This window comes from Sciurus vulgaris (genome assembly GCF_902686455.1).
Source record: "Sciurus vulgaris genome assembly, chromosome: 4".
In the NCBI taxonomy this organism is placed as follows: Eukaryota; Metazoa; Chordata; class Mammalia; order Rodentia; family Sciuridae; genus Sciurus; species Sciurus vulgaris.
The window spans coordinates 67,318,159-67,440,054 of NC_136464.1; the positions used below are offsets into that span (position 1 = coordinate 67,318,159).

At 38.8% G+C, this 121,896-nt stretch overlaps 2 protein-coding genes across 5 annotated transcripts; both read left to right on the forward strand.

Annotated features, from left to right (window-relative positions):
* Nucleotides 1-38,464: 38,464 nt before the first annotated feature.
* LOC306660076 (myoregulin) lies at nucleotides 38,465-48,961 on the forward strand. The gene is made up of 3 exons (XM_079138161.1): nucleotides 38,465-38,600; nucleotides 47,922-48,043; nucleotides 48,736-48,961. Exon 3 carries the CDS (start codon nucleotides 48,756-48,758, stop codon nucleotides 48,894-48,896), a length of 141 nt encoding a protein of 46 aa, XP_078994287.1. The 5' UTR covers nucleotides 38,465-38,600; nucleotides 47,922-48,043; nucleotides 48,736-48,755; the 3' UTR covers nucleotides 48,897-48,961.
* A 17,772-nt stretch (nucleotides 48,962-66,733) lies between these two features.
* SLC16A9 (solute carrier family 16 member 9) lies at nucleotides 66,734-120,475 on the forward strand. 4 transcript variants are annotated; one of them, XM_079138147.1, is made up of 7 exons: nucleotides 66,740-67,013; nucleotides 89,373-89,449; nucleotides 89,707-89,938; nucleotides 104,984-105,127; nucleotides 113,095-113,190; nucleotides 116,548-117,465; nucleotides 117,830-120,475. In XM_079138147.1, exons 3-7 carry the CDS (start codon nucleotides 89,743-89,745, stop codon nucleotides 118,006-118,008), a joined length of 1,533 nt encoding a protein of 510 aa, XP_078994273.1. In that variant the 5' UTR covers nucleotides 66,740-67,013; nucleotides 89,373-89,449; nucleotides 89,707-89,742; the 3' UTR covers nucleotides 118,009-120,475. The 4 variants fall into 4 exon arrangements, with proteins under 4 accessions (XP_078994275.1, XP_078994273.1, XP_078994272.1 ...); XM_079138148.1 differs by lacking the exon at nucleotides 66,740-67,013 and adding an exon at nucleotides 78,053-78,168; XM_079138146.1 differs by lacking the exon at nucleotides 89,373-89,449 and having other exon boundaries at nucleotides 66,741-67,013.
* Nucleotides 120,476-121,896: the final 1,421 nt, after the last annotated feature.

The following is a 121,896-nucleotide window of genomic DNA, read 5'->3' on the forward strand; positions in this document are numbered from 1 at the left end:
CAGGTGTGATGAATAAAGAAGAAAAAGAACATTGGAGCCAAGCCAGTTGTGGCAGTAGCAGTGGTGTTGGTTCATCACAGAGGGAAGGGAAAACACAGAGAAACATGATGAACGGATTTGATATAGAAAAATCTGTACATTAGAACAGCCTAAACTTAGCTGATTCAGAGACTGCACCGTGCACTGGTGTTTGAAAAGTGCTGTTTCTCAGGGGCCCTCCTGAGGAGCACCTACTGCATGACCTAGGATGTACCTAGCAGAATATGAGTGAAACAGGCACAGAAAATATTTTACTCAGGGAGATAAAAGGTGAAAAAAGTGAAGGGGATTCCAACTTGCCTTCCCATTTGAGTCTGGATGCTCAATGTGACCACCTGAAGGGGTTCAGGAATCCAACAGGCAGGTGGGAATACACTCAGTGACTAAGCCCAGGAAGGCTGTGTTCAACAGTAGCAGAGTGGGTGGAGAATTGATTTCCCTGCCTATTGTGAGTCTGCTACATCACTAACATAGACAGAACACATTTGTATCTTACCACAATGTCAAAATTTATTGGATAACAAAAAATTCAGGAGGATCCAAAATGGTGGACTAGAGGGAGGCTGCGTTCCTTGTCACTCCATAATTCCGGTTTCAAGCAGAGGATATCTGTTTCTTGGTGAGGCAGTTTTTGCTGCTTATCGATTCTCTGGTGTTTACTCCATTTGTCTGCTGTGATGACCTGCAGTCTGCCAGCATATCGACACCTTTTTTGAGTGCAGATTGCTCACTGTCAGGCACCTATCATCCGCCATTTGCCTGCCTCTGGCCGGTCCATCGCCTGCCTTACACCTATCCATCACCCAACACACAAGGTTCACCTTCCGATCGTCCGACAACAGTCAGCAAACTGATCGCCAACCACCAGTGGAGCACCAGGTGCCTGCTGTTGCCTGGAAGTTCTCTTTCACAGTACCTGCAGGTTTCATTACACGTGGCTGCAGCCATTTTGAGACAACAGCCAGGCCCATAGGACCCCTGGCTGGACTGACTGAGCCCAACTGATCACTCCCTGCCTCTAGGGCCCTCACATCGACTGACTGCTCCCTGCTGCCAGGACCCCCGGACCAACTGACTGTGCCCTATCACTGGGACCCCAGACCGACTGATTGCACCCAGCCTCCAGGATCCCACAACCACACCAAACACACCCGACCTCCAGGACCCCTGCCTGACCAACCGCATCCTGCCTCCAGAACCTCCAGCTGACTACATCCACACCCTGAACTGCAGCTCCCCATTTGCCAACACATTTCAAAGCCAGAGCAACCATCTTGGATAATCCTGGAAGCTATAGCTCCGATCTTTAGGTGGGGCAAATCCCATCCTACGACGCATGCTGGAGGCTTGAAGCTCATTGTCAGGTACATCTCATGCATCAGGCTACTGAACACTGGGAGGTTTCATTACTATATGACAGTTATACTGTAGATTTTCTTTTTTCTCCTTATAGAAAAAAATTGTTTTATTTCTTTACTTTTCTTGCTCTCTTTTCCTTTTGTTTAACCTGTTCCCTCAGAGTCTCTTTCTCCCTTTTTTGCATGCTAACATCCAGTTTCTTTTGATTACACTCTCACCCTTTCTATTATCTAGAACTTCTGTATAATCTTTTCTTATCCCATTGACAGCCACATTCTACATCCCTCCGCAACCTCTTTGTCCTCCATTACAAACTGCAGACCTTATTGCAAATCTGTTTGTTTTATTGAAGATAATATTTGAACTCATTCTGTTTATTATGACAATTTTGTTATTGTCTTCATAGGGGCTATTTGGTCTAGGATTGCATAGTGTCTGAATTGGCACTGCTAATATTGATCTCCCATTAAAGAAAGGGTTTTGGAAACCTATAGGGCCACTATAAGCCTGTAGGAGGAAATCTGCAATACCCCAGATCTGCACTGCTAGAGGGGAAGATACATGAACAGTATGAAAAAACAAGGGAAGAAAATGATCCAAAAAATCTAGATTCTATATTAATAGAATCCAATGACAGTATGTTAGAAGAAATGTCAGAAAAGAATTTCAGATTATACGTGATTAAGATGATACACGAAGCAAAGGATGAGATAAGAGAACAAATGCAGGCAATGAATGATAATACCAATAAGCTGAAAGAGCACCTGCAGGAAGCAAAAGATCATTTCAACAAAGAGATAGAGATTCTAAAAAAAAAAAAAAAAAAAAAAAAAACGGAAATCTTGAAATGAAGGAGACAATAAACCAAATAAAAAACTCAATGGAAAGCATCACCAACAGACTAGACCACTTGGAAAACAGAACCTCAATGAAGACAAAATATTTAATCTTGAAAATAAAGTTGCTCAAACAGAGAAGATGGTAAGAAATCATAAACAGAATCTCCAAGAACTATGGGACATCATGAAAAGACCAAATTTAAGAATTATTGGGATTGAGGAAGGCACAGAGATACAAACCAAAGGAATGAACAACCTATTCAATGAAATAATATCAGAAAATTTCCCAAGCCTGAAGAATGAAATGGAAAATCAAATACAAGAGGCTTACAGAACACCAAATGTACAAAATCACAACAGATCCACACCAAGGCACATTATAATGAAAATGCCTAACATTCAAAATAAAGATAGGATTTTGAAGGCCGCGAGAGAAAAGCATCAGATTACATATGGGGGAGACCAATACGGATAGCAGCCGACTTCTCAACCCAGACTATCAAAGCTTGAAGGACCTGGAACAACATATTTCAAGCTCTGAGAGAACATGGTTGCCAACCAAGAATCCTATACCCAGCAAAACTAACCTTCAGATTTCAAGATGAAATAAAATCCTTCCATGATAAACAAAAGTTAAAAGAATTTACAAATAGAAAGCCTGCAATACAGAATGTTCTCAACAAAATATTCCATGAGGAGGAAATGAAAAACAACAATGTAGGTCAGCAAAGGGAGGAACTACCTTAGAGAAAAATCCACTCAAAGGAGAAACCAAGCCAACTTAAAAACCAAAAATAAGCCAAATGACTGGGAATGCGAATCTTATCTCAATAATAACCCTGAACGTTAATGGCCTAAACTGATCAATCAAAAGACATAGACTGACAGAATGGATTAAAAAGAAAGACCCAACAATATGCTGCCTGCAATAGACTCATTTCATAGAAAAAGACATCCACAGACTAAAGGTGAAAGGATGGGAAAAAAACCTACCACGCACGTGGACTCAGTAAAAAAGCAGGGGTTTCCATCCTTATATCAGACAAAGTGGACTTCAAGCCAAAGCTAGTCAGAGGGATGAAGAAGGACATTGCATACTGCTTAAGGGAACCATAAATCAGCAAGACATAATGATAGTAAATATTTATGCCCCAAACAATGGTGCATCCCTGCACATCAAACAAATCCTTCTCAATTTCAGGAATCACATAGACCACAACATAATAATTCTGGCTGACTTTAACACACCACTGTCACCACTAGATAGATCTTCCAAACAAAAACCAAACAAAGAAACCATAGAACTCAATAACACATTCAATAACCTAGACTTAATAGACATTTATAGAATATTTCATCCATCAATGAGTGGATTCACTTCTTCTCAGCAGCACATGGAACCTTCTCAAAAATAGACCATATGTTATGCCACAAAGCAGCCCTTAGGAAATGCAAAAAAAAAAAAAAAAAAAAAATAGAGATACTGCCTTGTGTTCTATCAGATCATAATGGACTGAGAGTAGAAATCAATGACAAAATAAAAAACAGAAATTACTCCAAAACCTGGAGACTAAATAATATGCTATTGAATGAAACATGGATAAGAGAAAACATCAGGGAGGAGATTAAAAAATTCTTAGAGGTCAATAAGAACGATGATACAACATATCAAAATCTCTGGGGACTATGAAAGTGGTACTAAGAGGAAAATTCATTGTATGGAGCTCATTCGAGAAAAGAATGAAAAGTTAACAACTAAATGACCTAACATTACAGCTCAAAGCCCTAGAAATAGAAGAACAGAATAACAGCAAAAGTAGTAGAAGACAGGAAATAATTAAAGTCAGACCTGAAATCAATGAAATTGAAACAAAAGAAACAATTCAAAAAATTGACAAAACAAAAAGTTGGTTCTTTGGAAAGTAAACAAAATAGAGAAACCCTTAGCCACACTAAAAAAGAGAAGAGAGAGAAAACTCAAATTACTAAAATTCATGATGAAAAAGGAAATATCATGACAGACAACACTGAGATACATAACATAATTAGAAACTACTTTCAAAATCTGTATTCCAACAAAATAGAATCTACCGAAGACACTGACAAATTTGTAGAGAAATATGCTCCTCCCAAACTGAACCAGGAGGACATACACAATTTAAACAGATCAATATCAAGCAATGAAATAGAAGAAGCCATTAAAAACCTACCATCCAAGAAAAGCCCAGGACCAGATGGATTCTCAGCCAAGTTCCACAAGACCTTCAAGGAAGATCTCATTCCAATACTTCTCTAAGTATTCCAGGAAATAGAAAAGGAGGGTACCCTACCGAACTCATTCTATGAAGCTAATATCACCATCATACCCAAACCAGTAAAAGACACATCAAGGAAAGAAAATTTTAGACCAATATCCTTGATGAATATAGATGCTAAGATCCTTAACAAAATATTGGCAAACCATATCCAAAAGCATATTAAGAAAATCGTGCACCACGATCAAGTGGGGTTCATCCCTGGAGTGCAAGGATGGTTTAACATCCGTAAATCAATAAACGTAATCCATCACATCAATAGACTTAAGGATAAGAATCATATGGTTATTTCAATTGACACAGAAAAAGCGTTCGACAAAATACAACACCCCTTCATGCTCAAAACACTAGAAAAAATAGGAATAGTAGGAACATACCTGAACATTATAAAGGCTATTTATGCTAAGCCCATGGCCAACATCATTCTTAATGGAGAAAAACTGAAACCATTCCCTTTAAAAATGAGAACAAGACAGGGATGTCCTCTTTCACCACTTCTATTCAACGTTGTCCTTGAATCTCTAGCCAGAGCAATTAGGCAGACCAAAGAAATTAAAGGGATACGAATAGGAAAAGAGAAACTTAAGCTGTCACTATTTGCTGATGATATGATTCTATATTTAGAGGACCCAAAAAACTCCTCCAGAAAACTTCTAGACCTCATCAATGAATTCAGCAAAATAACAGGCCATAAAATCAACACACATAAATCTAAAGCATTTTCATATGCAAGCGATGAAACAGCTGAACAGGAAATGAGGAAAACAACTCCATTTGCAATAGCCTCGAAAAAAAATAAAATACTTGGGCATCAATCTAACCAAAGAGGTAAAAGATCTCTACAATGAAAACTACAAGACATTGAAGAAAGAAATTGAGGAAGACCTTAGAAGATGGAAAGATCTCCCATGTTCTTGGATAGGCAGAACTAATATTGTCAAAATGGCCATACTACCAAAAGTGCTATACAGATTCAATGCAATTCCAATTAAAATCCCAATGATGTACCTTACAGAAATAGAGCAAGCAATCATGAAATTCATCTGGAAGAATAGGAAACCCAGAATAGCTAAAACAATTCTTAGCAGGAAGAATGAAGCAGGGGGCATCAAAATACCAGAACTTCAACTCTACTACAAAGCAATAGTAACAATAACAGTATGGTATTGGCACCAAAATAGACAGGTGGATCAATGGTACAGAATAGAGGACATGGACACAAACCCAAATAAATACAATTTTCTCATACTAGACAAAGGTGCCAAAAATATGCAATGGAGAAAAGATAGCTTCTTGAACAAATGGTGCTGGGAAAACTGGAAATCCATATGCAACAGAATGAAACTAAACCCATATCTCTCACCCTGCACAAAACTCTACTCACAATGGATCAAGGACCTTGAAATCAGATCAGAGATCTTGTATCTTATAGAAGAAAAAGTAGGTCCAAATCTTCACCTTGTTGGCTTAGGATCAGACTTCCTTAACAGGACTCCCATATAACAAGAAATAAAAGCAAGAATCAATAACTGGGATAGATTCAAACTAAAAAGCTTTCTCTCAGCAACGGAAACTATCAGCAATGCAAAGTGAGTGCCTACAGAATGGGAGAATATCTTTGCCACTCATACTTCAGATAGAGCACTAATTTCCAGGATATATAAACAACTCAAAAAACTCTACACCATGAATACAAATAACCCAATCAACAAATGGGCTAATGATATGAGCAGACGCTTCACAGAAGATCTACAAGCAATCAACAAACATATGAAAAAGTGTTCACCATCTTTAGTAATAGGAGAAATGCAAATCAAAACTACCCTAAGATTCCATCTCACCCCAATTAGAATGGCGATTATCAAGAACACAAGCAACAATAGATGTTGGAGAGGATGTGGGGAAAAAGGTACACTCATACATTGCTGGTGGGGCTGCAAAATAGTGTAGCCACTCTGGAAAGCAGAGTGGAGATTCCTTAGAAAACTTCCAATGGACCCACCATTTGACCCAGCTATCCCACTCCTTGGCCTATTCCCAAAGGACTTAAAATCAGCATACTACAGAGATACAGCCACATCAATGTTCATAGCTGCTCAATTCACGATAGCCAGACTGTGGAACCAACCTACATGTCCTTCAATTGATGAATGGATAAAGAAACTGTGGTATATATATATGCAATGGAATATTACTCGGCTATAAAGAATAATAAAATTATGGCATTTGAAGGCAAATGGATGAAATTGGAGAATCTCATGCTAAGTGAGATAAGCCAATCTCAAAAATCCAAAAGGTGAATGATCTCACTGATAAGCGCATGATGACACATAATCGGGGGTGGAAGGGGGGCAAGAATGGAGGAAGGAGGGACTGTATAGAGGGAAAAGAGGCATGGGTGGGGTGGGGGGAAGGAAAAAATAACAGAATGAATCAAACATCATTACCCTATGTAAATGTATGATTATGCAAATGGTATGCTGTTACTTCATGTACAAACAGATACAACATGTATCCCATTTGTTTATAATAAAAATAAATTAAAATAAAAATATAAAATTAAAAAAATTTCATAGGCTACATCACTCTCATCAGTGGTATTTCACTGAATACTTCTGAGTCACTTGGTAGTTATATGCTGGGCAAACACAAAATCTTTTATTTCAATCCTAATTTTTAATACCTAAATTTTCAAGTCCCATGAACTTTAGAGAATGATATGTAAATAAGTCACGGAAAGACTAAGAAGGGGTTAAAGCAGCTGCAGATTTACAAGATGCTGTGCCAAGAGCACAGGCAGAGAGGGATAGGAATATAGAGGTAAAGAGTCACTGTAGGAAAGCATTTTGAAGGACCAGTTCTGCAGAACTGTCAAACCAGAGGGTCCAAATGGACAGAAGGACAGCCAGCCATTTCACTTTCAGAGTGTCAGCTTGAGGTGTCAGTTTGGAGCAGGCTGTGTGTGGTCATCACAGGCAGAGAAACTGTATTTGGCTGAAGCCAATAGGGACAGAAGATTGGTGGTTTATTCCAGTGGCAATTTTTCTAGATAAGACCTGTTATGAGTGATCAGGTGATGGGGTCAAGTGAGGGGTTCTCATTTGGTGGGGTTGATAAGTCCTCATGTCTGGTGTTCCTGATATGATTTGGGATGTCCACACATCCAGGTACTCCTTGATTTAGTTTGATAGGTTGGTAGGTTTTTTTTTCATTAAAGTTTTTTTTTTTAATCAATTTCTGCCTTATAGTGTTGTTGGGTAGATGGTGGTTGTTTACTTGTACAAACAATGTGTGCAGTTTCTATAACTCCTGTTCCCCAAATTCATGTTGTTGCAAATATTAGTGCCATGGATGACAGTCAACACTTTGTTTGCTTTAATGCCATAACTAATTCATGGTTATTTATTGTTTTTGCTGTTGGCCAATTGCTGACCCCAAGACGAGCAGAAACTAAAAGAATTCCTCACTACTAAGCTGGCAGCACAAAATTTTCTTAAAGAAATACTCCACAAAGAAAAAAATAAAAATAAACCCCAGAGCTCATAATGAATGAGTCTTGTTAAAGAGCAGCTAAGCAAATGAGAACTCTAGAAATAAATTAAAATGGCAGGAATTAATAAACATTTTTTTCTATAATAACTTTGAATGTAAGCAGTCTTGATGCTTCAATTAAAAGACCATAGGCTAACAGAATATATTAAAAGCCAATACTCAACTATAGGTTGTTTGCACAAGACTCACCTTACTATCAAAGACAGTCAAAGGTTGGTAGTAAAAGCATGGAAACTGATGTGCCATGCAAATGGAAACTAGCAGGTGTATTTACTTTCATGCCCAACAAAGCAGATTTCAAACCAAAATTAATCAGAAGATAAAAGAAGGTCATCTCATACTGGTAAAGGGAACAATGAAACAAGAAGATATAACAAAAATATTTATGTCCCAAATGTGGGTACAACTAATCACATAAAAGAGACACTACTCAATTTGAAGCCTCAGATAGACCCCAGCACAATAATACTGGGTGACTAATACACCTCTCTCACCAATAGATAGGTCATACAGATATAAATTTAGTAAAGGCCTTTGGACCAGAAAAATGTTATGAATCAAATGAACTTAACAAACACCTATAGAATATTTCATGCAACAAAAGCTGAATACACTTTATCTCAACAGCTTCTGGAAACTTCTCTAAAATGAACAACATTTTAGGCAACAAACTCTTAGGAAATAAAAAAATCAGTATACTTCCTTGCATCTTATCAGATCATAATGGAATTAAATTAGAAATCAAGAACAAAAAACTCTACACAAACTCTATAAACTCATGGAGATTAAACAATACACTCTTTAATGACAAATGGGTGATAGAAGAAATCAGGGGAGAAAGTTTAAAATTCTTAAATTCATACAGGAATAGTGATACAACATACAAGAACCTCTGGGAAACTATGAGGCAGTTCTAAGAGTTCTAAGAGTTCTAAATTTACAGCTATAAGAGGCTACATAAGCCAGAAAAATTCCAAATAAACAACCTAATGATGCATCTCAAGGTGTTTGAAAAACAAGAGCAAACTTAAGATCAGAGTAAAAAAAATCAATAAAATTAAGAATGAAAACCTACAAAGGATTAATGAAACAAAGCATTGATTCTTTAAAAAGACAAGCCAGCTTGATAAACACTTAGTCAAAGTAAACAAAAGAAAAAGAGAGAAACCCCAAATTCACAAAATTAGAGATGAAAAGGAGAAATCATCACAGATACTACAGAAATCCAGTGGGTCATTAGACACTATTTTGAAAATTTATACTGTGATAAAATTGGAAAACCTTAGATGAAATAGATACATTTCTAGATACATACTACCTGTCAAAACTGAATCAAGAGGTCATAGAAAACCTAGAAGACCAATAACTGACAATGAGATAGAAGCAGTAATAGCCTTCCAACAAAGAAAACCCCAGGACCAGATGGATTCTCAGCTGATTTTTGCCATATCTTTAAGAAGAACTAATTACTTAAATTATTCCATAAATCAGAAAGTGATGGAATGCTTCCAAATACATACTATAAAACCAGATAGGTACACTTCAAAGAAAGAAAACTATAGACCAAGACTCCTGATGAATTTAGATGCAAAAAAATCCTTAATAAAATATTAGTAATCACATTCAACATATTAAGAAGATGGTACATAATGCCCAAGTAAGTTTTATCCAAGGAATGCAAGGATGGTTTAACATATGTAAATCAATAAAAGTTATTCATCACAAATAGAATTAAGAAGCAAAACCACTTAGTAATCTAAATGGAAGAGAAAGCCTTTGACAAATTCAGCACCCATTCACTGAAGGAAGTAGGGATAGAAGGAACCTACCTCAACATGATAAATGCCATTTACAAAATATCCAAAGGCAACCACATAGTAAACAGGGAAAAACATACAAAATCAACATAAAACAATCAATACCTTTCCCGTAAACCAACAGTGAATCTGCTGAGAAAGAAATCATAAAAACTATTCCATTCACAATAGCCATAAATAAATAAAACACCTAGAAATAAATCTAACCACAGAGGAGAAAGACCTGTATGATGAAAACTGTGGAAACTTGGAGAAAGAAATTGAAAAACACACAAGATGGAAAGACTCCCATGTTCATGGACAGACAGACTTAATTTTGTCAAAATGGTCATACAACCAAAAACAATACCCATATTCAATACAAAATCCCCATCAAAATACCAGTGATGGTCTTCACAGAACTAGATAAAACAGTCCTAAAATTCAATTGGAATAATAGAGGACCCAGAACAGTCAAAGCAATTCTTTTTTTTTCGAATTTATTTTTATTGTAAATATGGGATACATCTTGTTACTCTGTTTATACATGAAGTAGAGGCATACCATTTATGTAATCATACATTTACATAGGGTAATAGTTTTCGATTCAGTTTGTTATTTTTTTCTCCCCCCACCCCTCTCACCCCTCTGTTCCCTCTATACAGTGTCTCCTTCCTCCATTCTTGCCCCCTCCTATCCCCCATTATGTGTCATAATCCGCTTATCAGTGAGATCATTTGTCCTTTGGTTTTTTGAGATTGGCTTATCTCACTTAGCATGAGATTCTCCAATTTCATCCATTTACCTGTAAATGCCATAATTTTATTATTCTTTATGGCTGAGTAATATTTCATTGTGTGTGTGTGTGTGTGTGTGCGTATATATATATCACAGTTTCTTTATCCATTTATCAGTTGAAGGGCATCTAGGTTGGTTCCACAATCTGGCTATTGTGAATTGAGCAGCTGTGAACATTGATGTGGCTGTATCTCTGTAGTATGCTGATTTTAAGTCCTTTGGGTATAGGCCGAGGAGTGGGATAGCTGGGTCAAATGGTGGTTCCATTCCAAGTTTTCTAAGGAATCTCCACACTGCTTTCCAGAGTGGCTACACTAATTTGCAGCTCCATCAGCAATGTATGAGTGTACCTTTTTCCCCACATCCTCGCAAACACATATCATTGCTTGTATTCTTGATAATCGCCATTATAATTGGGGTGAGATGGAATCTTAGGGTAGTTTTGATTTGTATTTCTCTTATTACTGAAGATGTTGAACATTTTTTTATATATCTGTTGATTGCTTGTAGATCTTCTTCTGTGAATTGTCTGTTCATTTCCTTAGCCCATTTGTTGATTGGGTTATTTGTATTCTTGGTGTAGAGTTTTTTGAGTTCTTTATGTATTCTGGAAATTAGTGCTCTATCTTAAGTATGAGTGGCAAAGATTTTCTCCCACTCTGTAGGTTCTCTCTTCATATTACTGATAGTTTCCTTTGCTGAGAGAAAGCTTTATAGTTTGAATCTATTCCAGTTACTGATTCTTGCTTTTATTTCTTGTGCTATGGGAGTCCTGTTAAGGAAGTCTGATCCTACACTGACATGTTGAAGATTTGGACCTATTTTTTCTTCTATAAGATGCAGAGTCTCTGGTCTGATTCCAAGGTCCTTGTTCCATTTTGAGTTGATTTTTGTGCAGGGTGAGAGATATGGGTTTAGTTTCATTCTGTTGCATATGGTTTTCCAGTTTTCCTAGCACCAATTGTTAAAGAGGCTATCTTTTCTCCATTGCATATTTTTGGCACCTTTGTCTAGTATGAGAAAATTGTATTTATTTGGGTTTGTGTCCATGTCCTCTATTCTGTACCATTGATCCACCTGTCTATTTTGGTGCCAATACCATACTGTAATTGTTACTATTGCTTTGTAGTAGTGTTGAAGGTCTGGTATTGTAATACCCGCTCCTTCATTCTTCCTGCTAAGGATTGCCTTAGCTATTCTGGGTTTCTTATTCTTCCACTTGAATTTCATGATTGCTTGCTCTATTTCTGTAAGGTATGTTATTGGGATTTTAATTGGAATTGCATTGAATCTGTATAGCACTTTTGGTAGTATGGCCATTTTGACAATATTAGTTCTGCCTATCCAGGAACATGGGAGATCTTTCCATCTTCTAAGGTTTTCTTTAATTTCTTTCTTTAGTGTTCTGTGGCTCTCATTGTAGAGGTCTTTCACCTCTTTTGTTAGATTGATTCCCAAGTATTTTATATTTTTCAAAGCTATTGTGAATGGGGTAGTTTTCCTAACTTCTCTTTCTGAAGATTATCACCTATGTATAATAATCCATTGGATTTATGACCATTGATCTTATATCCTGCTACTTTACTGAATTTACTTATGAATTCTAAAGCTTTTCTGGGGGAATTTCCCAGTTCCTCTAAATATATAATCATGTCATCAGCAAATAGGGATAGTTTGAGTTCTTCTTTTCCTGTTCGTATCCCTTATTTTCCTTGTCTGTCTAATTGCTCTGGCTAGAGTTTCGCGGACAATGTTGAAAAGAAGTGGTGAAAGAGGGCATCCCTGTCTTGTTCCAATTTTTAGGGGGAATGCTTTCAGTTTTTCACCATTTAGAATTATATTGGCCATGGGCTTAGCATCAATGGCCTTTATAATGTTAAGAAATGTTCCCACTATCCCTAGTTTTTTTAGTGTTTTGAGCATGAAGGGATGCTGTATTTTATCAAATGCTTTTTCTGCATCTATTGAAATAATCATGTGATTCTTGACTTTAAGTCTGTTGATATGGTGAATGACATTTATTGATTTCCAGATGTTGAACCAACCTTGCATCTCTGGGATAAAACCCACTTGATCGTGGTGCACTATCTTTTTAATATACTTTTGTATGCAATTTGCTAAGATTTTGTTGAGAATTTTTGCATCAATGTTCATTAAGGATATTGGTCTGAAATTTTCTTTCCTCGATGTGTCTCTGTCTGGTTTAGGTATCAAAGTGATATTGGCTTCATAGAATGAGTTTGGGAGGGTTCCCTCCTCTTCTATTTCATGGAATACTTTGAGGAGTATTGGAATAAGCTCTTCTTTAAAGGTTTTGTAGAACTCGGCTGAGAACCCATCTGATCCTGGACTTTTCTTTTTTCGTAGGCTTTTGATGACTTCTTCTATTTCATTGCTTGAAATTGATCTATTTAAATTGTGTATGTCCTCCTGGTTCAGTTTAGGTCATTCATATGTCTCTAGAAACCTGTCGATGTCTGTGAGATTTTTTTATTTTGTTACAGTATAGATTTTCAAAATAACTTCTAATTATGTTTTTTATTTCACTTGTGTTTGTTGTGGTATTTCCTTGTTCATTCTGAATTTTAGTAATTTGAGTTTTCTCTCTCTCTCTTTGTTAGTGTGGCTAAGGGTTTATCAATTTTGTTTATTTTTTCAACGAACCAACAATTTATTTTGTTAATTTTTTGAATTGTTTCTTTTGTTTCAATTTTGTTGATTTCAGCTCTGATTTGATTTGAACTATTTCCTGTCTTCTACTACTTTTGTTGTTGCTCTGTTCTTCTTTTTCTAGGGCTTTGAGCTGTAATGTTAGGTCGTATATTTGTTGATTTTTTTCTTCTTTTATTGAATGCACTCCATAAAATAAATTTTCCTCTAAGTACTGCTTTCATAATGTCCCAGAGCTTTTGATATGATGTATCTTTGCTCTCATTTACCTCTAAGAATTTTTAAATTTCCTTCCTGATGTCTTCTGTTATCCATTCATAATACAATAGCATATTATTTAATCTTCAGGTGTTGGAGTATATTCTGTTTTTTACTCTGTCATTTATTTCTAATTTCAATCCATTATGATCTGATAGAATACAAGGTAGTATCTCTATCTCCTTGTATTTGCTAACAGTAGCTTTGTGGCATAATATATGGTCTATTTTAGAGAAAGATCCATGTGGAGCTGAAAAGATAGTGTATTTGCTCTTCGTTTGATGGTGTATTATATATAAGTCCGTTAAGTCTAAATTATTGATTGTGTTATTGAGCTCTACGGTTTCTTTGTTCAGTTTTTGTTTTGAGCATCTGAACAGTGGTGAGACAGGTGTGTTAAAATCACCTAGTATTATTGTGTTGTGGTCTATTTGATTTCTGGAATTGAGAAGAATTTGTTTGACGTATATGGATGAGCCACTGTTTGGGGCATAGATATTTATGATTGTTATGTCTTGCTGATTTATGCTTCCTTTAAGCAGTATGAAATGTCCTTATTTATCCCTTCTAACTAACTTTGGCTTAAAGTCCACATTATCTGATATGAGGATGGATCCTCCGGCTTTTTTGCTGAGTCCATGTACATGGTATGTTTTTTCCCATCCTTTAACCTTTAGTCTGTGGGTATCTCTTATTATGAGATGAGTCTCTTGTAGGCAGCAAATTCTTGGGTCTTTCTTTTTAAACAATTCTGCCAGTCTATGTCTTTTGATTGATGAGTTCAGTCCATTAACATTCAGGGTTATTACTGAAATATGATTTGTATTCCCTGGTCATTTGGCTCATTTTCTTTTTTCTTTTTTTCTTTTTTTGACTCAACATGGTTTCTCCTTATTTGGCTATTCCTTTAAGGTAGTTCCTCCCTTTCTGGTTTACATCATTGTTTTTCATCTCTTCCTCATGGAATATTTTGCTGAGAATGTTCTGTAGCATTGGCTTTCTATTTGTAAATTCTTTTAGCTTTTGTTTATGATGGAAGGTTTTTATTTTGTTGTCAAATACGAAGGTAAGTTTTGCTGGATATAAGAGTCTTGGTTGGCATCTGTTTTCTTTCAGAGCTTGAAAAATGTTGTTCCAGGCCCTTCTAGCTTTTAGGGTCTGGATTGAAAAATCTGCTGATATCCGTATTGGTTTCCCCCTGAATGTAATTTGATTCTTTTCTCTCACAGCCTTTAAAATTCTGTCTTTATTTTGTATGTTAGGTATTTTCATTATAATGGACCTTAGTGTGGGTCTATTGTAATTTTGTGTATTTGGAGTCCTACAAGCCTCTTGTATTTGATTTTCCATTTCATTCTTCAGATTTGGGAAATTTTCTGATAAATTTCATTGAATAGATTGTTCATTCCTTTGGTTTGTTTCTCTGTGCCTTCCTCTATCCCAATAATTCTTATATATGACCTTTTCATGATATCCCATAATTCTTGTAGATTCTGTTCATGATTTCTTACCATCTTCTCTGTGTGGTCAATTTTGTTTTCAAGGTTAAATATTTTGTTGTCAATGTCTGTGGTTCTGTCTTTCTGGTGTTCTAGCCTATTGGTTATGATTTCTATGGAGATTTTAATTTGGTTTATTGTTTCCTTCATTTCAAGGACTTCTGTCTGGTTCTTTTTCAGTATCTCTAACTCTTTATTGAAATGATCTTTGCTTCCACATTTGCTCTTTTAACTGTTGAGTGGTGTGATCATTCAATGCCTGCATTTGCTCTTTCATCTCATTGTTTGCTTTCCTGATCATTTTGATTATGTACATTCTGAATTCCCTTTCTGACATTTCTTCTGCCATGCTATCATTGGATTTTATTGCTATACCATCTAGGTTTGTTTGGGACATTTTCTTCCCTTGTTTTCTAATATTGCTCAGGTATCTGGCCCTCTAGTAGTGAAACTCTGAGATATTGTAGGTTTTCTGTATTGACTAACATTGTCTCTGTAGATTTCCAATAACTCACCTCTTAGCCTTCAGTATCCTGAAGTCTGGGAGGAACTTGATAATGTGGTGCTCCACAGGAATCTGCCCTTTTAGGGGTGGTGGCCTTCAGGTGGGGTATAATCCCTGTCAGTGGGCAGAGGTGCCTCCACTTGTTGACTAATGGTCAGTCAAAGGGTGACTAGCTTGCAGGCTGGGGCACATCTGATCTGGGCCTATGTCTCTGCATCTACTGCCCTGGTGGGATAGCCTTGTCCAGAGGGGAAGACTCACCCAGTGGGGATGTATTGCTGGGTAGCTCTCCTCTGAAAAGTTCCATTTGATCCGGAATTACCACCTGGACTGGGCAGCCCTCCTCTGCAATGTTCCCAGGGGTCTCGACCTACTGCCGGGTTGAGGAACCTGGCCCTGCGAGGTTTCCCTGGCTGAGTGACCCTCCTCTGCTTCTTTCCCTGGGGACTGGAGCTACTGCCTGGGCCTCAGACCCTCACTCTGAGTTGAATCCTCTCACTGTGTGGCCCTCCTCTACAATGCTCCCGGTTGAGTGGGTTCACGGCTCCAGCAGAGGAGTCTCACTGGGCCACTCTACTCCACAAAGTTCCCTGTGTTTAAGGACTACTGCCCCATCCGGGGTGTCTGCCCAGTGGGAGAAACTCACCCAGTGGCTCTGAGTTGGTCCCGAGTCTCTCAATACTTCCTCTTCTTGACTCCTGTGTCCTGTCAAAGGTCCTCTAGTCTCCTGTAGGTGTCTCGGAAGGGAGCTGCCCTTTCAATGATGATGGTCACCTCTCTGGAATAATTCAAAATACCTGCACCAGACTATAAAGAAGCTGGGGAGCACCAGGGAGGGTGTGCTGAGTCAGCACAGAGGCAATTGCAGTGTCCCTCAGCAGTAGGGGGGAAGGCAGGCAGGCTCAGCAATGGTGCCCAACCTCAGTCTAATGCAGGCTTAAAAGATGTAACATTCCCTTTATATTACATTGTTATTGAAATAAATGTATTTAGGTATGTTCCCAGAAATCTTATTTTCTGAGACACTACTACAGCTTGAGTATTCCTTATCCAAAATGCATGGAAATGAAAGCATTTCAGATTTCTGATTTAGAATGTTTGTATATTTATGATGAAACACCTTGACATGGGATCCAAGTCTAAAAACAGAATTCATTTATAATTCTCATGCGCCTTATACACATAGCTTAATAGTAATTTTATACAATATTTTTAATAATTTTGTACATGAAGCAAAATGGAATTTTCTGTGTGTACCATCATGTTGTCACTCAAAATATTTTGGAATTTGAAGTATCTCAGATTTCAAATTTGCATAATGGAGATACTCAACCTGTAATAATTTAATGCAATTTTTAAGATTACTAATTACCCAGCAGGAGATTTTACTGATTACTTTAAAAAAAGGAAAAAGCAGGCTCAGTGGTGAAGCAGTGATGGAATTAGTAGACAATGATGTTACAATGGTTATTATAAATATTCTCTACCTGTTCAAGAAGGCAGAGGGGAATTATAAGCAAAATGAGAAAAAAAAGAGAATTATAGAGACCAAAACTGAACTTCAGAAATAAGAAATACAATATCTGAAATTTCACAAAAAAATTATTTTAATTCCTTTGTGGATTTTGGTTTCTATTCTGTAAATATTCCTGAGCCATATTACAAGACAACTGTTTAAATTCAAATTAAGCATAATTGACTTATTTTTAATTTTTTTTATTTTTTGAGTTGTTTTTGTTTGTTTAAATTGTCCTACTCTTCTGCACACCCAGAAAGTTTTGCCTGTTCCTGAAAGACCACTACTAAGAAATTATTCACCTCAAGTGCATGCTACTCCAATTGGTCACTCTAACCTTGGGCATGAAGTCTGAAGGTGTCAGACAGCCATACAGTAGAAAGTGTCCTTGAATTTCAAGTCTGGTCCAAGTCCAGTCTCCTGAACTTCAGTTTCCCCATGTATAAAATAGGAATAAGAATGGTATCTTTATGATCAGATGAACATGTTAGTGTTAAAATTTTAGGGTATAAAGTTCTTTGTATTGACTTCCTCACTTTTTCCATTGTCATTCCATTCTATCCTCAAATGCATTGGAAACACTAATTGTATCAGCCTTTGAACACAGTACTAGGAGAGAAGCTGGGAGTGAGAACGTTGAAGTTCTTTCTCTTCTGGAGCTTACAGTCTGTGAATGCAGTAAGTGTTGGATTGGGAAACAATTGCAGGGGGACCCCAGATCATTGGAAGAAAGGAAGGGTCAAAGAAGATTTCCAATGCAATTGATCTTTGGTGGATTCCTAAGAATACGTGGGATTTTGAGGAAGAGTCTTCAGGACAGAAGGACATGCAGGGGTGAAAACTGAGATAAGGACTGGTATAAAACTGGTTTCCTTGAAAGCAAACTCTGAGATGGGAACTTGGATACAGGAAACTTATATGTGAAGTAATTCTAGGAAATAAAATCAGAGTAAAGGAAGTAAGACCAGTGAAGGTTAAGTGAACGATCTTGTTGGTTAACAATATCAGCAACTTGAGTTCAACTCCAATGGGTAGACCCAAGGAATCATGTAGAACACGCTTTATAATTGGTCCACTAGAGAATCAGCCTTCTGAAACTGGGATCCATCAACTCCTTTCACCCATTGTTTGGAGGCGATTCCCAGGGAGAATGAGCCTCTACATTTGGTTTTCCAGGTTGTGCTTAAGAGTCTTCTGCAAAATCTTGAGCCAGCAAAGCAATGGCAAGTGGCCACCCCATGCTTGATGAGGAGTGCCAACAAGGTTCATGAGTATTCATGGTGAAATCAAAAGGGCCCCAGGGATGTAACATATTTCTCAAGATCTTCTACAGATGCCTGGGGGCCAAATATCTCACCATCTTTGTTTAACTTAAAGTATTCAAGATAATTTGAAACACTTTAAAATGAGGGAGATTTTCATTTTGAAAAAAACATTTAGATTTCTAATGTATTTTGAAAAAATAAGATGACAGCAGGGCTGCATTGCACTTTCTATTGGGGCTGAGCAGTCATTAAACCTGGAAATGCAGAGAACACCTGTCCCTTTTCAGAACTATTTGACTCACCACAGTTAATACAAATGACACATGGGCACTTTTGAGTTTGTGATTCCCTTGCACAGGGTATTTGAAGAATGAGGGAAGTTTGATATTGCCAGCTCTTGTGTATATGTTTGGGAAACAGACATGGAAATTGAAGGCCAGTTGGAGAAGAGGCCTATGCTGGAAGTTCCTATCAAAAGTTCGGCTAATAAAAGGAAAGTGAAATATAGGTACATAAAGGACTTGGAAAATCAATCAATCTTGCCTCCAGTTTCATCAAGAGATGAAATAAGATTAAAATGTTCCTGGAGTCTCTTACCTGTGCTAACTTCTAAGTTGTCACAGATATCCCCAAACTGAATATATAGCAGGCTGAGTTGAGGATTTGCTCCTATGTTTAGAATTGTAGAGGTGAGTCAGACAGGGGTGTGATGACAAGAGTTTAAGAGTCCTGATCTCTGGGAGAATAGCCCTGATTGGTACTGCTTGCCAGATTTTATGGTGTAAATTCTCCCCACCATGACTGATTTGTGCAGTAGTACACCATTATATAGTTTTTCCTCCATGGATATATTAAATATAAATCACCCTAAGAGCATAATAAAAGCAAAACCATTAGAAAATGAGATCCTTTGAGTATTTATTACCTTTGTTTTTAATTTTTTATTGAAATTCTATATAATTTAAGTGTCAATGTTTAACTGTCAGCTCACAAAGTTTCTGGAAATTTAACAGTCTGCTTTAATGAGCCTTTCTGACCCAGTTTCTAGCACATCTCTGGGCCTGAGAAGCTAATGGAGTCTCCTTTATCAAGTTCTCTGATACTTGCAGGTCCTATTGCAAATGCAGTGGTAACAGTGGAGAAAGTGATTTATTTTGAGAAGCTCAAACCCCATGCACAGCTGCAGACTCAAACTTGGATCTGGACATGGTAAAGGAAAAGGGGGTGAATCTACCTTGGGACTCTCAAGACACTGAGGCAGCTGCTCTTGCAGGAAGGGTCTTGTGCCAAGTGCAATGTTGTTAGTTAGACCTGGGCACACTCCCCTCAGGAACTTGACTATGTGCATGTCTGAGGCAGCATGGTTTTTGCATTGTTTTCCATCCTACTCTGCCTTTAGCTTCCCTCTCCATCATCCTAAATCAGCTAGGATGAGAGGCCAGATGTTCATTGCACAGAAGCAGGGACATTACAAGGAGGCCTGAGGAGCTCCCCTGGGTGATTGCTTTTCTCTCAGTTGTCCTTATTCTTAGCAGTCTAGACTAAATTGACTGCCCCTTATCCCATTTCTCTTTGTATATAAACTGTGTTTCATGAAGTTTAACTACCTTGTTGGAACCATGTGGTAAGTGACAAAGTCAAAGAGTGTGATTCCAGAACACATGATCTTTGGGAGTGAGTGAAGATGTAGAAGAGCAAGAGGTAGGAGTTTAACCCAGTCAAGGCAAAGTTCTAAAGAAAGTTTTTGGTTAAAACATTTAAGAGTTTGGTTCGTTTGTTCTATTTTACCTGATGACGTTGGGTGAAAGAGAATGTGGGAATGCCAAGGGACTCCAAGAGACTTGGCAAGTTGTTGGGAAAATTGGGAGATGAATTCAGGCCCATTATCTGACTGGAAGGAGATAGGCACTCCAAAGTAAGGAACAAGTTCATGAAAGATGAATGTAGAGACAGTTATTGACCTTTTCTTGGAGGTGGGGATGGCTTCAACCCATCCAGAGAAGGTGTCTACCATGACTAAAAAGTATTTAGATTTTCTTACTGTAAGCATGTGAAGTCATGTTGCCAGTCTACCCCTGGAAAGGTGCCATGAGCCTGGTGAGTCATAAAAGTGGGGAGTCTGATGGCTGTAGAATTGGTTCATAGGCAAACTTCATATGTGGAGGAGAGTTCTTTCAGAAATGAGATGTCAGAGGAGGATAGTTACAAATGAGTCTTAATGAATTGTGAGGCTGAAGAAAGGTTGGGGTGGAATAGATAGTGGAGGCAGTAAAGTAGTAAAATTTCTCTCTGTTGGGGGACAGTGGAGGTAAGGGATCATAGAGAGTCATGATGGGGACTGGTATGGATGATAGACCCGCTCTTCTAGCCTCCTTATCTGCCTTGATGTTGCCTGAAGAGATGAATGATTGGTCTGTCTGATGGGCCTGGCAATGTACAAGGCCTATGGTTGCTGGGAGGTGAAGAGCCTCAAGGAGGTTTAGGATGTAGCTAGAGTTCCCTTTTGTGGAAAGAAGTTCTCTCTCTTTCCAAACAGCAGAAGGGGAAAGGAAAATGTGTAAAGCATATTTGGAGTCAGTGTAGATTGTGAGGGATTCTCCCTTTGCGAGGGTGAATGCACAAGTGAGTGAGATTAGTTCTGCCTGTTGGTTGGTGGTGTTGTTAGGTAGTGGTCCTGATTCTACCACCTTTTCAGGGAGACAATAGCATATCCAACCCGTTGGATCTCTTCATGGAGAGAAGAGCTCCCATCAGTGAACTGTATAAGAGTAGGGCTGTGCAAGTCCCCCTCCTGAACATTGGAGGGGCAGGGGAAATAACTCTTCCAGAATCTCAAGACATCTATGGTTTGCAGAAGCATGTATATTGGAAGGTGGGGGTAAAAGAATTGCTAGATTTAAAGGAGAGCATGTCTTAAAGGAAATGGAAGAGTCCACAATAAGAGCAGTTTGCAAAGCTAACACCTGACTGGGCAGTAGAGTTTGCAGACCCTTATAAGTAAGAAATTCAGATTGATGATGAGTTGAGAACACTTTAGTGGAAGCCCCAAGATAAAGGTTTTTGATTCCTGGTTAAGATAAATGTTGTGGCCAATACCCTAAGACAAGGTGCCCAGCCTCTTACAGTGGGGTCTAACCTTTTTGATAGGTATGCCACTGGGCAGAAGGTGGGACCGAACATGTGTCCTAAGACCCCCAGAGCAAACACACTTTTCTCAGAGACAAACAGCTAGAATGATCTGCTGATGTCAGGGAGGTGTAGGGCTGGGACTTGACGAAGGGCTTTCCTTAGGGTCTGGAAAGGGGCTTCCACTGGATTGAGGAGAGGTTTAGTGGGATCACACTTTGAAGGTGTTAACAATCCTGGCTTCACACAGGGGGCCGCCAAGATGGAAAAATTTGGGATCCAGGATTGTAAATATCCTGCTAGCCCTGGAAAGGAAAGGATTTCTTCTTTGGTAGATGGAAAGGGCATGTCATGCAACAATGCTTTTCACTCTATAGTGATGGCCTTAAATCCAGGTGAGAGGCTGACTCCTAAGTAAATAACCTGAGGTTGAGAAAATGGTACCTTTGCTGGAGAGACCCTATGCCCTCTGTCAACCAGAAAATTTAGGAGCTTAATAGTGTCTCCTTGGGAGTCCTTGAGAGAGGGACTACATAGAAAAAGATCATCAACATACTATAAGAGGAAGGAGGAAATGAAAATAAGAAAGGAGGGATCATGAGACAGTGTTTATCCAAAGGAGGTGAGGACTGCCTCCAAATCCCTGTGGGGGAACTGTCCAGGTCAGCTGAGAAGAAACTTAAGTGAGAGGGTCAATCTAGTTGAAAGCAAAGAGATCCTGCTAGTCAAGATGAAGAGGGACAGTAAAAAAGTCATCCTTCAAATCCAACCCAGAGAAGTAAGTGGTGGAGGAGGGAAAAAGAAAGCAAATGTAGGGATTGGGCACAATGGGGACAACTCCCAAGTTGATGATGTGGAGATCTTGCAACAAATGATTAGATCCACTAGGCTTTTTAACAATCAGGATGGGAGTGCTATAAGGTGAGTTGGCAGGGTGCAGGAAGTCATTCTACCTTAAATTCTGGATGACTGGTTGAATCCCTAAGAGGCTCCTTTGAAGAAGGGGATATTGAGCCTGGTCTGGGTGGGTCTTTCAGGTGAAAGAGTACAGGTGAGCATGTGGCTACAGAGGGTGTGTGGGTGTCGCAGACCTTGGGGTTAACAAGGGAGGAAGGAAGGGGATACAAAGACTCAGGTTGGGTTGTATATTCCTGCAAGGCCATGAGGAGAGGAATAGCAGAGGGGACTTGGTGGAGGCACATGGTGGGTAAGAAGGAAATAGAGGCACCCAATTTGGTTAGGATGTCCCTTCTCAGGAGGGAAACAAGACACATAGGAATTATCAAAAAGGAATAAGTGAAGCAGATTTGTCTGATAAACTTATTGGAAGGGTTTGTAGGGGGTGGTATGGTTTTCCCTCTACCCCAACAATAGAGGATTTGGCAGGGGAAGTGGGTCCCCAAAACTCCCACAGCACTGAAAAGGCAGTTCAGTATCTATAAGGAAATGGAGCTGCCTACTTGCCACTGTAAGGTCACCCACAGCTCTGAGTGGTGATGGTTGTCGGGTTTAGAAATTCTGAACCCCTTCAGTCATCCATTGCCAATCCTAGTCACTGGGAGAAAGGGGTGAGGGTGACCTGGCACTTCTCTGAGCACCAGGACAATCCACTGCCCAATGTCCTGGTTGATGGCATTTTGGACAAGGACCTGGGGGCTGCCTGGGGTTGGGGCCGGCTCATGACCAGTGGACCCTTTTTCCACACAGGAAGCATGGGCCTGGAGGTCTTCTAGGAGCTAGGGTGCCCCAAGTAGTGACCAGCTAGGCAGGTCAAGCTGGCTGAAAGGCTTTGGCTAACATTTGATATTTTAATTTTAGTTTTTTTTTTGTTTTTTCTTCCCTTCTATTATACACTCTGAATGCCACAGCTAGAACCTCTGGTTATAGGGTGAGGGTCCCCCTGTATGACCACCTCAATTTAGCTTTTGTGTCTGGATAGCTTTGGAGAAAAAATATAATTCATGAGTAGCTGTTGTCCCTCTGGAGTTTCAGGGTCCTGATTAGTATATTTGAGCATGGCCTCTATGAAGTGACTCAGAAAGGCAGATGTGTTTTCAGTTTTGTTCTGCATTACTTCCTGAAGTATATCATAATTAATGGGTTTAATGGTGACCTTTTGGAACCTAACAAGGATGCATTTGGAACTTGTTTTGCTGCAGATACCTGTTCCCCATGTTATAGTCCCATTGGGGCTCCCTATCTGGTACTGTTTCAGCTCCAATGGGTTGGGTTGGAGTCAATTGGTGAATCTCATCTGCATAATTGCATGCCTGTTCCCAGACTCTCCTGTGCTGAGGAGACATCAGGGACCAAGATGTTTGTCATGAGCATATAAGTATCATGCCAGGTAAGGTCATAAGACTGGGCAAGATACTGAAATCCCTTAATATAGTTTGCAGAATTGGAGGTGAAGGAGCCTAGCCACTTCTCTATCTGGGAAAGATCAGAAAGCAAGAAAGGAACGTGGACTCTGATCACTCCCTTCACACCAGCCACCTCCCATAAGGGGGCTAGAACATGTACTTGGGACCACGTGATGGGAGGACTAGGTAGGATGGGTCGGGGAGTGGAAGCAGAAACCGAACTGGGCAAAGGAGATGGAGGAGCAGGGGCCAGAGGAACCTCTGCCTCAGGGGACCAGTATGGGGACGGTTCATCAGCTGGGTTGAAGTTAGAGGAGGAGGAGGGATTTAGGAGGGGGAGAAGAAGAGGGGGGAAGTGAAGATTTCATTACCAAAAGGTGGCATTCAGGTTTGCAGGAAGAGCAAAGATCAGTTTTAGTGCACAAGTAAAAGAAAGCTTGAAGGTAAGGAATCTTTTTCCATTTGCCTTCTTTCCCACAAAAGTTGTATAAATCCCATAGAACACTGGGACCAGGGAGCCATTAATTGACCATTTGGATTGATTATCATCTAAAGGATACTGTGGCCAAATATCATTACACAAGCGAATAAGTTTTGGTGGCTCTAGGCGGGGGGGGGGGGGGGGAGGGTAGGTGAAGGGGTTTAAGATTGTCTAGTAGGCACCCCACGGGTAAGTCTGCCAGAATGGAGGACCCAGGTCCCTTGGTGGAGACTGATAAACAGCCAAATCAGTGTCCAAGGCATCCTGAGGTCACAGACTAGTTGGCTGGAGATGAGGTGGCAACACAGTGATGGGAGTCATCACCCCGATCAGTGTGTGCCAGACAAAAAGTGAGGGGGTTAAGGACCTGGTACCAGATATTTTAAAAGGAAAAGTGAAGAGAAGCTTCAACCCAGAGAGGAAATCTCCACCATAAAGTTCAGGGACCTACCCATCAGATAAGGTCAACTAAGGGGGCCAGCCATAACTATAAAAGTTGTGACTGGGAAACTCCCACTCCTCAACAGCCTTTAGGGCAGCAGATGATCAATGGTCACATCTCAGGTCAGCAGAGGAGTGTTTAAGTCCACCTAGGGAAAAACTTACCAATCTGAAGGCTGGTGGTGGATTTGGAACTGGGTGTCCAGGCAAATGGAAGGTGAGACCAGCATCCAGACGTTTGGAGCATCAGACAGGATTCCACTCACTTAAGTGGCGGTTGAAAAACCCATCTGACTTACAGTGATACTGTTTACCAGTGACAAGTTCTGCTTCCTCTAATGTTGAAGTTTGAACGCTAGAGAAGCACACCAAAGCAAGCATATTAAGCAGGATTTATTTAAAGGTAATAATTCAAACTTCACCCAGGAGGGAGAAGGGGGCCATGGTTGATGTTCTAGAATCCCAAGAAGTGAGCACACCCTATCTTTTATAGGTTAAGTTCTCTTTGTTCTCCAGTTCTCTCCCCCCTTATGTCTCCTTCCTGTCCATGTGACTAGACCCAGTTTTGAAGGTGAGATGCATAAAGTGAGAAATGAATGGGCAGGGGAAGAGCCAGAGTGATTCAGTTAGGTAAGGACCCAGGAGGCATTAATTAGCAGTTCCTTGCCTATAGCCCCTAACAAGCACAGGTAAATTTGGTAATCAATGGATTCCAGAGATCCTTGACATTCCATTCTCCCAGGTGCAGTCTCCAACTTCCAGAGGCAGATGGCTTTCATGGCCTCCATTTCCTTGATTTGACCCAATTCCCTATTTCTACACTAACTGCCTGTCCCCAGTTTGGTCTTCATTCCCCCTTTTGTTTAGGAACTCCTTACTGCTGTAAAGAAAGGCAGTGATGACCACTCTGGTTGCTTCAAGCTGGAAGGGGGCAGTGTGGGGCAAACTGTTTGGAGTTCCCTTTTAGGAATTGGGTCAATTGAGAGGTCCATGGTAGAAGTCTGTTTGGGAAAGAGCAGGTTGTAAAGTCATCTGGGGGTGGGTACTTCTATGAGAGAGAAATAAAAAGGATATGAATACTGAAATGAGATTAATACAAAATAAATGTTGCAGCATCTAGAACATGTCAATGAATACCATGAAGATAACAGAAGTCAATAATCTCTTACCAGGAGGTGGAAGAACTGAGAAATTGTTCACATAGCAAGGCCTAACAAAGGCTAGAAAGGACAAGGCCTTTAATTGGGAACTTTAACATTGTCCAAGTTATCAGGAATATAAACTCAACATTTAATGTTTAATGTCATTGATGTCCCCAGAAAATATAGTTAAGCTAAAGTCATCTGATTTTTTAAAATATCCTCTTATTGGTATAACCTGTGTTTAGTAGAGATTTTTATATTTCTGTTACTTAGGGCTAGACAATCATACTAGTAAACATAGATTTAAGCCTACCTGTGTAGCTTAGGAAGGTCTGTAGGCCTTAAACTGACCAAAAATTTCTGATTCTGGCAGTTTCTCTTGATAGTTATTAGGCATATATGCCTAAGAATCTCTTTCATAGCTTCCAGTCTTTATTTATTCTAGGGGGCTAATACAAGTGTACATTTTAAGTTACATTTAACTATTGTTTCTTTTTTAAATGCCCAAGAATGGTTATGTTTTGATTTTAACTGTTTTGCTAGGTGTTTAAGATCGAGCTTTTCAAATTGACCTGTTCCTGTCTGTTATAGAGTCAGCTGAGTTCCCACAGGGGTCACTGGTGGGAAACTTGAGAACAGCTAAGCTTCTTTAGTGCCATTTGCTAGGTAGGTCACCTTGATGAAGTGGCTTCACTTGGCAGCATCAGGGGTGTCTCCCTTTTCCAATGACCCTCCTCTGCAGCAGGTGCACTGATTGACTTTTCATCCTCCAGTGGTCTCAGCAATCTCTCTGACTGTGAGGTTGTATGGTCCAAAGTTGCAAAACTCCTTAGAGAAGTTATCTTGTTCCCTGGGTTCCTGCTGACTCTGAGGACAAGAACCAAATACTGTTTTTTTTTTTTTTTTTTTTTTTTTTTTTTGGCCCCTTTGTTTTAATCTCAATCACTAAGGTTGATCTTAAACATTCAGCAAGCCAGTCTCACCAGTCATAAAGTAATAATACTGGGCTTTAACTTCAATGTTTATGACTTTACAGTCATTTACCCTTTTATTTAACTGGAGTCTGTATTGGTACTGGAAGTTACCATTATATATTATCTATTCTGTAGGTGATGGCTTATTATCACAAGTTAACCAAGGTTATATATTCTTGAAGCAGTACCTCTGCAAAACATTAATGGGTAACAGTTGTACAAAATGAAATTACCAAGAGTAAAAATATATATAGCTTGCATAATAGCTATTTTGAATTTTGGCTGAGCTATACATTTTATCCCCTGTTTGAGATCACAGTAATTTTACAACAATAACAAAAAACAAACAAACAAAAAAAAAAACAGTCTTTTGAATATAACTTTAAATAAATTGAAGTCTGGCTTATTTTGGAGCCATTCTGACATGCAGCAGGCTGGGAGGCAGAGCCTTATCTCAGGTAAGGCTGGTCTCTTCACAAATCTTAGGTAAAGTGTTTTAATTCTGATGCTGACCTTTGCCTCTTTCTGAAATATCATTTTAAGAAGTTTACATATATTGTTCCCTGAGTCTATATGAACATTAGTTAACACAATTTGACATTATATCTAAAACATGATGAATCAAAGAAAGGCTGAGAGAACTTTTAACTTTCCTTTTGTGTGGCAAAGTGGCAAAAATGTTTTTATGTTTCATGATATTAACTTTTAAACAAATCAGGCTCTCACTAACTTTTAGAAATACACATATTTAAAATTTTTTTTTATCTCAGTGTAAAAAGTAACAAATTTTAAAAATAACCTGTTGATAACAGGTCCTATTATAGAACATTAAATGAAAGAAATAAATCCCCAATAAAATTTACTCTTTTTATAAGTTTACAATTACCATTACAGACAATTTTAGTTTGGAGCATAGCAGCTTGATAAATTTTCCACCTTAAAGACTTGTATACCTGGAAAATATGAACACATTTAATATACAAAGAATGACCATTCCACAATTACCTTAATACTTTAATATTAACAAAATTTGTTTTTTAAAGAAAATTTAGACTCTGTAATGTAGTGCAATACTCTAACAATTGTTTAACCATAATTGTATAAACCCCGATTTTTAAGACTAATTGCTCTAAAGAAAAAAACTTAACAGACACAATGTTAAGAGTAAATTGGTGTTTTTAAAGAAATCCTTGTCATTTTAACATATGAATTAAACTTTGGTTGATATCAGCACATTAATATTTGACTTTAGGGAAAAAAACTTAAATAGCTTTAACTGATCATCTTATATACATATAACAATAAAAACTCGTTGGAATTTGTCCTTTACTTACACACAGTTTCTTAGCACTTACTTACACCCTCATGTATTTCATCACACAAGCAGTTTTTTTTTAACCAAGAAACATTTTCTTTTCCCTTCTGCTAAATATATTTCCACACCTAGAACCTTTTATTTTTTCTCTCCTATCTGTTGATCCCCTTTTGTTCATGCTTTGAAACAACTCTTATACAAAATTTCTGAGTATAAATTACTCCATTTTAATAATATGAAATACTTTATGTTTTGTGCAGTACTCTAATTGAAACACAGTTGAAATTTTTGGAATCCTTTGTATATAGAATTGTACCTGTTAGGAATTAATTTTTAGTAACCTTGTTTTTAATGATGACACAAAGCAATTTTAAACACTTTTAATTCACCAATCTATGAAAACACTAATAATGTTTAAGTATGTTATCCCATGGAATTTAAAGAGTTAAGTGTATTCAATGTTATTTAACAGTTAGCATTTAACTTTGTAGATTAATCAGATGCTTCTAAAAAACATTTGACATCCTATATATGTCAAATCTAATTCACTTATTCTGTAAAAAACAAGATATCAGACAAGTGTATTGAATGGTATTTGTTGCCTCTTTCCTGTTGAAGAAAAGTCCTAGAAACAATTGATATTAGACATTTTATAAATATCAACATTTTATTAGTTTGACCACCTATAGACTTGTGGGTTAATTTTAAAGACATTTTACTTTCATTTGTTTATCTGATTTAAATTGAGCCTTCTAAAAATCACATGAATTAACAAATCTGGATCCATTTTTTAAATTTTAATTTTATGAGTGCTCAATTTTGATATCATGTACATATTTAGATGCACATACAGACAACATGATGTCAGACAACATAATATACACATAACACAAAAGCAAAGGCCTTGTAACTTTATAGGTGAATCTCCATTAAATGTTAACAAATGTTCAAAAACTCTAGTTGAATAAAAATAGAAATGATCAAAAATTAATGTCATGAGCTTAAAAAATGCAGAATGTAAGGAAAAAACAAGAGTCCTGGAAAAATGATACAGTCGTTAATTATTTTAGTAAAGCATCACACAATTTACTTTTGCTGGAGTTCAGGTAGAAGACTCTTTTAGATTTTTTTTTCCTTGGGTTTGAGACTGGTCTACTGAGCCTTCAGGCTTCTTCCATTTACATTTCAGCCTTGACTGAGATCTGAAAGGAGCTGAGAGATAGGACTGTAGCAAAAACTTGATGCCTAGGGCATTTTAGCCATTTCTATCAGGACAGGTTTGGATGTCAAAGAAAATTATGAGACTTTATTTTACATTACTTTTGAGAATGAAGCTACTATGCTAAGCTGAGATATGCCACTGGCTATTCAGCTGGTTTGTCCATGGCTGCCTATCCAGGATTTTTGGGTGAATATTTTTAGGATTATTTTTCTCTCAGTGACAAACAGGTCAAATCTTGCTTTGTAGGTAAGCTGAGGACAGGAGCTTGAAGTAAGGCCCCTTTTTGATATTTCTGGGATAGAGGATATTGTCCTGTGATCATTTTCTTGTCCTAGCTTGTGGGTTCCTGGAGACAGTTGCAATTCTAAGTATTGAACATGTTGATGGCATAATTAGGCTTTATTCTTTGAGATCTTATAATCCTTATCAGCTAAGAAGTTTAGGAGCTCTGTAATGGCCTTTTAATATTCCTCCTGGGTGGAGGCACATAAAGGATGTCATTTACATATTAGAGAACAATTACAAATGTTTTATTTCTGAATATTGTTAAGTCCTTAGCTAGGGTTTGTCTGGAACAGGTGAGGCCCATCTAAATCCTGAGGCAACATTGTCCGGGTTAGTTGAGATACATTATCTGGTTCCTCAAAGGCAAGCAGAAATTGCAATTGAGAGTCTAGGAAAAGCCATCTTTTAAATCTAACATAGTAAATCTAGTAGCAGTTAGAATCCAAGATAACAGAGTGCGTGGATTAAGAACTACAGGGTGGGGGAGATGACTGCTTAATTATTCTAAGGTTTTGGACTAAGCAGTGTGGCTTTTCACTCCTAAAATGATTGAACTGCATGGGCTGTTGCAAGGCATTCAAAGTTTCTGTCATTTTGAATGATCTTTAATAAGCCCTTTTTCTTTTTTTTAATGCTCCCCCCCCCCCTTTTTTTCTCTATTACAAAAAAATGGAAGATGCAAGCTGGAGGAGATCATTTAAGAATTGTTCAGAGTCATATGCCAATTTTTGTAATTTTCTCTAAATGTTTGGGATTGACTGAGTGATAAATTTATCCTTTAAAAGTAGGTGGCCCTCTATGGGTTCAGGATTCAGGATAGTATGTTTTCTTATTGCCTTCCTTAGTCTCTCCATGAAAATAGCAGGACTTTCCTGAAGGCTTTATATAATAGTTTCTAGGCACCCTACTCATTATTTGAATCCCAGTTAGGATGGTTTCTGGGAACTGCCTGTGCTCTAGATGGTTAAATAATAGCATAATTTTTCCAGGTGAAGTCAAATACCTGGCATAAGCTTTGAAACATCTCAATATTTATTAGGATCCTCCAAAAGCCTCCCTAAATTTATTTTTATCTGTCTTAAGTTGGGGAGGGGGCTTGATTTTTCTCCCTCAGTAGGTGATTCCTCAAGGCTTTCTCCTCTCATGGTGGTAGAGATCATTGATGTCAAGCATGGTAACATATGTAAGGCACATTTTTTGATCATCTGTAATTTAGCAGTATGCAGGCTAGTGGTGAACCTGGCAATACTGTTGAGAGAGAAGCTCCCTTCTGAGTTAGAAGTATTAGGGACATCTCCCTAACTTTGAGCTTCCTTACAGTCCAGAAAAACCCGTCTCTCACTACCTGGTTTTGCCAGAGTTATTTCTGGTCTTCTTTGGCAAAGTGCTAGAGACCCTTGGAGGATTCAAACTTAAGGGACTTACCTGCTTTCCTCCCTGCACTATAAACTCCTAATTATAAAAAAAAAAAAAAAAAAATGACAAAAGTAAAAAATGTGCATTTTTCCCTATCTTTTTGCCTGTAGACTTAAAGGAATCTCCAGAGGGTGAGGAGACATCTATTGGTTCGTAGGTGTATAAAGCCCTTTTCTTGGAGGGTCTCATGGGAGAGGTTGATTTTAAATGCCTCCTTCTTGCAGCTTAAAGAGAACAGAGTAAGCATATTTAAGCACATAACAGTAATGGGGAGATTCTAGATAGACTAGTGAAGGCTAACTTTGTGAACAAAGGGAACCTGGGCATTTTCTTACTAATCATCCCAGGTCTTAGTCCTACAATTTGAATTCCTAATGTCTGATCAGCAAGGAAAGGGTAACATCCAGGAGGGAGTGGATGTGCAGGGGAGTGTTGTGTGGCCCATACGGAGGCAAAGGTAATTGGTGCTTTCCCTCAGCGCCATTGTCAGCCTATCACCCTAGATACCCCTGAGGGCAGTCAGGTGGGGGAGTCTGGAGAAGGAACTTTTGGGATCTGCTTGAGAGTAGCCTGGGCCAGAGAACCCTGCAGTTATTCCAACCCTTCATCCACCTCTACACATCTGAGGTAGATCAGGACTAGGGACACTGTGTACTGATGACAATTGTGCTCTGGGCTTGGACAGAAAAGTAGGAAATGGCTTCAGGAAGACCCAACATGCCTGGTCTGCAAAGAGCAGGTGATTGGGAACTGCCTGCCAGAAATTTCTCACCCTAGTCTCGAAGGATGGCAGATGCACTAACTGCATTTAAGTGGCCAATGAGTGCCCATTTTTGCCCTCCAGAAGGAAAGAGACAGAAAGATGCACCTCAAACAGATGTGGGGTGCATGGAGAGAGAAGCTTACCTCTGTGTAGGTCTCGTGGGACCTCCAAATCTGATACCACTGTTTACCGGTGAAGTTCTTCTTCCTCTAATGTTGAAGTTTGAACACTAGAGAAGCACACCAAAGCAAGCATATTAAGCAGGTTTTATTTAAAGGTAATAATTCAGACTTCTCCCAGGAGGGAGAAGGGGGCCATGGTTGATGTTCTAGAATCCCAAGAAGTGAGTGCACCCTACATCTTTTATAGGTTAAGTTCTCTTTGTTCTCCAGTTCTCTCCTCCCTTATGTCTCCTTCCTGCCCACGTGACTAGACCTGGTTTTGCAGGTGAGATGCAAAAAGTGAGAAATGGATGGGCAGGGGAAGAGCCAGAGTGATTCAGTTAGGTAAGGGCCCAGGGGGCATTAATTAGCAGTTCCTTGCCTATAGCCCCTAACAAGCACAGGTAAATTTGGTAATCAATGGATTCCAGAGATCCTTGACATTCCATTCTCCCAGGTGCAGTCTCCAACTTCCAGAGGCAGATGGCTTTCATGGCCTCCATTTCCTCGATTTGACCTGATCCACTATTTCTACACTAACTGCCTGTCCCCAAATCGGGCTTCAATAGCACCAATGAAAGTACCCAGAAAACCACTCTGGATGCAGGAACTCACACAAGAGATTTTATTAAGCAAATGAACAAGTGCCTACAGGGAAAGGAAGAGGGAGAGGGAAGGAGAAGGAAAGATGAAGAGGGGGAGAAAGGGGGGAGGAGGGAAGGGGAGGGGAGAGAGAGAGGTGGGGAGCTATTCTTAAGTAGTGGAAGTTCACCAGCTAATAACAATCTGACCAATCACTGACAAGGAAGTTCCCGGGCTAACAGTCTAGGAAGGTAGTGAGTTATCTCCATTGATGGTTCACAGTAACAATCTAAGTTGTAAAATGGTGCAGGGGAGCAGAATCAAGGGAGAAATGGCTGCAGACTTGTTATCCCATTGTCCCTCACTTAGGCAGGTGATGATAAAATATTTTCAGTTTTCTTTAAAATAACTCCTTTAAACTTTCTTTAAAATAGGAGATGGATGGAGTAGTGGTGGTGGAGATAGAGGAAGCAAGGTGGAAAGTATGTTAATTGCCTACACCTGATTATACTATTTTCTGCTTTCGTATATGCTTAAGATTTTCTTTCTTTTTATCAGGGATTATTATTAATTTTTTTGTTTTTCTGGTGGTGGTGCCAGGGATTGAACCCAGGGGTTATCCACCACTGAGCTATATCCTCAGCCCCGATTTTATTTTAAAACATTCCTTCTAAGTTGCTAAGGCGGACTTTGAACTTGTCACTCTTCTGCTTCAGTCTCCCAAGCTGCTGAGATTACACGTGTGCACAATTGCAACAGGGCTGCTTAAGATTCTCATAGTAAAGATTTCAGAAATGGAGGGAACGGGTAGCAAGAGATTAAGGATGGAAAAAAAAAAGAAATGAGTCTTGGGAAAGACAGTACTACATATGCCAACATAGAAAATTCTAATTTTTGCAAGAAGGCAGGAGTTTCCAAAAGGGGAAACATAGCAAAAAATTGCTCTAAACCATGGAAAAGTTTGTGGATTTAGGAGTCATGAGCTCTGGGCAACTGATCTGAAACGATTAACATTGTGTTAGAATTGAAGCTAAGAAAATGTTCTCTTGTTTACTCCCTTTTTTTTTTTTTTTTTTTGTGATGCTGGGAATTGAGCCCAGGGCCTTAGTGCTTGCAAGGCAAGCACTCTAGCAACTGAGCTATATCCCCACCTTTCTTAATCCCTTTTTTGGTCCCATCTACACTTATGTACAGATAATAGGGTTGATATGCGGGGACTTCCCTTTGCTTAGGAAAGAGGTCCTGCATCCTGCAGGCTACTAATTTTTACTGGGTGTATGGATGTTGCTGTCATTATACTTGGGGTTGCCTCATGGAACTTGAGGGGACCATAAGACTATTAGGGTAGGGCTGGGGATGAAGCTCCATGGTAGAGAGCATGAAGAGAGAGAGGTGGGGTGGGGAGAGAGGGAGAGATCTGAATCATAAGTTAGAGAAAAATAATCTATATTTAACCAAATGTCATAGTGAGACACCTATGAGTATGTCTGAACTGAAGAACTAGGTTAGGAACATTAGGCTTTTGTTTGTTTTTTCTTTTTCTGTGAGGATTTTCAATTTGTTTGTGGAAATATAAGGTTCAAATTTTGGGTACTTTTTATTTGATGGCTTTTCTCTCTACCCGGTGTTTGTGACTCATTGTGGAAACTTCTCACTGTGTACAGTGGAGAGCCCTCACGACTGGGCATAAATCAAAATAAGACATAGAGGTAGGTCAACCTGATGGTGTGGCTCCAAGATATACTCAGGGTCCTCTTGAACAACTTCAGACATTTGTAGCAGCTTCTAATTTCTTGCCTCACTGACCCTAGATCATACTAATGAACAGTAGCATAAAAATTTTTGTAACTGGCCACGTTGGTGTGGGCAGCATTTTTCTGATACTCTGAGCTCCTCTCTAAGGGAATTGTCACACCTTTGGTCTTGACTGTTAAATCAATGGTTTAGTAGACCTAAAAGGAGAGCAATGTAGGGTGCAGGAAACTTTCAGTCTTCTCTACTTTTAAATTCTCCACAAGGGCAGAATCTATTAATCCTATTGGGTTAGAATCTAAATTAGAGCAAAAGTTTCATCAGGTTCTACAGGAACTCAGATTTCCAACCACTTTCTTAAATCTGAGAACTCTTACTTTTATATTCTATCCCCTCATTTGAAAAGAAGTCCTGTTTCCCTGATCCTAAGGAAAATACCTTAGAGATTCATTTAGCTCAGCGATCCAGAGTTGACATACTCAGATGGGAAGTGTAGTATATATCTAGGAGGGGGAAAAGAGTGATTTTTACTTGTAAAGCAATTACAAACCAAGTGCTTTTTAAAAAAAATGTTAGTTGCTCTCTGTGTGTCTTAGAAAAATAGTTGCCTTAATTGGCATTAAGACCCTCAATTGTTAAGCAGTTTTATTGCCCTTTAGACAAAACAAAAGTGATTCATGGTATTGGCCTTCTTTATGCTGCAGAGTTCCTTCAAAAGCGGGGTGGGTGTTGGGGGGTAGATACTCACATATCAAACTCTGAGCCAGTTTGACTTGAAGTATTTGGTACTTACACTTTTGTTGGTTTTTGCATGATAAATGGAATCTCTGTAAGTGAATCCGCTGTCAATGCCTCTGAAGGAAAGTTCATCCTGTGAGGAGGGCATCAGCATCCATCCACCCATCCACACTGAACTCTCCAGTTGCATTAATTTCTGAGAGTTTCACTTCTCCAGGATTTTCCCTCTTGTCAAATCTGGCTACATGGAGACCACAGTACACAGTTCATTTGACACTGGATGTGACTTCTTTATCTTCCTCCCTTCCTGCCTCCTTCCCTTCCTATTTTGGCATGAAAATATATGCTTTTGCTGCAGCCATTCCTGTATATTTTGAGAGCCTGGAATTGAGAACAGGGCATTGGGGCCAGCATGCCTCATTTCAGAAACTGGCTCTGATACCTGTTTCCTTGGATAAAGAGCATAATCACTTTGAATCTATCTTTTCTTCTTCATCAAGTTGTATGAGGATAAGTGTGTCACCATATGGGAAGCTCTCAGGATGAGTTAAGTCCTCAATATACGAGAACTGGTATTAGATAATCCTGTGTTCAATGTGTGTTAGTCAGCTTTGCATCACTGGGACCAAAATGTCTGCCAAGAACAATTTAGAAGAGGGAAAGTTTATTTTGACTCATGGTTTCAGAGGTGTAGTTCATGGTCAGCCAACTTCATTGTGCTGGGTGCAAGGTGAGGCAGAACATCATGGCAGAAGGGCACAGTGGAGGAAAACTGGGAAGATGCACCCTTCCAGGGCATCCCCAGTGACTCACCTCCTCTATCCATGCCACACAGCCTATGTTTACCACCCAGTCAGTTCATCCTAGTTGGGTTACAGCTTTCACAATCCAATTATTTTACCTCTGAATATTCCTGCATTCACACAGAAGTTTAGGGGGACACCTCATATCCAAGTAATAGCACATAGTTTTCCAGCATTAAGATTGCCACAATATTAAGTTCTGTAGGTAAAGGTCAACTTAGCTTGTCATATCTTTATTTCTCTATTAAAATATTTATTTCTGAAAATGCAAAAAAAAAAAATTACATTCTTCAAAACCAACTTAATTTTCCTGGCAGCAGTGGTTTACAAAGGCTGCAGCTAAAAGATATAATATCACCTTCCCAATTTTTTCTGAGTTTTACATAATCTCCATTGGAGTGCTTTGATTCATTAAGAAATGCTGATATTTCTTATTCTTATCAAGTTCCCACTTTGGAAATGTAATAATATATTTGTCAGTTCAAAAAACTGAGCAGAAGTATCTGCCTATGAGATCCCTGCTTGAGTCGGCCACTCCAGTTCCCCTGAAATTGTTAACTGGGCCAGAATTGAGCCAGGCAGGGGAGAGGCACAGACAACAGCTTTAGATGACTGTTCTTTGTCAGTTCCTCCCCACTACTGCAGACATCACAAACACAATCTCATCTCTTAAAAAAAAAAAAATTGAGCTGATTAAAGACAGGAAGTTCATTTCCTGATAAAAATTATTGCTGAAGGACCATCCTTTCATTAAGAATTGCCAGTTGACTTAACTTGAATAAGTCTTCCTGCAAAAAGTCTGTCTCCCTTCCTGACAGAAAGTTCTATCCCGTGGAATACTGTGTATTCTGATAAGGAAATGTGTCAAACCTCCTCCAACTTCAACCATATTGTCAGACCCTGTGCAGAGCCTGGGGCTTTCACAGGTGCTTCCTTCTGCTCCTTGAGGGCACCTGGAGGGAGGCGGATTCCTAATAGCGGAGTGTGTTGATTCTCTCATTTTATTGTTTGAGGACTTCCTTAATTTTCTTACCAGGTTCACCAATTCCTTCATTCAACGCACATTTATCAAGCTTGGTTCTGCCTAATAACAAACCCAAAACTGACTTCTTTAAATGATATAAGGAAAAAATGTTTTGAAACAGTTTTAATTCATAATTCCATGCAATGGGTTTATCATTTCTGATAGTTAATAGAAGATTTTAACCATGACTGTTTTTGAAATTTAATAAAAGTGAGAGATCTGCCTCTGGCAACAGAATGGGTGTTAGAGGTGAAGTGTGTGTAAGTTTACTCACATCTCGAGGCCTTGCCAAGTGATTGACTCCAGCATTTGTTTTGTGAAAGTACCATTCGTGATGTCTGCACAATGACAAAATCACTGGGCAACACATTTTGCATGTTGTCATTAATGCACACATGTACAAATGTTCAGCAGACAGTTGAGATTTCTAAAGTGATCACCGTGAAAAATAAAATAAAAAGTGAACGTCCCTCTACCTTCTCTCCTATTGTCGCCCAACTGTTCAACTGTGGCCCCTGATTCTAGGTCTTCCTAACAATGACCTCAGCAGAATGATTCTCAACACTTGAGGATTGTGTTGAGGTGTCCACCAGTACTAACCACAGTGTGCCACTGAAAAATGGATTAATTTGAAAAAAACAGTTTTCAGGCCTGGGCTAGGGTAACAGGCAAGTGGAGCATAAAATGAAGCAATTTTAACGAGCATCACTCCATTCAAAACATACGATGCACCTTAATATATTTCAATAACTTTTGTCTAAGTGTCAATTTTCTTTGTAACACTAATGACAGAGCCAGTGTTCTAAAGACACATTATTAGTGGTCTCAACAATCTGAAGTCAATGGAGAGGAAGTGGGGAGACATAGTTGTGGGATTTTTTGAAATGTAGCTTTTCAAAAGAAGAGGAGAGTCACTGCAGATCAGAAGCCAGGTCATGATAATACCCCTGTTTCTACCATGTCCCTTTCACAGGTTCCCTGTTATAAATGCCACCAACCCCAGGTCCATTCCCCTCATCCCACATGTAACTGTAGTTTTCCAGGAATAATTTAAGGATCCTGGAGGGAGGGAGGCTAATGAGCTAAAAGGTAAACAAACTTTAAATGTGATAATGTACATTTGAAAATTTATTCGTTGATATATTTTGAAAACAGGGGAGTCAAAGCAAATAAGGCAAAATATATACATTTGAAAACATATTCTGTTATCCACAGAAAAGAAGGGATCAGAAGAGCAGTGGTAGTATAGCATTAAATAATCATTGTGTTTTCAATATTAAGGGTATTTTTTAGGTTGGCGGTGGAACTCAGAGTACTTAACATCAGGGCCTATTGATTATGGAGGAGCTGGTCCCCTCGTGGTAGCTTATTTGAGCTGCTGTAAAGGATATTTTTGTCATAATTTACTCCACCTGTGTCTGTCAATTCCTTTCCACTTGCCTCCTCCATGTCATTCTGGCTCATGTTTCTTCATAAAGCTCTAAGCCAGTTATTAATAACAGCCCAGTGAGCTCCCGATCAACCAAGAGCATATGGTGCTTTTCACCAGAAAGAGAGATCATTCCCTTGACTTTGGACTTTGCTTATTGAACCCCTGAACAGTAAGTGCTGGGTTTTTTTTGTTGTTGTGTTGGTTTTTTTTTTTTTTTTTTTTTCGTTGTTGTTTTTTAGCTATTGCATTTTAAAATATTGGTGTAGAAGGAAAATTAAGTGGGACTCTTGTTCACTTCTGGTAGAAAGAGGATATAGTACGTTAAGACTCACAAAGCCCCTTCCATTTTCTGCATTTCAACATCTCTGCAAGTTTTATAAGATGGGTTATGAGAAATATTAATTAATTAAAATCCCACGCCTTTCATTTTCTTTTCTGGCTAAATAAAAGCAGAAGGAGAAGCAAGGGATTAATAATACTATATATAAATTACTTGACTAAGCCCTGTGGCATGACTTGGTACTCCTATCTCCCTGTGTTTTCTCTCCAAACAGAACTCCGGTGATGTCAAAAATTAGTTTCACATTTGAAAAGTAACATGGGAGAGTTGGATGGGAGACATGGGCCCTTGTGTTTCCACGTTCCAGGTTTGGGTCAGAAAGGGTGCCGTCTCATTGCATGGGTGTGTTGCTTCTTTGCTTTTTAGCCAAAGGCTTTGTGTCTGCAACCTTCTTTTGTAATGGCTGCTTCTGGTCACTGTGCTTGCTTTCTGGAAAAGGAGGGTCCTGAAATCCAGAAAGGCAGATGCCTTGCTTGCCCCTTGTGAGCAGAGCTGAAACCTGACACTCCAGTCCTTCTGCAGGACCACAGACTAGCATAGCTTTCTACTTTGCTGATACATGTTCAGTTCCTACACAAGTGCATCAGACCTCCAGATAGAATGTGTAAGGGAGGTATTATAATGACTTGGAAAGGGGCAGATATATGCCTGGTTTGGAACACTTCCAAGTTGTGCAACTGAAAGCAGGAACTCAATCACTCCAAGCTTTGGTTTCCTCCCTTGTGAAATAGGAATCATAACCTGTTTTTCTAGGTTGTTCAGTTTATTCACAATGTACATAAGTATTCAAGTATAATGACAGCTCTCTTAAATTTATTTATAGAATCCTCCTTCAAAATGTTCTTAAATCTTCCTAATCATCTGTCATTTGTTTGAAATTCAAACCCAGGACCTTCAAATATGGTCTCTGACAGGAAACATTAATCTAGAGTATGGAGGCAATATTAAACTTTCACTGCTTTTAATATCTTCTTTTTTAGGGTGGTGTAAGTCTGGGAATGCAGAGGATGGACAGATAGAAGTAGGATATTAGCAGCTCAGGACATTAAGTTTATAATTATGCTCAATGATGATAGGAAGCTCCAGAAACTGTTCAGAATATAAGCTAGTGCTTTCATAAACTCACCTGTTCTGTTATAATCAGAATTCTAAAATTTTCTTTTGACTACTGTTCTTTTACATTTCAAAAAGTTCCCTCCTTGACATGTTTGATTCCATTCTGTGTCTGGCTAGAACAGAAAGGAAAGTTGTCTCTGAGGTGCCTGCTTCCCACAGGTTACCCTGTAGCTCAGGTGATTTGATAAGATTTATGTTTTCCTCTATAAGATTGCATTCTTCAAAGATGTACTTAATTCCTACTGTGTGAAAGATACAGAGCTAAGCCAGGAAGGGGTTCCTGAGTCTTTTAATATGGAGAAAGAAGCCATTTTATAGATAACTGTGGTAAGAGTCAGAAGGGGCTTGCTCAGCGTTCAGTGTCTTTCAGGGTCTCTCCTTGGGTGTTATCTTCCAAGTAATGAATATATGAGGCATAGAAGAAAGACATCTTGATGTTACATCTCCCCACCTCTCCCTGCCAAGAAAGAAAGAAAAAAAAAGATTGAGCACCCACCTTGTTGCAAGCCCTATGCTAACTGTTGGAGAGATCAATTCTTTTTTAAAGAAGGTCACAGTCTTCGATTGAAACTTGAAATTGTGTTCTTCTATTTAGCTATCTACTTTCTCAACTAAGCTTGACTCAATATGAAATCCAGCTGGTTTGAGGAATCATTGCTGCATCTAGAAAACATTAAAAGATGGCAGCAGTGAATGTCTGCGGAGGGGTGTGTGGTGCATGCCCAGAACAGTTGAAGAGGTCTTACTAAATGATCTTGAGAACTCAAAAGAATTCCAGAGATTCTCTACTCTGTGTTCCTTGACCCTAAGCCAGGAATGACACATTTTTGGATAGCTGAGTTCTGCAGATATAAAACCCCACCAGTGGAACAAATAACCCCTCATTCTTATTTCTGTTTGTTCATACCTCTTGAAGGACAGCTTTGCTTGGCGCCTCTGTGTTGGGTCTCTGTCAGAAAACCTCTGGTCCCCAGTTGGGTCTCTGGGCATTTTATCTGGCTTTGCTACAGCCGTGATTCATGGAGAGGGTTGGGAAATTTGCATGAATAAGGCTGATATCATTGTGATTATTTTGATACCAGAATATCTCTAAACATCGAATGCCTGTAACTGAGTAATTTTTGCATTTTAGGGGCAATGCACAATCTATTTCCAGTGGGAAAATGGCAGATGGAAACTCAGCCTTCAGGACTCCTGGCTGTGGATGATTAAGGGGATACTTTGGTTCATGTATGGAAAAGAGTTCATTTTAGGACATCTACTTGCAACATTTGAAGCATGGCCGTATATGGCTTGGGAATGCCAAAACTAATAGGCAGTGCCAAGGAAAAAATGGGAGAGGTACCCTTCAAGAGATGAGAAACAGTGGTTCCAGTCATGTCTTCCCCTGGAGCCTAAGGCAAGCAAGGGACCTTCGTGAGTGCAGCTAGCAGTGCTCTGCTGCTCCCACCTTTATGTCTGCCTTGATTTCCCAGGATTTTCCATGTCTTAAGGACCATTGGTTCCCACTCATCAGTCTGAGTAGCTCCATCCCTCTTCATTATAGTTGGGCTGCAGGGAAGGGGCCATGCTTCTGGCTCTGCTGCTTCATCTAAGCACTGTTTCTGTAGAGGCAGGCAGCATTCTGGGCTCTTGGATTGAGTTCTTGCCAGTGCTGTGATACAATGGCTGAGGCTGTGGACTTTGGATGCAAACATAGCTCCATCCATTTCCTTGGTCACCTCTAAATGTGCGATAGCACATCTGGATGGATTGGCTAACTCTCTGGGCTTTGGTTTTTGACTAAGGAGGGAGTGGTATTAATATTCCACCTCATGAAGTTTTATGAGATGAAAATCAAAGTATGTGCGGGCTTAACTTTAGTTTTGAATTAAATCCTTTCAGACCTCGGCAACCACAGCCTACCTGCTTAGTTACCACCCAGTTAATCCATTCAAGTGGATTAACACAATGATTAATTAATTAAGGTTCTCACAACCCAATCATTTCACCTCTAAAGTTTCTTGCATTGTCTCACACAAGAGCTTTTGGGGGCCACCTCCAATCTAAACCAAAACAAGCAGGGACCAGCACATAGTAGACCCTGAAAAAACAAAAGTTATCATAATTTGGTGACCTATTAAGCAAAACTGGATAGACATCAATGGTTTTACTTTTCAGCATGTGTCTCCAGGGAACTTCCATGAATATTATCTTAACTGTTATATATTGATGGAAATAGGAGTAGGTTTCGAAAATTCTTTCCAAAAAAGAAAATATTTTTGAAATGTAACTCATCCTGTTAAGATTATACACTTGAATCCAATGAAAAGTATTTTTCTTTTGATTGTAATACAGCCTTTGCAAAGTATGTTCTGTTCTTTGTCTTGACCAAAAGTTCACATCTAATAAAGGGAAGTGGTAGGGGTTGAAGGAAATTGAGAAAAGGGAACTAGTAATACTCTTATATGATAGATGGTTTTTGTTGTTGTTGTTAATTTTGTTTGCCCCCAGGGGATCAAATGCACTCTCCTTGTACTCCAAAGAGTTGGGATTAATTTGGGAAAACTTTTAATATAAAAATAAGAAGATAATAAAACTTTCAAAGGCAAGGGCCTGCAAGCTGGTGGTAGAGTGAAGAAAAGGGAATACCATGAAGTCCAGCTCTTAGAAATCAAGAGTTATTGCTATTCTCCACCTGTCTAGTTTTCTGTGTGATTGTCTCTACTCAGCTGTTCAATAAACAATGAACAGATCAATTTTAATTAGACTATGTGAACCTAAATCTTGACGGAGTCAAGAAAAAAGTAAAGTTTTAAAAACTAGATGAGAGATTACCCATTCTGCTTTCAATTGACATTTTATAAAATAATGAATTGGGCCATTATTGGTTATTCCCTATAATCCAAGCTATTCTGGAGACTGAAGCAGGAAGATTGCAAGTCCAAGGCCAGCCTGGGCAATTTAGGGAGACTCAGTCTCAAAATTAAAAAAATAAAAAGAACTGGGTTTGTAGTTCAGTGGTAAAATGCTCCTGGGTTTAATCCCATACATAAATAAAATAATAAAGTGACTCCCAGGTGGCCTTAGGAAATGAGAAAAAGAAAGGGAGACACATTCAAATAAGGGGAAATCGTGATCATGCAAAGTTTCAATATAAATATACTTGACCCAGAATAATCTAGGATGTCATAACTGAAATTGAAAGTCAAGTCATTTAGCTGTATTTAACATTTATTTGTTTGTTTATTTATTTATTTTTAACTTTTGGTACTAGAGATTGAAGTCAGGTTCTTAAATATGAGTGCTCTAACACTGAACTACACCCACATCTCTTTTTACTTTATTTTGAGACATCAGTTGCCCAGGATAGCCTGGAGTTTGTTATTCTCCTGTGTTAGCCTCTCTAGTAGCTGGGACTACAGGTGTGAGCCACATGGGTATGATGTTAAAATCTACATTCAAGATAAAAACCATAGACTTGAGAGGTTCACATTTAATAAGTTCCAGCATAGTTTTAACAATATCTGTCCATTCAAGTGTTGGTTATTATCAAATAAAATTATGGAGATACTACTTAGAAAATATTAAGTAATTAAATATGATTACAACTCACACTTTGGCCACTCATTACACCCCTAGATTTAAAAAGTATTCTAATTTGTTTAAAATCTCTCTATATATATTTTTAGTGCATGTTTTATTAGCTGAAAAATGCTAGGAATATTTTTTTCTGCAAATTTCCCGTACATTCCAAAGAAAAATCACTTGATGATTGAGATTCTAGCTATCAGAATTAATGTAAATCAAAGTATTGTGATAATCATAATTTTAATCTTCAGTAAAACCAGTGTGCGTTAACAACTTTGTAATGATATAAACTTGTGCCTTCCAATGATTTTGATCTAGAAACAAGGGGAAGAACCAAACAGGAGCCAACAGGAACCACCCAGGTTCCTGTTTTTCATGAGCATTTTGAACAAGACAGGAATGTGTCCTTCAGTGAAAGAGATTTGTGTTATTGACCATATTAATTACAGATTTTCATTTAAAATATTCCATTGATAAATGTAATTTTCCTTTGATTAGCATTTGTTATAAATGGATTGACAAAAGTACAATCAGAATACATTACTTTTAAGTAGATGGAGAGGGAAGAAGACCAGCAGTAATAGGATAACTTTATGTAGTTTCTGGCATTATAGAGACACTTTCTAAATGAAATTGTATGAGAAATAGAAATAGCATCACCTGTAGTCTTCCTCCAAGCTTGACTACTATGACCACTACTGACATTATATATATTTCTCTTGTCTTTTAAGAGTGTTTCTAATAAAAGTTCTAAAACACATACAGAAGAGCATATAAGACTTCTATATATAGTTTAACAAATAGTTAAAAAGTGTTTGCCCGTGTAAACACCACCTAGGACAAGAAATGAAACATTGCTGGAAGCTCCTGCCTGTCCATTTCTGTTTTAGTCAATTTTTTCGCTGCTGTGACTTAAAGACCTGACAAGAACAATTTCAGAGGAGGAAAAGTTTATTTTGGGGGCTCACGATTTCAGAGATCTCGGTTCCTAGACAGATGGCTCCATTCCTCAGGGATGGAGGTGAAGCAAGACATCAAGGTGAAAGAGTGTGGCTGATGGAAGCAGCTCACATGATGATCAGAAAGCAGAGAGAGAGTCCACTTCTCCAGATACAGAATATATACCTGTTATGGTTTGGATGTGAGGTGTCCCCCAAAAGCTGCATGTGAGACAATGCAGGAAGGTTCAGAGATGACATGAGGTTGTTAACCCAATCAGTGAATTAATCCCATGGTAGGTATTAGCTGAGTGGTAACTGAAGTGGAAGGTGCGGCTGGAGGAGGTGGGAGTTGGGGCGTGGTTTTGAGTATATGTTTGTATCTGACAAGTGGAGACCTCTCTGTTGGCTTCCTGATCAACATGTAAGCTGCTTCTCTCCACCACACTCTTCTGCCATGATGTCTAGCTTCACCTGGAACCCTGAGGAACGGAACTGGCCTTCTATGGAATAAGATCTCTGAAACTGTGAGCCCACAAACAAACTTTTCCTCCACTAAAGTTGTTCTGGTCAAGTCCTTTAGTCACAGTTAATCCTGTCAGTGGATTAATTGATTGTTAGGATTAAGAGACTCTCCTAACCCAATCATTTCACCTCTAAGTCTTCTTGTAAGAGCTTTTGTGGGATACCTCACATCTGAACCATAACACTTCCTCTGTCCTCACTTAGGTGCCATGACCCTAATTTTATGGCAGCCAATTCCTTTCTTTTCTTAATAAATTTAACACCTATACTATTGCAACCCACATATATACTCCTGAGCCATACACTTTAGCTTTTTTTTTTGCTTATACAAAAGTACTTACACTGTGTTTTCTTTTGTGCTTTGCTTTTAAAAAATTCATATTGTGTATGTAAGATTCAACCTGTTTTTGTCTGTAGCCATAGTTTAATTTTCATTACTGTGTAATATTCCATTACATGACTTTGCCACAGTGTTAACTATGTACTAGTACATTTTGGGTTGTTTCTAAGTGGAAGATATTTTGAATAATGTTTGAATGTATATCCTGGTATAGATAGCCTGGTGTTCCTTTAGGGTATGTACCTAGGAGGTGTGAAGAGTGGCCATATGTATGAGTTGCAATCATATTTAATTATTTAAATGTTTTCTAAGTAGCATTCATAATTTTATTTGATAATAACCATCATTTGAACGGACAAGTGATACTCCATTTGTGATAAAGTCATAGTTTATTTAAAGAGTCTTCTTATTGTTGCTTTTAACTTTTTTTTTCAGTAAGGATAATGAAACTGTGGATATGCCTGTTTCTGTGCATATGTTTACCTTGTAAAAATCTTAATATTATGATTCATTCACTTACGATTTATTATTCTCTTATTCACACAAGATTTATCTATTCTTCTCCAATCCAAGTATTAACCAGGTCTGCCCCTGCTTAACTTCCAAAATCAAATGAGATCAGGCACATTCAGGTTGGTATGACAGTAGATTCTACTTTTCTATGTGTATGATATACAGGTTAAGCATCTATAACGTTACCATTGGGGGTTCGGTTGGGGCCCAGTTTCTTGGTATCTCGAGCAAAGAATTGAGCAAAACACACAGAAGTAATAGGCCAACTACAGTTTTTTGAAGGTGAAGGTGGTGAAGGTCCCCATAAGACAGAGTGGGAAAGAGAGGCTCAAGACCCTGATATCTGGAAATTAGGGTCTTACATGCTGACCTGTGAGTCATTCTCTTCCCTATGTGGACCTGATTGAAGACCTTACCCCATTGGTGATCTTATGATTCCTGATTAGTGTACTGTCCACTTTACTTCCCTTGGTCATTTTAGAATCCTGAACTTGTGGCAGGAATCATCATGGGCAATGAGTTCTCAGTGGTGGGAGTTGTCATGGTCATTGGACTTATCTCAAACAGAGGCATGATGACTCATCTCCCGTCTTGTCCTCCACAGGCATTTTTCTTGTACCCTGCCTCTGTCCTCTTAGAACCCCTGATTTTTTACCTAATACTAACCCAAAAATCTCAAATGCAAAATGCTCCAAAGTATGACATTGTTTGAATACTGACATGGTACCACAACCAGAAAATTCCTCACTTGACCTCATGTGATAGGGTGCAGTCCAATCACAGGTGTGCTAAAGATATTGCATACAATTATCTGAGGTTATGTTTTAAGGGGTGTATATACTGAAACATAAGTAAATTTCTAGTTTAGAGTTGGGTTGTATCTCCAAGATATATCATCCTGATTCTGTACATGAAACAATTCCAAAATCTAGAAAACTCAGAAATCTGAAATACCTCTGGTCCCAGTCATTTGGTATCAGATATTAAACCTGTACTTTAATTAAAAAAAAAAAAAAAGTCTTACTGGGAAAGGGTGTGGTGTTGGGGCAAGGTAAAAAGACTGTAGTGAAGGCTTTTGAGTGTAACATCTTTATATTTAAGGCATGCCATTCATGTTGCCAGCTCAGTTTAAGCTTCTTTGACTCTGTTCAAAATAGAAATGATAAGAGGGAAGCAACACCATGGGTATGCGGCTTCACTGACACAAAAGGAGTAGCACAAGGGTTAGGGTTCCCAGTTGGACTCTGTGTGGAAGTGAGGGGTGGGTTTTCACAGACAGAAAGGTAGGCACCTGCAGGCACATGTCTTGTCAGTTCTTGGTTCTCAGCACTGGGAGCAGCGCTTGACACTGGGATCTGCTCCTGTGCACTGGGATGTCTGCACTAGGCTGGGAAAAGATGGTGGGGACACTCGTAACCCCCACCCCAGGAAGGTCATATAGAGGTCAAGTTCAGGCATATTGCTCTTGTGGGGTTGTGGGAAAGCTTGGGTAAGGAGTCAACAGATCCTAAACTTGGTCATTGATGAAAACATATTTTTTGAAAGACGCTTGTGTTAGGCGGGATAACCTGGTTGGGGAGTGGGGCCCTCCCCACTCTGTCTCAATTCACATAGATTATCCAAAGGAGAATTACATGGTTGAAGGATTATAGCAGTCATATTTTGAAGCCTATTGTGGTTACAAACCTACTCTCCCATTTTTTAATTTCTGGAAGTTATACAAAATCTTATAATACTTAAAAATTAGACGTATAATCTGATGAGTTACTCTCTTACATAGAGAAAGTTTTTGTTTCTTTGTTTGGTTGTTTGTTTTGTTTTTAGTGTTGTTTTGCCATGAAGATGGTTAAGTATTTGTTTTAAAATACTTTAAGGACATTTTTTTCATTAAAAATTGTGAATGTTTGCCCTGACAGGAAAACTCTAGAATTCAGCTGAATCTTTCTGCTAAGTGTTCAGGGTTTAGATATACAGTTCTCTGATCAAATGAAAAGAAAATGTCACATTTTCTAAAGTCCACTCTTCAACATCTCCATCCTGTCTACTTTTGAAAGTAATTTCAGAGTTTCTGCAGGCAGGCTGCCCACCCCTCCATGAGCTCCATTACCTCAAATGTCCAATTAAACCTTTTAATGTGCTTTGACCCAGGAACCAAGGTTGCTAGGAGACCACCTGTGCTGAATGTACTTGGCCTAGCAAGAGCAGACTGAGGAAAAAACAAAGCAAAAACTGAGGAGCTTGTTACCTATCACTACCTGGGATTAATTCAGGTAAGTTTAATTTAGAAATGTGGAGGAAATGGAATATTTGATGTCCCATTCAGTGACCAAAACCTGCGGGAGAAAGTTGAAGAAAGGTCAAGGAAAGAAAGGCTTTTTGCTGTTGTTTTTAATTCCGGGTTGGTGGTGTGGCTCAGTGGTAGAGCACTTGCCCAGCACGTGTGAGGGCCTGGGCGTGATCCCAAGCATTGAGAAAAAAAAATATATATATATATATAATATATATATATACACACATTTATGTATATGTGTGTGTGTGTGTGTGTGTGTGATTACCTACCTTTCCCTATGTCTTCAAATTCTTATTTCCTGATAATACCAACTGTACAGGTTAGAAGAGTGGCAACTTGATTAATGCCAATAAAATGGTTGAGTGATAAATGACTGAAGGTCTTTCATAAGTAAACTGCTGATGTTGTGAAAAGAGCTATTTCTCTTTTATTTTTAGGATGAAAGAGAAGTTTAGCATTTGTCATATAGACCAACCTGTGATGACTATGAGATAGAGTGGTGAATGAGTTGGGAAAAAAATATTTTAGTACATTGTTTGGTTCTTCAAATAAGTATGAAGTATTCCCTAGATGTATCTTTATCACTGTATTTTAATAATGCAAATATTGAGCGGAAATAATCAAGATGATGAATGTGTTCGCTTATGGGTACTTTTCTCTTTTTTCCCCTAGCAAGCAGGAATATTCTGAATATGACTGGAAAAAGCTGGATATTAATTTCTACTACTACCCCCCAAAGTCTGGAAGATGAAATTTTGGGAAGACTTCTAAAAATTTTATTTGTTTTATTTGTTGACTTAATGTCTATTATGTATGTTGTTATAACTTCATAGAAAGCTGTCTGACTTTACATGTGTATTTCAAATTAAATTCCAATGAATAAGGATTTGTATTTTGATATGTTGAGTGATTTTTAATTTGGTGATATCACCAATTCATTTTAGAAGCCAAAAAGCATTATAATAAAAACAACATTGCACAATCTTTAGTACTTTATGGTTTCTAATAAAAAGTTCACGAAAATTGAAGTAGTAGGTTTCCCTACCCCCCCAAAAATCAACAGTACTGAGTTTTAAAGCTTCTCAAATCTTAAACGTTGTTATTTAGTGTATTGACTAAAATTAATAGAAGAAATTATAAGTGATGTTGATTTTTAAGGATCCATGCCTGTGTGAAATTTTGTTATTCTTATTTGTTTAACACACCACACATAACACCCCAGGAGCATAATCTTTACATACAAAATAACATTAGCTTATACCCATTTTTTTGTAGACCTATTTTGTTAGATTGTAGGTAGATTGCTTTTCTTAACCTTGGGCAATTAAATAAGAACTGTATTTCTACCAATGAAGACTTTTTAAAAAATATTTTTTAGTTGTCAATGGACATTTATTTCACTTATTTATATGTGGTGCTGAGAATCAAACCCAGGCATCGCACATGCCAGGCAAGCGCTCTTCCACTGAGCTACAACCCCGGCCCTACCAATGAAGACTTAACAGTTAGGAATGGAAATATTTAAACAGATTCTTTTAGGAAAACATGATTTATAAGAAAAAAGGAGAATTAGGGGATGACCTGTGTGGGTTTCCTATGTGGGACTAAATGCTCTTTGTATGCCATTTAACAGGCATACAGTAAACCTAGGAGACAGGTGTGTGTTGTCCCCATTTAACCAGTGAAGAAACCAAATCTCAGAGGGATTATGCCAGATTGGGACCATAACCAGGAAGGGGAAGAACTACATCTTGAACTTTCTCAATCCATGGTATTAGATTCCTTCCAGAGAAAACCAGTAACATGTTACTGGGATAATATAGTTAAAATCTGTACAGCTCAAAATTTTTATCAAAAATAATGCTCCATTTATGTCTCTATTACTGTATTTAGTATTCCACATGTTTAATTTTTATTCTGCTTTTTAAAATCTTTTATTAAGAAGATTAAGCACCAGGGGTATAGCTCTATAGTAGAGCATTCACCTAGCATAAGACCCTGGAAAGAAAAGAGAAAATTTACCTTCTTCTCATGTCTAACCTGAATTCTTGCCTGGTTGTTTTTTCTTTTTTAATTCCCTCATTTTCTGACTACCAGTGTTAAAATATAACTGTTGAACTCCTTTACAAACTTTTAAAATACAAGGTCTCTTTGTCCTTTAGACATTTTTTTCTCCCTGGTACTAGGGATGGAACCCAGGGACATGTTACCACTGAGCTACATTCCCTATTCTTTTTATTTTTTGTATTTTGAAATACATCTTGTTTAATTGCTGAGACTGGTCTCAAAGTTGCAATCCTTCTGTCTCAACCTTCCTAGTTGCTAGGATTACAGGCATGTGCCACTACTGACTCTTTGAGTTTTTATATTGGACACAACACTTTAAAAAATTCTAATTCCTTCTTTGTGATGACTGTCTTCTCAGGTTTGGCCAAATCATTAATGCAAGCTTTCATGAGGGACCTAATGAAGTGTGAAAGGAATTGGACTTTGAGACATGTTCCTTAACTGATTCTTACCTAACCTTTCAGTGGTGTTGGATATTTAACCATAAGCCAAATAGAGACAAACTGAGCATTAATTGAAAACTGTAGCATAAAATCTTACTATTTTTCAGAACCACATTTTCAGACTCTTCCTTTTGCGTATAAGGGCCAGCTCCTACTGATGTGATGTGTTTCTCCTCAACCTCCTCTGGCTGGAACTTTTTGGAGCCTATTATTAGATCACCAACAAATGAGTAAAATCAATTCCATCTTCAGGCAATCATTTCACTTCCCTGGAAACTTGTACATAGTAGGCAACCTTGTTAGAAACATGAAATCTGAAGCTAGACCGTGTGGATACAATGTCTGGCTTCAGACATTGTACTTACTGTCTGATAACCCTTACCTAAGGAATGAGTCCCCATAACCTAGGTTTGTAGAGAGGATGAATTGAGATAACTGGTGAAAATGCTTAGCACAGTACCTGGCATATGGAAAATTCTCTATTTGTGATAGAATGATATTATTATTATCCTCAGGTAGTTGCAGAAGTAATGTGTCTCCTTTAAAACTGAGTGTTAACTCAGTCACCCTGTATATTCTACCTATAACCCTTACACCCTTAATCCATGCTGGTGGCCTGAGGATGTGATTATATTCCACTGCAGTCTAGGTATAGTTCTGTTGCAGGCATAGGTTTAAACTGTTTAACTGCAGGGCTTTTGTTGGTTATTATTCAGGACCTAGCAATTACAGCTAGGTATTATAATGTGACTTGAGAGAAGAAAACATACATGATAAACATCCCTTTTCAACAAGCAGAGTAATAATAAGCAAACACTATGACTTTGTAGTTTGAGGTAGTTTATTTTCCCTTCATTCTTCAAAAAAGATATTATTTCAGTTTCTTTTTACCAGGAATGGTGCTGGGCAGCCAGGTCAAAGTAATGAACAAAATACAGCTCCTGCTTTCATGGAGTTCAGCGCCTTGTGGGGTAAATGAATGAATGCCTGCGTACCCCAGTGGTGCAACTGCCATTGGGAATAATAGGAAGGACAGGCCCAGAAAATAAAGATGGCATGAGAATGGCAATCCAAGGACTATCCACGGAAACAACTTCAGGGAACTTGCTTCATATCCAGAATCCTACAATCCCTGAAACCCACTGAATTCAAAACTGGAATAAGACTCCAGTGATTCACATGTAATACTATGGTTTGAGAAGCTCTGGGGAGCTCTCTGAACAAAGTGTTCCTATCACTGTTGATCTGACTACTAAACAGCTATGTGAACTCTAGGCAAGTTGCTTAACCTCTGGGTCTCTGGGTCTCACACTCCTCGTACCCTGACATAGAAAAAAAGAACAATGGCATTAATGTTATCTGCCTCGTAGAGTGGTGTATATAAAAGTGCTGTGTATATAGAAGTACTGTGACTGAGTGGGGCATTGTGGCACACGCCTGTAATCCGAGTGGCTTGGGAGGCTGAGGCAGGAGGATTATGAGTTCGAAAGCAGCCTCAACAAAAAACGAGGTGCTAAGCAACTCAGTGAGACCCTGACTCTAAATAAACTACAAAATAGAGCTGGGAGTGTGACTCAGGGGTCAAGTGTCCCTGAGTTCAATCCCTGATACGCCCCCACAAAATACTGTGACTGTTAAATGAAATGCACTGAGAAATATATAAAAACATATGAGAGAAATGAACTAAAAAAAAAAAACAAGCTGTTATAAACATCAAGAAGACAGGAGTAGCCCTGTGACATAAGGGACCCAATACTACCAAAGGTGGCTCCCTTCCATAGAATTGGAAAAGAATTGTTTAAATGAATTACAGTATTCATGATGTGTGTGTGTACACAATATGGATTAAATCACACTTTTTTCAGGGAGTGATTTCTATAGTATTTCATAGGACTTAATGTCCCCCTGTACTATTATAATCAAGCCCCTAGCTAAAGTGGAGTTTTTTCTTAACTTTCCATCAAGAAATATGAATTACCTGGCCAAGTCTAAGCACAGATACCTATGTGCTCTTAATTTAATAAACTTTGGGTATCAATTCAAGTAGTTTTGCATTCTTTCTCCAGTCTGTGGCCCTGGGAAGAAAGTATCCTGAATTTGAAAAAAAAAAAAAAGGTCAGAAAATGCCTGCCAGAACCCTTGTTAATTATAAATGCCAATATTGAGAAACACACTGTACTGTGCTGTTTTGCAAACTTTATGAAATTCAATCTGAACTAAGAAGTCAATAAGGAATTTCCATCTTCCAGATGAGGAAATGGAGGTTTAGAGGAATTAAGTCAAATACGTCAATTCACACAGAACATTCTAACTGTGGTGATATAGTTGGAAGATGAGAGAACCAATACCCTCAACTCAAAACCATCTGCCTCTAGAACATTGTTGTTAACCAGTCAGTTATCTGGCCTCAGTTTAAGCCAGAGTGATTTAGTGACTTCACTGTTTTCTCATTTGGAAGATGAAAGATTAGGACTATAACAAGATATCTCAATCCTAAACTCAAAGATTCAATGTGTAAAACTCAACCCATCCTACGTGTGTTGTGAAACCTTGCAAGACATTGACTGATAACTCCTTCCTCTTTTATAAGGCTTTAGTCTATAATCAAATGGCATGTGTATTCTACAGTCATTGAGCTCAATTGTTTTGTGTTATGAAATATGAAGTCAGGGCTTATAAACAGGAGTCTCAGATCACTGTTATATATTTGATATACAAAGATACTAAAGCTGTATCCAAGCCAGGTGATGCATCATTTTAATCCCACCCTTGTAATCAGGATCCAAGGCAGGATTGCAAGTTCAAGGTAACTAAGAAAGACCCTGTCTGAAAATAAAATTTATAAAAGAACTAGGGCTATAGCTTAGTGGTAAAGTATTTGTTTAGCATGTGTGAGACCCTAGGTTCAATCCCCAATACTGTAAAAACAACAACAACAAAATGTATCCATAAAGTCATTTTAATGTGAATTTTTCACAACTTGTTTCCAAAGAAATCAGAAGTGATATATAGTGGTAATAGTACCAATTGCTTCGTCTTAATAATAAAGCAAATTTTTTATGTGATCAGTACTCAACACTTGGTGAGGCACTTAGTGACAAGGATTGTAAATGATCTTATGTTTAAAGTGTCCACTTGAATGAAATGACAGACATAAGAAAAACAAGCTGCATACCCATTCTAGTAAGAGTGGACATTTCCTAACCCTGGAACATGGTAGGTTGAACTGCTTCTGTAGAGACTGAGGGCACCATTTGAGAGAAACTCTTAAATGTGTGTTATTTATGTGATCACTTATACCCCAGTTGTTCTGGGTTGTTCTCTGCATGACAGTTTGCTGATCTCACTGGGACCAGTCCTATTAACTGGGCAAACTGAGGGCAAGATGCCATGTGGGCCAGTCTAAGACCAGCAATGAGTGCAGACTTATTTATAAACCCACGGGAGAGGCCCCTGGACATGTCCTGCCATTTGACCTGGGAACAGGGTGAGGGAAGATTAGTCTGAAAGCACGGTAAGTCCTTAGTGGCCAACTGTGTTTCCAGTATGAACCATTGCCCTTTCGGCCAGGAGGTGGCTATAAACTGATCTGCAGAGTGTCAGTGCCCCTGGACTCCTAGAAAAGGTGTGATCTCAAGGCACAGAGATTGACCTTTCAGCTGTTGTTTATGGAAGTTGATTATGACTTGTACCATGGAGACCATTTACTCAAAAATATTTGTCAAGCACCCACTGCCTGTCCAGAAGTGTCGTAGGTTCAGGTTTTTATTGGAGAACAAGAGAGGCAGGGTCTTTGTTCTCACAGAACTTGCTTTCTGGTGAAGGAGACAGAAGAAAAATTGACAAACACGTGAGAGTTTCGTGTGCTATGAAAAAATAAAGGAAGGGAGGGAAGGTTTATATGGTAGAAGAATCTTTTCCGAGGGGGCTGTAGGAAGTCTTTCCTGAGAAAGCAGCATTGGAGCAGCAATTTGACTGAAGAGGAGCCTGCTGGGTGGAGACCTGAAGGATAAGTGAGGACTTTAAGAGAATAGCAGGGACGAAGTGCCCAAGGCAGGTAGAACTCACCAAAACATTAGGAAGACCTGTGTGGTCATAGCCCAGTGAACAAATGGAAGTTAACTTCTCAGGACTGATAAAAAATCAACTTCTGTGTAAGTTTTTTGGCATTTGTCCCATCACTGAGTTAGGATGCTTTTCCATGGCAGAAGACAGAGAAAACATGAGACTCACTTTGTAGTGTTGTCTGTCCTTTGTGCTAGCACATCACAAGTCACATTGAACAGTGAACTCTCTCAGAGCTGCAGTTTTTTCATGGTTACTCTAGGTCGATCATGTCTGGCCCCTAACTTGGCAAAATGCTAGGCAGTTCAGTTGTTCCGTCAGATGAATTTAAAAAGGAGTTTTAGGATAGTTAAAAAAAAAAAAAAAAAAACTAGAAAAGCAAAAATTGCATGTGCTATATTTTTTAAAATAATAACTTTATTGAGATCAATCAATATGCCATTCAATTGACATACAACTACATGAAATTTAATGTACAATTCAATGATTTTTGGTAGAGTTGTACAGTCATCGTCCAATTGATTATTGGAGAACATCATTATCCTAAACAGGAACTCTGCACACACTAATACCAATTAGGAGTTATTTCCTATTCCTTCAGCCTGTCCAGTTCCCCAGCCCTACAAAACCACTAATCTACTTTCCCTGATTCTGGTCATTTCAATGAAATCATAAAATAAGAAGCTTTTGTTTTTTTTGGTTTTTTTTTTTTTTTTTTTTTTTTTTTTTGGTCTGGCTGCTTTCACTTAGCATAATGTTTTTAAAGTCTATCCATTTTATATAATGTATCAGAATTTTATGGTAGAAAATATTCATCGTATAGACATACCACATTTTCTTTGTTCATTCAACAGTAGTGGACATCTGGGTTGTCCTATTTTGCTATTCTGAATAATGCTGCTATGAACATTCATATATAGCTCTTTGTGGCAACATGTTTCATTTCTCATGATTATATACTTAGGAGTAGAGTTACTATATCATTTGATAACACTACCTTTAACCTTTTGGGGTACTTCTAAACTGTTATATAAAATGGCTGCCATATCTATGACTTTTGAAATGCTTTCTCCCAGTTTCTATGGGGAAAAGAACCTCTTAGACACCTTGATAATTCTTAGGATTTCAAATAGATAGATTACAAAATAAAGGCTAAAGAAAGCACTTGCCTCCTCACTCTTTATTTGGTTTGAATTTTAAAGAATAATATTATGGCATTTGCAAATAAATGGATGGAATTGGAGAATATAATGCTAAGTGAAAAAAGCCAATCCCAAAAAACCAAAGACCGTATGTTTTCCCTGATAAGTGGAGAATGATATATAATGGCGGTGAGGGTGTGAGGAGTGAGAGAAGAATGTGGGAACTTCAGATTATGTAGAAGGAAATGAAAGGGAGGGGGTATGAAAAATGGTGGAATGAGACAGACATCATCACCCTATGTACATGTATGATTACACTAATGGTATGAATCTACATCATGTACAACCATAGAAATGAAATGATGTACCCCATTTGTGTACAATGAATCAAAATGCAGTCTGTAAAAAAATTCGAAAATAAATAAATAATTTAAAAAACTTTCACCGATTTTCTTTAAACCTTTATTTTAGGATATCTAGCAATCATAGCTTTCTATTTGGGTTCCTTATTATCAGTTTTAATTAGGAACCCGAACTATGTAAGAAATTCCTCACATTTTCTTCAAGTACTTTATGTCAGGTGATGATCAAAATTGACATGATACTTTTTTATTGATGATGATTAGATACATTTACCTAATAATCAGTGAGTTCTTAATGTATGTCTGGCATGACTGACATGCTGGCTGCTTTACTTGTTCTTCTGTACTTTAAGAAGTTCACTTTATTAGTTGTGTGTGAACTACAGACAATTCCTATGGCTCGTTTTCTATAAGCAGAGCCTTGGCACATTATGTTTGTGGCTTTTGGAATTCATTAGCTACAGACTTTTTAAAATACACCATTGGAGTCACAGTAAGTCAAATTTATTGCAGATTATAGTTCTCAGCACTGCAGGAATTTTATTAGGTATTTCTTTTCCCACCCCATAGTAATGTTCATTTCTTGATTTATTTGGTGATATATTGTAACGCCACTGGCTAAAGAACCTACTGAAAAACAATCTCCACCAGCCAAAGAAAAGTTGAACTAGTAGCCTTCCAAGAATTACATCCAAGTCAGAATCTAACCCTGGAGTTCATTAAGACCATAGCTGACAGGACGTGTACAGAGCTGTAGAAAAATTGGTGTGATGTGGAATGAGGTTGATGCCTGAGGAATAATGAAAGTCAACTTAATTATAAAGTTAATTTTCTGATTTTGTTCATCTCTGAACTGGCTACCATACCTGCCTGTCATTATAGAAACTTCTAGAATGAATTTTGATAATTGGTTTTTATGATTCATCTTAATGGATATGACATCCATTCTAGTCACTGTCAATTTGTCAATGGATAGTACCATCCTTTTTTAACTATGAACAGGAGAGGTGGGTCAGATCCTTAGTTGTAGTGGGGTTCTTTGGTACACTCAGAAAAGCAAGTACTCATATTGCATGTACTATGTATTAAACTGTAATAAGCACTTTTTTTCTGGCTTAATTCACACATCTTCACAACTACCATGTGTGTTAGGTATTATTCTCCTCATATTACAATGAAGAAATAGGCAAAGAGAGAGAAAAAAATCTCATTAAAGTTACCATGCAAATAGGCAGCCTTTGTTTCAGAAACTGGGCTCTTATCCTTTGTACCCTCTGCCTCTTCATTCAACTTCTTGAGAGTTCTGTTTCTTCATTAAAAAATTAGCAGATTAAATTCTATGCTAAGTAAGTAGTTGTACCTGCTAATCCCCAGGGTCCCTTCCAGTTCTAGTTTCTGACTCAAACTCAGTAGTCTAAAAAAAACCCCACTCTTAGGACTGGAAGTTGGGGTGGGGGGTAGTTCAGTGACAGAATATGCACAAAGCTCTGGGTAGAATAATTCCCAATCTAGAAAACAAAATGACAAAAACAACAGCAAAATCCATTCATCTCTCAGCTACTTAGGAGGATTAGTAAGGAATATTGCAAGTTTGAGAATATTTCAGCAACTTTTTTCAGAATAAAAGGGGTGAAGATGTTGTTTAGTGGTAGACCACTTGCCTAGCATATGGATTCCCCTGGGTTCAATTTCCAGTTACAAACACACACACACCCAACCAAAAACACTTGCACGACTGTTACTAAGGGAAATAATCGACATACAAAATACACTAGAAATTAAAATATTCAGGAACAGTCTCTTTGTGTTTCCAAGGATGTCTGGAGGACCCTGTTCAATGGAAGGAAATGTCTCTAATTATTAGGGTACATAAGGTTGTCAGTTAATTCAGCCTCAGCCTGGTGAGCACCACAATCTGTGTAATTGATCCCAGCATTGATACTGTGGGTCTTACCGTTTTGTGGATGTAGAAACATATGATTTTTCTCTGAGTACATAGTGAAGGATTTGGTGGAAGGTAAAAAGGAATGTTGGCTAGTTTCTATCTGAGCTGGCTATACATCTGGCGTCTGATAAGTATTTGCTTATTACTGCCAAAAGATATCACTCTTTTCTCCTGAAGCTTTTTAATCCTAGTCATCCACTCTTGATTCTTCTTGACTAAAATCGGCTATTTCTAATGAAACTTAAGCATTGACTTTGCCAGCCACCATTGTTCATTCTACTGGCATTTAATGGGTTTCCTACTTTTTGTTTGTATTGCATCTATTCTGTGATCTATGATCACTTATTCCAAACCACAAATCAGGAAACTAAGGCTGACAAGAGAAATTTGTACCATTTTCAGGTGCAAAAGAAATGTTGGAGTTATTTTTAGATTCAACCATGCTGGAGTTTCTCAGATTATTTTTTTCTTTTTGGTGTTATTAGAACAACAAGACACAATATTTGAAATCAGAACTATTCTAGAGGATTCTGCTATTGTGAGGCACACTTCCTTAATTTCCAGAAATTCTTTGTGAACTCATAGGAAACCTGGAAGTCATCCTAGGCCTTTCTCCTTACTGAGCCCTTGATTTATCAGCTTCACTTAATCTCTGAATTAGTTCTTTTACCTTTCTATGATTTTATTGATTTTAACTGTTCATAATTCTGCTGAATTTAAAAGTTCATGATTTTTACTCAGATATTAAATCAGTCTTCTAAATATTCTCCCTCCCAGTCCATCCTCCACCATGGCTTCTAGGACTAATACTTTTTGAAACATAAATTTGACTATGTCATTCCACATATTCACAGTTCTCCTTTGCCTCCTGGTTAGCCTTGATATGGAGATAAGACATTTCTTAGGTTGGGCTAACCAGCATTCTGATTTGCTTTTGGAGAATTACCTCTCAAAGCATCTTGTCTTCCCTTACCTCAAAGATGCTTACAAGGCCCTGGTCATGTCAGTCATATTTTTTCTTTTGGGCCTTTCAATCTTGAAATAAATAGAAGCAAAGCAAAGTGAAAACGAAAACAAAGGAAAACAATAAACAACAAACAAAAACAATAAAATGTTATTTTTATTTGAACTTGATTTAATTGTGTTGGGGAAAAAAAGCACAGAATCCAGTCAGAAGGATAGCTTGAGTTAAAATTCCACACCTCTTTTTATCACCTGTAAAATGGGGAAATAGTCTCTACCTCATAAGGTTGTTGTTATGAAAACATAAGAATCCAGCACAGGTCAAGTGCTGAGCTCAGTGCTTGGTGGTTCAGGTCATTCCCCTTTGACTGCCTGTCACCTCAATCTAATATCTGGCCTGTGACCCTTTGTGGGCAGCAATCCCTGGACTCCCTCAGTGCCTGGCTTCTTCTTGGCTTTGGCCAGTGATAGGCACCTTCAAGACTTGAGAGCAGATTGAGAGGTGAGGGTGTTCTCTCAACATACATTTTTGTCCCTTGTCTCTGGCCAAAAAGCTGCTATCTCTTCCATATTCCAGTTTCCTTCAGGTGGTCCCTCCTTTATAGATGCCCTTCTCCTAGGTGCTAGGCATACTAGGTCTTCTCTTTGTCACATAAGCCCTAGAGGCAGTTGTAGCTTCCCACTGTCCCTGGTCTTTGGATGGCTCTTGTTTATTTCTTTAACCCTGCCCAAATAGTTTTTTCTCCACAAATAGTTTTTTTCCCTTATCTGACTGCCTGGGATAAACTTGTTTTCTCTCTGGACCTTGATACTGTCTGTGCCTAGCAATTGCCTAAAAATGTAAGCTATTATTATTTTATCTTAAATTATTAATAGTAAATGTTAACATTAAGAATTTAGATAACTGTTAAAGCAAATAAATATTATTAAAATAAAACAGGGGACCTCAAGTACATATCATGACTACAGGGGGCTTTTTCAACTACATTTTTTAATAACTCCCAAGTACTGTGATGGAAACATTTAAGCAGTTCTATGATGTGGTGGGTTTTAAGGACAGAGATAAGCAAATCTTTCTACATTAGCCTCCTTGAGGTGAAGGCAGATAGAGGTAAATTCATTCATACTTTTAGATGAGGATGAGGATGATGATGAATCCTGGGGATTTAACTCAGGGACACTCTATATGTGCCCCTATTCTACTGAACTACATCTCCAGCCCTTTTAAATTTTTTATTTAGAGACTGGTCTAAAACTTGCTATCCTTCTTTCCCAGTCACCAGAGTTGCCGGGATTACAGGAGTGTGCTTCTGTACCCAGCTAAGATTATTTCTATCTGTATTAATTTCAGTCTGTGTTCAAATTGTTATGGAAATTGTATGGACTTACATTTTTCCCCTCAGGAGTATATATTTTTTTCAACTTTTATCTTCATGAGTTAGTTATGACCTTCCAAATCACACTCAGGAAATCAAAATTGTAGCATGTAGAATAGACAAAGGTGACCACATTTTCCAAAGAAATACTGTTTACTTGCTGGAACAATGCAGTGAAATCTTTGAACTAACCATAAATTGGGGCTGGTGTGGATCTTGTACATAGAGTAGAGGTTATGCTCTTTTCCTTACATTATGTAATGAAAAAGAGAAGAAAGCTAAAACAACATTTTGAACTGAAAAATTGTTTGGGATTATCTAAACCTCTTTATGCAATACATCTAAGGCAGATAACTGAGGTGGAGGCACATTTTGAAAAATGGCACTGTTTCATAAAAAATATTCAATTCACTGGTTTTATGCTTATTTTTAAATAACAGTCACCTGCTCTACCTGAGTTTTCTCAAAAAGAAAACTGGATCTATTTGTACATTTGAGCTCAATAGTCTGCCTCTGGGAGTAAACTCTTCTAATCAATTATCTAACATGATTACACCACAGATCATTTAATCTGAATATGTAACACATGATTCCAGGCTTAAATTAAAAATGTGAGCCAGGTGCCAAGGCCCATGCCTGTAATCCCAGTGGCTTGGGAGGCTATGGTAGGAGGATCACAAGTTCAAAACCAGCCTCAACAACTTAGTGAGGCCCTAAGCAATTTATTGTCTCAAAATAAAAAATGAAAAAGGGCTGGGGATGTGGTTCAGTGATTAAGCACCTCTAAGTTCAATTCATAGTACCAAAAATAATTAAAATAAAATAATGTGAGAACTGTTCTTGAACTTTTCTGAATACAAGAAGGAATTTTCTCCTTCCTTCCTTCAGTCAGTACACATATGAGATCCTACTATGTGGCCAATACTCTGTTGGATCCTGGGGTATATCTGTGAACAAGCACAGCAGAGTCCATATGTCACAAGGGTGGACTCTGGACTCTGCCTGTGTTCACGTTTTGTCTCTCCCACTGTGGTGCCCTTTGACTCTGGGCAACTCACTTCACCTCAAGAAGCCTTAGTTTCCCTTCTGTAAGATGAGTAAAATGTATGAGAATCAATAACATAATGCTTGTAATTAGAATAAATAAAGCTGGGCAGAGTAAAGCAAGTGAAGAATTCCTGAGACTTGTTGCAGCAAAACGGTTTCTGATGGTTTGGACATGCACTCATGCATTTGCTCATCTAGTTATTCATTCATTCAACAAATGATCTCTTAGCAAATTTCTACTCTGTTCAAGCCCTTTTGTTGTAGGGAAGAATGAAGAACAGCTAGACTTCAACTGCTTTCAGAAGCATATAGTTCTGCTGTGCAGACAGAGAACAAGCACATTGACATGGAGAGTAAATGTGAGCACCTTAAGTTCACACAAATTGAGTGCATGGAGAGTATTGGCATCAGATCTGCTACTTTGCTGCCACCAGTATTCTGCACCCCCACAACCCAGATCATTAGTCTACGAACATCCTAGTCAGCCATTGGTTCGGTTGTCAGCCTGTGAACATTCTCGGCAGTCATTGGTCCAGACTGTTAGCCTGCAAACTCCCTAGTCAGTCATTGGTCCATTGTTATTAGCCCCCGAAATTCCACTACTTAAGATATAGTTCAGTAGGAGATTGCCTGTGGGTTCAATTGCCATTTAACACACACACACACACACACACACACACACACACACACACACACACAATGTAGCTTCAAGGTTATTTTAAACATTTGAAAATTAATCCTTTTGAATAAAAGTTCTATAAGCATAAAATAGAATGATTGACCCACTTTTATTACTTTCTGGTCTTTTATCTGTTAGAGTGTGAGAGTATAAAATGGAATTCATTATTGAATGATTTATAGATGTCTAGCTAACTTCCATAAAATCTAAATTTTATCTACTTTAGTTATTTTCATTTCAAAGTACAGTGTTTTGTGGGTATGCTGTAATTCATAAATAGGGGAAGAACAAAATGTCAAAAGGAAAAAAATTATTTAGGAAGGAAAGCTTGGCCACCTAGGCAATTGTGAGGCCAATGTGACTTGGGTTGGTCTCATGCATTCCCTGCTTTGCCCCAATGACACCTTTCTCTGCTCTGTCTGCTTCTCCTTCCTCACTGGGGTGAGGACCAAGGAGCAATTTGGGGTTAATCTCTTTCTCTAAAGTAGTGAGATAGCAAATGTTTCAGGAAAGGGAAATCTTAGAATATTTCACAAATTACAAAGTTCTTCCCCCGTCCCCATACTGGGGATTGAATCCGGGGGCACTCTACCACTGAGCTACTCCCCAAGCCCTTTTTATTTTTATTTTGAGACAGTGTCTAAATTGCCCAGGTTGGCCTTGAACTTATAATCTTCCTGCCTCAATCTCCAGAGTAGCTGAGATAATGGGCATGCACTACTTCACCTGGCAAACAAAATTCTTAATAAATGCTCCATAATAAGAATACCAAGCAAAACATTAACTCCTTCGTTTGGGGCATCAGCTCCGTACCAATTTCCCTTCAAAAGCTTTGCCTCTGCCTTCTTTTCTTGCCAAGGCAGGTTCGTTCAGGTCCAGCTTATCTAATGACCTACCTTTTTCTCTCACTCCATCTGGTTGAAAGTACATTGTTATTGTTTAGATATGCATTGTCCCCAAAACACTTTAGAAATAGACAAGGCAAGAATGTTTAGAGATGAAATGATTACATTGTGAGAGCTATAACCTCAGTGGATTGATCCAAAGATAGGGATTAACTGAGTGATAACTATAGGCAGGTAGTTTATGACTGGAGGAAATAGGTCACTAGGGCTTATACTTCGTCTTTGGTGAGCAGAGCTCTTTCTTCTGTTTTCTGATTCCCATGTCCTGAACTGCCTTTTTTTTTTTTTTTTTTTTTTTTTTTTGCCATGCCATTCTGCCAAGATGTTCTACCTCATCTCAGGCCCAAAGTTATGGAGTCAGCCAACCTTGGACTGAACCTCTGAAGCTGTGATCCGAAATAAATGTCCCCTCCTCTGAATTGTTCTTGCTAGGCATTTTGGTCACAGTGATGCAAAAGCTGACTAAAACACACATGAACTTCAGGGCCTGGTGACAGGTGGAGAGATGTGGCTCAGAGCAGGAAAACTAGCAATATTTAACTTATCTGATCCTCACCTTGCCAGCAGATCTTGCCAGCAGATCTTGCATTTTCATGCTGCTTGGAATGAATATTTGAGAGTATAGGGAGGTGTTTTTTTAAAAAAAAAAAATTGCTGACTTCATTTATTTTATGTAAAACATCATGAGATTTTCCCCTTTATTTTCTCTTTTAATATATAAAATGGTTTTATTTCATCCTTACATATATGTACATGAGTGTGCATGTGTGAATCCCCTGTGCCAAGCAGCCATCACCCCAGTCAGGTCCCATGCTCTCTTATTCCCCAGGCTGCCGTCTATCCACTTCATTCATGAAACAAATCTGGCTCTGCAACCATTTGAGTTTTCGACCCTTGGGGTCTAGCATTACTCTAAAGCGGTGACCTTGCCTATGTGTGAAGACAAGCTTATTTTTCAGTTCTGGGTAGAAATGAGAGTGATGGCTATTTACTACATCTAAAAGAAATTTGGAAAAAAATTGGTGTGGTTAAGAACAGGGATGGGACAATTTCAGAAACTAGGTAGTTATGAAGAAATATTTTTCAAGTAGGGTTTTGTGTTCCCAACTTAGAATTTCATATACATTGAGTGGTTTGACCTTGGTCAGGAAGACGTGTTTGGATGGTTAGGATCTATTTAAATAAAAGAAACAACTTTCTACAATATCTTTTATTGAAAAATATAGAGAAAAGAATACCAATTATCAGTGAACATTTTAACACATTATCTCAAAGTGAACACACTTGAGTAACAACAAACTAGGTCGAAAATAGAATGTGATAAGCAGCCCCTACTAAGTCCTTGAATTTCTTTGTCCTTCCAGGGTCTACTCCTCTGCTTGGCAAACTCTCTCTACCTTTGAGTTACATACCCATCCCCCTTTTGTTTTGTTTGATTTTTTTATTTTTATTTTTTGGTACTGGAAATTCAACTGGGGAACACTTTTACCACAACCCCAGCCTTTTTTAGTTATTTTTTATTTTTATTTTTTTTAAATTTTGAGACAGGGATACAATAAGCTGCTAAGGAAATCACAAGTTGCTGAGGGTCGTCTTGAACTTTCAATCCACCTGTCTCAGCCTCCCAAGTTGCTGATAATACAGGCATTTGACACTGCACTCAGTCCCATCTTTTAAAAAATATTTATTTTGAGACAGCTAAATTGCTCAGGCTGGCCTTGAACTTGCAATCTTTCTGCCTCAGCCTCTTGAGGCACTGGGATTATAGCAGTGGGACACCTTTGAACTTCTGTCCCATCCTGGTCATGCTTATCTTTGAGGACAAGATTCCTGAGGGCCAGATGGACTAACTGAAACCAGTGGGATTGAAAATAGCTGCTACAGGAATCACCAGACAAATGCAAACTTCATTATAAATCCTCTGCATGCTAAATGATTGACAATTGTCCTGAAAATGACCGGAAAGAATCATAAAAGGAGAAAGAGATAGCACCTAAATTTGCAGAAAATCTCCATCTATTTTCCTTACCCCTTATTTCCTTTATATCTTTAATCTTCTAATTCTCAAGAGATTGAGAGGCTGATCTTTGAGCCTTTCTCCCTGCTTCTCCTATTCTTGGTCAAGAATAAACTTTTCTCAACTGCTCAACTGAGCTCAGTTTTGTTACTAGTTCCACAAGTCCAAAAGAGAAAAAGGAACCAGTTTGGGGACAAAAGTTGACAACAACAGCATCATCTTTTAATTTATTCCTTCCAGAAACTATTTTGAGACCTCGTCTTTCCAATTCTTACTGTAGTAATATATTTTCCTACTCTTTCTTCTTTTTAGAGACGGGAGGATACAAAACAAAAAACAAATACCTGCTCATTCCCTTCCCCATAACCTGGAAATCGGTAAATTGAATAGAAAGGAATAATATGGGGGAAAGGATGACACCACCATTTCTGTATTATAGAAAAACCATTACAGGTGCAGCCAGACTCCACAGGTTTTTTTTTTTTTTTTTTTTCCTCATCTCACATAGACTCCGTGATGTGAGCAAGATTCTGGGAATCTCCTTCTGATGTTATCAATAAGAAAATTGTTATAAATAAGAAAGAGTTTCACAGCTTAATCCGGATTTTTGATATCAACTTTTTGCAAAAAGTAGTCTTTGTCCAGGTCAGAAACCAAGTCCTTCATTGTATAAAGGGAATTCTCACTAAGGTGGTGCATGGCTCTAGTTCCTTTTCAACTGAGTAGAAAAGCAGTGCTGCTTCCCAGAAAAAAAGCACAAGCACACACACACATGCACACATACTAACACAGAAAGTGCCTATCACTGGAGTTGGGGTCCTACACCTGGTGAACCACTGGAACCTAGGAACTGTCTCCAGTTTGTTACAGTGATTCTCTGTCGGGAAAACGGCCCACATCCACGTTAGCTCCGGTTAACAGCTCCGGTTAACAGCCAAAGATGGTACTGTTAGTACAGTTCAACTGCTGGACAGACTGAACATCCTCAGCTGCAGGGTCTCCCTCCCTCCCTCCATCTCTCCCTCTCCCTCCCCCCCCGCTCTCCCCTCCCGCCCCCCCGTGCACTGCAGGACACCCTCCTCTCTAGCAGAGCTGTCACAAAAGACAGCACTTGGCATTTTTACTTCCCACTGCCCAGGAGCACCGACTTCACAAAGTTCTGGTGCCGGTTTCTCTGGGATCACTGCCAGTAGGGTATACAGCTCCCGCCAGCAGGACGCCCGGTGGCCTTGGAAGCCAGAGAGAAGAGGGGCGACTTGCATTCATATCCAAACCCGGGATCCCCATAAATGCACACAGTCCTTAGCCCTCAGGGCTACAGCACACAGTGGGCGGCAGGGGCGCAGCGGCGCCAAGGAACGCGCGTGTGTGCGCACTGAGAGGGCGCCTGGCCGGCGTGCCCACCTCTCCTGCGGCCTTAGTAGCTGTGTGCTGGGCCCAGCCCGCGGTCAGGCAGTGTCTTCCCTCCTCCTGGCCTGGCCGGGCCTGGAGCCACGAAAGCAGGCGCAGCGCCCCTACCGCCCGCTTTTCCGCCTCCATCTCCTCCTCCTCCTTCCCCCAGTCACCAGCGCAGTCACAACCGGTTCAGACTGGCCAGGGTGCCGGGCAAAGAAGAGAAACAAGGGGGAAAAACCTGGGGATAAACTTCGCAGGCAGGAGGAAGAGAAGAAGAAGGTGGAGCCCAAAGGAGAGGGCAGGCTCTCCAGCTCCATGTGGCCGCCGCCGCCGCGGGGCTTGGCGGGGGCAGAGGGCGGCGGCCCCAGGGACAAGGCGTAGCGGGACGGATTGCCCAATACAGCGGCAGGGGCCGGGTCCCGGGATAAATAGCCGCCCCGCACCGATCTGCAGGGGAGAGCCGCAGCCGCGGTCCGCACCGCACCATCTGCCCGGCCTGCGCCGGGTGCTGCGCCCCGGAGCCCCCTCCGAGGCCGGTACTCAGGTAAAGGGCTAGGGCTCTCGGGGAGGGTCCCAAGGGCGTGCGGCCGTTTCTGCTATCTAGACTCCTGGAGACGAGAAGTAACTTCTTGTATAGACCCCGAGCATTAGAAGGAGATGGCCACTATGCTGTCACCCGCGGACAGTCACCTTGTAACCGGTTTCTTGTTTGGGGTGTGTGCTAGGAGCTGAGTGTCCGCGGTGCTCTTGCGACCATCGCTTACAACCGGCTTTTTGATGGAGTGCTTCTCCGCGGTGGGCACATTTCCCCGGGAATGAGGGCTACATTGTACCTGGAATAGGCAGATAAATAAAAAGGGGGTCTTGGAGGAAGGACGGCGTCCCGGGATGCGGCTAGCGGCGTGCTGTATTGGAACTCCAGAGATAGCTTCTGGAGTTGGTGGCAGAGCACGGAAGAGGCGTGGGATCCAGGTGGGCCCCCATTTCCTTGAGGGCAGCTAGGCCTCTTGTCAGGTTAGGGTTCATGCAGGTCCCGGAGGGAGTCAGTATTAGGGGCGCCCCGGTTGCACTTGGGCTGCTAGGAAAGAGGCACGCAGAGCGCAGGGCTGGCAGATTATGCCTGTATTCGCCAGGTTCAGCACCACCAGGGAAAGCCCTTGGGCCGGCGGAGGAGCCCAGCCTTCACCACGACCGCGGGAGGCACTGGCACCTCTGCCACCTGACCACCGAGGGAAACTTGCTGCTTATGCACTCTCTGTGGTAACATACCATGGCTTCAGAAGCGCTCGGAGACTTTCCAGAGAGATGATAACCATTTTTTAAATTCGGCCATTAAATTCAAATCAGTGCTTTCCCTTCTTGGGATGCCAGATCTATCTGACGCAAACCATCCAGGAAATATGGACAGCATTTATACTAATGCTGTACAGTAAATCTCTTGATATAACTTTCATTAGACAAGTCTCCTGGGCCACCATAGTTTGGAGATACATAGAAAATACACTGGCTGTACCGAGCATTGAACCCAGCCTTCCTCTTGCTAGGTAAGCACTCTACCACTGAACTACATCTTGAGGCAATTTAGCGAGACTTTGTCTCAGAATAAAAAATAAAACATACTGGGGGTGCTCTACCACTGAGCTACACACCCTGGGTTCAATCTCCAGTACTGAAAAAGCAAAATGAAAAAAGAAAAAAAGAAAAATTATTCAGGCTGGTATAGACAGATCACTGAAGAAGCTAGAGAAGATAATGAAGTTGAAGGACAGATTATACATTACATGATTACAATCTCTTGTAAGTAGTATGTAAATGCAGATAATAGGTTTAGCATTATTACCAGAAACAAGTTTTTCTCTTCCTAAAGTTCTTGAAAGTAGAAATTAGATAATAAAATTCTTTAACCTGCAATCTTGCAGCAACTCATACTACTGGCTCCACTGAGCAAATTAAGATCATCCTTGAATTGTTCCATTTTTTTGTATAGGTGCCTGAAATGACAGGAATCCTTCAGATGTAAAGGATGAGTATCTGGAAGGGCAAAGGTATGGTGAGGTAGATCAAGATGGTAGGAAATCTTTACTGAATTTGGATGGGATTCTGAGAAACTGGTGATGGTGTGCATTGGTTGGTGTCTGAATCTTTATCTGGACAGATTGCAGAGCTACAAAATAACAACTAGATGTGGTCAGATTTTCAAGTTTTACCTCCTCACCCCAATATGTAGAACCCCCAAATATTTTGTATTTTTTCTACAGTGAGCTGTCTTTTGAACTTTATTCATAGAATGCAGGAAGGTGTCGAAGGCTTGCGGGAAGGTGAAATGAAACAAGGTCTTACTTGAGAAACTACAACTTTCCAGGAAAGTATCATCTAGTGACTTAAAGCCCCACTTCCCAGTACTGGAGGTATAACTCAGGACCTGAGGCATTCTAAGTAAATGCTCTACCACTGAGCCACATCCTCAGTCCCATGACTTTAATTTTTTTATTTGTTGTTTTTAGAAATACATGACAGTATGGTGTATTTTGACATATTACATATACATAGAGTGCAACCTATTCCAATTAGGATCCCATTCTTGTGCTTGTACATGTTGTGGAGTTACACCCATCGTGTATTCATATATGAGCATAGAAAAGTTATGTCCAATTCATTCTACTGTCTTTCTGATTCCCATCTCCCCTCCCTTCTCTGCATTCCTCTTTGTCTTATCCAGTGAACTTCTATACTTCCCTTCCTCCCCTCCCTTGTTATGTGTTCACTTTTAATTAAGGATTGCCAAAACACCTCTATTTTGAGTTAGTTGATGTTTTATTTGGGATTCTTCTTTCCTGGACACCAATGTATTCTCTGTGGATAAAGGGATTGAACTCTAGCTTAAAATTGAGTTTAAGAGAAGGCATGATCCCTTCCTTTGATGACTCAAGGCTAATGGGAAAGATAGGCATGTTTATAAACATTGACAATACAAGATAGTGTGAATGGAGTCGTATGACAGAACACCAGTGGTCTGCTGTTGAATGACAAAGAAAAAGAGAAGTGCGTTAAAAACTGAGAAAAGTTTTGTGGTGGGTGCAGCATTTCAGCTGGGACTTGAAGAGGAAGGGAGCTCCCTGTTGGGAAGGAGGCTACTGAAATGAGAGTGGCACAGATCTATGGAAGGTCTGATGTGTTCCAAGGAAGCCGAGCAGTTTGAAGTGGACAGAATTTAAGATGGATAATGCTGGCAGGTAGAATAGGTGTAGAGTATGGAGAACATGGAAAGTCATGTTAAGAAATTAAAATGTGACTGAATATTATTATATTCACACCTACAATCTCAGAGCGCTTTATTACACTTTTTTACTTTAAATTCAGTTTTGTGAGTTTCCCCTTAAAATAGGCAAACAGTTAAAATCTCAATTATGTTTGCTTTCTATCACTATTACCATAAAAAGTAATATATTCCAAATAGCCTTCAAAGCTTTCTTCATATCTAACAATGCTTCCTGCCAAGTTGGCAATCTTATGGTATAATAACTCAGCTAGTTCATATTTTAGATAGGGAAACATCTACTTTCCTGGGCCAATATACAGAGTAAAGACACTTTCTTTTATCTGTTTCAATTGTTAATAGTAATATTGTTTATTAATCATGTTATGTCATGGGAGCCACATATCTGTTACCTAGGGAGGCATTATTTTGATTTTAGACTGAGAATTTTGATAAGGCAACTCAACAAAGTAAGTGGTAGCAGCAAGAATTTGAACCCAAGCCATCTGCTTCCAGTGCTGATTCTTTGAACTGTTGTGCTAGCACTAACAAGGACATCGTACATGGTAACTTTTATTAATAGTAGTTAGAAATTGGGCCTGGTACCTGCAGGAGTATTCCTCTGTTTTTTTCTTGGCATCCTCAATTCCCATCATTCAGATCAATTTCCCTTTACATATTTAATAATGGGGCATTTTTTCAACATCTTAATATTCCTTAAAACTATTATATGATCTGACTTAGGAGACTGAGGCAGGAGGACCACAAGTTCAAGGACCGTCTTGGGAACTTAGCAAGACTGTGTCTAAAAATTTAAAAAATGTAAAGGGCTGGGGATGTAGCTCAGTGGTAGCATGCCCCTGACTTCAGTCTTCAGTGCTGAAAAAAAATTATATGATCTTGTACTTGGGTAATAACCCACTCAAAATAAGTGAACTCTTTGAGTAGACACAGAATGTGGGAAGGTGGCAAATAAGAGGAGTAAATCAGATTCTCTGGAAGAGTATGAACTTCCAGTATTCTCATTATTCCCCCAATATGCCAGATAATTTTCTATATCAGCATCCCATACACATCATTATGTGTCTTTTTTTTTTTCTTTTTTTTTTTTTATTGTAAACAAATGGGATACATGTTGTTTCTCTGTTTGTACATGGCGTAAAGGCATACCATTTGTGTAATCATAAATTTACATAGAGCAATGTTGTTTGATTCATTCTGTTATTTTTTTCCCTTCCCCCCACCCCTCCCACCCCTCTTTACCCTCTATACAGTAGTTCCTTCCTCCATACTTGCCCCCCTCCCTAACCCTAACTCTAACCCTTCCCTCCCCCCCATTATGTGTCAACCTCCACTTATTAGCGATATCATTCGTCCTTTGGCTTTTTGAGATTGGCTTATCTCACTTAGCATGATATTCTCCAATTTCATCCATTTGCCTGCAAATGTCATAATTTTATCATTCTTTATGGCTGAGTAATATTCCATAGTATATATATACCACAGTTTCTTTATCCACTCATCAATTGAAGGGCATCTAGGTTGGTTCCACAGTCTGGCTATTGTGAATTGAGCAGCTATGAACATTGATGTGGCTGTATTTCATTATGTGTCTTGATTGTTTTTTTTTTTTTTTAATTTTGAAGGTTATACAGCAAACATACTAGTTGTACATGGCATACTAAAGTGTGCATTCAGACAACAGATTGGACCCCACATAATCATGTATAAATTTATATGAAGCAGAAGAGGACTTCAGGGTTCATAGCATCATCATGGGTTTCTGCACCAGAACACCACTCCTTGGCCAAGCTTTGGGTAGGGTTGTATGGAAGACAGATAAGCTGTAGCAAGGGTCTGCAGCACAGAGCAAGAAACTGGGATGTGGTAGATGATGATGCCCACCTGCATGTGCAGGTCTAGCCCTCAATTTGCTTATGTTTAACTCTGTTAAAATTCTAGAGCTTTCCATCTGTTCTCAGATTCTGAATAGTTTACAAATCCTGCTGCCTTCTCATCTGAGTTTGGACACAGGACTTAGAAATAGATGACCATTCACCATATGGTGAATAAGAGATGTTGGTACTGGTATCTCCTGCCAGGTGGCATCTCTAAAGCTCAGTTTCTTTGTGTATATCCAGGGGTTGAATACGATCCATGGTGGCAAGTTCACAAGGTTCACCCAGGTGAAGGTATCATCAATAAGCACAGGAGACTGGGGATGGAGCCAATAGGGAGGTGGGAGGTAGCACAGGCCAAACTCCAAATGCAAATCAGTCTTGGCCCTTTGTCAGGGAGATGTTAGGGAGTAGGAGGAACTGGAGAGACTATGCCTCATCCAGTAAGGGCCAAAGTTACTCAGGTCCAATTAATTGTTATATAAAAATCAGAGCCCAGTGTAACTATGCTGATTTTTTGAGTGAATTAAGAAATTCAGATTTTTTGTGAGAAATCTTCCTTTTATTTTTTCATTTTTTTGAGATGGGGTCTCACTAACTGATCTGCTTCCAGAGCCGGTTCTTTGAACTATTGTGCTGTCATAAAATGAGGGTATCATACATGATAATTTTTTTCTTTTTTTTTATTGTAAACAAATGGGATATATTCTCTGTTTGTACATGGAGTAAAGGCATACCATTTGTGTAATCATAAATTTACATAGGGTAATGTTGATTCATTGTTATTTTTTCCCTCCCCCCCCTCTTTTCCCTCTATAAAGTCCTTCCTTCCTCCATTCTTGCCCCCCTCCCTAACCCTAACCCTAACCCTAACACTAACCCCTCCCACCCCCCAATGTGTATCATCATCCACTTATCAGCAAGATCATTCATCCTTTGGTTTTTTGAGATTTGGCTTATCTCACTTAGCATGATATTCTCCAATTTCATCCATTTGCCTGCAAATGCCACAATTTTATCATTCTTTATGGCTGAGTAATATTCCGTTGTATATATATACCACAGTTTCTTTATTCATTCATCAATTGAAGGACATCTAGGTTGGTTCCACAGTCTGGCTATTGTGAATTGAGCAGCTATGAACATTGATGTGGCTGTATCTCTGTAATATGCTGATTTTAAGTCCTTTGGGTATAGTCCGAGGAGTGGGATAGCTGGGTCAAATGGTGGTTCCATTCCAAGCTTCCTGAGGAATCTCCACACTGCTTTCCAGAGTGGCTGCATTAATTTGCAACCCCATCAGCAGTGTATAAGTGTACCTTTTTCCCCACATCCTCACCAACACTTATTGTTGCTTGTGTTCTTGATAATCGCCATTCTAATTGGGGTGAGATGGAACCTTAGGGTAATTTTGATTTGCATTTCTCTTATTACTAGAGATGTTGAACATTTTTTTCATATATCTGTTGATTGCTTGTAGATCTTCTTCTGTGAATGATGATTTTTATTAATAATAGTTAGAATTTGAACCTGGTACCACAGAAGTATTCTTCTGTTTTTTTCTTTGCATCCTCACGCCCATTATTCTAATTATTTTCCCTCTATACATTTAATCAGGGTATATTTTTCACTATCTTAATAAACCCTAAACTCTTTATGACCCTGTACTTCAATGATCCACTCAAAAAACCTCTTAAACTCTTTGGGAAGAGAGAGGATATGGGATGAGGCCCAGCCTGACCTCAAACTTCTGGGTTTAAACAGCCCTCTTACCGCAGCCTCCCAAATACTGGGACTGTAGGCAAGCGCCACCACCCTGGACTGAAATCTTTAAAAACATTGGCAATTTATTCAAATTCGCTAAAAACAAAAACAAAAGCAATAGCACTGAGCAGGTGAACACATACACAAACACACACACACACACACACACACCCCTAAATTCTAGATTTGGCCTTAATGTTGCCAGTGTGTGATTAGACAATTTCCAGGGTCCCTTCTGGCTTCAGCTTCTATGACCCTAGCCCAAATCCCCTTTTCTCAAGCCCATCTTGCCCTTTTGCTGAAACACATCATCTTGCTCCCTGTATTCTGAGGGTAACAGCTTTGGAGGAACTCTTTGGAAACCCGGATGTGACCATCTACAAGGCCTTGAAGGTCAAAGGATATCCTTTTCCCATGGTCGTGCTGTTGATAGAAGTTAGAGGTTCCCCCAGTTAATTACTTGTGTTAATTATCCCTTTCAGGCGCAATAGTGTGGTTTAATTCCAGGACCCAGAGCTGTTTTTCTAAACATTTTCCTTCCTGCCTCAATGTGAAATAACAAACTACTAAGAAACTGATTTTGGTTTCCACTTGGACAAAGTGTGTTTGTATTGACTTACGGTGTTCACATCTTCATCATGGCTGGAGTTGTAGCTCAGTGGTAGAGCCCTCACTTAGTCTAGCATGTATGAGGCCCTGAGTTTTATTTTGAGACAGGGTCTTGCTAAGTTGCTGAGTCTGGGCTCATCTTGTCACCCTCCAGATTTTCTGCAATTACATATATTCACCACTGCCCCCAGCGTCTCTGGGTGTTTAAAGGTAAATATATATAATGTAACATGGATAAAACATGAACTTATTAATCTTTTCCATTTTTACTTATAATTTTGAATAACATTACAGTTACAGTGAAGGAAACTATAAGCTTCCTGAGGGCCAAAATGATCATTAATGATTTCCTAGTGTGCTTTTAAGCAATAAATGTGATTAAAACATTTTTTTTTAAACCTCTGCTCTGCTCACAGGTAAACAGTGGGTACTGAGGAGCAATGGGAGGATTTGAAAAGTTGGAAGCAAAATTAAGGTGATCTGAGGACTGTGGTTTGGAAGGATGAGTCTGGTAGCAGCTGGGCAGATGAACTGCAGTAGGGAGAGAGTGTAAGCAGAGGACCCATCAGTAAGAGGGTGGTTGTGACAGGACAAGGATCTGTGGAGGAGATGGAGAGGAAGAGTGTGGTTGCAGAGTCATTGTCTGAAGGACCCTGGGATGCTGGGTAAGGAGGAGCCGGGACGCAATGAACAACAGGCTTTGTGCTTGAACTGATGGAATTAGGTGATGATGGTTTCCGGATGGAATTCAGGAAGAGGAATAATGGACATGTTGAGTGTGAGGGTCCTGAGAACATCCAGGTGAGATCTTGACATAGACAATGGCAAGAAATTGGCTGGAAATATGAATCTGGAATTCTGAAGAGAGGTCAGGGCTGAGGGTGGAGTTGTCAGACTTCTTGCTTTGCATGTCTGGGATCATGCAGGGAGTTAGAACTTGAGATGGTCACATGTGAGTGGGCTTACAAAAGCTATGGGGAAGTTTTGATTCTTTTGGGTTTATTTGGTTTTGTGCAAAGAAGAGGTGTAAGTAAATAGTGTTAGGCCTGAGCAGGCTGCACTAAGGTGTGGGGGAACACAACCAGGACATTTTCCTTGGTTGGATGCATCAGAAACCACAGAATACTGAGTTGAAGTGGAGGCAAATAGAGTATTCTTTCAAGTTTTTCTATGAAGACCTTTAAAAGATGCAACTAGAGGCCCAGTGGCTTGAGAAGCCAAAAAACAGGAAGATCACAAGTTCAAAGCCAGTCTCAGCAACTTAGAGAGGACCTAAGGAACTTAGTGAGACCCTGTCTCAATATAAAACATAAAAAGGGCTGGGGATATGGCTTAGTGGTTAAGCACCCCTGGATTCAACTCCTGGTACAAAAAAATGCAACTACAGCAATAACATATAACATTTACTAAATCTTTATTCCAAGCACTGGGCCTAATGTTTCACAGCCATGTTTGAAATTCCCTACAGGCTAATACAGACTTTTTTTTTTTTTTTTTTTTTTTTTGGGTAGTGTGGCGAATTGAATCTGAGAGCATTTTTTTCCCTTTATTTTTTGACAGGATCTTACTAAGTTCCTGAGGCTGGCCTCAAACTTGAGAACCTCCTGCCTGCCTCAGCCTCCCAAAGCACTGGGTTACAGCTGTGAGCCACCATGCCCAGCTCCAGGGTAGATCTTGATAGTTAAGAGAAACATGTTCATGTGGAGCTGCAACCGAGGAATGGAGTCCTTTATTTCCTTTTTGATACACACTGAGTTGCCACCTGTTTTTTGAGAACTGGTTTGAAAGGGAAGATAGATCCTGAACATCTTTGGAAGAAGAAAGGGGTCTCTTTGAACTGGGTAAAGAGAGGAAAGCTGTGGCATGAAGAATGTAATGACAAACTTGAATGCTTAAGAGACAGAGCAGTTGATTTTAAAGGCACTTGTAGCTTTTGTCAGTTTTGAAGATTAATTCTCATCTTCGTTTTACCAACAAGTGTTATCAGTGGTAGTCTGGGGATTGTGTTGTTTTTTGCCACCTGTGTTTTTGCAGGAGAAAATCTCAGGCAAGGCATGAAATGTAGTAAAAACATAGCATGAAAGCACTCTCGAGAGGGAGGGAGAGAGTGGGCCCTTTCTAAGAGGAGGGAGAGATGTTGTTGCCCCTTTGTTTCCTAGGAGTGTGTGTGTGTGTGTGTGTGTGTGTGTGTGTGTGTGTGTGTGTGTTTTACTGGGGATTTAGCCCAGGCACTTAACCACTAAGTTAGATCCTCAGACCATTTTTGAAATTTTGTTTTGAGACAGGATCTCTTTGAGTTGCCCAAGTTGGCCTTGAATTTGCCATCTGCTGCCTCAGCCTTCAGAATCACTGGGATTACAGATTTATGCCACCACACCCTGCATGCTCCCTATTATTGGAGGTCTTAGGGGAATTTATAGAAAGTCCAGCTCAGGTACAACCTCTCAACTTTTGACTTACAGTAAGATTGCATTAAATTTTTAAGTTCTTGCGGCACTTGTTTTTACCCATGCGTGCCCAAGCAAAACTCATGGAGGAGGTGGGATTAATATCATATGCTAAAGATGTAAAGACAATTCTCAATCACCTTGGTTTGCACTGACTAGTTCTAACTGAAACTTGTTTTTATAGATTTTTATGGTAGGTGGGCTTTGAGTGGTAAAAGTCCCACCTTCAAGATAACTTTTGTTCTTATCAGCAGGGAGGAATCTTACTATCAAGAGGCTTGAGAGATATAGCACTATGGACAACAGATTTTTTTTTGCCAGAATGTAACTTATCCTGTTGACTTAAGTCAGAGAACGGCCTTAGGTAAGGAGCTTTTTAAGAGAAAGCATGGTAGCAGGTCAGCGTGTGGTGGCTGTGGCAGGGCCAGTGTGACTTATCCCTGAACTTCATGCACACCCCCATGTCTACCTGCTTCCTATCATAAGCATCCTGGTAACTGTTCAGCATTGTCTGGAAGAGGGATGCTCATGAGCCATGGGGCTTCCTGAACTGAGGAGAAAAGGAAGGAAGGAAGGAAGGGAGCAGAGAGGGAGGGAGGGAGAGAAGGATGGTGGGAAGGAGGGAAAGAAGGAAAAGGGTAGGAGGGAGTCAGGAGGAAGGAAATGAATGAAAGGATATGAAAGCAAACCTTGTTTGGACTTCAGTCCCCCCCCCCCCCCTTTTCAAAAACTTTTCCTGAGGGTTCTTGGTGATCTGCAAGCAGCCACTGTTATTGTGGTCTTTCCTCAGTGAGACTGCATTCTTCCCATTTGTTGACTTTTCTTCTTTCTGTTAAGAAATTATGCTAAGGGAGGTTGAAAATACCATTTGCGTATTTTGGGGAGTGTAGTAATGTGTGTGTGGTGTGTTTTCAGTGCTGCTGAATGTGAGATAGTGAAATTCTAGAACCAGTTGTCTAATAGAAGAAGTTCTGTTGTGTCAGGGAAGGAGGGGTGTCAAGGACATTCTGGCCAGACTTTTTTATAGGCTCAGTATTTTCAGATTTTTAGGGGGAGCTGTGCCAGCATTTTTTTTAAGTCATTTTGTAAATTGATTAGGTTTAAAGGTGTAAGAAATAATGATTTATGTTAAGATTATTGTATGGCAGTCACCATGCTAAGTACTTTACATAAATTATTTCACATAATCACTGCAACAGACTGATGAGGTAAATCCTATCATTCCCCTACTAGATACATGAAGCAAGTGAGAGGCAGAGATATAATTGACCTGCTGAAGGTGACGCTTCTGCCTCATACCAGAGCTGGGAAGTGCACTTGGTTTATCTGGGTCCCCAACCTGTGCTCCCATTTCTTACACTGCATTTTCTAGAATTATATTTCTACATATTAATAGATATGTCTGGTTGTGTACTTGTGCAAAACTATAGATATCAAAGTAAGAGAAAGGTGGAAATCCTGCCAGCCTTTCTTGTAACCACATGACCCAGTTACCAAAAAATCACAGCTTCCCAGCCTTTCCTAAACTGAGAGGTGGTTTTGCTAATGTGAACAAATTAATAGGTGACTACCACGTTGACTGCCTTATTATAATTATCCTCCTCCTCAGCAACACCATCATCATAGTTAGAATCTTCTCAGGGTTTTCCCTGACAATCCCATAACTGCTGTGCTGGGGACTTCAGATGCTGGCTGTGGAATGTGGTGTGGACCAAGAGAGTAGGGGTGAGTATCTTGACACTGGTTGCCCTGAGATTCTTGGGTCTTTCCTTGATTGCCAGACAGCAGAAGGATGGACTGTGGGATGTTGAGTCCATGTTTGGCCTTTGGGGACAATAAGAAAGACTGGAAAAGACTTTCTTCTGGCTGGCAATGGTGTGTGCTGGCTCTCTCTGGAGCTGCAGGCATGAAGCTAGGTTTATTTTCTAACCAGAGACCAGCCAACAGATTTTGGGGATTTGCCACTCCAAAATTGGGAGTTAATAACATTGTCACCACCAGTGGGGACAGAGCCAAATGGAACAAGTAAAAGGGAGCAGGTGACTGTTCATGTTTCTCTTCTCTTCTCTCTGGTCCATTGTGCTTAGGAAAAAAGCCATGTTCTCCTGAGAAGGTCCAGTGTTCTTCTCTCGTTCTGCCAAAGTTTGATTCTTTGGAGAGAGATGCTTACTCTTCTACAATGACACAATTCACCCAGGCTCAATGGCATGTTAGGGGTCTTTTTAAGGAGCCGTTTGATACACTGTCTTATACCACTTTCTCCAATTTTCATTAAAAACCCTTTGCAAATCTGCTAATAAACAAATATATTCATCTTTTAAATTTTTCATCACTGGCATTGTTTGCCTGCATTTTTCCCAAAATTTTATAGGAAATCAAGAAAACACCTTTTTCCATGGTCATTCTTTCTGTTAGGTGGGCAAGTCAGCCATGAATGGGTGAGCAGAGAAAGGTCAAAGAGGAGCAACTGAAAACCACAAGAAGCTTTATTTAACAGACAAGTGCAGGGAATATGGGTGTCTGGTCTGTGAAAATCTCTCCCACTGGTAATTGCATCCCTTTAAGGAAAATTATTGTTTCAAGATCAGGTTGTACCTTTCCAGGTGGCCTGGATCCTTTTTTATCACAGAAGCTAGGTCTCAACCCACAATTACCCTTACAACCAACATATTAAGACCCTCACCAAGAATGTTTTCTGCGGGCTATTCAAAAGGTAACAAACCAATTAAATGTGGGGCAGGGAATGAAGGCAAGAACGGAGGTATTCACTTTCCTTAGCTCCAGTTCTGTGAGCACCACGCCCTCCTCTCTAGTGGTGGTCTGTGCAGTTCCTATGCTGTCAGTCAGAAGTCAAGAGGTGGATCTGGGTGGGACTCTCTGGAAACTTCCCTGAGACCCCCAATAAAACTGGATAGCAGGAGAGGTACTCTGTCCTTCTCTCTGAGAAAGGCTACTATCCTTTGAGAATGTCCCTTTTCCTTTCTCTTCAGTAACCTCATGACATGTCTGAAAAAAATTCTCCGTCATGATCATAAGAATTAGGGTGAGGAAGGACGTCTGTTACTGCTTCAGCTTTCTGGCAGGCCTTTGCCCTGTAACAGTCTCCATAAGAATTTTGTTTTCATTTCTATTTGAAACCCAGATATGAAGATGAAGTAAGATTGGTGAGTGGTGAGATAAATAAGCTGTGCCCTTGTCAGAGAAATATGGTGTAGTTAGAAGAACAACTGCCTCTGGCTACTGCAGTGGGCGGGCTCAGGGTATTCTGTGGTCTGGGTATTAATGCTCCTCATCACAGACTCATATATTGAGATCCTACTCCCTAAGGTGAAGGTGTCAGGAGGTAGGGCCTTTAGGAAATGATTAGGTGCATAGGGTGGAGGCTTCATGAATAGGATTTGTGTCCTTATGGAAGAAAATACCCATACCCCTTGAACCATATGAGGACACAGTGAGAGGCACCATTTATGAACCAGAAAGTGAACCATCCATCACAAGATAATGTTCCTACCTTGATCTTGGATTTCCAATTCCCAAGAACTGTGAGCAATGCAATTCTGTTGTTCTAAAACCCCGGCTTGTGGTATTTTGTTAGAGCAGCCTGAATGACTAAGACAGCATGAGAGTTTACACTTGGTCCAGTCCCCCTCTGGCCCACAGCTGCCTCTTATCCTTTTTCCCTTTTGCCTGAGACCTTCCCCCACTGAGTCAGAAGAGGGGACAGTTGTTCTTCCATTCTATAGGGCAGTGATTCTCACCCCTGCCCGCACATCAGACAGATTCTCCTGGCAAGCTTCCAAAGGAAGTGGGAGGGCAGGCCCCACCCTGGAGCAGCCTGGTGCTGGGATCTGGCATCAGGTTTGTATAATTTCCCCAGAGAATTCCAGACAGGTCGAGAATCACTGTGGATGGGTGAAGTTTCTCAGCGTGTCAGTGTGGATGACCTGGGTTAGAACCACAGAGTGCCTTTTTAATAATGAACAGATATCTGCAGGAGAGGTGGCATAACTCTATGATCCCAGCTACTTGGGAGGCTGAGGCAAGAGGAACAAGGTCAGCCTGGGCGCCAGAGTGAGAACCTGTCTCAAAATAAGAAAATAAAAAGGGCTGGAATGTAGCGCGCGCACACACACACACACACACACATACACACACACACACACACACAGTTCAGATTCTAAAATTTCTAACACACTAAATTACTTCTTGAACCCCAAATTAAAGGGAAGCCAAATCCTAACAGATCCCTTATCCAAAATGCTTGGGACCAGAAGTGTTTCAGAGTTTTGAATTTTGTAGTATTTGCATATACATAATGAGATATCTTGGCAATAAGACTCAAGTGTACACATAAAATTTATTTCTGTTTTATGTTTACATGGTCTGAAGGTAATACTATAAAATGTTTTTAATGCACCTGTATTTTGACTGCAACTGGTCAGGTGTGAAATTTTCCACTTGTGACATTATGTTGCCACCAAAACAGATTTAGATTTTGGAACATTTCAGTTATTGAATTTTTGAATTAAGGACACTTATCCTGTAGTAAACACCACTTTTGAATTATTGCAATCTTCCAATGTTCAGACATTTGTTCAAATGTTCTAAATATCATGACATAGAGATGAAAAAATCTTAAAAGCTCTAGATTGATGTCCTTCCTTTTGTGTTAGGGGTCAAACCCAGGGCCTTGTACATCCTGCGCAAGCACTCAGCACTGATCTAAATCTCTAGCTCTTTTTATTTCTGTTTGATTTTAAGATGAGTCTCACTAAATTGCCCAGGCTGACCTTGAATTTGTGATCTTCTGGCCTCTTGTCTTCTAAGTAGATGAGATTATAGGCATGTGTCACCAAGCCCAGCTAAAAACCTTAGATTTCTAATGCTCCATAACAGGTACCTCTAGAACAAGGGGTGAGTATCTGGTAACTATTCCTTAGAAAGTGGGTATGAGATTATGAGAAATTCCTTAAGATTATTCATTTAATAGCTGATATTTATTAAGCATTTTACTGTATGACAGTCACAGAGCTTTACATTTTTAATCCAGTATTATACCATTTTACAAATGGGAAAACTGGCTCAGAGCCATTAAGTAATTAGCTCAATATCACCTGGTACGTAGCACAGACTGAATCAGAATGCAGATTTTCATTTAAAAATAAAACCCATGATCTTAAACATTACTCACTTCCTGTCACTCTGGAACCAGATATTAACCACGCTTCCCCTCTTCCACTCTCTTACTTTATCTACATGGCAGTTCTCAGAGGAATAAGGGAGACTGTCATGGGAGGATGTTGCTAACTTGAGTTAGATGATTTTCCTTCACTTATTTTTTCCATATGTACATAAGGCAGTCAAAGGTCTCTGGCGTTTACTTCAGAAATCTGGGATTTATGCTGTTTTAATTGCTCTGATTCTTTTATGATGTTTAGTCATGACTGTGCCTGAGAAGCTTTGCTCATTGTCCTTTGAGGAGCTACGAAGCCAGAGGAATAAGCAACACCCAATCTCCTGATTTTATTGGCTTTGTACAAACCTGTTTCTAGGTTAAAAACCCGGGTGTGTCTGTTAGTGGGGGTGTAGACATGGGTGGGAGAAGGGCCACCGGCCTATGAGTGCTTCACAGATGCAGTTGATTTTATCTCCAAATAAGGCCAAATATATGGTCATTGTAACCCTGTGTATTCATAGCATTATTTTTCTTCTTTTAAAAACATGTAAATTATTGTATGTAAACATAATTTACATACAATAGAATCAAACAATCATCAATATAATACATTTTGACAAATGTGCACAGTTGGGGTCTACCTTCATTTTGTAAATAATAGCTTTATTAAATTACAATTTATGTACCATACAATTCACCTATTTAAAGTGTACAGTTTGGTGGAGTTTAGTATATTCATAGAAGCGCAGCTATCACCATAATTAATTTTCAAGCATTTTCATCACATCCAAAAGAAATATCCTAATCATTAGTATCCCTCCTCTTTCTGCTCCAAAACTTCCTAGTCACAGTAAGCCACTAATCTACCTTCTGTCTCTACAGATTTGCCTGTTCTCTACATTTTGTACAAATGGAATTATACACAGAAGCCTTTCTTACTTGGCTTCATTCCCTTAGTTTACATTTTTTGTTGTTTGTTTGTTTGTCTGTTTGTTTGATGTGGGGTCTCATTAAGTTGCAGGGGCTAGCCTTGAATTTGTAATCCTCCTGCCTTAGCCTCCTGAGTAGCTGGGATTACAGATGTGCCACCATCTGTGGCAGTGCTGGGGAACAAACCCAGAGCATCACGCATGCCTGGTAAGTACATTAAACTGAGCCCCATTCCCAGCTCTGATAGCACTAATTTGTGTGTGTGTGTGTGTGTGTGTGTGTGTGTGTGTGTGTGTGTGTGTGATTGAACTCAGGAGTGCTTAACCATTAAACTACCTCCCCAACCCCCTTTGGTTTTTTTAATTTTTTAATTTTTTTAATCTTAGTGAGATAGGGTCTCACTAAGTTGCTTATGGCATTGCTAAGTTGATGAGGCTGGTTTTAAACTTGGGATTCTCCTGCCTCATCCTCCTGAGTCACTGAGATTATAGAAGTGTGTCACTGTGCCCAACTTATAGCATTTAATGTAAATCTTAACAGACAATTTGTTTTTTGCATCTTTTTTTTTTCCCCTTCAGGATTTAATACTGAAACATGGAGACAGAAACATAGAGGTGGCTTAGTCCTCTCTTGACCTTGAGACAATCTTATTAAGGCCCCCACAAATGAATTCATAGTTGTACTAAAATTATTAATTATTAATTAATTATATAATCAAATAGCTATTATATTATAATATTATGTTACAATATTTTTGTAATAATAGCTTACACAGCTATTTTATATTACAGAAAATACTTATAGAATTGTAGATATAAAATAAATATATCTATATCATGAGAGTGGTGAAATGATTTTACAGTTTTAAAACTTTGAAGTACAACAGCATAGATTCCTTTTCTTTAGAAAACTATAATTTCTAATTAAGTTTACTTGACTTTAGAAGAGGAATCATAGGCTAATATTGTGAAATGTCAGTGGACAGTGACAAAAATCGATCCAGTGGCTCCAACTTCTAAAGGACGTGTGTTGGTGAGACCATGCTCACTCATACGTGGATCAACAGGTAGGGTAGATTCATCTGAAAATATGTTTTTGACCTCCCGGGAACTTATATTATTTTAAAGCTTGCTGCTACATATAATTGTTGTAAAAAGTAGATTATAAGTATGCTGACACTTTTTGCCACTGGTGACAGCAGGTGTTGTACTTTTTAACCCTTAGTAATTACAGACCAAAAGTACTTTTCATTGCTGTAACAAACACCTGAGATAATCAACTTACAGAAAGAAAAGGTTTATTTTGGCTCAGAGTTTGTGAGGTTTCAGTAAATGATTGGATGGCCACTGGCCCTGTTTGTTTTGGGCCTGTGCCTACACATCATGGTGTGAGTGGGAGGCAAAGAAAAGCTTCTCTTCTTATACAAAAGGCGCAAAAGAGGAAGAGGGGCACTGTCCCCTTCAAGGGAATGCCCCCAAGTCCCCCCCACCCCGACTTCTGTCCAGCCCCTGAAAGAAGCACACAGAGCCACAGTCAAAGCAAATCACTGGAGAAGTTCCATTTTATTTTAAAAATGCATACACTTACATAGGGCTGGGAAGAGGCTGATTGGTTGGGGCATGAAACGGGGTGAGACTTGATTAGGAGAGCCTTGTTGCTGGGGGACAGGGTGATGGTTGACTGGGTGAGCCTTGTTGCTAGGGGTCTGGGCGGGGTGTCAAGCGTCAATTGGGTGCAAGTTCGCGCTGGTGGGAAGAAGTTATGAGGAGTAAAATCAGGAAGAGAAGCTCGGCCAGCGCCATGTTGGCACCTAAGGGGGGGGGGTGACCTTATAGCCCCCACCTCTTAAAGTTTCCTCCACCTCCCTAAGCTAGTGTTTAAGCCTTTACACATGGTGCTTTGGGGACATTTAAGATCCAAATTATAGGGGAGGGGTGAGGATGTAGCTCTGTGGTAGAGCACTTGCCTAGCATGTGTGAGGCTCTGGGTTGGGTTCAGTCCTCAGTACTTCAAAATAAATCAAAAATTAAAATTACTAAAAAAACAAAACAACAAAAAAAAAAAAAACAAATTATAGCCAGGGACAGTGGCACCCACCTCAAATCCTGTATGATTCCCAAAAGACAATTAGGAAATTCCTAATGAAATGCATATGGAAAGAGAGAGATGAAGACTGGGCATATTTCTGAAATCACCTTATGGATTATAGACCATCAGAGAAATAGCAGGTGAAGGTATCTAAGCAACAGAGGAAACTATAGGAGTAAGGTGAAAATGAGAAATCACTAATGGTATTTTTCAGATCATATATATCTTAAATTACAAGATGACAACAGATCAGAAGCTTTTAGTCATCTCCATAAACACTTGTCAATCTGTCTAGTCTGAGTTGATATACATGGGCACTTTGTATTTCACAGGTATGTTTTTCTAAATATTTCACATGAGAATTTCTCAGGCTTTTGGCCTACATGTTGAAATGTCACCAGAGAAAAGACAAGAGAGAGCAAAGGTTTTAGGTATAGACATCATCATCATCATATTTTTTGTGGTACTGGGACTTGAACTTTACTACTGAGCCATATTCCCCAGTAACCACTGCCCCCCCTCCACACACTGTTTGTTTATTTTTTTTGAGGCGGGTTCTGGCCAAGTTGCTTAGGACCTCACTAAATTGCTGAGGTTGGTCTTGAACTCGGGATCTTTCTGCTTCAGCTTCCCAAGTTGCTGGGATTAGAGGAGTGTACCACCATGCTGGGCATTGAGAGGAATTTCTGTCTGCTTAGATTTGAACACTGATAAGGAAGAGAATCCTCTTTACTTTCATCTTCTGGAAAACACTGGCTTTCTTCGTTATTCTGTTCTGCCTATGTCAGTGTACTTTTCCTGAAGTGCAATAATTTGAGAATTTCAATGAAAGATGATCCCATACGCATTTGTCTTTATACAATTTTTTTTTTTTTTTTTTTTTTACCATACTGGGATTGAATGCAGGACTGCTCTACCACTGAGCTACATTCTACATCCTCAGCCCTTTACTTTTTTTATTTTGAGACAGGGTTTCACTAAGTTGGATGTTTGATTATTTTTATCATATATTATCTAGTTGGGTAATAAGATTACATTAAGTCTACATAAAGGGGATTCTGAACAGGAATTTTAAAATACTAAATTGTCATTAGAAGGACTAGAATTACCTTGTTTACTTTTACACTGGAGTAGGTACTAGAAACAGTAAACTTCTGATGGAGAATATTACTGATTATTTCAAAAGATCTCCATGTCTGGAAGTTTGAATTATTTTCCCTTTTAACATAATCGTGTTGCTTGATTGCATTTGAGACTCTACAGCTTTTGACACAAATTCTTAACATCTTTCAATTTTCAATTATTAATACTCTCAATTATTATGGAAAGTTAATTTGTACATAGACCTGACAGGTCGTGACATGAGTTTCAACTCATGCTCTGAATTTGAAGGGAAGAAATTCCCTACAGCCCAGGTTAAAGATGGGTGTAGCTATGACTCTTGAAGTGCCAAATGCACTGTCATCTAATTAAGGAAGTGTGTGAATGGATGAATGGTATTCCACTGTCCTTACCTATTATCTGATGAAACCACAGTCAAGGGAATGGCTTGGCAAAACCTGTAAGCAAACAAGACTCTTGTTAAACCTGACTGTAAAAGTGGCATGGTAAAGAGACACTAAAAGAATAGGTTAAAGTGGGAGGACCTGTTGATGCCTTGGGTCTTTAAATCCACTGTCACATAAGCTTTTCAAACCTACAGAAGGAAAACTTTTAATTTGTCAAAAACCTAAATATAATTTTGAAACCAAAACCTACTAAAAATTAAAAACAAAAATAGACAAATCTCACCTGTGAATTTAAAAATCCCTCCCCCCAAAATAGAACAGCATGGTCAGAATAGTGCTTTAAGTAAGGAAGATTTAATCCATTGATCGTGAATACTACAATGGTAGAATATGTAAATTTTGTCATGTCAAAATCTTCTTTTAATTTATTGTTTCTATTTTATTCAGAACGTTTAAAAATTTTGTTCATTTTAGATATACATGACAATATTTGGACAAATTCTACATAAATGAAGTATAGCATTCTGCTTAGGATCCCATTCTCCTTGTTGTACATGATGTGGAGATTCACAGTGGAATATTCATATATGAACACAGAAAAGTTATGTCCAATTTATTCTAGGGTCCTTTCTATTCTTATCCCCCCTCCTTTTCCTTCTTTCTCCTTTGTCTAATCCAATGAACTTCTATTCCCACCCCCTTACTGTGTTGGCATCTGCATATCAGAGAGAACATTTGATCTTTGTTTTGGGGGGATTGGCTTATTTCACTTAGCACGATAGTCTCCATATCCATCCATTTACCAGCAAAAGTCATAAAGGCATTCTTCTTTATGGCCGAGTTCCATGGTGTATATCTACATTTTCTTTATCCATTCATCTGTTGAAGGGCACCTTGGTTGGTTCCATAGCTTTGCAATTGTGAATTAAGCTGCTGTAAATATTGATGTGGTTGCATCATTGTACTATGCTGAGCTTAAGTCCTTTGGGTGTAAGCTGAGGAGTGGGATAACTGGGTCAAATGGTTCCATTCTAAGTTTTTTAAGGAATCTCTGTACTGCTTTCCAGAGTGATTGCACCAATTTGCCATCCCACTGGCAATGTGTCAGTGTACCTTTTCCCCCACATCCTTAATAACATTTACTTTTACTTGTATTCTTGATAATTGCCCTTCCGACTGGAGTGAAATGAATTCTCAGTGTAGTTTTAATTTGAATTTTTCTAATTGCTAGAGATGATGAACATTTTTTCATATATTTGTTGACCATTTATATATCTTCTTCTGTGAAGTGTCTTGGCAGTAACGTGAACGACTTGAAGAGTAACTTTAAGTAACTCTGTGATCTTGCTTTGCCTTCCATTGCTCATTAATAACTACTTCCTAACAGTACCCACTCTACTTAATTATACATTCTCCTTATGATTTCTCAGGTTCATATTACTGTTCCACTAGTGTGAGGAATTGCTGTGTCCCCGTTTCCCAGATGACTCCAGTCATTCTCTTCTTAGTCTGAACAGGAGAGGCATATTCCAATTAACATATGTGTGGTCAGAAGTGGCCATAGAAGACATGGAGCCGTACAGCCAGTGCCTGCCCTGTGAGCATCTCAGTTTTATTCACAAGAGGTTTTGTGTGTGTGTGTGTGTGTGTGTGTGTGTGTGTGTGTGTGGTGCTGGAAACAGGCTGATTCTGAAGATCAGATAGAAAAGTAAGCCAGCATGTTGATTCATGCCAGTAATGCCACTGACTAGGGAACCTGAGGGTGGAGGATGGAAAGCTCAAGGCCTTCCTGAGGTATTTAAGGAGACCCTGTCTAAAGGTCTGGGGATATAGCTCAGGGGTAGAACACCCCCTCGTTCAATCCCCAGCACTGCAATAAATAGGTTAATTAATTAATTAAAAAGAAAGTAAACATGAATAACCAGAAAATATTGAAAAGATTTACAGTGATGGAGAGGGAAGGAATTTGACCCCACTAGAGAAGGAAATACATTTTTAAAACCTTTTTAACAATTTCAAAGGAACCCTTCCTTTGACTCAACAGTTCCTCTGGAGTTCTGCCTGACAGATATGCATAAGTAAAAAAGATGTGTGTATACGTAAGACTACTCACTGCAGTATGCTTTTCAAGGTCAGCCACAGGGGACTGAGTAAACAAATTAAGAGAGAGCCCTGTACCGGACTATAGCATAACAGTAAGAATGAGGAAGGTAGTAAACATGATTATGAAAGATCTTCCGGATACCATGCCAATGTGTATAGGATGCCTTGTAAGACATAGAGGAAACCTAATTTGAGTTTGCTTGTGTGTACATAAGGAAACTAGATATAAAAGGCAAGCTTTGGTTACCTGTGGAGGAGATGGGGATTGGATGGGAAATAGGTCAGTGGGTACTGTGTACCTTTTGTCCTTTTTTCAGTTTTGCCTATTTGCTATAAGTAAAGGAACAAATAAACATATGTCCATATGGTGAGATACTAAGTGCCAATTTAAACAGCAAAAACAAAAAAATGAGTAAGGATGCTTTCTCTGTGTGTTAGGAAAAAAATCTCCAAGGATATTAAGTAAATGAAACAAGGTGCAGAGTATAATGTACAATATTATTCTTTTTGTTTTGTTTTGTTTTGTTTCAAAAAAGAGGGAAATCTAAGCATACTTTCTTGGTTGTGTTTTTCTATGTGAAAGGATACTCAAGTTGGCAAATGTTGTGATGTGCTGCCAGCCCCCGCAAGGTCCCTGTCAGGAATGAAAGATTCCTTGTCCCAGCTGCTGGGACTGCTCTTGACAGATGACCTTTAGCTGATTGCCCTAATGGGCCAATTGCCCCCCGAGGTTATCACTCTGTCCAGGGGTGGCCTGTATCCAGTGAAGGGACAGCATTGGGGATGAGGCCAGCCCTCAGGCAACTCTGAAGAGTCATCCCAACTTTAGGACCCCTTCCTTTTAACTGCTTGGCTGTATATCTTCTCCCTCTGCTGTGTTCCCTTCTGTAGGTGCAGACCCAAGAATGCTCCTAATAAATGCCTTTCTTGCTAAGAGTCTACTTCCTGGGGAGTCCAAGAAACTAAAATCATGGGTTCCCTGCTGTTAGGAGGGGATGAAAACTCCGGTGAAAGGGGACAAGATTGGAAAGACAACACTTCAATTTGTGCCCCCCTTTTTTTTTTTTGACCCAGATGTGCTCTATCTCCAGTCCTTTTTAATTTTTAATTTTATTTTGAGATAGAATCTTGCTGAGTTGCCCAGGGTGGCCTCGAATTTGTGATCCTTCTGCCTCAGCCTCCTGGGTCATTGGGATTACAGGTGTGTGCCACTGTGCCCTGCCACTCTTTGCCTTTTTATAATTAAAATTTTTCTGTACTAGTAGATGCATGATTTCTGCATATCACAAATGGAAATTTAAAAACTAACTTGATATGTGAGTAGTATTTTGTGCCTGTTCATGTATATGTTTAGAGAATCTTTTTATTTCTTAATTTAGAAGGAGATGTTTTAATCTAAAATACTACACTACCACAATCTAAATTTGCCTTCCTCTTCTGCTTTTTTTTTCCTTTCAGGACCTACAGAAGACACTGTCTTGATTTCATCTTACAATGGAATTTAAAAAGTCACCTGATGGTGGATGGGGCTGGGTAATTGTGCTCGTCTCCTTCTTCACTCAGTTTTTGTGTTACGGATCCCCATTAGCTGTTGGAGTCTTATATGTAGAATGGTTGGATGCTTTTGGTGAAGGGAAAGGAAAAACAGCCTGGGTCGGATCTCTAGCCAGTGGAGTTGGCTTGCTTGCAAGTAAGTAGAGAAATGTCTGCCTCTCCTTACTGTTTCTTCACTTAATTACATTTGCTACACTGTTAACATTGTGCAAGATATAGAAGGCTTTTTATTTTTTTTAAGTATAACATGGTCTGGGGTGTAGGTCAGTGGTAGAGTATTGCCTAGCATGCACAAGGCTATGCATTTGATCCAAGCACTGAAAAAAAATGTACAACATATTTTCCTGCTGTATCCTCTTTTGCCACTTTTTCTCTATAATACAGAAATATGAAAATACAGGAATTCCATAAGATAATTATTCATCCATGAATGAATGAATTCCTCTATTGTTCTCCCTAAAAATGGCAGAAATCTTAGTGTGCCAAGCAGTGCACTAGATGCTAGAAATGAAAAAATGAACTGCAACCCCAAGGTTCCTGCCATTAAGAAGTTCATAGTTTGGGGCTGGGGATTTGGCTCAGTAAATGTGGCTCAGTGGTAGCATGCTTTCCTAGCATGCATGAGGCCCTAGGTTCCATCCCCAGCACCAAGGTGGCAGGGGAAGGAAGCTCACAGTCTCATGAGGGTATGCATATACTTTCTTGAGTACAAATAAATCAGAGTGATGAAGGTAGTATGCCAGGTATAACCAAGATGTGTTGATGATCAAAGGACCAAAAGATGCACAGGGGGTATCTAAGTAGTTTCCACATGACTCGTGACTGCTGTTCTGCTTTGGTTACACTGGTCAGATCACATGTCCTATGTTCATGACAGCTTAATAAGAAAAATCTGGCATAGCAAAGTGTAGTCTTGTCTTACAATGATGATGTTATTAAGGATTTTAATCCAGGTTATTAAAAGATAAATGTGTGGCATTTTGTGTGTCCCTGAAAGGAATATTTTGAATTAATGGTTGCATATTATATAATACTGATTTCTGTCATCTTTAAGGAGAATAGTAGAGGATTTTAAATTTTGTTTTACCATCATATGCTACTTCAGTTTCTGAAGTCATTCTTTAAACTCTACAGTAGTGTGTAGTGATCATTGCTCTAACTTACTTGGAACTACTTAAGCTTAAATATGCTAAGACAGTGACTTAGATGGGGTCAGTAACCCTGGAATCTCTTCCTGTGTGTCAAGAATTTAACATGATTTGCTGAGCAAATCACATTCTCTCTTCTTGTGAGGAAAATAAGAACATTGAATTGGTTATTTATTAGGTGTTTTTGAGTTCTAAAATGGTTTCATGAAAATATGCTTATAACAGAATGTATTAGTTGTTCCTTCTTTCAAGTAGTTGTGTCTCTTGGATATTAAAGGGACCTCCACAGGGAGGGGGTGGTCAGGAAAAAAAGTGCTTCCAATTGTCGTGTTACCTTTTCAAATTAAAAACAAGACACCCAAGACTTGAAAAAATAATGTGAATGATCTGGCTGTGACAGGTAAGATAATTAGGCATAATTAAACATATGAAAATAATATTGTCATTATGAGTACAAGAGAAACAGGAAAAGTTTACCCAAGTTTTTATTTGAAAGAGATTTTCAAAATAGGAACTGTTTATAAAGTAGTCAAAGTACAAGAGGATGATAATTGATATGAAGGGATTTGTAAGTATTGATTTCCAGAAAACAACCTGGAGTGGAAAGGAATTTTTAAAATGTCTCCTAATTGGTCATTGTTATGATTTGGATATGAGGTGTCTCCCAAAGGCTCATGTGAGACAAGAATGAATGTTCAGAGGTGAAATGATCAGATTATGAGAGCTGTAATCTAATCAGAAAATTAATCCATTTTATGGATTAATAATTTGAAAGGTCTACTGTACTGGTGGTAACTGTAGGCAGGTGGGGCATGACTGGAGGAGATGGGTCTCAGGAATTATATTCTTTCTCTCTCTATCTCTCTTTACTTCCTGACTGCCATGAACTGAGCCACCATGCCCTTCTGCCATGATGTTCTGCCTCACCTCTGGCCCACAGGGATAGAGACAGCTGACCATAAACTGGGACTTCTGAAACCCTGAGCCAAAATAAACTTTTCTTCCTCTAACTTGTTCCTTTCAAGTATTTCCGTCACAGTGACAAAAAGCTGACTAATGCAGTCACCATTCCCAATAGAAAATACTTAAACAGAAATGTAAGTATCCCAGTTTCCAGCAAGGGCCCAAGGATAATTGAAAAATGATACCTTCCTTAATACATAGTTGGAGAAGGAGACTTCCTTCTTGAAATCTGTCCAGGTAGGAGAAGGCTGAGGGAAGCTGAGGTCTCCTTGAGGTGGGGCTGATTTTCCCTTGAAAATTGAAGTGTCGCTCTATACTTTCTCTACATTCCTAGGTGGATGTTGAGTTTTCTCCAGGGCCAGGGGCAGCCATCATCACTTTTAAGCAAGAGGGTACATAATTTATAGGTCCCAGTGCAAAATGAAAATACAGGATCCTTGTTTAAAAACTTATTAAGAATCTTAAGACAATGACTGCAGAGCATTCAATAAAATGGGGGGACCTTCTAAGAGGCTTGTAGGGCTGGAACGATGAAGAGTCTTACCAAAATTCAGTGAGCAAACAAGTACTTAAGGGGCTTGAGGTGAAGGCAGAGGCTAACTCAAGTCCTGGCTCTGCCACCATTTAGCTGGGGAAACTTGTGCAAGGCATTTTATTTCTTTAGGCCTGCTGTCATCAATTTGATGAGGAGGCACTTGGATCTGCCAATTAGAACTTTGAAAATGAGCCTAAGAAAAGGAGAGCAGAGAGTTCAAGATGAGGAAGTAGTGAAAAACAAGATGGCTAAAGAGCTAATGCTTATGGGACTGCCTGTGTGCCCTTTCAACATTGTGTCCAGCTGTGAGCAGAGTTCATGCTACTGAAAATATTTGATGTTCTACCCATAGTTCTTTGTAGCATAAATTAAGAGACAAATCTTGAAAACTGAGCACTGACTAGCAGCATGTAAGCCACATTGACAACCTGCTTTCTTGACAACTTTGTTATAGATAAATAAGACTAATATTACTTTGGAAGTGGGACAAGCATGTTTTATGTTGGTGACCCAAATAGTTACCAGGATTTCTCAACCAGGGAGATAATTAAATCATTTATAGAAAAATTTCAGCATATGGTTGCTTGGATTTTTCTCTCTAGTCATTCTAATTCAGTAATTCTGTGATGGGCCCGATACATTCATGCGTATGTATGTGTGTGTGTGTGTGTGTGTGTGTGTGTGTGTGTGTACATGTGTTTGTGCAGGGGATCAGATCAGGGCCTCACATAAGCTAAACAGGCCCTCTACCTCTGAACTACAAGTCCAGTCCCATGATTTTTTTCCCCTGAAGTCTCAAAAGTGATTTTTTATTTAGGAGCTATACTGGCTCAGGCCTTTTCTATTGAGATTTTGATTTTGTACTTTTTGATAACTCTCAGGTACAACTTACTGATTTCTTTTGGTATATGAAGGGGACTACTGTAAATTTTTTTGTGGATGTGACATTACTCATGCCATGTAAGTTATAAAAAATAAATTATATTTCCAGTGACCCTGGTTCTGGTAGTATTCTAGTGAAAAAAACATATAGACATCTTTGCATTCTTTTTAATAAAAGATGACTTTATACGAGTGCATCTTTCTGATAAAAATGAACTTCACATACTTTTAAATATACAGTTGCACATAAATTCAGGGGTATGTCTGAATTATTTGAATTTGTCTAAAAGCAGATTTCCTACCCATCAGTGGATGGAGGTGAAGGTGGGGATGGGAGTAGGGCGTGGTTCTGAGAATCTTCATTTAAACTAGCTCCCCAGTTGATTCTGATGCAGGCTGTGGTTATTTTCTTTATCCAGTTTTGTCCAGAGAAGGCCTGGAAGATGTCCTGCTTGATCAATTCTGGGATATGACCTCTTAGAACTTTGTAACAGCAGAATAAGGGCATTCGGCAAGAAACATACAAAGATTCTGCTTTTCGTGTACCTATTTTTCCATTAAATTATCTAACTGTCCGTTGAGTGCTTGGCTTCTACCAGTCACTTTTACTTGTTTTATCTTAGTTAATGCTCATAACAATGCACTGAAGTGGGTGTTATTGTCCTTCAGGCTTAGGGGACAATGCTCAAGGTGTGCTTTCTCTAATGAGAAGAGTAGTACCTGAGCTCAGGCTTTCCTAACCTGGCAGGCCTGTTCAATTTAAATTGAAGATAATAAAACTACCCACCATATGGGATTATTGTGCAGAATAATTGAGATAATGCTTGACATATTGTGAGTGCTTAAAAAATGTTAGGTATTAGAAATCGCTCACAAGTAAAATTACTCTCCCAAACAGTTCCAGCAAAACTGTAGAACCTGAAAAAAGAAAGGTACCCTCCAGAATGAAAGACACATTTCTTGGAAGAGAGTGTTAGCAAAGAGAGCTAGGAACTTTCCCTGGGTTGCAGTTAAGCATCTGGAATTTAAAGACCATTTCTTATCTCTGACAAAGCTGACAAAGCCAGATTTGGACAATAGCTCTTCATAGCTTATTAGAACTAGAAAGAGACATGAAATTCTAAACGTTCCTCTCTCCATAACATTAATTCTTTTTTTGAGGGTAAGAGCGGGTACTGGGGATTGAACTCAGGGGCACTTGACCACTGAGCCACATCCCCAGCCCTATTTTGTATTTTATTTAGAGACAGGGTCTCATGGGTTCCTTAGCACCTTGCTTTTGCTGAGGCTGGCTTTGAACTCTTAATCCTCTTGCCTCAGCCTTCTGAGCCTCTGGGATTATAGGCATGTGCCACCATGCCCAGCCATAACCTTAATTCTTTATAGCTCTTCTTTGAAACTTGAATTGAGGAGAAAAAACTTTTTTGCCTGAATTACTATTATTATTTCTAGTACTGGGGATTTAATCCAGGGGTGCTCTACTGTTGAGCTACCTATTCCCTGTCCTTTTTCAGACAGGTTCTCTCTAATTTTACTTTGAGACAGGCTGATCTTGAACTCATGATCTTCCTGCCTCAGGGTCCCAAGTAGCTGGGATTTTATGTCTGCACCACAGAACCTGGCATGTGGCCTGAATTATTTATCTAGATGATCCTTGGGGTTGTTGGTGGAGGTGATATGAGTAGGTCCTGGAGAGGGGCACTTCAGTTCAGGACAATGGGGTCCTTGACATACATGAAAGAAAAGAATTTGCTAGATATTGAGGCACAGAGATTTATTTAGGAAAACAAGCAGTGCACAGTCAAGAGGGAATGCAGGCCATCTCGAGAGTGAGGGGTGGGCATGGGAAGTTGTGTGGGGCTGACATCAGTCTGGTGATCACAAGATGATTTATGGCAGTCTGGCAATTCTCAGGACCCTTATATTGATGTATTTTCCATTATCTTATCAATAGAGAATGTTGAGAAAGCACCCTATATTATAGGTTTTGTATTTCCCTTTGCTCAATCTGTAACAAGAACCTTAGGTGCTTTACTTTCACCTGCAAATGTTAAAGGGTGGCTAAAATCAGGATTGAAGACTTGGCATCTCTGCCTCTGTTGCATTGCTTCCAGTCACCTTGGATTCCAGGAATGAGGTTTGATCCAATAAACACCTAGTGATAAGTTGAAGGTGACCCTCACACAACAGCAACTTATAATTTTATCTGGAAAGAGGCCCTGCCCGACCTATCCTGAAACAATGGACAGACAACATCAGATTAAGTTCGGTTGATTCTGCAGCTATGAAAAGACCCCCGCTGTACAGACCCACGACGCTTGCCCTCATCTCCCTTTCTATAAAACCTAAAAGTCATTGTCAGCTCCTTGAAGATAGGGCTGAGGGCATGGTTCCCCTTGTCTCCCCAGAGAAGCCGTACTGAATGAAGTTCCTTACATGCTTTTCACCGTTACCTGTTCTGTTTGCTTTTGGGGGATGAGTGCTCAGACCCGATTTATTGGATCTCCAGAGTCAAATCTCTGACCAAGGACTCCTGTTTAAAAAACAATTCTGTTCAATAAATAAATATGTTAGTGCACTAGTTAATAGTTTACAAGGTAATTTTAATAAGTGAATAGATTTCTAGTAATTTTAAGATTGTGGGTGAAAATTTGTAGATTTCCCAGAAACTTGGGAGTGATAAACCTGGGAGAGAGAACTGGCTTGGGGAGGAAAGATATGAGGAACTTTAGTACAAGACTTTCAGAGTGTGATCTCCTTATCCTTCCTTTTGTTCTCCTTTTTACCTATCTTTTAAAATTTCTTCTGTCCTACCCCAGTGTGAGTAAAGCTGGGTATAGAGGGTCTTTACTTCCTGGTTTGTACATTGCAAATGAGCTCTTCATCATGACACACATTCATAAGGTCTCATCTGTGTTAGGGGTGCCAAGATATCAGACACCACTAATACTTACAAGGTTCTATAATCCCAGGGAAGTGACAGAAAAAAATGATAAGTAATAATTTGAAATGTCACAAATACTAAGGGAACAACAAGGATGAAACACTCTCTGGGATTTGTTGACTGAGAATAAAAACAACCTAGCCCATGCATGTGCGCACACGCGCGTGCACACACACACACACACACACACACACAAACATATATAGGGGGCTAATAAGGATCGTAATTCAGGAGAACAGGTTCAAGCATCTTGAAAATGTGTTCCAAGGTCCTACAAAATGGTACCTTTAAACTACAAGGGAGTTGGAAATGATATAATTTATTAATCTGGAATTAAGATTGACGCTACTGGAAGTTAAGCTGTTTTATGAGAAAGGGATTGGGCATAGTCTCAGTATCTAAGTAGTGTGGGGGAAAGTGTAGAGGTCTCAATGCTCAACTTGGTCCACTTGCGTCCAGGGATGGGTCTGTCTGAAGCCCAGATCAAAGGTTCAGCTCTGGATGTGTCCGAGGCCTGCTTAACTATGGCCTCCTGACTCTAAAGTGCTCTGAACCCTTGGAACTCCTTTTTGGTTTTGTTGCTGGGATAAGTCTGGGCTGACCACCACTAGAAGGCCAATGTTCCAGAGATGAGTTGGTAGGAAGGAATCAGGTTTGTTTAAGGGCTGGCAATCTTGAGATGGTGGAGGGACACAAAGCAGCATCTTGGAGGTCTCAGGGGCACAAAAAGTTTTATAGGGAAGGAAGGGAGGAGACAGGCAGGAAGGCTGTGTGCTGAGCAGGATCTTCATCATTGGGGCGTTTCTCCTTTCTCTTCTGGAACAGAATCCTATGAACCTCAGCCGTCTGGGGCTAGCTCATGTAATTATTTTTAGAAAGAAGTAAAGACTAAGGAGGGGCATAGTCATCATCTGCAAATCTAAAGAAAGATTTAGCAGGTAGCATCTTAACTGTTTAGGTGGGGCTTCTCTTTAAAATTTAGAATACCAGAGAGAAAGGAGGGACCCAAAAAGGATTAGAGAGAAGGAGGGTGAAGAGAGAGAAAAAATGAAAGTGACCGTTAAGGAAAAGTTTCCCAAAGAGCCACCTGTTACAATTTAACCATCTCAGTCTTTGAGGTGAGCCAGATAGGAGGATGCACTGTTACAGGTGTTCAGGTAGGGAGAGGACTGGAATCTGCATACAGGTGATAGCTCTCAGAGGAGGAAATTGGGCTGTAGAAGAGGGATTGTGTGAGAAGTCAGGGAGGAAAGCATAATGATCAATCTTATGTGTCAACTTGGTTAGGCCACATTCCCTGGTTATTTAAATACTAATATAAGTATTATTGGGAAGATATTTTGTAAATATGAATAATGTCTATAAATGGTTAAGTTTCAAAAGGGAGATTTTCCTAGCTAATCCTGGTGGGCTTGATTCAATCCATCTAAGGCATTAAGAGCTGAAGTGAACTTTCCCAGAAGTTCCCAGAAGTTTTCTACCTGAGGGCTACAGGCCTTGCCTTAAAGAGTTCCAACATGTCCTTCCTGTGGCCTGCCCTGTGGATTCTGTACATTCCTGTCCTGGCAAGTATCACCTAGCTAATCACCCAAACCAATTACTTGCCATAAATCTTTTCATATTTATGTCCTACTAGTTTTGTTCCTCTGGTTGAAACCTGACTGTACAGAAGGAACGGAGGGTTGTCATGATCTTGCAGTTTTTTTTATGATGAGTTAAAGCATCTTTTGACTATTTGTCATCTTCAGGTCCAAGAAGGGTGGGGGCTACTTCTCAGACAGCCTCGTTGCTGATACAGCAGGGAGATTTTTTGTTCTGTAGTTTTGGACTGAAAGTAGATTTAATAGTTCCCTCCCCTACTTTTTGTCCTTAATTCTTCCTGCTTTCCAGCTCCTAATATGAGTCAGTAAGTTTGTCTCCAGGTTAATATAGTGAACCAACACAGGAAGCACCCCCTTGTTGAAAGAGCTCTGACTGCCAGCAGAGCTGGGTTTCAGCATTAGCCCCACACACTGTTTACTCCTTCAAGGAGGACTGAATTCCTGCCACCCACAGGATTCTGTTGCCTTGACCAATTTCCAGTGTAATAGGCAGTTCCAGAATTGGAGAGATTGGGTTTTGGGTACCCTTTCCACCATTCATTATGAATATCACCAAACCAAGGCAGTCAGTACAAAGGAGACCCAGGGTCTCAGTGGGATTCAGCTCCTTAGTGCCTTTCTCTTTCTCAGGGACATGCACTTGAGATTCACAGTCTCAGCTGGAGCCAGGAGTGAAGACCTGTTAGTTCTAGTAGTCAGCCCTGTGGGGTCCCTGCATTTTAGGTGGGTGGATAGGGCTCTCATGAGCCCAACTGATCCCCTTTGTCAGGAAATCCTTGCTGTGAGGCAGGTTGACAGTTTGTATTGTATTGTATTTCTTACTGTACCAGAGTCCAGTTAATGGCTTCAATACAGCAGACCTGGCCATCCTTCTATTCTTGAGTCTCTCTGAAACTTTAGGGGAGGGGGAAAGTGCAAGGAGATTGAGTTTATTTCCCAAAGGAGATGATTTCTTTCCCAAAGCTACCTTTTAATAATTACAAACTGGAAAATTGCATTATGTTTCAGCTCCTTCCCCATAGAATATGTTTTCGTCTTTTTTTTTTATGACCATATTTCATGGCCCCGTTTAAATCTTGGTTACTAGACCCAGGGCTATTTCCCTCTTATAAAATCCCTAAACACATGATTTGAACCTTTCTTTTTGTAACCTTGGGCTTTGGCTTAACTCTTGATCTGTTTGCTTTGCTTTCTAGTCTAGGTCCTGGTTGTACGTGATATTCTGTGTCATCTTCCAACATGGTATGAGACTCCAGTGTTTTGTCCAATATGGTGGACACATGTGGTTGGGCTGCTGGGCACTTGAAATTTGTTTTATTCAATGTGCTGTAGGCATTAAAAATATACAACTTTCAAATACTTAGTATAAGCCAGGTGTGGTGGCACATGCCTACAATCTCACAGCTACCCTGGAGGCTAAGGCAGGAGAATTGAAAAAATCAAAGCAAGCCTTGACATCTTAGAGAGATCTTCTCTCAAAATAAAAAAGGACTTTGATGTAGCTCAGTGGTAAAGCAGTACTGGGTTTAGTCCCCAGGACTGGAGGCAATGGGAGACTTACATATCTCATTAATGATTCTTATTTTATTTTTTATTTTGAGACAGGGTCTCACTCAGTTGCCCAGGCTATCCTTGAACTTGAGATCCTTCTGCCTCCCCTACCTCATTAATAACATTCAAATGATATTTTGGGGTATATTAGGTTAGATAAAATGTATTATTCAAACTAATTTTAACTCTTTATTTTTTAATATTGCTGTTAGAAAGTTTAGAATTCCAAATATAGTTTGCATGTGTGACTCTGTATTTCTGTTATATAGCTGCTCTAATGGATGATTAGTAAATCGTAAAGGAATGACAATGGCCTATTATTCATTTTCTCTTTGATTAACTCACATACCTAAATATAATGTTATTACCTATTTTAAAAAGTTAAGTAATTCTTCCTTCACACTAACTTTCTTTTTCTTTCTTTTTTTGCTGTGCTGGGTATTGTGCCCAGAGAGTTTTGAACTTGGTAGGCAAGTATTCTACCTCCAAACAAACTTTGACGGCAGAAAAATCAAACTCTGTTGGATCTTCCCAAATTCTCTAAAGGGCTGAAGGAAGCAAAGCTAGCGCTTACTTTCCAACTTCTTTAGAAGTGACTCATTCATTTTCCTAATTCACCTGTGATCATAACAAAACACTTCTTCAATTAGACTTTTCTTTTTCCTTTCCCTCATTGGCTGAAAATTATATCAAGGCATCTGACTAGCAGATGACTAGTAAAGAAGTATTTTCTATATTTTGTTTTATATTTAAGAGGTCACAATGCTCAAAATCTCTTTTCTTTCTTCACTCCTCGCTTTGGTTAGGTTATTTGTTCTCCCTAATGTATACATTTTTTTATCTCCTTTGAGGGCATGTGTCAGCATTGTGCCAAAAAATGGTACCCAGTCACCATGAAGGAGGGCAGGATATATTTTAAGAGCTACTACCTCATACACCCTAGAAAGGATGGAACCATTCACCTCCTACTGCCCCATGCTACCATCTGCCTTCCTTAGATCATTCCTTTGTGCTGTCAGCTCTGTTAGCTAACAGTTCAGCCAACCAGACAAGAGGGCTCTCCAAAACACAGGTAATAATATTAGTAATGGCTTCCTAAGACCAATTCCAACACTGTTAATAATGGCTCTTATGCGGAAACACACCTTAAATTCCAGAAAAACATTCCCCAAAGGCAAGACAAATGTAAAGACAGTCACAACATGTGTGTATGTGTGTGTGTGTGTGTGTGTGTGTGTGTGTGTGTATGTGCTTGTGTGTGTAAGGTTTTATCTTTCTATTGTCTTGCAGTTCATTCTGAAATTACCTCCATCTTTTTGTTTTCTTATTAAAATATTTCTTATTTTCTAGTGAAGTGGTGGTGATAATGGCTGGTGTTTGAATTAATTAATTAATTTTTGGTACCAGGAATTGAACCCAGGGGTGCTTAAACACTGAGCAACATCCTCAGCTCCTTCTCATTTTTTTATTTTGAGACAGGGTCTCACTGAGTTGCTTAGGGCCTCACTAAATTGCTGAGATTGGCCTCAAACTTGTGATCCTCCTACCTCAACTGGGATTACAAGTGTGCAATGCCACATCCCCTTGACTGGTCATTGCATTTTAAAATATGTCAATGACAAAATAGGCAAACTGTCTTTTTTTTTTGCTTAAATTTTTAGGTTACTGATTCAAATTATGGGTTAACTAACTTCTGTTCAAAAAGTCCCCCTTCAGAATAGTCCTTTGATTTTACCTGTCCCTTGAAACGTATCCAGTGCTGAGGAGGAATGCATGGTTATTATCTTGGAGAACTTGTGTGTTATGACAACTAAACACAAGTGTGTTAAATTTTACAGATGTGACTTGATAGTCACTAGTGATTCTTTGTTCTAATTGTTTGTGATGAAATATGAAGCTATTGTGGTTTGAATCTTTGCAGGTAGGATCTATAAATACCTTGGTTCTTAGGATAAGGATTCTAATAATTTGCTCTAAACTTCTGAATGCCAAGTGATCATAAATGTTTTGTATTAATTATATATAAATTTATAAAAGTTCTTACTCTGTAAGATTAACAAAAGTAATTATTCACGCCTATTTTTACTTTTAGGGAAAAAATTAAGATCCTGATTGAAATATTTCTCAATGGAAAGAATACTGGTCTGACTTTGGCCCAGCTGGGTCTTTTCCAGCCCCCAAATTCTTTGTCTTCTTTTTTTTTTTTTCCCCCTTAACTTTCTGTGATACTGGGGATTGAATTCCAGGACCTGTGCATAACTAGACAAATACTCTGCCATTGAGCTACACCCCCAGCCCTAAAATTCTTTGTCTTTAATCTCTGACATAAATATTTTTTTCTCTAAGTAAGCAGCAGATGGCAGTGTGAAAAGATAATTTAAAAAAAAAAAAAAACTTTCCATTTGTTGTTTTCCTCTGTCAAAGAATTTTTGCTCATTTCTTCCTACAGCTTAAATTATTTTGGAAAGAATTCTGTGTTAAGCAAACATGATTTAATATTTTATCACATAAATGATCATGATATCATATTTTTATTTTACTTTGTTTATTTTTTAAAAAATTTGGTAATAAGAATTGAACCTAGGGGTGCTCTACTGCTGAGTTATGTCCTCAGCCATTTTTATTTCTGATTTCGGGACAGGGTATTGCTAAAACCATCTAATTTGTGATCCCCCTGTCTTCGTCTTCTAAGTCACCATGTCCCAAGATGTCATATGTTTTATAAAACACTGGGTTTAGTTGTACACGCTATTAAAATTATTACCTTTCATCCCTACCTCCAAACACTGACACCCCAACTCTTATGTTTTTTGTGGAGTTAACATGCATTAAGGAGCATATATTTGAAGTCCTATTTTGAAGATGCAACTTGAAACCTTTCAAGCATGTCAGTAATAATCTCTCTGTGCTGCAATTCCATTGTGGCTGTTAAATTTATGAACACTGACTCTAGTGTCAATGAAGTTTAGTAAACAACAGAGAAGGGTCATGCCTTTATGTTGTCAGACATCCATTTATGAAATTTGACTCTTAAAACCATTTCTATTTTTGAAACACCTCATTGAGTATACAGACAGCTCAACTCTTGGATGATAAGTTTCACCTTTCAAGTGGATTTTCATTTTGAACACTGGCACAGAATATTCCTCTCTGTCATATAAATGTATCAGTTTGCTGTTCTGCACTGGCTCACAGAAGAGGGCCTGAAAATGGCGGAAGCCAGTTCATGGCCAGAGAGGAATGTGGGTGAGCCATAGGCATTGGGAGCTGTGATTTTAATCTCAGTGGTCATAATTCTGTTTTAAATGTGTGGAAGGTATGATATTGGGAAGAATGTAAGGCCTTGGGACACTGGATCCTGGAAGGATTCCATCATTTCTCAGTTTAGAGTTACTTTAAAAAGAAGTGAAAGGCTGGGTACAGTGGCACATATCTCTAATCCCTGCAGCTTGGGAGACTGAGGCAGGAGGATGGCAAATTCAATGTCAGCCTTAGCAACTTAGTGATGCCCTAAGCAACTTAGTGAGACCCTGTCTCAAAATAAAAAAATAAATAAAAAAAGCTGGGGATGTAGCTCAGTGGTGAAGCACCCCTGTTCAATCTTCAATACTGGGGGAAAAAAGAAAGATCAATAGTACATACAGAAATGTGCACCTATCATATGAGTAAAGCTTAATAAATTTTCACAAGCAACACAACCATGCAATCATACTCACCCAAACCCAGAACATGAGCAGTACCTGCGGGTTCAGCTGTGTTCTCTGTTCTGGTTACTACTCTTCCCCAGTACAAGGAAAACACTATCCTGACTTCTAACCATAGGGTTTTTTGTTTTTGTTTTTGTTTTTTGTGTTTGTTTTTTTTTTTTTCCCTCTTCCAGTACTGGGGTTTAAACCCAGGGGCACTCTACCACTGAGTTACATCCCCACTCTTTTTTATTTTATATTTGTCTGTTTGTTTGTTACTTTGATATTGGGGATGGAACCCAGGGGTGCCTTAACACTGAGACACATCCCCAGCCCAATTTTTAAAAATTTATTTTAGATGTGCATGAGAGTTGAGTGTATTTTGACATATTATACATACATGGAGGATAACTTCTCATTTTTGTGGTTGTACATGATTTGGGGTTACACAGGACATGTATTCATATATATGAACATAGGATTGAGACGGGGTCTCACTAAGTTGTTTAGGCTCTCACTAAGTTACTGAGGTTGACTTCAAACTTGTGATCCTCCTACATCAGCCTCCAGAGTCACTGGGATTATAGGTGTGCACCACCATGTCTGACCTAACTGTAGATTAATTTTGCCTGTTTTTGTACTTTTATGGTTATAATTACATGGTTTTCACCTTTGCATTGAGTGTCTTTCACTCAGCATATTTGAGAGTTTGCATTCATATCATTATTGTAGTTGTGTAGATCATTCTTATCACCATACAGACCATTATACAAATACACCAGAATTAATTCATATACTCTACTGCTGATGAATGTCTGAGTTACCTGATTTTAGCTGTTATCAATAGCTCTGCTATGAACATCCAAGTAGATGACTTTTGGTATAGTAGAATTTCTATTGGGTATATACACAGAATTGGAACTTCTAGGTTTCACAGTATATCTTGTTCAATAGATTATGCAAACACCATATGAGGATTCTGCTTGCTCTACGTATTTATTAACAGCATTGACTGCCTTTAGCCTTTTGGGTAGGTGCGTTTTTTGAAAATTGGAGATTATAATTTATACCTTGCAGTGTTGTTAACTCAGTTAAGCTATAACTTCTCTTGCTTCAAATCTTGGATCTTTTTTCTGCTATGAACTTGGACAATTTATCAGAACCTCATTTTCCCTCCATGTAAAATGAGTCCATTGGACTAAGTAACTCTGATGTTCTTTCAGCGCTCTGTAATTCTGGGTGCTTTCCGGGTATGGTGCTAGTGGAATTTCACTATGATTTAAATCCTATTACACAAGCAGTTGCCCTCTTATACACAGAACAAAACCAGGTAGTGACTGGTTTTGCCTACAGTGCAGAGTAACTCTGTGAGGTGGGCACTTTCATTATTTCAGTTTTCAGATGAAGAAACTAAAGCATGGGGAGATCAGATAAGTTGTCCAAGATCAAATGACTACAGGTAGTTACATTAGAGTTTGAATAAAAGTGACTCCAAAAGCTTCCCACCCTTTCTTCCTCCCTCCCTCCCTTTCTTTCTTCCTTTCCTTTCTTTTTTGTTTCCTTTTCTTTCTTTCCAGGAGCATTCTATCTCTGAACTACAACCCACCCCCCTTACATTTTTTTTTTTAAGTTTAGAGACAGGGTCTCCCTAAGTTGTGGAGCCTGGCTTCAAACTTGGGATCTTCTTGCCTTGGTTTCATGAGTAGCTGAGATTACAGGCATGCACCACCTCACCTGTCTTAGTGTTTATTTGTGTTGTTGTGGTTTTTAGGATGGAAAAACGTCATCTTGAACTTATGATGACTGGATTGTGTAATTGTGGGAAAGGGATTACTGTTAAATAAGTGAAGGTTTCTGTTTTATTTTTTTAGGTCCTGTCTGCAGTCTCTGTGTCTCATCTTTTGGAGCAAGATCTGTCACAATCTTCAGTGGCTTCATGGTGGCTGGAGGCCTGATGTTGAGCAGTTTTGCCCCCAATATCTACTTTCTGCTTTTTTCCTATGGCATTGTTGTAGGTAAGGAGCTTGGTCACTATGACTTTTCAAACTTCATGAATCACACATCGTTTCACCAGTGTCAATGTTATTATTCAGTTAAGATAAGGAGAGAAAATGTTCACTAATAATTTACTTTCAATGACAACGTCTCCAAAAATTGTTGCTGTAGCAAAATGTCTTCTCAATGAATCAAAGTATATGAAAGGGAGGCTGAGGGTGCAGCTCAGTGGTAGAGCTGTAGCCGAGCATGCACGAGGTCCTGGGTTTAATCCTCAGCACCACACACACACACACACACACATACACACACACACACACAATGTGTGAAAGGATAAGCACACTTGAATAATCTACTTTAGGTCTGCCAGTAATGCACAGGAAGGCTTTCATACTAGCACTTGTCTTGCTACAAGCACAAAAAAGGAAAAGTAAGAGAGGAGGAACATACAACTTAGATGTCATAACATCTGTTGCTTCTCAGACCTAGAAGTGGTTCTTTTCTTATTGGGCAGTCAAGCAGGCCTCTGTTGAACTATTTGTGTTCCACAGTATCTATTGCCAGGGCCCAAATCAAAAGTTACAGTGGAAGTAGAAGGTAGTAGAAGATAAGGCATGAACCAGGCGCAGTGGTGGATGTCTGTAATTCCAGTGACTCAGGAGGCAGAGGCAGGCAAATCAAGAGATTCAGGCCTGCCTGGGCAACTTAGCCCCTGTCTCAAAACAAAAAATAAAAAGGGGTATGGATGTAACTCAGTGGTTGAATGCCCCTGAATTCAATCCCTAGTATGTGCCCCCCCAAAAGAGATAAAGCATGACAGTGAAGAAAACTGTGTCGTGGGATGATCGATGTATGATCTTGGTTACAAAAGAGCCAAGAGTAGAGAGCTCATGGCCTGAGGACACTGACAATTCGGGGGTGGAAGGGTGGGTGAGGGGGAAGCTGCATTCCTCATGTATTCTACTAATTGCATTCAATGTTAAAAATCACCAGACTCTTGCGGTGGTACTTGCTGGTAACCCCAGCAAAGGCAGGAAGACTTGTTTGAGGCCAACCTGGGCAGCTTAGCAAGACCCTGCATCAAAATAAAATAAGAAGGGCTGGGGCATGGTTTAGTGGTAGATTACTTACCTAGCATGTGCAAGGTCCTGGGTTAATCGTCAGTACTAAAAATGAAAAAAAAAAAAAAATCGACAGACTCTATTCCTAAAAGGTGTTGAAATTAGAAAAAGATGACCTATAACTTTCAAAAGTTTTATCTAAGTACTTGCAAGAACCTAATTTTGTTGACTACCAATATTCTTTTTTACTTGGAAATATTTCCTCATTAATGAGTAATGAAAATTATAACAGCTAATATTATTTATACTTTGTGTGTGTGTGTGTGTGTGTGTGTGTGTGTGTGGTATTGGGGAGCAAACCCAAGTCTTCCTGCATGCTAGGCAAGTGCTCTACCATTGAGCTGTAGTCCAACCACCCACCTTTTTTTTTTAACATTTAAAGATTTGTTCTTTTTAGCTATACATTACAGTAGAGGGTATTTTGACATATACATACATGGAGTATAACTTATTCTAATTAGGATCCCATTCTTGCATCTTAAGTAACGTGGAGTTTCAGTGATCATGTATTCACATATGAATATAGGAAAGTTATGTCTGATTCATCCTGCTTTCTTTCCTGTTCCCATACCCCACTCCCTTCCCTTTGTCTAATCCAGTGAATTTCTATTCTTCCTTCCCTACCCACCCTTATTGTGTGTCATATCCACTTACCAGAGAGAATGTTTAACCTTTGATATTTGGGGGATTGCCAACCCTTTATAGCAGCTGATATGCATTAAGTCCTTACTTTGTGCTGGGCACTATGCTAAGTGCTTTACATGCACTCATTCACCTTCATAAGAACCCCCTTACAGAAAGGGAAAGTGAAATTCAGAGAAGTGGAATTAATAACCAAAGCCACATAGCTAGGAGACTTAGTGTTGGAATCACTCAGATATCTGAGCCTAACCTCTTTTTCATTTTTATATATTTTTTTGGATAATTTTAGAACTCAATAAATAAGTCAATAATTCTCTTGTTAATTCTTTGAGAGTAGGTACTATGTATTTTTATTTTATATTCCCTATAACGCTGTGAACAATTTGAACCTTTGACTAAAAATACATTAATCTCTTGTATAAAATTTGAGAATAATAATTTGTTGAATAATAATTCTGCATTCTTGTTTAAAATTATAAAAACAGAGGCATCTGTGTTTTGACCTGAACATTGGATTATTCCTTTTAGGAAAAAACTCCTTTTTATATAAAAAATTGAATCAGCATGCCAGTGATTATTTGGCAACTTTCCCTAAGCTCTTGTCTAATTATTCAAAATTTCATTGGGTTTTACTCTTTGAAATGGTTTATGGCCTTTGTGAGTCCATAAAGTTATCACTGCTTAAAAGTTGAGAAAAAGTGAGTGATACCATAGCATTTACATTATCTATAGGTAAAAATGAATTTTTATGAGAAAAAATAGCTTATAATGCCTTAAAGATTTATGTACATTTGATTGTTAACATAAGGAGTTACATATAAGAAGTGAAAATGCCCACTTGTGATGAATATCTAAGATACTTGGAAAGAAAAAGGAAAAATTAACTAACCTCTATATCTAAATTTCAAAATTCTGGAACCGTGGAGAGAGCTTTGCCAAACTATGAAACTGATTTTGATTTGGCTCATGTTGTTGAAACCTTTCAATGAAAATCCTGTACTTCCTTCCTTCTCCCCTACTGTGATTGAGTAGTCTATCTAGGTGGGATTCAGTATGAGTTTGAATTTGCTATCTTAGCTGTGGTGGTAGTGATGGTGTGGTTACAGCACTTTCCCCAAGATAACTTAATCTATGGGCCAAAGAACAAGGTAGGCACTATAACAACTGCCATGTTCTTGTGCTCAAACTAAATATCAGGTTCTAGAGAAATGACAGTTGGATGGGTCCCTGGACCCAGTAGACCTCTTATTAATGAGACCTGGCCCTCAAATGAGCTGTAAAAATCCCAAAGCATGGTGTGCAATAGAGGCCTGATGAATAAAAGTTTTATGTAGTCTTTTTTGTAGGAGCATAATGTAATGAGTACTGTTGGGCAGCAGCTTGAATTGCTGGGGAAAGCACTGGAGGTTGAGGCAACTACTAATGAGGAGGCCAGAGTCCAGATCAGAAAAGCTGGAGGAGGTCAACTGAGGCAGTGGCAGTGCAGAGAGTGATGATGGTTGATAATGTGGAGAGTGGGTGTGATAAAGAACTTGATGTGCCAACCTAAATAACAATCAGAGACAGATTCTCTAAAAGTCAGTTAAGCTTATTTGGGAATATAATATCATTGCAAGGAGAATATTCATACCTTAGAAAATGATGAGCATATTTAAGGAGTTTGCAGGAAGGAGAAGTTTTTAAAGGTGAAATGAGGAGAATTACCTAGGATTTTTGGAACAATGATCCTTGGCTACAAGGATCAATAACAAGGGTGGCATCTGCCCAGTTGTTGGGTGGGTATTCTTGCAGAAGTTTTTCTTTCTTTCTTTCTTCCTTTCTTTACTATGTAAGGTTCTGGTGTTCCTTTTACAAAGTTGTAGATTGGGCAGTGTCTTTCGTGAATAGTTCTTGCATTCATGCACGAGATCCTCTCCTTTATAACTTCTCACCTTTATCTAGTTTCTGGTTATGAATGGACAAAAGTGACTCTGTTTTTATCTGACAGCTTTTACAGATATGAGGAGATGTGAGAAAAGAGTCTTCTGGAATTGTGGTCTTGCCCAAAGATGTGTGAAATAGAATAAAGAATGTGGAAAGGAAATGTTAGGATTTTTATTTATTAACCATATTCAATTTTTACTTATTTAAGTAAAGGGAAACAATTATTTTACTTATGTTTTATGCTTTGAATTTTCAGCAGCATAGATATTTAATTTTAAAATTATGCTTACATTGGAGGTTGATGCTCAGAAGTCTTTTGCTGCTAGTGTGTGATCAAAACTGATTTGGACCAGGAAATGCTTTAAAGCAGTAGTTCCCAAATGTTTTCATTGTACTTTCTTTCTTTCTTTTTTCAATTTGTTCTAATTAGTTGTACATGATGGTAGAATGCACTTATACATTTTGATAGAGTATACATAAATGAGTGTCATCTCTCATTTTTCTGATTATACATATTGTAGGATCACATCAGTCATGCAGTCATTCATGTACATGAGGTAATCATGTCTGTTTTACTCTACTATCATTCCTTCTCCCCCACTTCCCCTTCCTTCACTCCCCTCTACCTAATATAAAGTAACTGTTCTTCCCTTTCCCCCCCACACTTATTGTGAATTACCATCTGCATATCAGAGAAAACATTCTGCCTTTGGTGTTTTGGGTTTGGCTTATTTCACTTAGCATGGTATCCTCTAACTCCATCCATTTATCAACAAATGCCAGAATTTCATCTTACTTTCTTATTTAGAACCCCAAGAAACTTGTGATTATGTGGATTATATTCCTTTTTATTCTATAAAAATTGCTGTATAAAAGATAAATTTTAAAATATTTGTTTAGTAATTCATTTAAAGAAAGCAAACCCAGTACATGTTAACATAAATAACACATTTATTATACAAAATAACTGTTTTATTAAACAACACATAATTCAGTGAGAAGAATGTTTTTGTTGATATTGGTTTTTTTTTTTGGCTTTGTTTTTGTTGTTTATGTTTTGTAATGCTAGTGTCAAATCTGGGTCCTGGGTATGCTATGCAGGTGCTCCTACTGAGCACACTCCCAGCTCTGAGAAGTGTGATATTGTTTTAATATGTTTGAAAATCTCTTAATGCCTGGTTTCATAGAAGACATGGGTTCTCATCTTTACTCAATCTCTTGCAGTATGTTTTTTTGATTGAAATTATATGAAGCAAATTTGGTCTTACAGAAAGAGGTAGTTAGAAAAAGAATGTGTCTTTAATAGCTTTTTTTAGGCAATTAGAGATATTCTTTGATACTATATGAAAATTTGATAGGGGATAGTTTCCTAAAGATTGATGGCAATGTGCACCTGATACCATATTAATATACATTCTAAATTTTGTTACATTAAACCCATTTATTTTGTAATTTGATTAGTTTTTATTCAAACCTGACTTTATAACAACATGCATTAATTGAGAACTTTAAAAAATATTAAGACATTTCATTTTTATAACATCAAAAATAACTTTTGTTAATATCAGCAATAAGCTCATTGGAAATATCTTTATGTGTTGGGAAACTGCAAAACTCATGGTAAAAGATGCAGTTTTTCTAAAATTATAATTTTTTTAAACTGGAAAATTTGACTGATATCATTGGTGATAATTACTGTCGCTTGTTTCCCTTGTTAGTCCCTTTTTAAGAAAATATCTGCCAAATACCCGGAGTGAATAATCACAATTTATTTATTAGACATTGTATAAATAAAAAACACAGGGTTATATGAAAAAAGTGGCTATGTCAGCTGGCTAGTAAAACAACTGCTTAAGTCCTTATCTTTAAAGCACTTTCGTAAAACTGATAAAGCATTTAAAACAATTTTGTTTGATTTTACTGTGAATGTGTGGTGCTAAAACCTATAAGGTATGAAGTTTGGTACAAATACTTTGATCTGTGCCGTCTTTTGCAATTTTATCTGCCATCTTTTTTTTTTTTTTTAGCATCAGCATAAATATGAACACAGTGAAAAAAGTAAAGAACATCTTGGCATTCTTGTAACAATATTTTTGGCTTCATGGACTCCATGAGTGCATCTCTAAGACTGAAGTTCTTCATGACCTCTCTTTAATAACTGCTGGTTTAAGATAAAAAAAAAAAAAGAAATAAAATTCCTAGGGCATGTATTTCTAAAAACTGTTTTTATAGTGGGCAAAAATCATGTAGATATTTAAAAACATTTTTTCCTAAAAGGCTACTCCAAAGTTGTCTTGACGGTGTCATTTCAAAATGTATAAAGCAACAAACTGTCACCTAAAAAAAAAAAAAAAAAAAAAAAAAGAAAGATTTTTTTGATAGAGATGTGAGAGTAATGTGCTACCTTCTGCATTTCTGAAAACTTAGAAGAAAATACATTTTAAATTTTGGCTATATTAAAAAAATAAATAGCATTAACATTAGGAAAATGTGTTTAAAAGCAGAAAGAAAATAACTGGAAATACAGACTACTTAGTATTACACAGTGCTAAGATTTCTAAATCAATTATCTTGTAAGATTTTCATGCACTATTAAATACTGACACTAGATTCCATGAATAATGCAGTTGAGATGATTTCTCCTTGAGTGGATTGCCACTTCTGGAAATCATTAAAATTAAAGAACAAATTTAAAAACAAACAATAAAAATGAGATATCTTATTTGATATCCATTAACTTGAAATTATTTTTTCAAAAATTCTACTTAGTCTATAAAAATTTAAAAGTGTTTATTTCAACATTTTTGGCATTGGCATTTAGAAATCTGAAATGTCTTTTTTCATGTCTCCAATGCCTAACATTTAATAGAGCCCTGACAACCAAATTACAGAAACGTAAATCCATTCCTCCTCCAAATGCATTCAAAAATAGTTCTATTTAAGGTTGATACTTTCTGGTTTCATAAAATTGACTTTTAAGAATTAGTATTACTTTATGTCATGAAGTATTCTATATGTCATAATAACAGCTATATAAATTAAGCCAACTAATGTTTAAGTTAGATATTTTTTATCTTAAATCACACAAAATAAAGTATTATTTTGTGGCACTGGGGACTGAACACAGGAGCACTTCACCACTGAGCTATATCCCTAGTTCGCTTTAGAATTTATTATTATTATTATTAATTACTTTGAGACCAGGTCTTGCCTGCTTCAGCCTTCTGCACTACTGAGATTACAGCCATATTCTACTGCCCAACTTGGAAATGATCTTAATTCACCTAATGGGTCACAGTGAAAATTCAGTTTTTAGCTATGACTTAGAGTGAGTCTCAAAACCAGATAATGTTGAAGAAGATGGGCAAAAAGTAAATGCATTAGAGACAAAGGAGAATTTTGTGAAAAACAAACTGAGGTTATCAGGTACTTAACAGGTAGGAAAATATTATGCTAACGAGAGACTTGGACATAATCTGGAGACAGATATTACCCTTAAGACTCAAGAAGGGAAATTTAGTTGTAAGTTTTTTTAATGATGAAAATTTCAAATTTACAGAAAAATACAGAATAGTATACAAAATAGCCATTTACCCACTACTTAAATTTAATAATAGTTAATATTTTGTTGTATTTGCTTTCTTCCCCCAAAGGTTCTTTAGACTAAATTAAATGCATCACCACATGCTTCTTCTAAGTAACATAGTATGCACCCCTAAAACACAAAGACTTGTTAATATAAATTGTTCTGTGAAAGGATGATTGAGCACCCTACAAGAAGTGCCTGAGATCTTTGTTTTGCAGACTGGGTGACAAGCTAAACTTCAACAAAATTGCTTGTTTTGGAAAGGGGACATCTAGAAGCTGTTAAGGGTACCTAGAGGAGGAACACTGACTTAGGGCATGAACTGGAAAGAAAAATATCCAATGAGCAAATTTGGTTAAGTTTTACTAGTTGGTGTATATTTTAACCATCTTCTCTATCTTCCCTTAAATGACATTTGCATGATTAATTTATGTTTGAGAAATTGGACTTTTAAAAAATTTGATACTGACCTTAAGGTGGGTTTAGGGTGAAATGTCCCAACTTGTCCATCAGGGCATCAGAAATAACACTAAAGAAGGGAGCAAAGGACCAAACTCTGGAGTTTTATCCAGTAGTAGTGAATGTCCTGTTGGAGATACTTGATTATTCCTTTCTTTTTCTTCTCTCTCTCTCCCTTTCCTATCTTCTTTTTTTTTAATTGAAGTGATTTTTTAATTGAAGTGTCTTAATTTATGCAATGTCTTCTTTTACTTAGGTCTCGGATGTGGTTTATTATACACTGCAACAGTGACCATTACGTGCCAGTATTTTGACAGCCGACGAGGCCTTGCACTTGGCCTGATTTCAACAGGTACACTTTCAAAATAAGTACAGTATTGCCACTCGTCATCCTTCTAAACCAAAAGTTACCAAGCACAGATATGCTCAACCAACCACTACCCAGCTAACCATCAGGTAGCAAAATGATTTTTTACTCTACTCCTAGAAGGAAATTTCATTTTCCATTGTAAATTATAGGAGTAGCTTTCAAAAAAGGCACTAAAATTGCCGGGCATGGTGGCACATGCCTATAATCCCAGCAACTCAGGAGTCTGAGCAAAGGAGATTTGCAAGTTTGAGGCCAGCCTCTGCAACTTAGCAAGGCCCTTGGCAACTTAATGAGACCCTGTTTCAAAATTTAAGAAAAAGAGCTGGGGATATAGCTCAGTGGTAAAGCATCTGTGGGTTAAATCCCTAGTACCAAAACCAAACAAGCAAACAAACAAAAAACCCACTAAGATGCATATATGAAAATTCTGGGGCATTATATGTACAACGTAATACATAAAGAGGAAGGTTATGGGCCCAATATGTTGACAGCCCCATGCTGGTGAGGGTTTTACCAATAGAAGCAGAGAATGCTGTATAGAATGCTTATTCCTGAGAAAGACATTAGAAGGGGAAGGAAAATAGATACTCCTCAAGCCACCATCAAAGACTGCAGGCCATCTCTACACCTCTGCTTTCTGGACTGCCCTGGAAATTGTATAGTGGTGTTTTACTTTTCAGATTACTTTTTAAGTTGTTTAGGGAACTTATCAAATTGTCTGTGGTCAATATTTTATGAGTTTATTGAGGAGATATAGTTGTCGCATTACTAAAAGCTGTTAAGTTTACATAAGCTAATTGTTCGTAGGCAGGTTTTCCTGAGAGATCAGGCTTCAAGATAGGCTCAAGAACTCCTGGCAACAGGAGTTATTCTGGCAACAGGATCCACACTAATTTTTGTTCTTGAGACCATCCAGGAGCAACAAGATTTGTGGTTCAATTGAATTGAATTAAATATTTAACCCCAGAAGTCCTATCTCCCCACCACTCCCCATGCTGGAGATTGAACCCAGGAGTGCCCTACCACTGAGCTACATTTCTAGTCATTTTTCTTTTTTATTTTGAGACAGGGTCTGGCTCAGTTGCTCAGGCTAGCCTCGAACCTGCTGTCCTCCTGCTTTAGCCTCAGAAGGACATTCAGATTTGAAGGTGTTTTCAATTTCAGTTCACAGAGAGCTAGGTGAGGTAAAATTAGGAAGAGGCATGAATCTACCTTCAGTGAAGGCAACAGCAAGCAAAAGAAAAGTCACCATAGAATTTTTTTTTAGAATCAAAATACTTGAAATATTGTGATCAAGTTGAAAGGGGAAAAAAATGTAGGCAGAAAACAAAATTTGGAGTACACTATCCTTCTCCATGGTGGACAGGAAAATGGATGCCCAAAGATCAGTTCTGGTGCACTGTTTTTGTTTGCCTCACCAACTAAGAATTATTTTTACATTTTTAAGTGATTTTTTTAAATCAAGAATATTTCATGACATGTGACAATTATATGAGATTCAGTGTCCATAAATAAAGTTTTATTGAAATTCAGCTGTGCTCCTTCCTTTATGGATTGTGTCTGTTTTCATGCTTCACTGGTAGAGCTGAGTGTTTGGACAGGTTTTATATGGACCACAGTGCCTTAAATATTTACTCTCGACCCTCTACAGAAAAAGTTTACTGACCCCAGTATCAATGAGTTAATCAATGCATGAGTGTATCTCCTGACTGTTTCACGTTCCCTGAGCACCAAGTAATATTTTCCCTCTTTGTAATAATGTATAATCTGGACAAGAGTGAAAACAAAATTAGTGTTTTATTTTACTTTGTTCTTTACATGACCATTTTTCAATTAGGATGTTCTTTTTGAAGATTTAAAATTAGAGTCTTATAGTTTATAAAATTAGACAAGGAAATTCTTAAATTTCTTTCCCTAGCCCTGAAAGAATTCCTGCATCTTTTAAAACCACAGCCAAGTTCTTGTGAGATATAGCCTGAAGTATATAGTTTGAGTTTCCCTTACCTGTCATACAATTAGCATATCATAGGTGTACAATAAATATCTATTTGATATGTTTTCTGATATTTCGAGATGTTGACAGATAAACTTTGTTGGTAAACAAATGAGAAAGTTATTTATTTTCTTGAGTTAAGGTCAATTCATGGAGCATTGCAAACACCAAGATCTTTTCGAGTGTCTAATGATGTCACATTTTGTTAGACTCTCTACAAAGGTAGTAGTAGAAAAAAAAATCACAAATTAACAGTTAATGGATGCTAATGCAGAACAATGGTCCATGCAGTTGCGCTGTGATATTCAATTATTTTAGTTTGTTTTCTGAAGTGTTTTATAACTTCAGAAGCATGTGCCACTTTTACAAAGATAAGGAAGGGGTTAAATTTTTCTTCCGTTCCTTCAATAGTCAGTCAAGTTCTAAAGTAGTGAGGAAAAATACAAGGGTACTTACTCTCCCACCAAATGTACTATTTCATCTGCCAGTGCATTAACCTGAGTCATCAATTAATGTCTACATGAAAAAAACTTTTCTCCCTTGGGAATGAAGGAGTTAATTAGAAAAATATTAAGAAAGGGGTCCCCAGGAAAACTATTTTTTTACAACTCCATGACAAAGAGCTATTCAGTTATTAGTAAAGCGAGTCAGTAAGTGCTCAGTAAACCCGGTCTTTTCCATTTTCTGGATGGAGGAAGCTCAGAGGGATCTGAGTCCATGCAGACTCAGGCTCTGCACACTATGTTGTGTGCTCCTCAAAACAAGTGTTTGAGGCAGTTACTCTGATATCCCCATTTTGCTGAGGAGGAATCTGGGGCTTATTTGGCTTAGTGTCTAGAAGCTCAAATTAAAAGCCAATATGTTCACCTCCAAAAAAATTTTTTTTTTGATAAGGTGGATTTTTAACCACAAGCATGTCTACATCATCAGTCATGTCTTGGAGCATGTTCTCACTGGTGTCCTGTTGGGGTTATGATATAATTTGGTATAGATCCATTTTAAATGTATGATCAAACTGTATAGACCTTTTTTAACTGATCTGTTTATATTTCTTCTGTTTTTTCATATGACATTTCCCAATGATACTTACATTTTAAAATACTCAATGTTTAAAAAAAACAAAATTAGAACCAGATGAGAACAGTGCCAATTAATTGGGTTAATATAACTTGGCATTTTGGTGTGTTTAGTATGATTAATGCTGAAAAGGAGGCATATATACCCTGTTACATGATATACCACCAGCACACTTTGTAATTAAAATACCATGTCAAATTTTATTACTTGTTCTGAGAGCCCCCAATGATAGCAGCCCAAGACTAAACACCCACCCCTTTCTTTTTTAGGTTCAAGCGTTGGCCTTTTTATTTATGCTGCCCTTCAGAGGATGCTGATTGAGTTCTATGGACTAGATGGATGCTTGCTGATTGTGGGTGCTTTAGCTTTAAATATATTAGCCTGTGGCAGTCTGATGAGACCCCTCCAGGCCTCCAATTGCCCTTTACCTAAAAAAACAGCTCTGGAAAATGTGGCAGAGACATACTCCATTTACAGTGAAAAAGAAAAGAACCTGGAAGAAAACATACACATTCTTGACAAGAGCTACAGTATCGAGGAAAAATGCAAGGGCACTTTGGCCAATGGTGACTGGAAACAGGACAGTCTGCTTCATAAAAACCCTACATCAATGGCTCACACAAAAGAGCCTGAGACATACAAAAAGAAAGTTGCTGAGCAGACATATTTTTGCAAACAGCTTGCCAAGAGGAAATGGCAATTATATAAAAACTACTGTGGCGAGACAGTGTCTCTCTTTAAAAACAAAGTATTTTCAGCTCTTTTCATTGCTATCTTACTTTTTGACATTGGAGGGTTTCCACCTTCATTACTTATGGAAGATGTAGCAAGAAGTTCAAATGTGAAAGAAGAGGAGTTTTTTATGCCTCTTATTTCCATTATAGGCATTATGACAGCAGTTGGCAAGCTCCTTTTAGGAATCTTGGCGGACTTCAAGTGGATTAATACCTTATATCTTTATGTAGCTACCTTAATAATCATGGGCATGGCCTTGTGTGCAATTCCATTTGCCAAAAGTTATGTTACACTGGCAATACTTTCTGGGATCTTAGGGTTCCTTACTGGTAATTGGTCCATCTTTCCATATGTGACCACAAATACTGTGGGAATTGAAAAACTAGCTCATGCCTATGGAATATTAATGTTTTTTGCTGGACTTGGAAATAGCCTTGGACCACCAATTGTTGGTAAGATATTTCTCTTCAAGTCAATTCAGTTTTATTATTCTTCATTGTGACATCTCCAGATGTCACAAAGAAATTCAGATTATAATAATAGTACAAATTTGCACAATATAATCTGTATAGACTATCTCATGGTGATAATTTATTCAAGATCACTTTGATATAGTTGAAAAACCAAACATACTTTCTCTGGCTTGGTTCCCATTGTTTATTTGGGAGAAATGTCTGCCCACCCACGTTAGAAGAGGTGGAGTAATTATAAATGTTTCCTAATCCTAACTGCATATAAAATTGATGAAACTTAGATATGGGCTTGGTATTCATACTATTTCTGTGAAACTCACTTTTTTTCTTACTGTCGTTTCAGGTTGGTTTTATGACTGGACCCAGACCTATGACATCGCATTTTATTTTAGTGGCTTCTGTGTTCTGCTGGGAGGTTTTATTCTGCTGCTGGCAGCCTTGCCCTCCTGGGATACATGCAACAAGAAACTCCCTAAGCCAACTCCAGCAACATTTTTGTACAAAGTTGCTTCTAATGTTTAGAAGAATATTGGAAGTCACTTTTTTGCCATTTTATACCATATAGCAAAACATATTTTTAAAAATTCTCAAGCAAATTCTCTACAGTTAAAGACTGTTTCCTCACAGCAAAATTTCACTGTGGCTAAAATTTCACTGTGGCTGACTCTGAATGTGGATTTTTTAAAACATATTTTATTCTTTATGTACTGTATGTGTAGCCTTTGTCCCCTATATTTTCCCCCACGTTCCCTCCCCGAAAGTAGACTATTCTGTTCTACTATTATTCATTAGTTTTTAATATTATAAAATATTTGGCCAGCCTCTGAAAACTTTCTCTGTGTAAAGAAATATAAATTTTCTACTAACTCCTTTAGTTCCACTACAAGACACCCAGAGGGCTCTCTTTGATTTTAAAATTGCTGCATGCTGGGCCCGGTGGCATCACCAGTTATACTTTCTGGAACCCAGAAGGCTGAGGTAGGAGCATCACAAGATCCAGGCCAACCTGGGGCAACTTAGTGAGACCTTTTCTTAAAATAAAACATAAAAAGGCTGGGATGTAACCCATTGGTAAAGTGTTCCTGGGTTCAATCCCCAGTACCCCCCAAAATTAAAAATAAAAATAAAAAATAAAACTGATGCAAACCTCATGGTGGGACATGTATGAAGATCACTAGAGAGTAAATGACTTCCTTCTCTGTTAGACCTGCTAGTCAGTGGAAGACATAAAGCCATTTCATTTCCAGAGATGAAAGTAGTTATAAAAACAACATTAGGCCAGGAATCCTGTGACTCAGACGGCTAAGGCAGAAGAATTGCAAATTCTAGGCTGGTCACAGCAATTTATCAAGACCCAGTCTCAAAATAAAATATAAAGGGCTGAGGATGTAGCTCAGGGGTAGCGTGTCCTGGGTTCAATCCCCAGTAGTACCAAACAAACAAACAAACAAACAGAAAACAGCATTAAAATTGCAGTGGAACAAATTGATCACTTAAAAAAAGATATTTCAAATTGCAGTCATCAGTTTTCATTATTCTGTTTTATTTACCTTAAAGTACTCATGTGGTGTTTGGGGCCCATTGTGCATCAACTGTTTCTTGACTCCTAAGGTGTCTGCTGAGATGCAGGCAAACTCTAGAGCAGCAGCCAACATAGCCCTTCTTCATGGTTGTCCACTAGAACCTTGCTCACTTGTGTTTATCATCATCCACTCGGCTGACGTTTTACAAGAAGTGCTGATTATACCCATTTCCAAACTGGAAATTTATTTTTCAGCCATTCCTCCTGGCAAACGGAAAATATCCATTTGCTTTGGGAACAGTGGAGATGGGTTGCAAACCCTTGCATATCTTCCTGATAAAGCATGTATTTGCTACTATCAGATCTTACCACTATCAAATTTTAGTTCAAGGGCAGAACTAAAAAGTGTGTGTGGGGGGGTGTGTGTGTGTGCGTGTGCGTGCGTGCGTGCGTGTGTGTACTTGTGTGTACTCTGAGTCTGTGTGGGACATGGGAAGGAAAAAAAACTATAAGTTGATACCCTCTCCAATCTCACTTAATCTTAAGAATAATGTTCTAGGAAGAAAATAATATGTAATAAATTGATAGCTTTTCCCTCTAAAGAAATGGGGTTTTAAACTTTGGTATGTATCTGAATCCCCTATAGATCCTTCAGAAAATATAGGGGACAGGGTATTACAGATTTTAATTCTGAATCTTTGATTTCTGTAAGTCTATTTGGCTGTGGCCCAAGCATCTATATTTCTAACAAACTCTACAAATGATTCTAATAATAAGGCCTGGGTTGCAAATGACTGTTAAAAAAGATAGACAATAAGGAAACATTTATTCTCTTCAAAAAATAAAAACAAAGCCACGAGGTCAGAGGTTTCTATAAATAGCCAAGTAGTCTTTAAATAGAATCCTTCCCATTGTGCCAAAATTGTCTTTTCATTTCTTTTGAAATACATGATTATTTTTATACTTCTATTTTGCCTTTCTTCAAAGGCGCCTGAGGCACTTTATTAGAATGAGCCCTCACAACACCTCTGTGAGGTAGGTAAATAGTACTTTCCTGTGTGGTAAACGTGGAATGTGGAGAATTCATAACTGAGTTAATCCTACTCAATATGCAATAACCAGGGCTCCAAGTCTCCTTGGACTTCTGCTCCATACTCAGACTTCTGGAGAGTTTTCTGTACCTCATTCTTTAGTCACTGTCAAGGTTAGTAAAATAAATGAACAAGTGACATTTAAAAGAAATAAATAAAAAACAGCTACGTTTTTGTAATGAAGATTCCTTTTTGCCAATATTATGTTTGATAAAGTCAGTAATCTGAAAAGGTTTGACTTTTGTGCTGTCTCTGCATTCATCAATGTTGGTAATTATCCAAATGTATCCACCATGTCTACTAATACCATCCAATGTGGGCATTATCCATTGTCTAGGGGATGAATTTTAAGTTACAATAAATATTTTTACATCAGTTTGTTTTGTATCAGTTTGGTTGCTTTCTCTCTTCTTACTTTTCTTCCCAATTATAGTGCCACTTCACTTGAATGCAAACATATATTTTCTGATATAATTCAGACTTTCAGAATTTGATGATCAGGTAAGAGTATATTCAAAATCAAATTGCTTAATTAATTTGATCAAATTTGCCAAAAAGTGAATATATCAGATCCTCAAAATTCCCTGGAAGAAAAGAAGGCAGATTCCTCTGAGATTCTTAATAATGATCCCACTAACCATTCAAGACATTTTTTTTTTTTTTAAGATGAGCTCTTGCTATCTTGCCCAGGCTGGCCCCAAACTCCTGCCTCAGTCCTCCAAGCAGCTGGGATTGCAGTGGGACTACAGGCGCATGCCACCATGAAAGTTTAATCACTTTTGGAATTCTTTTTCCATTTAACACTACCTGGGAATTGAACCCAGGGCTTACACATATACTACACAAGCTCTCCACCACCAAGCTAGCCCTCTTTATTTTTATTAGAGATAGGGTCTCACTAAGTTTCCTCAAACTTGTGATCCTACTGTAAGTTATATAAATAATTATTCAGGATTTATCCTTTTCCTAAGAATTAACATTTAAAAAGATACTTATCAAAATCAAATTGATTAGAACAAAATCTTTCCTCCGACTTGAAAGATACTTTTGGACACTGAAAGTTCAGGAAGTGTGGAGTGTGAGTTTGTCAGGAGCCCTCCTCCCTGACTTTCTTAGCAGCTCCTCACTCCTTTCTGCCTCCTCCCTCTCATGATGAGCCTCAAGAAGCCAGGTGGTGATCTAATTTTCTCCAGGGCAATTGTGTTGTCAGGAGAGAGCATCAACTACCAACTCCTAAAGGCCCCATGAGGAACAATTCCCAAGAACCACAGTTCAGCATGGGGAGTTCATCACTGGATGCCACGTTCTGATCTAGAAGTTGCATGACCTCAGGTAACCTCAACATCACCAGGATGTTGCAGGAAATGAAGGAGAGTTCTGTTCTGAAGGAAATCATTCTAACTTTTACTTAGAAGGAGTATTACATTAAACACAAAAAAATCACAGTTTACATTAGCAGTGCCATACCATTTCTTCTCCCTGATCAAAATCTTGGGAACGTTTGCTGTCTGATTAATTTTGTCAGGTCAATGAGATTCCTTCCTTGAGTATGGAGTTAGCCCAGCCAGATGAAATGATCAGAGACCTATGGACAAACTCATGGATGTTATTTGGGGATGCAATAAACATACTGGTGAAGGTTGTGATTCCATAATCAGATTGCCTGGGTTCAAATCCTACCTAGTTTGGTGTCTGTGGCTGAGTGACTGTGAGAAAATGATTAGCCTCTCAAACCTCACTTTCCTTATTTATAAAACACACCCTGGGGCTATTTTGAGAATCAAATAGCACAGAGAT

Excerpts from the sequence above, each read along its gene's own strand:
- SLC16A9 (XM_079138147.1), top strand. The coding sequence starts at position 89,743 with ATGGAATTTAAAAAGTCACCTGATGGTGGATGGGGCTGGGTAATTGTG. Across the intron at positions 89,939-104,983 it reads TGGAGTTGGCTTGCTTGCAA|GTCCTGTCTGCAGTCTCTGT; the intron begins GTAAGTAGAGAA and ends TTATTTTTTTAG. Across the intron at positions 105,128-113,094 it reads TTCCTATGGCATTGTTGTAG|GTCTCGGATGTGGTTTATTA; the intron begins GTAAGGAGCTTG and ends TCTTTTACTTAG.
- LOC306660076 (XM_079138161.1), top strand. The coding sequence starts at position 48,756 with ATGACTGGAAAAAGCTGGATATTAATTTCTACTACTACCCCCCAAAGT.